Below are 144,179 nucleotides of genomic sequence, written 5' to 3'. Positions count from 1 at the left end.
TCGCGTGACGTTAGCTTTCCACTGGCATAGACAACAGGGTGCTCCTCGCACTTTTCATTCACCTGACTTCAAACAACGCCCATTTCGGGGTCACTGGCGTCACACTTAACCAAGAAAGGGAGAGCGTATCTGGTGCCGCGAGAACCGGCTCGCTCACAAGAATCTCTTTATTCGCAGAAAATCCGTGCTTACGCGCCATATTCCAAAGTACAATAGTAGGCTCGGCCTTGCGCACAGCGTCTGTAACAGGACTAGCGTTATGTGTGAAGTTTGGAATGTAACTTTAGTAGTAGTCAGCTACCCAAAAAGGAATGCAAGTTAGTCGTTGTTTTGCGGAAAGGAAAGCTGGTGATTGCCTCAATTTTTAGTTCGGAAGGGCGTCACTTCTCTTGGCCAGCAACATGTAAATTGTCCAAGAACATGCAAAATGTACGTATACGCCGCCTACATACAGGGCAGTGCGGTGACCTCACTCACAGTGACACCTGATGGAATTATTCAAAGGCAACAGCAGGTATTTTGATCTGTTGCTTCAATAGACGAATAAAAGTTTAGAGAAATAATAAAACTACAAACCGAATGTCTTCGTGTCTTTTTTTTCGTACCCTAGTAAGAGGGATGTATACGACAATTCCGTCTGCCTGTTCCCATGTTGTGCGGGCGGGTGCGCAGAGAGCGAAACTATGTCATTTTCCCCGTGTTCCAGTGCGTGATCATGTTGAGTTATCCACTTATGTCTGCCTCACTATCCACGTAGCACTGCTTATGCCTGTAGCCAGGTGTTCTCGTGCACAGCGCGTGAAGTGGTGCGCTGCGCGCCACGTGACAAACGCAACAGCTCGTTCTTGAGACGCCCTCCGCGGAAGTGCACCACGCAGCAAAAAGAGCAAGTAAAAAAGAACATAGACGGTGGTACTCCTTTATGATGTCCTCCCCGATATCCTCCATCTCTGGTATGGGGAACGCAGGGAAGAAATTTTGCTTGCGGAGGCTAGACGGATGCAAGTGGGGAGATTGTCTGTGTCGGCGGTGATGGTCGCCTCCTGAAATCAATTGTTCGCGTTACTGAAATATTTCTTTATTGGTTATTAAAGAACCAATTCAAAAGGTTCTTGTGGTAGAACGCTCTCTAGAGGGCACGGAACAACTTTCATCGTATACCCTAAAATTACTATGTGGCCTAGTGAGGGACCCTTTATCGAAATGCTGTGCCTTAGAGATACATGCGGGCCCAAATTATAAGTTCTATTTTTGTGTAAGAAGTAAAGTTTTACTGCCAAGAACAACGGTACGCATACTTTGTCAGCATGCAAGGCTTATATAAGCCGTCCCCTGGTACATTTAATTGGTGCACATATGACTTTATGCGAAAGAATTACATGGCCCATTACGCGAAGGTGCAGCGTTGTAGTCGGCAGCTTGACCGAATGGTGGTACGAAAACTGGCCGGCGGCAGAGCAAAACTATAAATAAGTATACTCGAATTGATGTCTAATTTCTCAGGGAGGCTCCTGCAAACAAAGTAAATTGCTGCCTTTGAATAGATTATTATGTAAATTTTGGTGCGGATGGGAATTGAAACCGGACCTCCAGGGTACGATACGAGCACGCTTCCCCGACGCCGCTGCCGCTCCACGGTTCTAGTTGACTAAATGTGTTCTTAGTGCATGCGTCATTGTGCACATCACGTCGAAGCCATCTGATTGACTAAACGTGGGCCCTAGTGCGTGCTTCGTTGGGCACGTGACGGCGCAACCAATGGGTAGAAGGTGGCACCACGTCCCGAGTGTATAAAATGTGTGTATAAAATAAAAAAAAAAACAATCATGTTCAATTGAATGCACCTGAGCAGTCCGAGTTATGAACTCCTCACGGGCAAGCGAGCGCATTGTGACACTGGGCGCATTTTTATCTGGCCTTACCTTGGCACATACTCTGGGGCTCTCAAGTTTCGGGACACTCTCACTACGTTCAACGAAATCACTAAGCACTATCACCTGGGTAGGAGGACTTATCCTCCCCCACGTATCAAATTGGCCAAACATCTGGCGTCCACTTTACGCATGCTTCAGACTAAGTCCTATCCGAACCTGGCCCGTTTTTCATGCGATCACTCCAGACGCTTCTAGCTTTACATGCTCCGACTGTTGGGCTGTTAGCAATCTCGAACGCGTACTGTGGCGATGCCTCTCGTTACAGGGACCCAACCACATCAGGGAAGAAGACTGGAGCACTGCCATCCTGAGCTCAGTACTTTCACGGCAAACTTGGGCTGTCCAGAGAGCCCACGATGCGGCGGTTAGGCTCAGCCTTCCAGTCGCCACGTGGTAGCAGCCAGCAGTTCTGCTGCCCTGGGCAAAGCTTCTCAAAAACTTGTAAATGAAGTTCTTTGTCGGTCTGTCTGTTTGTCTGTCATAGGTAGAAAATACTGCTTCCCTCTGCGGTTTCACAGCAGCCGCTATTCGTTGAGGCAAGATGCAAGTGTTTTGATTAATTCCACATCATATTTGCTAAACTGCGCAAAATGTACAGGTGCGTCTATATTCAGACGTCTTTTTCTTTTTTCCGCGTTGACCTGTGTGCGAATTGCATTCGCTGATGTCAAAACTTTGACGTCCCTTTTTATCTGTATAGACAGTAATTGTTCACGTAATCTTTTGCTCCCAGCTCGAGGCTCTAAAATGAGTTCCTATTCTCTCGGAATCGTCATTGTCTACGTTTCCGCCACACGATTTTCACTATGACACGTTCTTTGAAACAACTTCTTGTAGGTGCAGGCCTAACACTAGTTATCCGCATTTCAATGACGCTACAAGTACCGCAGACATTTGATGATCAAGTCCCGGATGCATTTCAGGTAAGCCGTTTTGCGTGCAAATAACCTCGAATAAGTTCAACCAAAGCACCAGGCAGCATTTTGTAAAGGTTACTCAACAATTCATATAGGAGGACAATGCAACGAGCTATGGAAAGAAGAATAATGGGTGTAACGTTGAGGGATAAGAAAAGAGCCGATTCGATGTGGCAACAAACGCGAGTTAATGACATCTTAGTTGAAATCGAGAAAACGAAATGGGGCATGGGCAGAACATGTAATGAAGAAGGAAGATAACCGATGGTCATTAAGGGTAACGCACTGCATTCCAAGGGAAGAGAAGCGTAGCAGGAAGCTACAGAAAGTTAGGTGGGCGGATGATAAGAAGTTTTCAGGGACAAAATGGCCACAATTAGTACATGACCGGCGTAGCTGGAGAATTATGGGAGAGGCCTTTGCCCTGCGGTGGGCGTAAACAGGCTCATGATGATGACGATGACTCAAAAACAGACGATATTCACACTATCAATCAGGTGATAGAGAAATGTGCGCAATGTAACCAACCCTTATATCATCATCAGCCTGGTTACACTGACTGCAGGGCAAAGGCCCCTCCCATACTTCTCCACACACCCCGGTCATGTGCTCATTGTGGCCATTTTGTCCCTGCAAAGTTCTTAATCTTCTCCGCCCACCTAACTTTCTGCCGTTGGCTGCTACGCTTAACTTCCCTTGAAATCCAATCCGAAACTCTTCATGACCATCGGTTATCTTCCCTCCTCATTAGATGTCCTACCCATGCCCATTTCTTTTTCTTGATTTTATCTAACATGTCATTAACTCGCGTTTGTTCCCTTACCCAATCTGCTCTTTTCTTATTTCTTAACGTTACACCCATCATTCTCCTTTCCATAGCTGGTTGCGTCGTCCTGAATTTAAGTAGAACCCTTTTCGTAAGCCTCAAGGTTTCTGCCCCGTACGTGAGTACTGGTAAGACACAGCTGTTATATACTTTTCTCTTGAGGGATAATGACAACCTGCTGTTTATGATGTGCGAATGCCTGCCAAACGCACCCCAGCCCATTCTTATTATTCTGATTATTTCCGTCTCATGATCCGGATCCGCCGTCACTACCTGCCCTAAGTAGATGTATTCCCTTACCACTTCCAGTTCCTCACTACCTACTGTAAATTGCTGCTCTCTTCCGAGACTGTTAAACATTACTTTAGTTTTCTGCAGATTATTTTTAGACCTACTCTTCTGCTTTGTCTCTCCAGGTCAGTGAGCATGCATTGCAATTGTTCCCCGGAGTTACTAAGCAAGGCAACATCATCAGCGAATCGCAAGTTACTAAGGTATTCTCCATTAACTTTTATCCCTAATTCTTCCCAATCCAGGTCCCTGAATACCTCCTGTAAACACGCTGTGAATAGCATTGGAGAGATCGTATCTCCCTGCCTGATGCCTTTCTTTATTGCGATTTTCTTGCTTTCTTTATGGAGGACTACTGTGGCTGTGGAGGCACTATTTGATGTCTTCCAGTAAATGTATATACGGCTCGTCTACACCCTGGTAACGTAATGCCTGCATGACTGCGGAGGTTTCGACTGAATCAAGTGGTTTCTCGTAATCATTGAAAGCAATATATAAGGGTTGGTTATATTCCGCGCATTTCTCTATGACCTGATTGATAGTGTGGATATGGTCTATTGTTGAGTAGTCTTTAAGAAATCCTGCCTGGTCCTTTGGTTGACAGAAGTCTAAAGCGTTCCTCATTCTATTTGCGATTACCTTAATAAATACTTTGTACGCAACGGACAGTAAGCTGATCGGTCTATAATTTTTTAAGCCTTTTGCGTCCTCTTTCTTACGAATTAGGATTATGTTAGCGTTCTTCCAAGATTCCGGTAGGCTTGAAGTGATGGGGCATTGCGTATAGAGGGTGGCGAGTTTTTATTTGAACAATCTGCCCACCACCCTTCTATAAATCTGGTGTTACGTGATCGTCCCATGCTGCCTTTCGCCTTTACATAGCTACCAAGGCTTTCTTTACTTCTTCCGACGTTACTCGTAGGATTTCAAATTTCTCTAGACTATTCTCTCTTCCATTATCGTTGTAGGTGCCGCTGGAACTGTATAAATCTCTATAATTCCTCAGCCACTTGGACTATCTCATCAATAGTAGTAATAATATTGCAGGCTTTGTCTCTTAACCCATACGTATGATTCATGCCTATTCCTAGTTTCTTCACTGCTTTTAGGCTTCCTCCGTTCCTGAGAGCATTTTCAATTCTATCCATATTATACTTCCTTATTTCAGCTGTCTTACGCTTGTTGATTAGCTTCGAAGGTTCTTCCAGTTCTATTCTGGCCGCTATATATAGCTTTCATTGATTACGAGAAAGCATTTGATTCAGTCGAAACCTCAGCAGTCATGAAGACATTAAGGAATGAAGGCGTAGACGAGCCGCATATAAAAATACTGAAAGATATCAATAGTGGGTCCGCAGCCACCGTAGTCCTCCATAAAGAAAGCAACAAAATCCCAATAAAGAAAGTTGTTAGGCAGGGAGATACGATCTCTCCAATGCAATTCACAGCGTGTTTACAGAAGGTATTCAGATACCTGGATTGGGAAGAGTTGGAGATAAGAGTTAATGGAGAATACCTTAGTAACTTTCAATTCGCTGATGATATTGCCTTGCTTCGTAACTCAGGCGACCTACTGCAATGCATGCTCACTGTACTGGAGAGGCGAAGCAGTAGGGTGGGTCTAAAAATTAATATTCAGAAAACTAATGTAATGTTTAACAGACTCGGGGGAAGAGTACAGCAGCTTACGATAGGCTGCGGGGCACTGGATGTGGTAAGGGAATACATGTACTTAGGGCAGGTAGGGACCGCGGAACTGGATCATGAGATTGAAATAATCAAAAGAATAAGAATGGGCTGGAGTGCATTTGTCAGGCACTCTCCGATCATGAACAGCAGGTTTCCATTACCTCTCAAAAGAAAAGGGCATAACACCTGTGCCTTACCCTTACTCAAGTACGGGGCAGAAACCTGGAGGCTAACGAAAAGGGTTCCACTTAAATTGAGGACAACGTGACCAGCTATGGAAAGAAGAATGATGGGTGTAACATTAAGGGATAAGAAAAGAGCAGATTGAGTGAGGGAACAATAAAGAAAGGGAAATCAAGAAAAGGAAATGGTTATGGGCAGGACATGTAATGATGGGGGAAAATAACCGATGGTCATTAAGGGTTACGGAGTGGATTCCAAGAGAAGGGAGGCATAGCAGGGGGCGGCAGAAAGTTAGGTGGGTGGATGAGATTAAACAGTTTGCAGGGAGAACATGGCCATGATTAGCACATGACCGGGGTACTTGGAGAGTTATGGGAGAAGCCTTTGCCCTGCAGTGGGCGTAGCCAAGCTGATGATGATGATGATGAACTTCGAATGCTAAATATCCGGCTTAGAACGATTTGCGCTGCTGCGGTTTGGCGATGTCACAAGAAACCCATGCCATTGCAAGACTCCGCACCGTGTGTTCTATGTGTTATTGCAATTGCAGTTAACCGGACGCTCGAAGTAAATTCCGGCCAGGGTCTAAAAGAAGAACGGCATAGTGAACTAGACGCACCGTCATCACTCAAATTATGCAGCTCGGTAGGGAAGCAAGGCCAGTGCTCTCACTCCTGCCCTGCCATGACGACGGTGCAGAGCAATACTGTAAGCACACTGGGGTTCCGACTGAGCTACATTGCCTGTGCACTGTTCTGTGCAGAACCAACAATAAACATCGAGATAGTGTTGTGTAAAATTTCAGTGGGTGCTAAGTTAAGCGCAACGTTTGCGTAGTCCTCGGCGGAAAAGGCACCTTCGATGCTACTACCATACACCTGCGATCTGACCGGCGGTGCTCCTTATACTTGTAATACGCCTGATAGTTCTCGGGGCGATGTTTTTCTGCTCAGAAAGAGTTGTCGTGCGTGCGGCACCGCATAAACACGGCGTTCCCTCTTACAAGTAGAAACCCATTGGAGGACATGAATCGCAGCACTAAACCTTGCTATCACTGTCAATGGTTCGTCTCTCGCCAAAAACTGCCAAATTTTGTCGCCGGCACATCACCAAATCAAACAGATTTACATGTAAGCTTAAAACCAGAGTGCGCGTGCTTGAATCCCAGCCGCGGTGGCTGCATTTCGACGGGGCCGAAATGTAGAGCACCCGTGTACCATGCATTGGAGGCGCCTTAAAGAACTCCAGGGTGTCTAAATTATTCCGGAGTCCCCACTACGTCATGCCTTATAATCAAATCATGGTTTTGACACATAAAAGATCATAACTAAATTGGATTGCAGTGTGGTTGTATTCAGCTGCTTTATTTCTCAAGAACTGCTTTCGGATTTTCTGCAAGTACGGCTGTTCCTATTTCAGTCCTTCTGAAATGGAGTTATCTGGTATGTTTCAGACTAGTGGTTGCCAGAAATTACCGCCAATATTCGAGCGGAGCTAGAAGGTTGTCATTGTAGCTACTATACGTGAAATCGCGACGGAATGTAGCGTTGCTTTGTTTGCTCTACATGAAGCTATTCATAGAGCACACCCATACGCTTTGACACCCATTCATCCATCGTGCCGATCTAGGCACCTGCACAACCATCTCAGCGTCTATCACATTTTTGTTTGACTGGCAAATGCAAGATCGGGGAGACCAGTTGTGCCTCGGAGGTGTCCCTTAGTCCGAGGCTCCATAGGTAGCAACCCCCGCCTCGTGAAAGTCTGCCGGCCATTGCTGGCCAGTCGCCGTCGTGTCGGTCAGCCGCTCCTTCCAGGAAGTGAGAGTGGATTTCGGGAGGGATTGGACGTTGGGATTGCCTTCGGCTAGCCAGAACATATGCAGTATGGTGGGGAGAACGCCGCAGTGCGGGCATTCAGCTAGACCACGGGGAGGCGCAGAGGGAGTAGAAAAGGGGTGCCGTGCTTGTCGCCTACAGAGCCTGTCGGCGAGTAAGCGAAGGATGAGGTGGGGGTAGTGTTGCCGACTTAGGCGCACCTCAGCAAGTTGGGATGCGTGTAAAAAATGACGTGGTGGTATGATGGCAGAGCTGTTGCCATAGGCTTGGTATGAGAGCTTTCTGGACAAAACATGAGCGCGGTCATCGCCAGGCATTACTGCGTGCCCAGGCACCCAGACAAACGCAAAAGTGTGCGAGGTGGATGACGGGAAAGACGCGATATGGACGTGGAGGTAATATGCAAAGTGATGAAAACAGAGCTTGGGAGTCTGTTAGAATATGGTTGGGGGTAGAAAGAGGGAGTGAAGAGGTGCAAAAGATTGCCCTAACAATCGAACGTTCTTCCCGGATGGAAACATCAGGTAATTGAAGATGCGAGGCGGCGAATACGGCCATGAGATCCGAGTCCACTACTGCCGTGACTTTCCCGGTTCATACTTTAGTGAAGCGTCAGTGAAGAGCGCACGTACAGTACTGCAGCCCACAAGATACACGCGCCGCAAGTAACGCGACCGCTGGTCTATGAAGGCAGTTTAGCGAGTAGGGTGCTGTGACGAGTGGCGAGTTAGCGCGGGACGAGTGGACGAGCAAGAAAAGGAAGAGTGCGCGGTGGTACGCGGCGGGCGGCAGGCGACAAGAGCGCGCGCTGTGGTTCGGAATTAGATGGATCGGCAAAAGGGTTGGGACCTGTTCCAGAAACGATTGAGAGGGCTACCGGTACTTCTCGATCCAGCAGCCAGGCAGCCAAAGCACGAGCGGCTAATGGTCGTGCTTGGTGGCCGTGCCTGCGGTCCTGCCTGAGAGCAGCAGCCAAAATTGAACAGTGCTACAGTTCCCGTGGCCGCCTGCAGTGCTTCCGGCCCCGTTCCGCCGGCAAAAAACCGCTGAGCACGCCGCATACGGGCTCGTCACGCTCTTCGCGGCCAAAGCGGTGAGCGTCTTCTTCGCCCTCTTTCTCGGTGCCGGGGCGTGGCAGCTCCACTAGACGACACAGCTGCGGGCATTTGGAGCACTGTGAAGACACCGCCGTGGTACTGCGCGTGAGTTAGTTGCCCATCGGGTGAGAGTGAACACATTAGGACAGCGAACTTCGCCGCGTAGATACGCATCACTAAAACAGAACCGAACAGCTTGCTCTATACTTGTTTAAGTGTTGTATTTATTCTTGGGCTTTGCCCGTACGTAAATGCTATGCGCACGCTGACATAGAATGGATATAAACAATCTCAGTTCTCCATGCCTCTCTCCCTTTGTGTTGAGCCCAGGGCCCACCGACCTCTGTTTGTATCCAAAGTGTACTTGGCAGGGAATTGGAGATACCGTAAGCTTGGCACGCGCCGCGAGGGAAAAGGCCGTGCATGTAAGGACAATAGGAATGGGTGGGTACCTAAGTGAATTAAAAAAGATTCTGTCCCTGGTTTGTAGAACGCAAGTGCGTCTTGTGGCCGATCTGATGGGCTTCTATGAGTTCACCTAGAGTGTCAGCCGCCCCAAGTCGCTCCAGGTTAAGAGTAGCCGAGGGCAGAGAAAGGCCAAGTGCAAGTTTCTACGTTTTCTTTAGTAGGGTGTACATGCGTGCGCGTTGAGTACTACTTAGGTTGTCATATGGTAGATGGTATTGTAGGCCCTAGTGTATAAAGGTCTGCACAAGGTGTAAGCCTCTTTAAAGCCATATGGGCGTTTAAACACCCGCTGATGCATATGCTTGATTTGGTTACAGTGGGATGTGAGTCGGCGAATGGCATGTGTTGCTTGGGCGTTGGCTTGTAAAAAGAAACTACACACCTTATGAAGACCTTACGCTGAACGATTTTCACATCTAATATGATATTAAGAGACAAGTCTGCCTGTCTACGAGCGTGCTTTATGTCGACGAGTAGCTCCGACTTTGCAGGCGAACATGTGACACCTCCACGCCGGACGTATTGCTCGATGGTGGTAGCTGCGTCCTGCAACTGGGTTTCAGTATGTCCGACTGAGCCTGTCGTGACCCACACAGCCATGACGTCTGCGTAAAGCGCCTGACGAATATCCCAGATTTGATCGAGGAGAGGAGGGAGACCTCGCATGACAAGGTTGAATAGGAGGGGAGATAGGAGGGAACCTTGCGGAGTGCCGCGGTTTGGTAGGGGAGTAGGGTTCAGCAGGGAAGCGGGCACCACCATAAGAAGGCTGGCAGATTGGTCACGAAGAAAGTTCCGGATATAGCTGTGCACCTCCGCGGCGCAGCCATTAGATGCTAACTGTTCAAAAATCAAATCGTCGGCTAGGTTATCGAACGCCGCCTTGAAGTCTATGGCTAACATGGCGCGGTATTGCGCACAACTTGGTAAGTCTATGACATTGTTTTTCAGGCGGAACATTATATTCTGTATTTACATGTTGCCACAATAACCATGAAGGGTGTCGGGAAGCGCGCAGATTTCAGAAATTTGTATAGCATGCCATTTCTTTTATAACAAATTGAGTGCCAGTTTAGATTGGTAAGGCTCTTAGCGCCGCGAACTGCCTCAGCAGAGAGCTGTTCGATACACAGCCTTAGCTTCCCGTTATGACGCTGGCCGCTCCACCGTGTGGTGAAGCTACAGCACGCTTCCCATAAGTGGACAAGGTAGACATCAGTTATGTTTCTTCTCCTCCTGGTCTGCCAGGCAGACGAATCTTAAAGCAGTGATCGCTGCCCTCCGGCGACACTTTGTACTCAGAGAGGCCAACTTAGAAATACAGAGGTTTATTAAGACAAAGCCGTATACATCGACTAGAGGCTGCCGATATTCAGGTCTTTCGCCTGTTCCCTCTGGACTCTATACACTCTCGTAAATACCATGACGAATTAGGGCGGGACCCTTATTATTGGCCTCCTCGCTCACAATCTACCAATCAGTTTTATTTTAAAGTAGGCGGGACTTACAACAATACGTGCTGCGACCGCCCCCCTATACTACGCAGGTTTTTGGAAGATACAGATGAACATTACTTAAACGAATGTCACATGGCCCTATTGCTCGCGGTCCACATACCTCGATGCAGCCGCCCCGGTGTACTCACATGGTCCGCAAACGCAAGAATCGCCCCGCGATCCACTATCCTCGGACAGGACGCAGAATTGTACCCTGGGATGACGTGGCCGCGAGGTCTCCCGTTATACACGTATGTTCAACGGCGTAACACTAGCTCCGCTACTAGAACGCCGCCACCCTTCGCAAGAAAGCGCCTATATGCCGTTGAGCGACATTCACGCGGCTTTATGGCTGTTTGGTCTTTGGTTACAAGCGCTTGTGCGTAGTTTCATATATCTTGGGCACAACGGCGGAGGTGCGCCGTCCGCAGTGGTCCCTGTATCGAAGAGTGGCGCCATTCTAAAAGCAAACGAGCGCCGGCTGCGAAAGAAAACAGTGTGCGCGGGTCTCATGCATGTGGCTCCCGGGTTCCAACATGGTTGCGTTCAGTGCATACCAGGCTGATTGCGTCAGATAAATGAACTATATTTATGTCTGGTGCACCGGGCGCTGTAGTGAGGGTGCGCGTTTGAAGATCTATCCAGACGTGCAGTGTCTGCGCCCAATCGGTAAGCGCATCGATTGCGGAAGTTGTGAAAGAGAATTCGCGGAAGGCAGGCCAGTCCATTAGTGGCATGTGCCGGACCTCCCCCACAAGAGAGCGTAAACTTCAGTTTCCAATCAATAAGATTTGAGTTCGGCGTCTTTTTAGTGGGTCTGGGCACCCACCGCGGACGCCCTTCAGAGACATTGTCTCGAAGTGGCTTCCTCGGCTCGCTGGACGGCCCAGAGTTCTGCTGTCAGGTTCGAGAAGAGCAGTGCGGTCTTCCAGGTCGAGCGGAGGCTGGCGATGGAAGAGACGGAGGGCTCGGCACTACCCGACTGGTTTGTTAAGTGCTCACATTCTCATCACATGTTATTAAGTGTGGAAACCTCGCCACACGATGTGCATCTGTTTGTCGTGTACATGTCTGGATACATGGCGTGCATGAGTCTGGGGTTTCTGTAAGAATCCATTTGTAATTGTCTGAAATATAGTGATTGCGTCCTGTTTAACCTAGCGTGAGTGAATGGCTATACGCGTCTTTTTAACTGGTAGTGTGTCATGATGTCGTGGAACCTGGTCATACGATCCTCGCATGCCCAGACGTACGTTTGCAGTACCCCGCGGCGGCTCTTCCTCCGATGATGCTCGGTGAGTGAGGCCTCGAGCAACGCGGCGAACCGCTTCGTTGGGGGTGCTCAATCCAGTGTGAGCCGGGATCCATTGCAAATGCCTTCGGTTATCGAAGTCGGCCTCTCCCTGGTGTATGGTATATCGCTGGAGTATGTGATACGCCTCTTGCGAGATACGCCCATTTGCTAAATTGCGAATCGCCGTTTGCGAATCGCAGATCACGTATGTCGCTTTGGTTTGTGTCAGGGCCAATGCTATGGCCGCTTCCTCTTCCCCGTGAGCATGCGCCGCGTTTGCTGTGACGCTCGTGAGGTGGTTTCCTCGGTGGCTAGTAACTGCCGCCACGAAATTCTTCCTGTCTCCATAACGGGCTACGTCGGTGAAGACCGCCTCCTTGTTGTTAATGTGCTGTGCCCTGGCATTACGCCTCCCTGTGTGGTGTTGGGCGTGCATATTGTGAGGCAATGGGGTTACGTATACAAAGTCTTTTGTATTAATTCGGGCAGCAATGATTGAGAGCCCACTACTTAAGTGCTATTCAAAGTTATGCCAGGTGCGGGATTGACGGCTATGACAAAGGACAAGATCTGAGCATGTGTCCCAAGAAACGCGTGTGCCAACACGAGTTAGTGCCGATAGATCACTAAGTAGAGTTATATTGGGCCACTGGATCAAAGTGTGGAGAGAGAGAGAGATGTTTAATGATACAAAATGCTGAGAGGTCGGCCTGAGGTATATTCTTCTAGCCAGCTACTCGGCATTGGCGGAAGGGGAAGAGGGAAAGAAAGAGGGAAGAAAGAGCTGCATGATGGGTGACGATGACGACAGAAGGAAGATGTAGAACATATGGCAAGCAATTTGGCATGCTCAAAGTCTGCAATCCAGGCCCGTAATATTTAGAAAGTTCAATAATGCATGGATGGCCTTGAAACTCGATTGATCATCTGGCCAAGGGCCTAAAATAACATCCCCCGACAACGGTGCGCTGTGGTGACGTGTAGGGTCGTTGTCCAACCTTTCACGCTTTTCCACGCACTTAGGGCAGTCATAACACACATGACCTATAGTCTCAGTCACATTGCACACCTCAAAGTGTGGAGACTCGGTGCGTGGCATGAGATGCACGTATCCGCGCGTAAACGCTACCCCCAGCCTTAGTCTGTGCAGAAGACTGGCACAGCTTCGTTGAATTTTTGGTGGTAGCCTAAAATTCATGGTAGGGTCTGGAGTTGTCTGTGGCGATTATCCGGATTGTCCCAGTGCTTTGCTGTCAATTTTCGGATGACACTAGACAGGAGACAGTTGGCGTCCGCTCTTGAAAAAGGAATTGAAAGCAGTGACTCTCGTTCTTCAAGTGCTTTCTTCGCTTCGGCGTCGGCCAGTTCGTTGCCCTGTATACCACAGTGACTGGGAATCCACTGAAATGTGATGTGGTGGCCGTTTTCTTGAGCTAAAGTGTAGAGCTCGGCAGTTTGAAGAGCCAACACTCTGTAAGCGCTTTCTTTCAACACCACTCTAAGCAGTTGAAGAGCCGATATTGCGTAACTGAAGACTGTCCATATTTAAGGACGCTGTCGCGAAATATATTGAACGGCCTCTCTGATTGCCACTAGTTCCGTAGATGTTGTAGTCATCTTGTTATACAGACGAAACCGTCGAATGACTTGATGCGCAGGCACGACGAAAGCCGCACCAGACGCATACGGCGAGACCGATCCGTCTGTATACACGCTCACCGAGGAGTCATATTCCTTCGACATATATTCAAGTGTTAAATGGCTGAGGGCGATGGTAGGTATTCGCGATCCTTTAGAAATTCCGGGAATAGATAGACGTACCGGTATTTTGGACATTACCCATGGGGTCATATGTGGAAGGTCAGCCAGGGCAAAGTATGCTGGTATCGCAGATTCTTGGCATTTAACGATTCTTGAAAAAGTGGGGTCCGGCCGTATATCAGGTAATGTCGATAAGGGATGGCGTCCAAGACGGCAAAACAGTCGCAGGAATACTCGAAGAGGTTCGCATCGTAGATGGACAGGTAATGGGGTGACGCGAGCCTCCTCAATGGTTCCGTGGGTTGAGGTGCAACGTGGGACACCGAGACATGTTTTAAGCATCTGTGCCTGGGCAGTTTCCAGCGCACGCAAACATGACGGGCTAATACTTGATAAAACTGGCAGACCATACCGAATGTATCCAATGTAGAGAGCCTGGCACAGCCGGAGTAGCAAATGCTCAGATGGACCCCACTTCATACCGGCCAGAAAGCGAAAAACTCGAGCAAGCCCAGTTAATTTTTTCTTTAACATTGCCACATGTTTCGACCATGAAACACCGCAGTCAATGATAACGCCGAGGTATTTGTGGTGGGTGACATATGGGATGGCATTTCCACTGATCATAATTGGATACCAACACATAAGCTTCCGTGTGAACGCTATCGCAGCGCACTTGTCTGGGGCCAGTTGCAGTCCTTGGCACTGCAGGTACTCAGACGTTAAAGAAACAGCTCGCTGCAACCTGGCACGAATTTGCGGTCGCGTGACTGCGGATGCCCATATGCATTTGTCGTCTGCGTAGGTACTGATGCGTACTGTATCAGGAATTATTTCCGCAAGGCCAGCAAAGGCAACATTGAAAAGAGTGGCTGACAACTCCTCCTTGAGGCACTCCACGGACCACAGCGTGTCTTGTCGTTTCGCCATCATTCGTGGACATGAAGACTGTACGACCATCTAGGTAATTTTCAATCCACATGGAGACACGACCGCCGATGCCTAAATTACTGAGGGCATCAAAAATGGCTTCGCGCAGTACATTGTCATAAGCTCCTTTTATGTCTAAGGAAACTGCTCCTACAATTCGGTGTCGCTTATTTTCGTGTTCGATCGTGGACTCGAGATCAATGACCCCATCTATTGCAGACCAGCCACGTCTAAATCCGGTCATCTTTGCAGGATAAAGCTCATTCTTTCCATGAATCATTCTAATCTAATGAGCACCACCCGTTCCATCACCTTACCGACACAGCTAGATAACGCTACTGGCCGGTAAGATGACATTTCGTAAGGCGATTTTCCTGGCTTTAGGAGGGCCACCAAACGGCTGGTTTTCCACTGCTTCGGGACTGTACTGGATGACCTCGTGGCGTCATAGTATGACAGCAGGACTTTCCGACCTTCCATCCCAAGGTGGCACAGAGCAGTATATGAAATACCGTCCGGTCCAGGGGCAGAAGATCGTCTCGACGCAGCAAGTGCAGCTTCCCATTCCGGCATCGTGAAAGGAAGGTCAAGACGATTATCTTTAGGAGGTAGCACGGGTCGATCCAATGTTGGACATGCGGAAACATCGGTACGGGTTACTCTCTTACAGAAGTTTTCGGCAACCTGCACTTCCGTCAGAGATTGGTGAAGTGCTAGAGCACGGAAAGGATGTTTTTGCTGAGGAGGGTCACGAAGGCTTTGTACTATCCGCCAGATCCTAGTAAGTGGCTTTCGAGGATCCAGAGACGAACAGAAGGTCCTCCACCGTTGTTTTCCTATTTTTTGAAGGTGACGCCGTATATTTCGTTGAGCTCGTCGACATAAGACAAGGTCTAATGACGATTGAGTTCGCCTAACCTTCCTTCCCGCTCTACGACGGATCGCTCGGAGCCGTTCATATTCAATATCAATCGCCGTTCTGTTGTAGGTGCACTGATGAACTTAGTTGTCTTCTGCACTGATGATACAATAATGTCTTCTTTATCAGATGGTGAAGTTATGTCTCCACAGTACACTTCCACAGATGTAGAGAATGTGGACCAATCAGTGCAGCGTACAGCAGATGCAGTTGATTGCACAAACCACTTCATCTGAACATATGTTGGTATATGATCGCTCACATGCGTTTCTTTGTCCAAGCACCAGTTGACTAAGGGCAGGTGGCTCTGAGATACAATAGTGAGGTCTAAGCAATTTCCGTAGGTAGTGCCGCGGATGTAAGTTGGAGACCCATCGTTGATGACAGTCAGACCTTCAGTGTCTATGAAGTCCATCAAGTTCCTACCCCGGCAGTTCATTGCGGCACTTCACCAGTAAGGATGATTACCATTGAAGTCTCCAATAACAACATGAGGGACTGGGGAACTTTGTAACACCGTGGATAGATAAGAGAGTTAAAGTCTTTGTCTAGGAGGTATGTAGGCGCCGATGATCGAAAACACATGTAGTTTATGTTTTAGTTTCACACACACATATCCATTGCTGTCATGTGGAGCGATCGTGTTCCGCACAAACGTCATGTCACTGTGTATACACATTAACACTTTGCTCTTGTGTCCATCTTCACGTGACCAGAGCTTAACGTATCCGGAAAGGCGAAATTCCGACGTGAGATTTGGCTCGCATATCACCATCACTGGGAAACGGTATTTGAAGACTCGTTGCCTAAAGTCAGACATGCGGCCGCATAGACCTCGAGCATTCCAGTGGAATATAGCAGAATGGTGCATCTTCTGTTCCAATGTCGAGTGTTTTATCGTGAGAGCCATGATTAAGACCCTTAATTTAGAGCCGCTAATAGCGGCTCCATAGCATCTAACGCCTTCACGACCGATAGTGCAGTTGGCGTTCCCAATCCGGAGCGTAATATACGCATAGTGTTTACTAGCTGTTCAAGCATGTCTATCACGTTTTCATTTCCAAGCCTTTCATTACCCTCCCGGCACTTGGGGAGCGCCGAATAAGTATCTCCTCCGGAAGCCCTTAGTGGTAGCGAAGGCCACTCAGTAGCCGAAGAGGTTGGACGCACGTTGGATGATGCCTCATTCCTTCACGGGCGCGGAGGTACTGGGGGAGGCGCATCTTGTGTGTGCCGGCCTTGCTCTCTCTGTGGCACGTTTTGCATCGAAGTACTCCAAGGAAGTGCCTTTTTCCCCCGGGGCTTGCTCTGGGAGCGGCGACACCTTTGCCGCAACCGGCGCCTTTTCTTGCGGATGGAATCGGCAGCCTCGTTGGGCGTGGAGTTCTCTCTCGCCATTTTTCTTAGAATTTGCCTCTCCTCTGCCATTTTGGGGCAGTCCTTGGATGTCGCTTCATGGGCTCCGGAGCAATTTGCACATTGCTTGGCGTCATCTCACAGGAGTCTACCTGATGAGCACCACCACATCTTCGGCACGACGTAGGATTCTTACACACAGCACTCACGTGGCCCAGTTTGAAACACTTGTGACACTGTAATGGTCGTGGCACATATGAACGCACTGAATGCCTCACGTAACCTACTTTGACCGATGCTGGCAAAGAGTCTGACTCGAAAATCAACTTGATGCACCGGGAGCAGCCGAATCGGTGGATGTAGAGGATTCGCACTGTCGACGATAAAAGAGATCGCAGGTCTTCATCCTTTATGTCAATGTCCACATCTGATATCACACAAGTGCAGGTATCTTTGCCGTACGCTAGGAATGAGCGAACTGGGATGTTGCCAACCACTTCAATGCCTTTGAAAGCCGCCACTACTGCCTGAGAATTTGCGTCCACCGTCAGAATGTTCTTCCGAGCATTAATGCGGATATCTCTCACATGTCCTGAGGCTATCCGATCGAAGTATTTGGTCAGTGATTGTCTGTTCAACGAATTCATATTCGGACCTTCCGTAGTTGTGGCGTAGCCCACGGAGAAGACCCGTTCGTCACATCTGCTTTTATGAGTAGAATCACTGCCTGCTGACGTCCGGCGAAGCTTGCGCTTCAAGTGGCGCGATTGGACTAGCGTGTAATCACTGTCCGATTCCATCTCTGCCGCTTTTGAGCTGTCAGATGAATCAGGAAGCTTATAGTCGGTGATGTCATGGTTTCCCACGGACAGGGCTACCGCCGCGGGACTCGCCTTGCCATGAGGGCGCGGAGGTCCTCCGTCCTCCATTCCGGAGGACGACGTCTTCGGGGAAGCTCCTGATATGCAGAAGTCGCACAACTTTGAAGAACTACAGAATGAGGAGTGTGGAGCTTCCGGACTTTGGGTGCGTCATGAGATTATCCCCAAGTAGTATGAGGGACGCTGAAATCATCCGCAATAAGCGTGGCTCAGCTTTACACCGCGTTCCTTCAGACAATGTGTCGAAACGTGCATAGCGTTCTCGGCGGCGGCTGTACACTTTAAGTAGGTGGATAGGCTATGTGTTGCGTTTGCGGGCGCTGCTAGGAAGAAGTTCAAGCAGGACACTTGGACATAGCGGGAGATGCACATGAGAGGAAAACAGGGAAGCTAACCAGAGTTAATGCCTCCAGTTTGCTACCCTGCACTAGGGGAAAGGAAAGATGAAGCAAAGACGGAAAGCAGAGCTGGGACATAAAGAAAGGCGTGAAAAAAAAAGGACGGGATCATTGTAGTCATTCTAATAGGCCACTGCCACGTAAAAAGTCAACTAAGCTTTCAACGACTTTCGGTGCGTCGGCAGTTGTCGGCATTCAAAGACTGTGCGTTCTGAAAGTGGCGTGGCGTCAAGGCGTGCCAACACGGACGCTAACGACAGCCGGTGCGCGCTGTATCGAGTACAGTGGCAAACTAAATGTTCTATAGTCTCCTCACCGGCGCGTGACTGCAAGCCGCGCTCTCGACAATACTGACTCGGAAGGCAAAATATCTTGTGGAAACGACACCGATCCACAGACGGCATAGTACTGTTGTCTCGAGTCGAGAGAGTCCAGATGGGGGTGGAAGTCGAAGGGACGGTCCAGTTGATGCACACGTGTGTGTTTAACGCTTGGTGTGTTCCATAAAGGTCTTATGGCTTCATTTTCAAGCACATGAATGTGCATTGCTGCGTCTGTTCTCCAGAATGGCATGGAGTCTTGCAAGCCCTCCTCATGTGCAGATCGTGTTGCTGCATCGGCACGTTCATTGCCCATTATGACACAGTGGCTTGGAATCCACTGTAACGTGATACCGTGTCTTTGCTCGACCGGGTGGTGAAGCAGCAGTCTGATTTCTAAATCTAGTTGGTCGTGGGGTCTGCAGAGTAAGGCAGAAACAAAGCAATAAAGAGCTGCCTTGGAGTGACGCAACACGCGCATTTCTTGGGCCGTTCATCAGAAATTAGCGACGTCTTGATTATCCAATGTAAATTAGACCACCGCATGTGCACGCCTTACTAGTGTAGCCACGAGGTGGTCCTGATTGTGATCTTTACGTGCAGCGTATCATACATATCCATGTAGACTAAGAAGGGTGCGGAGTTCCTCAAGAAGTCTTCTAGCGGAGAATCTTCTAGCGGAGACTTCTAGCTTAGAAATGTGCGTTCGAAGATACCGCATGAGGCTGTCGCGTTTCTTTCTGAAGCTACGGCAATTCCACTGCCACACCGTGATACACCGAGCAGGAGCATGGTATGGCAGGTACCAGCGCGTTTCATATAGCCACCACTGCGACTTGGGCTAACCTCACGCGGGGAAGTTGAGCTGCATTCCGCTAAAGGAAGTCGGCACACCCGTTTCGGTGGGCGTGATACAAGTACGGCTACAGTTTCTGTAAGCTTGGAAATTGTCACTTCAAGGCACGTAGGGTGACTCTGCGTAGAGGCCGGATACACGACATCCTGCTCGAGTAATGTGGTGAAAATGTCAAAGTCAAATGTCAGAGCTACTGAAGTCAGGTGACGCGCCACCAAACCTAGGCCTAGGATCAGCGTCAGTAGGTACTAGTATCTCCATGGGGGCTGGTTGTGGAATCGGAGTTACAGGGCTTCTGGGCGAACATGATGTTGTTCGTTCATTAGCTGAAGCAGTTAGGACTTGTAAATACAAAGGGGATCAAAGAGAAGTTCAAGCGGCAGACCAACTTACGCGAGGCGAATGCACTGTAGTTTCCGACACGAGCGTTTGACCCGCAAATATCGGAGGGTTGGCACAAGAGGGTCGAGGACTCGACTTGCTGCGCAGCTTCTAGCTTTCCTTGGTTATGTATTTGGATTGTCGGTGAGATGAGTCAGCAGTTATGCTCCTAGAGTGGCTAGGCAAGCGAAGCAGAGGAGTGTTGGATCTGGAAGGGCCCACGGCTGGTGAAAACGATAATGGTAGACTGCGTGGTGCACGGCGGAGTCTGCAGCTTTGTTTAATGCCTGTTTGCCTAGCCAGGTTGATCGGTGGCTGTGTGAGTGCCATTGCAGTTGGCACAGTTCTGGGCTCATGGGTGAGGGGCAATGCGCACCGGCACAGCGACAGCGCTAGTGGGGCAGCGAAGATGCTGCGATGTCAGGCAAACGTCAGCCCTGTGGTCTAGTCTAAGGGAGACTGTACATTGTTTGCACGGGCATAGTGTGGCGTACACCGGCAAATCGCGCTGTAATAGAAGCCCTTCGTAAAAAAGCGAAGGATGCTTCTGCAGTTCTCGAGAATAATAGACACAGGGATCGAGTATGCCTTGTTTTCATCGAACTGTTTTTCAAACAATGACGTTTACGAGTGGGACACCAATGAAGGCCGGGCTGTTGTTTCCCAGCGCACGGATAAATGATATTCGTCCTTCGCTTCCTGAAGCTCAGGTTCACCTACCAGCTTATCAATAAAAACGCGTTGAGAGCGCTGATGAAAAGTACCCCTTTTTGTACACCAACGCTAGAAGTGTTGTCGCTAATAATAATGTACTCTCATCACTCATCAGTTCATTCCAGGTTGTTTTAATGTTAGTTACCGGGACCTGGGCTAGCGACAACATTCACGACAACGACACCCTTACGAGTGCATCTATTTTCAAGTGTTTTCCCTGTGATAAACAACTGCGCGCAGGAGGCAGTATGCTCATCGCGATGAAGGACGAGTTCGTTGCCTCATCCATAACTATTGATTCGTTTCTTTAATGCGTTTGGATTTCTTTGAAAGATGCTGCATTTCGTGGGGGAATTGGTGTTTTTTACCGTCAATGCGACATGTCTAGAGCGTTTTCTGATGAGTGTCGTCGAGTGCTGAGTGACGTGTGTACGTTTTTTCCGAATTCGGTAAATATCATATTTGAGAATTTCATATTTCCAAACATTGATTGGACAACGCTGTCCGTATCGGCCACAGATGCGGCAGCGCATCCTTTTCTCAGCACTTGTCTTAACTTTTCATCAACACAACCCATTAATCAACCAACACAATTTTCTGAAACCTCTGCCAAATACTAGACTTAGTTTCAACTAACAATCCTGCTATACTTTCTGACATAACTCCTAAAAGAAGGCATCACTGAACAATATCTTATCACTGGGTGCATTAACTTTCGCGCTATCGAAAAGATACTTAGCAAAATGAAAAGATGTTGTGGTAAAGCCCATTTTTAGGCAGTTCACTGTAAATTAACATCGCTTTCAGATCAATTTCTGCATGAGTTTTAAGCGCGCTCCACTGAATAGAACTGGGTCCTGTTTAAAGACACCTTCAGTCGTCTCATCGAGAAGCTTATTCTATTTCATCCATTTCGTGCAAGTGTACTTCTCCTTGGTTGACCAACAACCTTCGGCCCCTGAATAGCAAAAACAAGACGCTGTACAGGCAGGCCAAACTCATTGATCGCGTGAGTGCGCACGTTAAACACAAGGCTTGTGAGAAGGCTTATAAGGTGTTGATAAAATCTACTCGCCATAAGCTTTTCTATTTCTCAAGACTGACCATCCATGCTAAAAAATATTATTCGTAGGTTTTGACTTGTGGTGAACCCTAGAGTTCGTGCTGACATCAGTCTTATTGGTTATAGTAGTGTTCCTATCCCCAAATGAGATGGCGCTCAAGTTCTCAATGATATAATTGTAACAATTTTCACTCAGGAAAACGTTAACCCATTGCCTACCTTAAGGGCATCAGTGGGAGTGACTATGCACGAGGTAGTCAGAATGAGGCTTGTGTTTTATTCCTACTAACCAATCTTAAAATGTTCTCTAGTGGCTGCCCACTGGGGTTCCATAATAAAATGTTAAAGAATACATCACACAATATTTGTTCAATGTTACAGCTCTATTTTACCAGTCACTATCAACTGCCTGCATTCCTAATGACTGGCACATAACTAAAATAATACCCATTTTGAAATCAGGTGACCGTGCTCCTACCCTTAATTATAGTCCCATCTCCTTAACCAGCACCACTTGTAAATTACTTGAACATATCATACATAATCAAGTCAACAAGTTCTTTGAATCATAACAATATTTTCAAGCATCAGCATGGTTTCGACGGGCTACTCATGCGACACCGAACATGCCGGATTTATTAACGACATAAACGCCCTGATACTCGGTGGGTTTCGAGACAACGCAATATATTTAGATTTTTTCTAAGGCATTTGATCGCGTTCAACACGACGGGTTGATACTTATACTTTCACAACTTAACATCCACCCTAATATAACTGCATGGATCACCAATTTTCGCTCAGTTAGAATTCAGTTTACATAAAATAACAATTATATCTCACGTTATGCTGATCATACGTTTGGAGTTTCTCAAGGTAACGTACTTTGATGTCTATTCTTTCTAATCTAGATTAATGATTTACCCAATTTCGTGACGTCATAAATCAAATTATTTGCAGATGATTGTACAGTTCACCTATGTGTAAGGCGTAAGACTGATAACCAGTTACTCCACACTGACCTAGATGCGATATGTGTATGGTGTTCTAATTGATTAATTCCATTACATATTTCCAAAAATAAGCTTTTGTCTTTCGCCAATAGACTGCGAATGCCAACCACCTACTCCCTTGGTAACAACGCGGTAGAACTCGCCACCGCTTACAGGTACCTTGGCGTGAATCTTCAGTCAAACTTGTCGTGGAATAATCATATTAACATTACCTTTGCCTCCACTAAACGTGCTCTGAGACTTCTCAGCGTACACCACATTATTCCGTGCGAAACTAGAATACACGTCTGTCATTTGGGATCCCTAACTAACTTATCTCATCGGTAACATCGAAGCCTTGCAAAAACATGCTGCGCGATTTTTTAGACTGTTCACGTTACACCATCGTGACCTATATAAAGAATAAACCGGGTTGGATAACTTATTACTTCGGCGTTAAGTTTCCCGCCGATCACTTCAGTTTTATCACTATTCTTCGTTTCATGAAGATTTCTTTCAGTAACGACAAGTTATATTTCCACGTCGTCACCATCCATATGAAGTCAAATGCAGTAACTGCCAGTCGTCGAGTAATGCATATACATTTTTACCGCGCACAGTAACTGAATGAACCGCCTTACCATCGTCCATTGCCACTGAACCCAACTTAACTAAGTTTCAAGATCAAATTCGCCCACTACTTTCGCCTAATATTACTATTATTTGAGAAATTCACAGTGTTGCTTCTTTTTTGTCTGTTGAGGTTTGCTTTTCATTACAGTTACCTTATATTCTCCTAATATCCACTAATGTTTTCTGTGCAATATTTGTGATTCATCTTGTATAATACATATGTTTTCACAATCTATAAGTACAGTGTGTGAACCCCACCATGTAATACCCTCCTGCCCCCCTCCATGTTATACCCTCGTAATAAGGGCCTGTCAGGGTATCTGGAATAGCTAGATAAATAGATAAATAAATAAATAAATAAATAAATAAATAAATAAGTAATATTGCCATGAAAACTTGCCCGAGCTGTTTCCATCTTTTCCATCATCCGCGCAGACAATATCGCGGAACCCGGGGCGTCCACTTTGGCCATTAATTCTGCTGAGGTCCTGTGGTCTTCGACGGCGTGTACGATTCCGCAGTATGAATTGTCTGGGAGTGCCAGATAGATGTAGGCTTGGTGGGAGATGGCTTGAAAGCTGGGCCAGTTTTCAGGCTGCAGAGTTCATTGTGGACACCAAGGCCACCAGGTTTTTTGTTCCGAGATTTCGAGCCGCGTTTCTTTGTAGTCGTTGTCGGTGAGCGGAGCGGCAACACGAACCGCAAGAAGGAGTTCGGTCTGTCGCAGCGTGGTCACCACGAAGCCTCCTGGTTGTGGCCAGACCTTGTGGACATGAAGCAGGGTGACGGAGCTTATGGTGGCTGTAGGTTTGTTGAACAGCGTGTTCTTCCACCGATTCACCAGCGTCCAACCTTCAGAATCAGGCATCGATGCCACGAAGGCAAACCTTGAAGAAAGCCGCACTGCGTTTAAGGTGGCAGCGATGAGCGCTGAGCAGACGCTGGGCGACAGGAGCTGCAGTGGGCAGTCATCGGAGAAGAACGCGGCCCCTCAGGCCATCCCGCAGCTGCGGCAACTCGACTCTCGTGTTTCGCCGAGGAACCCAGGAAGAAATGATCAAGAAAATTTGTAACTATCGGGTTACCTGCAATACCTTGCTTTTTATTGAAAGGGTTTTACCAGTAGATGTGCAGATAGCCAATTTTATGTTTAAATTCAATATTTGCTGGTATATTCAATGCTGCAAATGGACTATTGGAGGAATATTGGAGAAAAAACGAATCTGAATGATGAATGAAATACTAAATACTTCTAAAACAGCGTTTAATTAGGAACGTTCCGAGTAGTGTGGCGAAGAGAATGCTTATTTGTAATATTTAATGCACCCACATTCAGATATCAGATAAGTTTCAGTTGAAGTGAGAGACATTTAAAGAAAATAAAATTTAATAACAAATTCAGATACACCTTTCCAGTTGATTAATGATCTTCTATAATCCTGTTTCCTTGGCTGCCTAAAAAGACAAATGAATGATTTCTTGTGCCAGGTACCGGGAGTTCACCCCTTGCATATGCATAGTAAAATTATATATATATATATATATATATATATATATATATTAACAAGAAAGGAAACCGAGGTATCCAATTTTTTTAGTGAGGTCATAAGAATCCAATGGTGGTATGAAGGACAGCATAGGCGGAATATTTGTTGTTCCTGAGTTACAGGAATTATAAATCAAGCAAATCAAAGTAATCGAAAAAATAACTGGCCGCAGGTGGGCTATGAACGCTGATCTTCGAATTACGCGGGCAATTTTTTCTGAAGTTTGCACCTAGGGTGTTTATGTCAGACTGCTTGAACTGACCCGGGAAGTGTCAGCTAGCGCCCCCAATCATGGCCATGACAGTGGATGTCCCGTAGAACGTGAACTGTTGTCACGCAGTACGTAGAAAGGTTCCAGCCTGAGGATGTCGTCAGCTGATTCTGCAGGGTCGCCTACACCTCTTGTGGTTCCCACCTTGAGTTCTCAAAAACCCGCGACGCAAGTCACCAACAAACAAGAACAAGCAAACCGCATGTGCGCTAGACGCTACGGCGCCGACGTCGCAAGGCACGCACCATCCTCGCTCAGCACCGCACACGTGTCTCCGGAGCCATCACTGCACCAAGGCTCTACCTCACACCCCTCAACATAACCTACCTGGCGACGTTCCCTGCGCTGCAGCGGTGACGCAAGAATTGCGATGGTGTCCCTTCACCCGTCATCCAATCAATGGATGCGTCTCGCCTCAGAAGACGACAACCCATCGTCAATAGAGGGTGTCAGAGACAACGCGGGAGCGTCCTTCCCGCACTGAATTACACAGAGTTCGACGTCAGGCACCTACACGTTGGGGGTTATTGAAGAACTCCACTCAAAAGAATGGTGTTGACGCCAGCACCACGCAGACTCCGTTTCACCGGTCGCGGCTCAGAATAATCGCGCGGCTCCCAACCCCCACGTTCATGCACGTTCCAACGCAGCTACACAACTTAAGGTGCACCTGAGACACGCACCGGCTACGTGCAAGCCCTTACACACCTTCTCTCGAGCTGTCAGCGGCGCTGTTACCATTGCCCAGCCGTTATTCAGACGCTGAACTGTTCTCATCTTCCCGACAGCGACCGTGCCAGAGAGTACCGCGACCTCAACCAATACTTAACGGCCGTTTCCGCCCTCTCAAAACTGGTCCGGCACACTGGAAAGTCTGAATGCCTTGACCAGGCGTACGATGCTTAATTGTACATGCGGTATGTACTTTGTTGGCCTTAGACAACATTGTATGTAGCCATATATATTTTCTCTTCGGTCACATCCATTCATTCACAATTATAATTACAGATTTGAACATTTTGCTGTTTTTTGCTAGTACAGACTACTTGTGCCAGTTTCCTCTTTTTCTGTAGCGTCTGCAGTTGTAGCAGTATCGCATGCTCTTGCTGGTGGAAGTGATCACCATTGTCTGTGCACTAACTAGAAAAAGAACTCTCCAGGCGTCCAGACTCGAATGACAATAGGCTGCTCCACTGGCCAGTTGGCACAGATGATCGCCGCCGCCCACAAAATAATGTAGACGGCTCGCATCAACGGCCCACCCACAATCATTGGAGGTGACCAGTTGAGGCGGGGCATTTAGTTCATGCTGTGAGCGACGACGATTAGGAGCGGCGGCTGGCCAGAGTAGCAGCCTACCGTCGTTCGAGTCCGATGTCCTGGAGCACTCTTTTTAGACGATTGTCATCTTTTCAGTGATTAAAGGTATCCAATATTAGCGCCACTACCCATTGCACAACCAGCGTCCTACAGATGTCGCACAGGTGCCCGGAACGGGACACGCAAGTGTCCCTACGACATACGCAAAAACCTGTGGACATATGCAAAAAAAAAAAAAAAAACCTGTGCATCATTTCTGGATGTCCGTGAGATCTTCCCATAAATGCGAACTCGCGTTCGTAGTAACGTCCCACCAACGTCACTACGGTATATGCGGACGTCCAAGAGATGTTCAAATATGGATTATTTTTATTGCATAATCTTGACCACGTCCCGTGGACATTTCTGTCAGGATGTAGGACGCTTCTGGCAAATTTTGTGTTACCAATCGTCCAAAAAACATTTGTGGCACATTTGATTGTGGATTTAGAATATTTAAAAGAGCGTCCATTAGGATTATAAAGTAACAGAATTGGAACGTTCCTCAGAATGTGCCATAGCGGTGAAGCAAGCCTGCTGCATTTTACATACAAATAAAGAAGTAAGCTTGGCCTGGTTTTGTGTTGGCTTGCGGGGCAATGATGAAAAGGAACTGCATGGCTCTTGAAGACCTATCCCAGCTGTAGAATAAGCCGATCAGAACATGTAGCATAAACTATAATCAGTCAGGAGATGTAAGCTATCTTTTTTGCGCTAACATGAACGAAGCTACAGAACTATGTCCAGCAGGATGCTGAATCATTTGACGATATCATTTAAATTACATCATTTCTTTCCATAAACAGCTGCAGGAATATCACAAGTTCAACTCTCAAATGCATTCAGCAGTTTTCAGTAAAGCACATCAATGCAAACAAATAAGACTCAATCATTTCATCATACAACATCATCCATTAGAGATTATGACGCACCATGGTCAGTAAAAGTGTGCAGAAATAAACTATGTACAAATGCACGTGGGGTATCAATGAAATTCAGGAGAGATAATTTATTTGAAAGAAGGCAGAGAGGTTGGCCTGAGCTAAGGTGCTCTAGCCGCCTACTCTGCACAGGGGGAGGGGGAACCCCTCCCCTGCGTGTACAGCACAAGCGCTAAACAAAATCTTTATAGCATATAAAGAGCTGCAATGAAATGAAAGAACTCGCAATGGGGCCACAATGGAAGTTATCATGAGGCTTGCTGTGGGCCTACTTTCGTAGCCGTAGACGCATCAACGCAAGATTTGCTGGAAAATTGGGATATGCCAGCCATGATAAGGGAGCTACAACTGCCTTTATGAAGTCCTTCTTCAGCAGTTACACACACTAACACAAGTAATGCTGAAGATATCACAACTACATTAGGCGTGAACGAAGTTACTTGATACAAGTTCAGCAGTCGTATACTCAAATAGCTGCTCCATGATCACCCATTTACAGTGCAAATGCACTAGGCATTCATGAGAAATTCTGGTTAACGTTAACAAAGCAAACATTTTCGAATAATGATGAGGCTATTTCAGTTGAACTAATATTTTGCATATGCACCTCCACCAGTAAAGAACTTTTTAGCCCCTTTGTAAGGGTGGGGCAGAAAAGAGGTTAGTAGAAGGCTTACTGCCGGCTGGCTTACTTCAGCGGTTGCAGGCACATAAACGCAACATTTCCTGAAAAGGTGAATGTTTTCTGAGCTATCAAGGATGCTACTTCATTCAGGCTTTCAGGAGGCTTTCTTCAGTGGTCGCACACTAAAAATAATAAAGATAGTAGAGATATATTGGTCGCCAAAAAAGTTACTAAAGGCTCACTTAAGCAGTTACAGACCGAAACACAATTGGAGAGTTCAGAGGTACAAAAGTAGTTACAATTTACTTGCTTCAGCACAAACCAGACAGAGTTCACAGGGACTAGAACAGACAAAATCATTGCTGCGATTGATTGGTAACATATACCATTTCACCTGAAGAGTTCACAGTCTCGAAGGTGTCTAAGCAAATTAACAGAGGCTCAAAGCGGCCTTTCTTCCGTGGTTGCAGCCAAATACTGCTAAGACGTGACAGGTACGTTGGCAACTAAGCTTGCATTATGCTTGTTTGTGAGGCCACAGCCACAAAAATTTAGTGTATGAGTTCACCCGTACCAAAAGTTAACCGGATTTGCGTGACTTTGTTTTAGCGGTCATATATAGATGCAAATTAATCCTAAAAAATCCCGGGTATCCGACGGCCTCAAAGGAAGTCACCAGAGGCTGATTCTGGCTGTTCTTCCATGGCTGCAGATGCAAATACTTCTGAAAAGATCGCAGGTATCTCGATGACTACAAAATTTGTTAAAGCTTGCTGCAGGCTCGCTTCAGCGGCCGCAGACACAAAATGCACTGCAGTTCATAGGTACTAAGAAATTTAGTGAGGCATTTCTGTTGGCTTGCTTCAAGTGTCACAACACGTTATCCCAGAGTTTATCCCAGGGGTCACATAGGAAGTTACTTCTTCCCCGGTGTAACCTTTCAACCATGGTTTGAGACGCAGAAAAGAAGAGCTATCGGGCACGTTGGTTGCTGCACAATTTGCTAGCCATGCTGAAACATCATTTCAGTGGTCGCATGCATGAAAATGCACTGTTCGGATCGGAGGTGCTAAGAAAGTTAGCTAAGAACGGAGATTTTAGTGGGCGTGCTTCAGTACTGAGCAGCAAGGAAGAATGAAGTCGACTCAATGTGACATCAGGCTGATGTAAGGCATACAGCATGGCTGTAATCTAAAGTACGCAAGGAAGACGGGTTAGGAACATGTACACAAATTAATATTCCCCATGTGCTTGTTAACATCTGAAATTTTAACATGTTAACATTTAAAAGCAATCTGCTGACTCTGACGGTAACTTTGCTTCTTTGTGACTTTATACAAACTAGCTGACCTGGCAGACATCAGAAATGAAGTAATAATTTAAACTCTGTGCAAAAATAAAATGATTTATCCTAATGTCACTAGGTCAGCATGGCCTTGTCAAAAGAGCTGATAACAGTATTAGCGCAGTTTCTCCCGAAAGTCGAAACAGTGATCGCGATAGAAGATTATCAGACAGGTCTAATAAGTAAATAAGTGAGTGCACGTATTATCGCCAGTGTAAATTATAGTGAACTTTCGCTTACTTATTAATATAACAACCTCGATATCGTGCGCAAAGGCAAATGTCACTCGATGACAGGGGAAGCTCGCTGTCGGAACGCTGGCGTGCTGAAGCGAAGAAGCAGCGACAAGCAATCGTTTCTTGCTGCTTCACGCCCCGACGCATTTCCAGAGCTTACTGAGCTAAGTTTGCGCGACCTTCGACGCTATAGCTGCACGGGAACAGCGCTCACGAATCCGCAACCCCCCGGCGCACATACGCTGCATCAGCAGAATTTCGCCTGCATTGTCCCTACTTTCTTATCACAATAATGATAAAAACGTGAGACATTCAGGCAAATGTCCACTATACCTTCAATAAAATAGAATGGCAATATCTGGATGGAACAATCTCGTAATATTGTACAGTACGTCGTGCACACGTGTGTGAACATACGCTGATCCAAATAATAGCAACTTCGAGAGGAAAGACAAATGAAGCAGCTTGGTTGGCCAGCGACAATGTGTGAGGGGTACTGCCATCAGGTACAAATGCCTACAGAAATATAGAACGCCTTGAAGAAAACAAGTCCACTTGTTGAAACGTTCGCTGCTGCTTTCACCTTGTTTTCGTTTTGCTGCTCGTCTTGAATTTACATCTGCCGCCTTCCCCGTGTTTTAGAGAAGTATCGTTATTCGAGTCTTACTCAATTTTACGTACGATTACTCTTGCAATCGCGGTGACGCAAAAACTGATACGCAAATTGCCGACGAAGCTTAAGCGACACGGTTATTCGCCGAAGGTGCGTCACAAATTTAACAGTAAACGTTCCCTATTACTAAATATACAACTTGCGAATGAGCAATAGTCGAATAAGTAGCGCAAACGTTTCGATCGTTACTGACAGCTGACACCCAAGCATAATCTCGCCATCATAGTAGCATGCATCCGACAGCATGTAAATAAGGAGCAGTTTAACAAGTACCGGCCCAAAAGTTTTGTTATTCTATTAAACGGACACGCACAACATTGTTAAACACTAGCAACATAAAAACCTTCAAAAACGCGTTGGAAAATGCAGTAGCGCAGTCAGCTAACCATCACGAGCAGCAATTGCTCCCATAGCGATACCAATCACGGTACAAATACCTACTAAAATTTAGTTATTCAACCATTAGGCTGTTTTTCGATTGTTATTGCAATCGCGGTTACGCAAAGTAAACGTAAACGGCAGGCGACGCTTCAGCGACGCGGTTAATTAGTGAGGACGGGCTCGTGACACAAATTTAATAATCAAAATAGGCAAACGTTCTCTGCTACTAAAAATACGGCCAGCTGCGAACGAGCAATATGCGAAGCAGTATAAACGTTTCAATTATGAGAGAAAGCGGAGACGTAAGCTTGATCTTGCTATCATGTAAGCATGCAACCGACTACGTGCAAATAGAAATCAACGAAACAAATCACCAAAAAGATTCGTTATACCGAGAAACTTTCACGGCAGTTTATAACACGAATATACCAGCCGTAAAGACAAGCGTGGTGAAATTCAGCAGCGCGGCCGGCCAATTTACCATCACGTGCAGCAAGAGCCCTGACCGTGACGCAGATGCCTACATCTGTATTCCACGTCCCAAGTTCGCGTAAAAACCTGCACGCCTATTCCTTCAATCCAAGCACCGCGACCAGCTGTTCTGTCATCCTTCAAAAACATGATTTCAACGTATTGTAAGAATTCCATTCGTCCCCGCAACGCCCTACTTTGCATTCAGAGTATTGAAATAAATAAATAAATAAATAAATAAATAAATAAATAAATGAAGTTCTGTTATTCCATGCTTAACCAATTTTACGATTCCTATCGCGATCGTTACTCAAAGAAAAGGAAACAACTCACGAAGCTTTACCTACACGGTTAATCACTACGAGCGCCTGACAGAAATAGTCAACTCAGACAAACTTTCATTTTAAAAAATGCGACCTCGCGCGAACGAGCTAAGCAACGTAACCGCTGCGAGCGTTACAGAGCTGAGACGTGAATTTGAACTTTACGCCATTCTACCATGCACCCGTTCACGCGTAAATAAACGAAAGTCTAAGACGTCGCCCAAAGGCTTCGTTATTCCAACAACGCGCACGACGCTTTTGCGAGCCCTTAAGACACGCGTACTTAAATTCAGCAGCGCAACCAGCCATCACGTGCCGAAAGTTCTCGGATCGCGATACAAACGGCATCAAAAGTTCTGGTATTCCAAACGTACGCAATTTCATGCTTCCTTTCGCAATTGCGGTTACCGAAACAAAACGCCAACACTACAAGTACTATCATATGAAGCCAACGAACACTGACACCAAGGGTACCATAGGTGAAATTACTTGTGCTTAATGAATAAAATAAAGAAACGATAAATTAATGGAAATGAAAGTGGATGAAAAAAACAACTTGGCGCAGGTGGGGAACGATCCCACAACCTTCGCATTTCGCGTGTGATGCGCTACCAATTGAGCTACGTGATGCCGCTTCCCCGTCCATTTTCTTGGCTATTTATGTTTCTTCTTGTATAACCCTGGGAGTGTTAGCCAGCGCCACGACTCACAGACCTTGGCGGCAGACGTGCAACATCCTTTCTGCCGCAGGCGTCATGAGAACGTGATCTTTTTGGCTGAGGGCTACCGGTCAATGAACACACACATGCTACCTGAAGGTATCAATGTTGCCTGATTCGAGACCCTCGTAATGTAATAAACGAGAAGAAAGGGGGTTAACCGAGAGGCCCGTTTTTAGTAGTCATATCATAAGAAGCCAACAAACACTTACTCCACGGACAACATAGGGGAAATTACTTGTGCTTCGTAAATGAAATAAAGAAACGATAAATTAATGGAAATGAAAGAGCTTAAAAAATCAACTTGCCGCAGGTGGGGAACGATCCCACAACCTTCGCGATTCGCTCAATTGATACAACAGTACAAGTAGGAATTTCAAGCGGCACGGATACCATTACTTCAGGACAACATTCATTTGGGCTAGATGGTGCATACTTGAATTACGAAGGAAGAACCGAGTGGCAGAACATTCGCCACGAAAACAATGCCAGTACTGCAAGAAGTGTGAACCATGGTTCGGAGAGATAAAGACTCTTGGCAGAAGCAGGGAAACAAAGGCACGTGAGGTTTTGGAAGCATTCCATATAAAGAAAAGAGGAAAAAACTGGGTTAGTCATACTTCCGTGACTCTCTTCAAAAGCGAAATGTCCTATCTGGAACGGTTTGGCGGATGATACATTATGGTCATTGTGCGCATGTCTGTGATTTTCCTTATGTTTGCTTATTTTGCGGTGAATAAAGACAGATGAAGTTGGCGCTTCTCCTGTGTCGTTCTCCCTCTCGTGATTGTCTTAGTTGGCGCTGTTCCTTCCTAATTCAAGGATACCATTACGAATGCGTGACAGAAACAGCCAGATGAGAAAAACTTTCACTGTTACGTACTAAAAAAAAAACGACCACGTGCGAACGAGCAATTAAGTAAGCGCCAACGTTTCGTTCGTCACGCGCAGCTCAGCAGCAAACTTCACTTAATGTCACCGCCACACGGGCATACGATCACGTGTACGTAAGCAGAAGCCTGACAAGTCGTCCAAAAGTTTCATTATTCCAAGAAACGTGCATGGCACTGTTTGGCAAGTGCAATATACCAGCCCTAATGACAGAGGTGGTAAAATTCAGCAGCGTGGCCGGCCATAATGTGCAGCAATGTTCCGACCGTGATACAAACGACTACAAGAGTTCACTTATTCCAACCTTACGCAGTCGTACAATTGCTATCGTGATCACGGTTACGCAAACAAAACTCAAACGAAGCTCAATCGAGGCTGTTCTGTAGTTTGCGTGTGGGAAATAATTATTATGGTATTATTATTTGCCACTCGTTACGAAAAAAAACAACGATAATTCTCTGGGACCCTTCCTGTGGGCTACATGGCTGCTGCTAGCGTTTCTAAAGTTTCGCATTCACAAATTTCTTTGCAGCGGATCTCGGCGCTGCAGAGAAACAATATAACACAGAGTAAGCTCGGAAGATTGCAGAAAAGCAGTACGAAGCCACCAAACGAAGTATTGCGGGAGCACAATGGATGGTGAATCTCCGATTCATGTTACCGTGGCCGCAAACCATGGGAGCGTACACTGCCCAGCATTCGATTGCGCTCACACACCATCACACGATATTTCAAAAGGTTGCAGGACTGTTAATAGAAAAACACTGACACATCGAACTATCACTTACCTCTTGATTGGCGTAAAAAGTACAGGTGCTGTGGAAATCGAACTCCAAGGCGCATGACGAAAACTTTACTAAGAACTGACAAACGTTCACGCTGGAACTGAGGAGCACATGACACAACCACCACGCTCAGAGAAAAGGCGCCCACGGGGTGGGGATAGCATCGAACATGACAAAAAGAAGGGCGAAGAGATCCAATAAAACTGCGGCGTTAGGTCATGTGACCGACTACGCGCAAATCAGCGCAAAGCGTGCATGAAACATACAGTGGCGATTCGAATCGATAAAGGCAGTCACTGCTCCCTTCTACGGCGGGGGTCGACTGTTCCGAGAGCGTAGGACACGATTGACTCGGTTACGCCTTGTGATAGGTGGTAACATGCAGCTGTTCCGGTTTTCCGCCTACAGCTTTGTGTTTCCTCCCGATATGCGTGTGCATTTTGGGACGTCCATTGCAACATCTCTATTTCGCCTTCATTGGAAGTTTGATCCTGACTGTTGCAGCTTCATATTGCTGGCTAACATGGCGTGGGAGAGACTTATCATTCCGCGATGTGATCACGTGCACGTGTTTGATTGTGCGTGTCGGTCTCACAGAAGTCCTGTAAGGGAAGTCTATTGAGAACATTTTCAAACATCGATAGGATTGAAGTTTCAGGATGTGGTTAGATCCCAAAAATTCAATCCTGTGGATGACCGAGGGATGTCTTAAATAGGATGTCCCGAAATAAATGTGGTCATGTTATCTACTGGACATCCTAAAGCCTAGGATACATGGAGCGAAAAGCAGGCGTCCAGGCGGCGAAAAACGCCCGGCGTCGAACGCTCGCCCCTCGGCGTCCAAAAATTTGACTCCCGCCGGCTATCCGGACCGATCGGAAAAACCGACGCCCGGCGATCGACGCCGGCGGAAGTGGCGGGAGCGCCTCTCGTGCTCACCAGGAGTCGCGACGATCGATCACCCACAGACTTCCGCTAGCCGCCGAACGTTTTTGTGTGTTTTTCCTTTTTAGCTGGTGCCTCCGTGGGAGCATCCGTCGCGCGGCCGCGCTGGAGCGACGGAATGTAGGCGTTTGCGCTTGTTTGGACGCGCACTTTTGGTCTCTCTGCGCGTGAAAAGGACACCATCGATCGTTACATCCGAATATTGAATCTTTCAGAGCAATAAATGAAGAGTACAAATTTGTGTATACATATTTTTCGTCTACAAACTTAAGTGACGTGATCACGTACGAAAGAGATAATTATGTATGCGGTACCAAGAATTACCAAGCCTTTCAAAAATTGCAATTACTGTGAAATATCCTGCTTAAAACCTTTATTCTGCATAAGTGTTGATTATTACTCAAAATGCTGGCAAATAAGTGACAGCAAAGGTAAACTTTGCCCATTTTTACAACGTCAACTTGCAGTAAACTCGGCGGACTCCAATAAGTACATCATAGAAGTCCAAAAAAAAAAAAAGAATTGGTGCCGATGTGCTCAATAACATTTCCTCGTTTTAAGAAGTTAACTTTCGTCGGGGTTGATGGGGTATTAAACTCTTTGAAATCACTGGTGACGCCAGCGTCACTATAACCGGCGCGTGGGTGCTATGAGCTAGCACTGGCTAATCTGAACAATATTTCGTCTTTTCGCAACTCTTGGTGGTGCTTGATCACACAGATTGCGTTCTTTTCTTTTCCAAGTAGCAGGCTTCTATTCATACTCTGGAACATCGGGGAAGATTGTTAATGGCACCGCATCGTTTTTCGACTGAGGCACATCGCGTGGCATATCGACTGGCTATAGCACGCTTCGAAGTGTCGCTCGCAGATTACAGTGGCATCATCCAAATATTTGTCACCACCTTTGATGTTTCGGCCCCGTTGTTGCAGCATCTCATTTTTAGTGCTCTCGTGCTCAGGCACCACTCTCTCCTGTCGGTGCCCGCACACTGAAAATATCTTGCACTTATCGTGTCTGAGAAGACAGAGCGCTCAACGCGTACGGTGACGCACAGAAACAACCCACTATTATTAATGCAACCGCTGCCAAGAGTTATTTGCAAAAATGGCCGGTCGCAAGATTGAGAAAAGAAATTAAACGTACGAAAGCAAATTAAAAAAAATGCGTACACTAAATAAAGTAACTTTTATAAATTGCTGACTTCCGCGTCACAGCTTGCACATGCTGCTGTCGGCGTACCTACGGAAAAGGCGACGCTAGCAAAGATAGCATACAAAGGGACAACTGAAACTGCTACGCTAAAGGCCTAATGAAATCCAGAAGGGTACACGGCAAGCTGTATGCCCTGAGGTGAGCGGCAGACGAAACTAATGAGACACATATGGTGACGCACGGCACCGGGGAGCGTCCAAGGAGCGCACATGTGAAGATACCGAAGGATTCTGCTTCCACGTGAAATGCCGAAAGGCGTGAGAATCTGCTGCTTTTTTTTCTTTTCCGCTGTCGGCACGCGTGCTCGTAAAGTTTGGTTTTGCTCTTCTTCGGTCAGAAATCACCCCTGCTCTACAGCAACCAAAGTGCCTTCTGCTCGAATGCCTCGAGGAAAAAGAGGAACGACGCATTATAGTTTGAAGCCGACCATGCCTGTTCTCCTGGCTGTTTGCATCTGTGTGGGCCCAGGCGGCGCACGCAATGCCTGGGGCACCGAGAACAAGAGCGGCCCATTTCACGCCAAATATCGATAATTCTATCCTCTCCAGCTGCAGTACAAAACGCTAGTTTTTGGAGGAGGCTTTAAAACAGGAACCGACACTGAAGTAAATATCAATAACCACAATTTATTTTTACGCAAAGTAAACGTCGCTGTTGGAGATCCACAAAACCTTCTGCAACGCCTGCACTCCACTGTGCCAGTCACTCAACGTAGCCAGACCCGCCAGACGGCGCAAAGCCAGCCCGCTAAAATGCTTGCAGCTAAATGAAATGTGTCGAAATCGTTCGTAAGCGTCTCTATGAATTTTTTTTCGAAGTTGTTTAGTCAGTAACAATAAATAATACAATGAAAATTCTGCTTATTCTTTTTTTGTTATCCTGAAACACATTCGTAAAGTCTGGCAACAATGCGGCGGGCGCGCGGCGGCGTCCGCTCGTTTGTCGCTGCATGTAAGCGAAGCCAGCGAACCGCCGGCGTCGTCCCGCCGCGTCTATTTCCGCCGCGCGATGTTCGCCGTGAAAGGACGCTCCATGTATCCCGCGCTTAACTGGGACTTGGACGTTTGGATCTAATCGGGATCTACAGAGGATATTCGTAGTGCAATGGGTACAAGTACACCACAGCTGACAAAGGCTTACTCGATTCTAAAAGCGATGTTCTGTAGTGCGAAAGCTCACACATCAGGCAAGTAATATTAAGTTAAGGATAGTGATTCATTAGTCATATACTATGTATTTATTTCCGTATTGTTTATTTTTCCGCATTTGTTGGCTATTTAACTCCCGAAACATGCGTCTTCATTCCAGGTTTTCGGACGTTTCCCATATGTCGTCACCATATCTGACACGAATAACGACACCGTATTTGAATGTCTCTCGGCGAAACGTACGGAGTATGATCCCGAAGCCAAGAAGGTTACTTACGTTGTCATTTTTAAAGGACACCACGGTGGACAAAAGTAAGTTCGCCCATGTTTTTTTTTTTCCAGCGTTGTCATCTGCAACAATGCATGATTTTTACTGCCGTGATCGCTAAGGCATCTTCTAGAAACTTCGTTATAAGCACTTATGTTCTTTAACCATCTTTTCTGAACGCTAGGTATAATCCCATTTATCAAAGGCCATATGTGTCAGTAGTGCGCTTAGCTATGGAGCGTTTCCATGTCAGCAATATGGTAACTATAACCTGCTGGCGTATCCCCTCTTGCAAGCAGCAATGTTCTACCTAAGACCGAGTGATTTCCGGATCCTTATTCAGCGTAGTTAAACCTCTGTAATAACGCAGTAACCATCATTCGCAATTTTTGTCGCTGGTATAATTACAAGCACCTGAAAAATTTACTGAACCTTTGATTTTTCAGTATTTTCATGCATCGTAAGAGGTTTGTTAGTTTCTGTTACGCCCTCAATGCAATAAAGAAAGTACCTCGTTCATATTTGGCGAAATAATGGTGAACGTGAAGGGTAATGTGTACGTAAAGTTCAATGTGTGTTCGTCAGTTGTGCTTCTGGCAATAAATTACGTCTGCAAACGTCACCGAGATCAAATATAGCGAACATTGGGGCAACGCTATGGCAAATATATGCGAGAACTTAAATGCATGTGGACGGAATGTAAAAATTGTGGAACACAGATCTACGAAGTGCACTAAGGTCTTATAGGGTCCTCTTATGATGTGTTTCCCAGCGATTAGGATGAACAATTTGTTTCACAACGCGTATCTTTGGCTGAAAAAAAAAAGGGTGATGTGTAGGCAAAGTATATAGTGTGTGACTTAATTGTGGTCTTTGCAATAACTTACGTGTGCCATCCGGAGCGCTTTAAGAGTTTTTCGAGGGGCCCAAAATTTTGCCCGCTGCCCTCGCATAACTACTAATCCTACCAAAGTTACATATTACCAATGTTGAGGGGGTATTTTTCTTCTCTTCTTCTTAAACGGGGAACCGCCAGGGGGCGCCAATTAGTGCGGATGCGATTACTTAGGCTCCTGGTTTTTTCAGTGCATTCGGTTGGCTTCTTTTCTGGAAACCAAGTAAATTATGTGTTAATCGACGCAGCAAATTGTGAGGACTTCACACTTACCGGACGTTTCACGGTGGGTGACTTTTTCACGTTTTACGAGTGTGGGAGGTTCCGACCACGTCGCGGCACAGCGAACGATAACGCGGTAGGCCTACCCGCTTGGCGAGGCAGCGCGGGTGCGCCTAGGCCTAGCCCTGCGACCTCGGGCCAAGATTGAGCGCAGGATGGAGATCGTGGAGGGAGAATACATCTCTCAAGAAGAAGCAAGCAGCCACGGCTGGATAACGACATATGGCCCCAAGAAAGGCAAGGGGATGAGAGCGGCGACTACTACCCGCGAAGGCAACCCAGCACGTGGCGAGCGAAAGGACGGAGGCCGCACTGCCGCCCCACGGAGCGTGTACCAGGGCGTCGTCGCCACCTCAAGGCTCCCTCAACTGCTGAGGGACACGTATCGCATCATCGTCAGGCCGTGAGACGGCCTGAATGTGACCAAAGTTAGCCGAATGCGTTTCGAGCAAGCTTTCAGCAAACGTTAGCAATGCGTTTCGAACGAGCCATGGCGGCGGCCTTGGCTCGTGCCGCAATCGAAGAGGACACCATTTGCCCCAACGGAACTCAAGACATGTAAGTGGTGTGTACTCATCACGACAAGAATGCGTGTGCCTACTTAAAGGCACAGCAAGTCCGCCTAGGCGAAAGCACGTACCGGAACTCTATCTACCCGGCTCCCCCCGACGATGCATGTAAAGGTGTAATGCGGCGTGTCGACGTGGATATCAACGAGGCTCTACTTCCACCAATAATCGTGAACCGCCGCAACCCAGGAGCCATCGAGGACAAAAGAATGAAGAGCACCACGGCTGTGGTAGTACTGTTCAAGGGTATGAAGATGCCTAGTTATGTGTGTTGCTGCGCGAGCATGTTTGGCTACACGCTATACACGAGACACACGGAGATCTGCTGCGGCTGCGGAGGTTTAGGACATCGTGCAGACGCTTGCCCTAATCCAAACAGCAAGTGGTGCCGTACGTGTGGACAGAAATCACCAGCGGACGTCTTCACTATGTGGAGGTCCAAATCCCACTGCGGACAAAGACAGATTTCAAGTCTCCTACATCGTCAGAAGGAGAAGACGCCAACGCCACCGGCGCGCCGAGAAGACGCAGGTGGCCCGAGGAATGCAGTCACGCGACTCCAGCGTCTGTACCAGCGTCGCCAGCACCCTCGGGAGAGGTCACTCCGGGACGCCATCTACGCGGCGGCACAACGCCAAACGGAGCCGCTCCCCTTCCAGAGGGCGCTCGACGTATCGAACGAGATTTAAGGAGTATCCTACCTGGGCGGACCGAGTCGCCAAGGCGGCCAAACCCCGAAAGGTAGAGCGGTCGGTATCGCCAGAGCATAGTGCACAGCGTGAAATTTAGCAACTAAGTCAGGAGATGGCTAGTCTCAAAAAAGAGCGATGTAAGCAGAAAGTTGCGCTGGCCATTCCCAGCAGGGTCGAGGACAGCAAAGTCAAACGTAAGCCCCCCCTCCACTTGAGGACGACTCGCAGATGGCCGGGGCGGAAAGCTCGCAGAACAAGATGCTCAAAGGGTTACTTAGGATTTTCGAAGAAAATCAGGCAAGCATTAGCCAGCTCGCGCAGCGCATGGGAGCACTTGAGAGTAAAGTAGGAGCTATAGAGAATAAAGTAGTAGCAGTTGAGAACAAGATGGCGACTAATACCAAGTCAAAGGTTCGTACACAAGCTGAAGCTAATGATGATACTGGTACGGCCCGAAAGGGTCACAAAAAGCAAACTAGCAAAATGGCGTGCACTCAAAAAGATCTAGTAATTTCGCAGGGGGAATTGCGCTATGAGAACAAAGAAAAACTGCGCTAAAATGACAAGACAGAGAAAGAACCACACGACACAGGCGCAGACTAACAACTGGTTCTTTCTCTGTCTTGTCCTTTTTAGCGCAGTTTTTCTTTGTTCTCATGATGTCATACCAACTAGCCCCTCACCGTACGCTTCTAGAATTGCGCTAGCTTTCAAAGGCGCAAGACCTCGCTGCAACAGTACATTACAGCTCAGGCCGAAAGGCCGCAAGAAATTCTGCTACAGGAAACACTGTGTGTTACACCCACCCTCGTCGGTTGCAAATCGGTGGCGGCAGGGGGGAGTACAAGAGAGGTATAGCTGCGCTAGTGAGCAAATAGCTCGCATATGTTGAACATGACATTCAGCCAGGACGCGGCAGAATGGAGGTGCTTCTCGTTGAGGTTAAGCGTGTTAATCCTCAATGTTTACGGCCCACCATCCGAGCAGAGACAATCTTTCCTCTCCCTGTTTATGAAGGCGGCTTCGCTCGCTAGGCAATCACCGTTAGTAATCGCGGGAGACTTCAACGCCCCACACAACGCACGGGGGTACATCAGGCAGACAGCTAAGGGCACAAATCTAGCTCGGGCAGTCGATGAGCTAGCGCTAACAGTCATCCCCGATCCCCGTTTTCCCACGAGATTGGGCACGTCGGCGGCTAGAGACACAGCCCCCGATCTGGCCCTTATCATAAATGTAGAGCAAACAACCTGGGATAACAAGCAAGAAAATCTGGGAAGCGATAACTTCATCATTAGTGTTGCTCTTCAGGTCAGAGCCCACCAGGCCAGGGAATTTAAAGTGACGGACTGGGATACTTTCCGTAAGCTCAGAAAGGAGGACACGGGCGAATACGCCAGCTTCAGCGAACTCGTCGAGGCACTCATAGCAAACGTTGAAAAGGCTGCGAAACTATTCAAACGGAGCTCGAGGTTTGCCGGTTGGACCCGCACCTCGCACATGTCTTGGAAGCTAAAGCCTCCATTTTTTGGCGATAGAAAACTTAAAGGGACACAAAAGCGAAACAATAAATCAGTTTAGACTAATGAAGCATTGTTTGAGAACCCTGCAGGCAGTCATTTAAAAAAAAATGTTTTGATTATTTGATGAGAAAATGAAGGTCCAAGTATCGGTATTTGAATTTCGCGCCGAAACCCAAGTGCCGGTACGTCAGCGTGACGTCAGGGATTTGAAAGTATGTTTTCGCATTTGGGCCGCGTTGGCTGAATAAAGGTTTCCGAAACTTACCATATATAATATTTGGTTCCTTTAGAACACAGTGTAGTCAATCCGTACCGCTATATATAAATAGTAGGCCCTAGAAGATGCCACCAAAATCCAAGACGTCACAGCCCCCAGGTGCGGTAACTTAAGTAGGCGTCGCCACCCGTATTTTGTTCTTGCGCTTTTTCTGCCTTACCAAACGTCTTATCGTAGTAAGAGTGGTGTTTTTGGTGTTGTAGAACGGTAATTGACTGATGCAGAAGAAATCGTTTTTCCCTTTAGTGTCCCTTTAAAGGCTTAACCGGACGTTGCGAAGGAGGGTTGCCGCACTTAACAGGGCGATTGAACAGTACTACACAAAGTTAGCTAGGTTACAATGGGATGAAATCTGTTCAGCTGTCAATGGGCGCGTGCGCGCAGGGGGAAAATGGAATCTACTTAAACACTTGCTAGATGACACGCACGCCAAAGGCAATCAAAGACAGACATTGTGCCGCCTCATTAACAGGCACCAACAAGAGGGAGGAACAGAAGAAACGCTCTTAGACGAGGTAGCCAATAGATATCTCCCGCTAGGCGCAGCACGCTCAGAGGAGTACCCTAAAATCGAATGTGACAGGGTAAAGGAGCTCGATGACCTCTTCACAGAGTCCGAAATCAGGCAGTGCTTCACAACTTAAATAGCAGGTCAGCCTCAGGTCCGGACGGCATCTCAAACAGACTGCTAAGTAACCTGGATGATAGGTTAATTCACCTCCTAACGAAAGAGGTCAACAAGACTTGGGAGAGTAGGATGCGTCGCCGACGAGTGGAAAGCGGTCTCGATTGTCCTTATCCCAAAACCGGGTAAGCCCCTAAACCTTGACAACCTAAGGCCGATTATCACCAACCTCTTGCTTAGGCAAGGTAGCGGAGCATGCGATCCCCCACAGGATCTTGGATTACATAGAACGCAAGGAACATTTCCCGCAGGACATGGTCGGCTTCAGGCCCGGCCTTGCAACACAGCATGCAACGCTACTCCCTAAGAAGCACATTTTCAATAACAGCACTTAGGATGTTAGGAGGGTCTTAGCCCTTGACCTGACCAAGGCCTTTGACACCGTATCTCATCGATTTGTCCTGCAGGCCGCGGCCAGCCTAGTTCTGGGAGCAAAGTTTAAGGCTTTTGTTAGATCATTCCTCATGAATAGAACAGACAGCATCAGGATTGCGCTACTCAAGTCAGATAAGTTCGCACTATGGGCCAGAGGCACTCCCCGAGGAGCGGTCATCTCCCCCTTGCTATTCAACGTAGTCATGAAGGGCTTATCGGAGAGTCTCCGATCCATTCCTATTATAGGCCACCCGCTATACGCGGAGATATCACGATCTGGTGCCCGGGAGGATCACTCGCAGAAGTATAGCATGCGCTCCAATCAGCCCTAGACGCAACGGAGTCCTACCTGGAAGACACAGGCCTCCAACTGTCCCACAACAAATTTGAATTGTTCCTGTACAGGCCGGCCTGCCTCCTTCCACCGGTGGCCAGGTGGGCGCCGAAACTGCTCGTATTGGATCTCTCCCCACGGCTTGCCTTTTCGAGCCGACGGTACTCCAGCCCGTGCCGGCCTCAAATTTTTCTTGTGAAATCTTTTCCCCTTGCACTAGAACCTGTATTCCGTCGGCGAGCGAGCGTGGCAGCGCGCAACGCGTACTATTTTTTCGCTGGTGAGTCTATAGGCCTAAGCTCGCGGCAGCCGCCACCGCGGTTGCCGATGTGCCACAGAAGAAAATTTGGCGTAGAAGTTCGAAAAATGGGATTCCCACCTTAAAGTTGGTATCAGCAGAATCTTGGTAACTTGCTGCGTGAGATGGTAGCAAAAACTCGGTGATGTTCGGTGATTTCCTTGTGAAATCATTGAACGAAAACGGAGCCGATGTGAAGTGCATCTGCTTTCATCGTCCACCTCTCGAGTTTTCGCGTACACATTTTTTTTCTCGTATAGCCAAATTACAATCCGAGAGCTATCATGTCTGTAGGTTCTATGCCATATTTTACGGTTCTTACACGGTTTGTTGATTGAGAAATTCGATTAGTTCAGTAAATTCCTTGTGTCCCATGGATGGCCTCCGTATGAGTGGTTCAAAAATCTTTTTGGCGACGCGGCATCCGGCGCCGGCCGCCAGACGCCGATGCGGGACGCCGACGCCAGGTTTTCTGCGACACGGGCTTCTTAACGCTGTCGCATTAACATGGCGTGTGCTCATGATGAGAAAACTTTTGTTCAGAGTGCATGGCACTTTGGCTTGCAGTTTGGTGGGAAAATGACACGAACAGATACAATATAGCTTGCTATGTGCCTCAAAGGATCTGCCACAGATGACATCCAACTCTGTACATGAAATGTTTTAGTTAATGCAGGCAGCTAATCTAAAGAAAAAGTGGAGTGGCGGTCCTCTTCTTTCATAGATCAGACGGAGCCGTCACCAGCTGCACTTCTGAATTATTAGCACAAGATCCGCGAGAATTAGTGCCCCCCTATGGTGCCAAATGAATGAGTTCGGTGCATGTAACGCAGGTTGTGCTGTCAAGTGGAGAACAACGGTGGGAGATGGCTAAAAGCTTGCGTAGCAACAGATTTTTCAAGCTTCTTGCATAATTGAAGAGAGGTAATATTTGCGATACCAGTGATCGAAGTCAACAATACACATAATCTGCAGTTCCCCCCCCCCCCCCTTTGCCGCCGAAAAAGAAAGAAAACAAGAACATGGTTAGTTGTTGATGCGCGCTCTTGTCGATCGCTTTCGGAAGCAACTAAGGAATATGTAAACTGCCATATTGCCAGGGATAGTGGGCTGATGTTAGTTTATAGCATATTTATACCACGTATCCTTTATCATTTTTGGGGACCAAAATGAAATTTTTAAAATCACTTGCAGCAGACAATATATTTATAGTCATTGAGCGTAACCACTTATATAAGTGGGCATCACGTGCAGGAGGAACTGAATAGCATAATAGAACGTCTAAATAAATTGCACTGATTAACTTTTTATTTAATACTTTAAGGCACATATTGGAATTTACAAATTGTAGACGTTGAGTTCACGCGGCATATCTATTTGGAACACATTTATACGCTAGCGCCAGTTTCCAGATACTCATTAAGAAAACGTGGGATGAAATACAAGGGAGTTTCAGTATGTATTGTGCTTCAATGCACAAACCGGCAATTTGCAAAAGAATAAGGGGGAGTATGGCGAATTTTCAGCGCAGGTTTCACGGTGCACATCCTAAATCTGGTACAATCCTTAAATTTCGCTCAAAGGGTATTTACCTCGAGAACTCCTTGGATGAAATATTTCAATTGCAATATGTGTCGAAAATGGGTATTTCACAAGGGAATTGGTATTTTTTTATTTGTCAACTGTACGCTACACTTTGTCATGCCAGTAATGTCCACCACATTGAGCAATCCAGTTCAAGGAATAATAATTATGCTTTCTGCCATAGGTGATTTGTAAGAATTCTCTATTTTCTAAACATAAAGACACCCTGTATGTCGCTGAACTGCAGCCAGGATCTGTTCTTTATGAGGCGCTTGCAAAATGCCTCGGCAGAACGCCAGTATACTCTTACGGACAGGTGGAGTTGTGTTCCGGGTTGGGCAAGCGGTGCGAGATTTACTTGATTTTGCTTTATTATCTGATTGCCCGTAGCAGATGCGAAGAATTGGGGATAAAAGGTAATGGCGAATACCTTAGTAACTTGCGATTCGCTGATGATATTGCCTTGCTTAGTAACTCAGGGGACCAATTGCAGTGCATGCTCACTGACCTGGACAGGCAAAGCAGAAGAGTGGGTCTAAAAATTAATCTGCACAAAACTAAAGTAATGTTTAACAGTTTCGGAAGAGAACAGACATTTACAATAGGTAGCGAGGCAGTGGAAGTGGTAAGGGAATACATCTACTTAGAACAGGTAGTGACGGCGGATCCGGATCATGAGACGGAAATAATCAGAAGAATAAGAATGGGCTGGGGTGCATTTGGCCGGCAATCTCAGATCATGAACAGCAGGTTGCCATTATCCCTCAAGAGAAAAGTGTATAATAGCTGTGTCTTATCAGTACTCACCTACGTGGCAGAAAACTGGAGGCTTACGAAAAGGGTTCTACTTAAATTGAGGGCGACGCAACGAGCTATGGAAAGAAGAATGATGGGTGTAACGTTAAGGGATAAGAAAAGAGCAGATTGGGTGAGGGAACAAACGCGAGTTAGTGACATCTTAGTTGAAATCAAGAAAACGAAATGGGCATGGGCAGGACATGTAATGGCGAGGGAAGATAACCGGTGGTCATTAGGGGTTACGGACTGGATTCCAAGGGAAGGAAGCGTAGCAGGGGGCGGCAGAAAGTTAGGTGGGCGGATGAGATTAAGAAGCTTGCAGGGACGACATGGCCACAATTAGTACATGACCGGGGTAGCTGGATAAGTATGGGAGAGGCCTTTGCCCTGCAGTGGGCGTAACAAGGCTGATGATGATGATGATGATGATGATGATGATTATGATGCCCGTAGCGAACGATGTTAATAGGATGCAATGTCGCAGGGAACAAGCAGCGCCGGCAAAATGAATCACATCGGCACATAACTAGAGGACTGTGGGTTGATTCTTAAGCCCCAAATACACCCTAGTTCACCGCTTCACAGCTAGCTACATTGTAGCTATTGCGAGTCCGTTAAGGACTGTATATGTTCCCGTAACTGTGGCCTAGTGATTGTTCCACTGATTTTCACCAATAATGTTTATTTGCGAAAGCGTCATTTTAGCCTTAGTGAGACGTGAGACGTACGCTGTTGTACAACAGGAACTAAAGGGCACGAACTGACGTATGTATATCCGTGAGCGAACTGCGGTGGTAAGCCTAAATATTATGTAAGTGATTTTATCTACATGAATATGAAAATCTTCTTCATATATATATTGTCAGAAAGACAGGCAATCGAACGTCCATCAGAACACCTGTTTACTTCTGCCTCTTCTATTTTCGCGCTCGTTATGCGAGCGCCAGCGCCCAAGACGGCCTCTTTGTCCCCCACACTCGGCCAAGCTGCAGACCTGGGGCCCTGTAATGTAAAGCTATTCGAATCAGTTTTTATTCCAATTTCCTTACATAAAATTTACGTAACCACCGACGCAAACATCGGATATTAACCCGCAGTTTTGTTTGAAAAGCCCAAGCAAACGCCCTCCCCGCTTATAGGAGGTCACCTTTTTTTCTTTCAAAGCGACCATTGAGCAGATTTTCTTATAGGATTGGCTGAAAAGAGGCAACAAGCACGCGGAAGTCGAAAGGGGTTCGATGCGGCCAAGGAGGTTTAGGAAAAAGCTATTTTTTTTCCCCTCTTTGGATAGGATTGAGCCATCATAGTGGAACTAGATAACCAGATGAACAGTGTGGTGCCGACGTCTCTGATTCATCCGCTACCTCCTACTTAGCTTGTGGTGGCCGGCTGAAAATCGCGGAGGCGTGCCACGGAACATTAAAAACGCCGCCATAACGTATCCTTAGCAAAGACGAGTTGGAAAAGTGGTGTCGGACAAGTACCAAAGGGGCTCGATGAAGTTATACAGCCACAGAAAAAAGTTTATTATACGCAAATAAATCCATGCTCCTCGTTCTCTCCAGTAGCTAGTACCACAAAAATTAACCGGAAGTCACCTTCTAACCCTTGCGGAACGGGGCAGTTCCCGGCTATTCAGGAAAAAAAATTAGTCGCCATATTTATGCGTCTTTAATGTCTACACGTCACTGGCTGCAGCCATTTCACCTGCCTGTCACGCGACGTCACAATACCGCAAGAACTCACCCCGTGAAAGTGACCTCGGACGCTATATCGTAAAGCTATTTCAAACTTTTCTATTGGAATTTTGCAATGAACCATCCGCGATAGGTCAACAACTTTTTTGGGCCACCCCCACTTCGCCTGTAAGTCACGCGACGTCATGCAAACCTCATTAGCTCCCCTTCTGATATGACGTGAACACACTGATTATGCATGACTGGACCGAAGAAAAGAAAAACAGTTACCTCTGATTCGACGCTTTTTCGTTATTCGCCCTTGGAAATTGGTCACATGTTTCGGGCTGGACCCACTTCACCTGCCTGTCACGCGACGTCACAAAACCGCGAAAACTCACCGCGTCAAAGATACGTGTACGCGTTAAAGATGCATTAATATGCCGAACTACACTTAACTTTTTTCTGAATAGCCGCAGGCTAGGCCGTTCCAAAAGAAATAAAAGATGGCTCCCGCCCATTGCTCAGGCACTGGCTACTCGCACCTGCAGGAGAGCATGGATTAGTTTGCGTGGCCGTGTAACGCTTTCGAGCACTTTCGGCACGTTTATGACCTCGCTCTGCCAACTTTTCTTTGCTGAGCATAGGTTTTGCCAGCATTTTTAACCTTCCATAGCATGCTGCCAGGATTTCCGACCAGCCACTGCAAGCTAACTAAGGGAAAGCGGACCAATCGCAGACGCCGGCACGACCTTCTTCATCCGGTTATCGATTTTCACTGCACTGGCTCTGCACCATTGAAACCCTATCCACTTGAGCATGCTCGTCGCCTTTTGTCCGCCAATTTGATAAGACAAGCGGCTCAGTGAAGACAATGTTATTTGTTTTAAAGCAAACAAAAGTGACCTCCAATAAATGAGCAGAGCATTTCATTGGTATCTTCAGAAAACCATTCGGGTCCCTGCCGGATGCTTGCGTCGGTGGTCACGCGAATTGGACGTCAAGACATTGGAATAGAAAAGATTGGAATAGTTTTACAGTATAGAGCCCCTGAAAACAAAAAGAATCGACAGTTCATTTCAAAAAAGACAGCTCACTTCAACTACTGGAACCGTTTTTTCAGGCGTGACACGTACACGGTGAAATTATTTCTTTTAAGCCTGTCGGAGGCAGGTGTCTGGAACTCAGGTGCTCACTCGACAGGTGTTCTCTCCTATGCTTTCAGTAATCTCGGTACTAACTTGTGGCCCGATGAGCTGACTCTCCTTCGTACTCACACCTCGCCACTGATGTTATACCCCGGAGCAGGTTGATGACGGCGGTCACAGCGGCTTTCCTGCGTATCTTGTGTTTGTGAAGTTCTTGTGATCGCTGCGTTCCTGATTATTTCAAAGACAGACGATCGGTCAGCGGAGGTGGAGATGGTAATGGAAGTGTGCAGGTTGTGGACAGCTTGCAGCTGGGGAACCTTCCCGTAGAGTGTTTCCCGGTAGACGTTTGCAGCGCCATGCTAATGGCGTAAGCGTCTGACTGCAGGTGAGCGTCGCAATTGGCTTTTCTTTTTTCCCTATTTTCGTAAATGGAGGAAGTCGTGCCTAGATGCTTTCGCTAGTTCGTTTCGTAGGCCATTTGCCTGAGGAAGAAATGCGGAGGAAATGCATCCTTGCCCTACTGACGTAATTCCTTAGTTCGCGACTGCGGAATGTCGTAACACGGTCTGATATTTTTTGCAGGCCGTGTCTCCATTCAAATATTAGCGTCAGGAAATCTTGTAGCTGACCAGAGGGGACAGTTTGCACAGTGGCCACTCCGACGTACTTCAAGAAATAGTCCATGGGCGCAATGGTACAGCCATTTCCTGCTGTAGGGATCGGTGGAGGTGCGGTGTAGTCTATGCCAACAGTGCCAAAAATAGTTTCTGGCAGCAGAATAGGCGTCAGTAATCCAAGCTGGCCTCCTGGTAGCTGTTTATGTTGCTGACACACTTCGCAACTGAAGATGTAGGAGCGGACATTGCTTTCCGTCTTAGGCCACCAGAGGCGTTCTTTTATTTTGCCAAGCGTGGCTCTTTGGCCGACTTGCCCTCCTTCCAGGGTGTGATGAATGGCCCGCAATAGTTTCGATTTAAAGCAATTCGGAATCGCTAGGAAGTGATGTTTCTCTGAGTCGCGCTTGTGCCATTGATGCCGATACACTGTGTCATATCGTAATACAGATGTTGGATTCTTTCCTGCAGCAGCGATTGAGGCAATGATGGCTGTTAAGTCATTGTACTCCAGTTTGGCTTGTTGAGAGAAAAAATACGACTCTTCTCGTTCTGCCACACGCGGTGAAGGGGGATCCGTGAGAGAGCATCGGCAATCTTGTTTTGACCGCCAGCACGGTGGCGCACATCAAAATAGTTCTTTTCAAGCGTGGTAATCCATAGGGCAAACTTGTGTTTCAGGTGCTGCATGAAAAACATACATGTTGATGCTTCATTATTGATCACGACCATAAGCTTTCGCCCAAATGGATAACGATTGAATTTGACATTCACGCTCTATACCACTGCAACACATTTCAGTTCATTGGAGTGGTAGTGGCGCTCGGTATCTTAATCTTTTGGGATCGCATTTTGGACAATACATTCAATGCCATCATTGCCACGTTGCACTAGCGCTGTTCCGAGGCCCATCTGGCTGGTATCGGTATGCACTTACGTAGACCATCGTCACTGAACTGGCTTAGTACGGGACAGTGCATTAACTGCTGTTTTAAAGTTCGGAATGATATTTCTTCTTGGGTGCCCTATTCAAGAGAAAGTCCCTTTTTAAGTAAATAGGTCAGAGGAGTAGTGGTCGATGCGAAGAGGGGAATAAACGGCTGAATTTTTTTCAGGCAAGTTGGTGTGGGATATTTCGCCACAGCAGCAATTCCCTCCTGGTGCCGCTGAATGCCTTTAGTATGTCCTATATGTGAAATCTTGGAGAGAACAAACTGGTAGTTTTCGCAGTTCAACCGAAACCCAGCCTCATGGAGCTCGTGTGGTACTTCGTCAAATTGCGCTGATGTTGTTTTTCCGTTGCGCGAACGACCAGGATTTCGTCCAGATTGACGACACAAGCTTGGTTGTTCAGCGGTCCTAGCACGTAATTTATGGCAAGCTAAAAGGCACTAGGAGCCGTGTGCAATGCGAACAGCATGTGGCTAGATTTGTACAAACTGCCTTGTAAAGGCAGTTTTGTAAAGATTTGTAAAGGCTGCCTTGCACTTATATTCTTCCGTCACGTTTATCTGGAAGTATCCCTCACGTAAATCCAGCGAAGAACTTGGAATGGCGGACCATATCAATAGCGTCATCAATTTGTATTTGTGGGTATGTGTCGGGTGTCGTACATTTATTGAGCTGACTGTAGTCGACAGAAAATCTCAGAATCATTCTTTTTCCGAAGAAGCACGACAGGCGCTGCCCACGGGCTTGGATGGGGGTTAAATGGTGCCCGCGTCGAACATTTCCAGTACGTGTTCAGCCATCACGGTAGGCTTCCGTTCCGCCTATCTCCTCAGCGGCACACATATCAACGAGTGGTCGTCGAAGCCACGAAACTCTAGAACTTCCAGGGTAGATGATGTAGGAACTGCGCTACGCACAAGGGCTGTAGTGACGGAAACCGTGACGTATTCTAGGTGCTTGACGAGCGCTGCTATGGCCTTTGTGACCATAGCCGTTTCGCTAGAGTCCGCAGTCGAATGGCTATGGACAGCGTCGACTGACAATGTAGTAGCCGCTTAAGTCAGGGCAGCGCAAACCACTTCTAACTGAGTGCGTAGGGCGACCTTTGACGGTTAAAGGTGCTATGCATAGCGGCGGGAGGGGGAATCCATGACTGGAGGAGTTGCGATGCCAGGCGGGGCGGCGACCAGATTAGAGGCCGGGGAAATGCGGGCGCCGTGACCGAGTGGTGCCGCAAGCGCTGCAGGAGATGAAGCAGCATGCCTGAGGTTGCACCCCCTCCGCAATACGGTCGTAGAGGGTGGATCGTCGAACAAAGGGTCGTTTAGCGGCTGCGCCGTTGTAAAAGTGAGAGACAATTGACCGTCCACCAGAATTCTTGTTTACTTCTGCCCCTTCTTTTCACTCGCCCTCCGTGCGAGCGTCCACACGCAAGGGCGCATCTTAGCCTTTCTGGTATGCATATTTTTACATAATTATATTGTGGCTGAGTGTGTTATAACCCTACAGCCTAATAAACAAAATGTTGTACGTTGTTAGAATCATGTTTTCTTCTTTTTTTAGGAAGAACGTCGCTTTCCACGCCAGCGAGGGTCCATCTCCAAGCACTGTTGAACTTACCGAAGACGAGCGTGAGCATGCAACTTACTGATATATTACGCGTCATCCTGTAACGTTAATTTTCGCGCCACTTGTACGTTATTTGTCGAGGAGACATCAGCAGGGAAGTCATTATTACTGTGAAATCCGGGAAAGGCAGTAAAGGGTTAACGATCTGTCCTTTTCATGGGAAGCTGCAGAAAAAATTCACATATGTGACCTATTATTTCTGTTTGATAATACACGTTTCTAGTACCTAATGTTGGGAGGGTTGTGTAAGTAGCAGCCAAAGGCGATCGAATTTCGCAACTGAAACATTGTAATGAACAATGTTTACTTTGATAGAGAAGGAAGATTATACATTTTCTGTTAAAGCAGATGTAACATTGCACGCTTGTAAAGGTTCACAATAACGACACTGGCGCACAGGTGTAAGTGTAGAAAAACACAGCGGAGCTTCTTTCTGGCACATTTCTTGCCCTCGTTGCCGCAGTCATCTATGGCCTTGGCAAGCCACTAGTTTTAGGGTTATACTATGCCTATTATGAGCAAAAAAAAAATTAGCCGCGATTGTCTGAGCCCATTTGCGACGGGCCGGTAGAGTGCACGACGAGGCACGTATCTCTGTCAAGTCGCGGAATCTGATAGGTCTCCGTAATATACATTGAAAGGCAGGTTAGTGCATCAATACAAAAAAATTGACTAAAGGCTTAGCTTGGTTAAGCCTGGAAGATTGCGAAAGCAATACCCTTGGCTGCGCCTTGGTTTGGCTGATGGTGTGGACATGGTTGCCCTTTCTTAAACTTACGGCTATACATCATCCGACATAGCGCAAGGCAGCGCGCCGACCACTGCGAGGAGCCGAGCTGTAGCCCCATTTATCCTCCTAGCGTGACGTCCCACCAGCGAGAGTCCTCTCTCGGTAGCGCTGCAGCAGCGGCGCGCAAGGCTTCGCCTCCACCATCGATGCCGCTAGCTAGGGCCCCGTCTCTCGGTGTGGCGTGACGTCACACGGTCACGTGACGCGCAGCTGTGTAAGGAGGTGCCACGACCACCGATGGGCCGAAAGTGCGAGCAGTATTGCTTTCGCAATAAAAACCTAACGCAGAAAGGACAACACAAGAAGGAAGGAGAATACACTACGCTCATGAGACGCTCTTAGTTACGTATTTACCTGCGAAACAACGAGGGATGTCGCTGAAGCCAAGCTTTCCATAAGGAGACCTGTCTTCATCAGTTCACCAGCCTCTTGCTTCCCTGGCGATGGCATGACCTTTGGTCGAAGCGTTGGCTTCAGCGTCATTGTTTATACTTGAGAACACCTCTCTTGTCATCAGTAACGTAAAATACACAATCATAATTAAGTCATGCAAAAAAATGCCTTTGTGCAGATATCACAATGACAAATTTACGAGCGAATTTGCGTACGGCAAATAGCAAAAAATTATTCATTTACAAAACAATACAACTCATTCGCTATTGCACAAATCAACAAGTAGAGTTCTCCAATATGTAAATGCTCTGACGGGAGCGCCGACCAGCATATACAGGTGGCAGACCACTACTGTGAAGCCAGTGAATATTGGGGTATACTTGCATAGCGCCCTCGTTCTCGACCATTTGACAGCCTATTGCAATGAACTCGACGTAAGTGTTACTATTTATCTACCATGTACAACTGCCTACTATAAACATGCTGCGGGCAGGAGCATGTGCATGTTTCTGGTTCCATGCGAAGCAAACAAGCAGCAAGGTCTACGTGGAGCATATTGAAACAGCGGAGCATACAATGCTCGAACAAGGGTATGATCTGTAGACATGAGCGTGCCGTTGCTACTTCTGTAGCTGCGCTCCACCGCAAGACAGCTACCGTCGTGTAGGTTGATGCTCGCATGACGCTAACTCTCGGAGACCTGTTCTTACACATCTATATTTGTACGATATCTGAATATTTTGGCTTATCAGTAAACCTGTTTCCTACCATTTGTTCCACCCCCTTTCACGTGCGTCCCACCAGCCACCCCCCCAATTTGGTAAACCAGTTCCAGTAACTGGTGTTGATAAATATTAAAATTAGCAAAGTACGAAATTACCCGAAGTGGTTGCGTATGAAATACGTTAGTGGTAACAGCAGTTTTGTGACATTTTGGTGCAGGACGAGGGGACGCCCAGCCACTAAGCAATGAAGTCGCACTCTAACTTATTTCATAGCACATTCTGAGAACAGGCAGCTCAAAGCTGCTTTTATTCTCAGGTGTTCCACAAACCAATGCGAATTACTGCGCAGCCCCTTTTCCGCGACTGTAGCATGTACTCTCATAAAGAGAGAATAAAAGGGAGGGGAACATATTTAAATTAGAATATTGATAAATGACATCAGCAATATGCAGTGTCCACATTTCTTTCTACCCCGCATGTCAATACGGAAAGAAAGAGGGAGGGGAGGAAGGCAGGAAGGTTAACTAGACTTTGTCTAGTTTGCTACCGAACATGCGGGGACGGGGATGTGTGAGTGAAAGAAATATATATAGAGAGAGAAGAGTTTAAATCGCACTGTCGCATGAAATTGCCCAGGTGAAGTTTATGTAAATTGGACCACTCAATATGTCACCTTCAACATGGGAAGCATGAAGTTATTTGTATGACTGAAGCTTGACTTTTACGTAAAATATTTATGCCTAGAAACAAGTGACATGTTTAAGTGTATGCGTCATGGCATACTTGCTGCTTTCTTATTTAGCTCCGACAACAAATGACACATATAACGGGAGTTTCATACTTTGCCCTACAAAACTGGGCAACGCTAGGTATTGGCCGCTCCATGGCGGGAGTTATATAATTTCTTATTCGTTGAAACTCCCGAAGTAATTCAAAGCAGCATAGGAGCCAAATAAATCCTCACAATTAACTTGACTGACTGCGTTGTGCGACTGTAGTGCACGAGAGACTTCCACTTCCAGCCTGCTTTGTCGCCACCGCAAAATGCAAGGCATCGAGGCAATATACTCAGTTGCAGTGCGTTTCCGTTTCGGTGCATGAAGCAACGACAGTGGTCTTTCCTAATCGCGCTACATGCATTGACAATAATGGGGTTCGTAACTAAAGGTTTCTTTAGTCTAATTTTTTAAATGTCTACTTAGGACTTTCATAATCACCATCGCTGCGCGTAAGTACAGTGAAGACAATGTCAACTCCCTTTTGTGTAACTCTCCTATCTGCGCATTGAACTATGCTATAGAAAAAAAAAGGTTAGCATTCTCGAGCTATCATTTATGTAATGAAACTGAGATAAGTTAGTATGAAAAGGTATCCATCATTGTTTATTGTCACTTCTTCTCTCCTTCTCCCAACCTTTCCTCTTCTTCTCCCTTACCCTGCCCCTATATTAAGTCTCATCCCTCCACGGGTGACACGAAAGGGCGTTGCTCACAACTGCAATCCCTCATTGTCCACTGTTCATTCACCCAGCAATCTTGAATACGCCTTGCTGTACACACGTTTTCAAGACCTAGAGCGGACCAAGAATTTTTAAGTCGGTTCTTGGTGGTCCCTTTCGGGCCAGAACGAAGTTGTTAAACTCGATATCAGGTATATGTCTACGATGCCTCTGGTCGAGCTGCCGTTTCATCGCTGCGTGGTACCTGCCGCGCTCCTCGGTGGTTTTTGTTCGTTCAGTGAGCTGAAGTTTATCAGAAACTCCAAGATCCTGGACGGCGGACAGTTTCGGCACTTCATCATACGCGGTGAAATGGGGGCTACATCCAAGGCTTGTTGTATGTGTACTGTTGTGGTGTGCAACGGCTGCTTCTAGGCAGTACTTCCATCCTATTTGGAAATTTGCGTACATTGACATAAAGTGCTTTATATCACGTATAAACCTCTCCGCCAATCCATTGGCTTGTGGGGTGACACGGAGAGCAGCGCCGTGAGTGTCTGTCCACTGCTAAAACTTGTTGCTCATGAATGCGCATGCATTGTCAGAGACTATGACTTTCAAATTCGAAAACATCGATCGGTCAATAAAAGCAATAATACTATTTCTATCTTCTTTTCCAGAGTATGCAGCTACTATTCTTGTGCATTGGTTGATTGCCACGAGAAATGACTGTGTTTGGCGCACACTTTCGCTCTTATTTTTCAATTGCGCAAAGTCGATATGCACTACTTCAAAAGGTGCGTCTGAGTTAAGCGGTAATATGAGCTCGTCCGGCCGTGGCCAGGACTTTGCCTTATCGACCTGGCACAAGTGACATGACCGAACATAGTTGTCTATATGTCTCTTCATATTCTTCCACGTGGACCTCCGTTGAAGCTTATGATATGTTCGCCAGAAACCATCATGACCGCCAGAGTCGGGAGTGTCAAGGTACATGTGGGGCTTTTTCGGAACGAGAGTCTCCGGTGCCACGGACCTTCCATTGGCGTACTATAGACTTTCGCATTGTTCTCATAGCTTTGTGATGTTTAACACTTCGCGTCTAACTTCGACTGCCAATCTAGATAACGCATCTGCATCCGGAAACCCGCTGCCTGCCCGGTGTGTAACCTTTAAATCATACTGCTGCAGTTCGTTTATCAAGCGCGCCAGCTTTCGTCTCGGCTCCCACTGACTGAGGAGATAGGTCAGACCCTGATGGTCCGTAAACAGCTTCGATTGTCTGCAGTCTATGTAAGATCTGAAGTATCGCACTGCCATGAAGACGGCAAGGACCTCTTTCTCCGTCGTAAGTAGTTGAGCTGAGACGTGTTAAAGGTGTAGGAATGGTACCCAACGGCTCGAAGTTGTCGATTTAGTTGAGAACTGCAGTCCCTCTGATACAGTCCCTCTGCCCCTGTACCATAATGTGAAGCATCTGTGTTAATTTCGAACGCCAGTCTGAAGTCAGGTAGAGTTAGTACTGGGTCAGACGAGAGTAGGCGCACTAGTTCTTTATAGACTACTTCACATCCCAATTATCGGACCAAATAAAAGAAACATCGTTTCTTTGTCAGCTCGGTCAGGCACTTTGTCATCTTTGCAAAATCCTTAATGAAAGCCCTCAAGTGGCCTGCTAGTCCAAGGAAAACTAACAGCGAATGAAGGTCATGTGGCTTCTCAAGTAAGGTAATCCGATGTACAGATTTTTGTTTGGTACGTTAGGTAGCACCGTCGAACATTCTACCAAGAACAAGGACCTTCGGCTGAAAGAAATAATTCTTTTTTTATTTATCTTCAAATTGGTATTACTAAGGGCTTGAAAGGCCTTCGCCAGGTGTTCGTTGTGCTCCTGTTCATACGTAGAATGCACAATGATGTCATTAAAGTAATCATTGTAAAAAATTACGATATATGATTTAAAACATTGCTCATCACCTTGTGAAGTCTTGCGGGCGAGTTCTTCCAGCCTAAACGTTGTCTGTTACATTTGTATGTATTATGGTGTATCGGACGCGAAAATCTTTTTTTAGTCTTCTGTGACAGTGACACTTGTAAGCAGCCTTTGCACAGATCCAATTGAGAAAACTTATACCAGCCCCTGGTTTGATTGATGAGTTTGTCGGTAAGTGGCATTGGAAAGGGAAATGAGTCTGTTTGTTGACCTGCCTGTAATCAGTACAGAAACGAAATGTGTCATTTCCTTTAGGAGCAATGATGATCGGAAAAGCAAATACAGAGGTTGATGGGCGGATTACACCGGCGTCGAGCATCTTCTGTATTTCTTCCTTCAACCAACGTTTCTTGTATCGCAAGATATCGCAGGCCTTGTGTTTCACTACGGTCTTGTCGCGAAGTTCAAACGGTACTTCAAACTTTGATGGGACCTTTGTATAGCCCCCGGCACATGTTAGCTCTGGGTACAGCTTGATGACGTCCACCGCTGTAGTGGGTTTCGGTTGTGGTTCAGCAAAGAAAACCGAAGATATTTTGCGGTCGTCTCGAGTAGTAACTTCCCCATCCTAGTAGAAGTTAAGTCGTAGCTGTTGCATGAGCGGGAGAGGCAAGAGCAACTGATATTTTACTCCATTGAGTACGACACCCTTAGTTGAGGTGTTTTTCCCTTTTCACGCGATGAACACTTCAGCCTAGTCATTACACCTCTGTTTCTTTCTGTCGTAACCATACAGCCTAACAGGACAATCTTCCACGATGCTTAGGTCGAGCGTTTCGCATTTCCTTACAACTGTTATCGAAGCTCCCCTATAGACTAAAGCCTTGACGTCCCTCCCATTGGCTTGTAGAGAAATGTACACCAGCTTGGCATATTCGGTAAATAAGATGGTCTCTTGAAATGAGAAAGAATGACCTCCCGATGTCAACTTGGTGTCAATGGCCTCCCGATCAACTTTGTGATCTTCATTGGATTAGGTACTGTAGTCATTAGAAGCACTCTCTTGACGCTGCAGAGTGCATAGATATTTCATATTTGTAAGCATATCATCAGCAGTGTGCAACGCTCGTAGTTGGACATCGTGCTGCATGCTCTTGGGCAATCACAATATAATCAGATGTACGAGCGACGAATCTGATAACTTGGAGTAAGCAACATTAGCGGCATCCTCTTCTCAAAAAAGTACGCTGCCAGAGTACCGGAAATATACTTGAAGGCAATACCGCTGTCCCAACTCTGGAGCTTATTCTCTGAGAAAGACGTCAAAAAACTGACTCTCCACTCATCCCTGGGCCGGTGCGCTCTTTGGGTGATTCTTAAGTCATTCCAGGTTTTCGCTACGCCTCGTAGGTACAAACGCATAACTGTGTTGGCACCAGAGCGTTATGGCGTGAATACATTACTCTTGCGTGTAGTGCGCCTACAGAATAGACAAACTATGTATAGTCTGTATAGCATCCTATATAATCTGTAGGAGTAGCTCAGTGAGCTATAGTCAGTTGCCGTCTACCTTTTTCTTTCTGGGTATCTCTCATGTCCCCTTGACCATGTATAGAATACCAGGCTAGAAACACGCTCTCGGGGCCGTTCTCTCCTGCTTTCTCTTTAGTAAAATTGCCTCTTGTACAACGCAGCTATTAATAAAAATAACACGGTGGCAGTATAAAATTAGAAATCAGAAAAGGTGTCTTGCAGATAAGGCAGTGTCTTGAGTGATTTGGTGCTTAATATCAGCTGCTCTAAGTGACAAAAATTGCGGGAGCTAAGGCGAACCTAACCTTTATCTCTGACTCATGCAGTATTATTTGCATATGAAGGTGCGACCAATATTTCACGGGAGTTTCGGTTACTGCTTTTCTTCCTTTGTGTTACGCGCAAACAGTATCCTTTTTTTAAACGGCGACTTTGGTTGCGATGTCTTCTTCGCAATACTATAGGCTGCGTGAAGTTGCTTTGCAGATGTTGTGCTTACACAAGTAAAATTCTACCTATCCACAACGAACAACTTAATGCATATAGTAGTGCTCTCAACAAAACTTCCGAACTAGTGTTTTATGTCACTTGAGTAGATTCCTATATTTCGCGCCACTATTGGTCAACAGTACTTCGGAGAAGTCACTTGTAGTATCGACACCAACGAAATGTGTCGTAATATGGCTCGCCATAGATGCAGCGGTTGAGTGTGGAACTCCTCTGTTGGTTAGCGGATTGCCTATAGGTCTGTCTGGCAGTGCAGCATGACAACCTTTAGCCATATCATGAAAACTCAACAAAGACACCAAGGAAAACATAGGCGAAATTACTTATACTTACCAAGTGAATTAAAGAAATTATCAATTAACGGCAATTATTGTCAACGAAAAAACAACCTGCCGCAGGTGGGGAACGGTCCCACGTCTTCGCGTTACGCGTGCGATGTTCTAACCAACTAAGCTACCACGGCACGGTTTTCCCATCCACTTTCTTGGGTGTCTCTGTGTGGATGGGGAAACCGAGTTGTCTTTTCATCCACTTTCATAGACGTTAATTTATCATTTCTTTCTTCACTTGGTAAGTACAAGTATTTTCCCCTATGTTTTCCTAAGTATTTTTGTTGGCATCTCCTAAAATAATTAACAAAAATTGGGCCCCTCGGTTGACCCCCTGTTTTCTCGTTCATTACATAACGAGGGTCTCGAATCCTGCAAAATTGATGCCTTCAGGTAGCGTGTGCGGGTTTATTGACCAGCGGCCTTCACCCTGAAAGATCACGGACTCGTGGTGCCCGCGGCAGAAAGGATGTTTGTGAGTGGTGGCGCTGGCTAACCCTCCCAAGGTTAGTTCTAGTAGTAACACATAAATACACAAGAAAGTGAATTGGGAAACTGGGCCGCAGTAGCTGAATTGGTTAGAGCGTCGCACGCGTAATGCGAAGACGTGGGATCGTTCCCTACCTGCGGCAAGTTCTTTTTTCATCCACTGTCATTTGCCTTATTTTTTCATTTCTTTTATTGACTTGGTAAGTACAAATAATTTCCCCTTTGTTTTCTTTGGTATCTTTGTTGGCATCACCTGATATAATTAATAAAAATCGGGCTCCTCAGTTAACCGCCTGTCTTCTCGATCATAACCTTTAGCCATATGTTATGTCGGGTAGTGCCAAAGCGATCTAACACATTTCAAGTCTCTACTTATCCCCGAGTGCGCGCACAAGGAAAGCTCTTTCTTGTTCCGAAGAGCTAGCATCACTCAGGTTACACGAAGCGGCAGCAGTCTCTTAGCGACCGCAATGCGTTACCGAGAAGCACAATGCTCAGTTCCGACATGCCCATCAAGTCACAACATTTGGACAGTGCGTAGCCCCAATCTTTAACGGTTCCGAGGAATGTTTCATCTACAATCCTAGCCGATGGTTCGCTGGTTATGGCGTTTCGCTACTGTCCGCAAGGGCATGGGTTCAATTCCTAGCCACAGCGGCAATGCTACAATGAGGGCGACATGTTGAAAAAAGTGTTTGTAGACAGTGTTTAGGCGCACGTGAAACACTAAAAGAGAATATTGCACCAAGCGGGATGAAAAGATTATGGGGCCATACAATCGAACTGTTCCACGTTTTTTTTTTTTTTTTGAATCTCCTGACGTCCAACTTACGCAACCGCCGGCGAGTGCGCCGCGTGGTGACCCGCAGCGTTGTCTGAACAGCCCAATCAAATGCTCTCCTTGTTTGAAGGTGCTCACTTTTGTTTGCTTTCGAAACGAGTCACCTTGTTTACATTGAGTGGTTTTTCCGAAGTGGCTGACAAAAAGCAAGGAGCACGCTCAAGTGGAGAGGATTTCGATGAAACAGAGCTAGCGCAGTAAAAATAAATAACCGGATGAAGAGGGTGGTGCTAGCGTCTGCAATTGGTCCGCTTAAGCTTGCTTAGCTTCATGTGGCTGGTTGAAAATCGCGGTGGCGTGCAACGGAAGGTAAAGGATGCCGCTAAAACGGATCCTCAGAAGAGAATAATTGGCAGATTGACATCATAAACTTGTCGAAAAGGATCGATAGCGTTATGCGGCCGCGCAGAAGTTATAGGCACATAAACCCATGCTCTCCGGCAGGTGCGACCAGCTAGTGCATGAGCGATCGGTGGGTAGCCATTTTCTGTGCCTTCCAGAACGGGACAGTTCAGAAAGAAATCCGCCTATTCAGGAAGGAATTCAGTTTAGTTCGAAATATTGATGCATTTCTAACGCGAATACGTCATTTTGACGCGCTTAGCTTTCGCGGTTTTGTGACATCGCGTGATGCACAGGCGAAGTGGGCGCAGCCGGAAATCCTTTGACCAATAGGAGAGGGCCAAAGCTGAAAACGCGTGAAAGAGAAATAATGATTTTTCTTTTGTTTCGTCTAATGATTCATAATCAGTGTGTACACGTCAAATCTGATGTTGAGCTGTCGCGGCTTTTGAGACGTCGCATGACAGACGGGTGAAGTAGGGGTGGCCAAAAAAGGTTTTGACCAATCGCGGAAGGCTCAGTGCAGAACTGGAATAGAAAAATTTGGAACAGCTTTAGGTTTTATCACCCTTGGTTTAGAATCCTATCAACCTGTCTTGTAGGCCAACATATCCCTTTGTTGCGTGGAAAATTGTCAGCAAGGTCCAGTTGTTGCCACTTATTTTGAACCAAATGTCCCCGTGAGCTCTTTCCGTGTCGCTCAGCTAATGCTAATGTGAGCTAATGCTGACGCCACATCACAGGTAACATAGTGCAAAGCACGTGGTGTCATTTTGACTTTCTCTTTTCATCATTTTCTAGGTTACAAAAGCTCCGAGGGGGCCAGGGGGAGGTGGCGCATTCTGTAAGAGTTCACCTAGTGGGCTTTCAATTTTGCCTGCTGCATAAGTGCTCATTGGCTGGGCGGGGTAACAGTGAGAAGGATACAGGTGCCGCCAGCCTCTCTCCATTTCACTTGTACAGCTTCAGGCAATCGGCGGCGTCGAAACGGACCGTCCCCAATGTGAATAAAAAATAAGTACCCCTCCCCCTTCCCCACTGCTCAAAGTATATGAGGAGTTCGACTGGCGAATTGGTTTTAATACGATAGCAATTATATAGACACTCAAAGTGCGTTTCTGCCGTCACCGTCTCTGTGAGGTTCCGCAAGAGTGAAAGCGTGTGAGGGCGAGTGGGCGAACGCGGTTCAATCTCGCGTGCGAAAGCGAGGAACGCGGCCGGTTGGCTTGCCCTCTCCTGTGGCACGCGAGGCTGGGCGGTGAGGCGAAGGAGGAGGGGCGTTCTTCTCCGGCGGCTCTAGCGTGCCTCGTTGTCATCCTCGCCCGCCGCTCCATACAGAGTGGAGACAACCGCAGCGATTACTACGGCGTTGACCACGCAAGTGGCGGACGCCTTTGGGGAGCGTCGTAGGGACGCGTTGCCGGCGCTCGTGTGTCTTGAAAACGATGTGCGACGTAGTGAAAGTGCGCGCCCACGCGGGCATCATCTTCCAAGCAATCTGCTATGTTTGAAAAGTGCGCGTAGTGCCAGTAGCTTGGCATGCGCTGTGCTTTCGACGTTTCATTCACGCATGAAGCGAGACATGCATAAAGGTGAATTCACTTGCTGCTACCGCGATTCCTCACTCCAGAATTTTCACAGCGAGTTTCCGCGCTCATCAAGCGAGATGTGTTCATGTTTAGCTGTTCGCGCGTGACACCGTGCTGGTTAATTTAGTGGAAACACTTGGACGGGCTAGTTAGTTTTAATCCATGATAGAATGTGTAAGCACGACTGAACAAGGACCTCGAAATAAACACACAAAGACAGCGCTTTCTCTGTGTGTCTGTTTCTTTCTACGTCCTCGTTGCGTCATGCTTACATATTCTATCATTGTTAATTTAGCTAGTAAGTGAATGTTAGCAAGTTTATACGTTGTAAAACTACTATTCTTACTTCAAACAGCTATTTACTAATTTGCTATCGCAAGCAATGCTTCGCCTTTCGGGTGGAACTGCGAATTTTTTAAAGAATGTCTAATTCTTCCATCTTCCTCCACTAATATATTCTTTTAGTGTCAGTGCCCGCTTAAATAAGCGTACGTAGTCTAAATCATTCTGCAGGCCCCATTTTTTGCATCATGGCAATAAAGGCTATCATTTAATTCTGATTGGCGTATAGTGCTCATACAGAAGGATTGTCAGAAATAGACATTTTCCATCTGCTCCACACTTCTTTACTTGAAAAATGCGACAAGCCTTTCGCAATAATGTAAGAATGAATCGAACAATAATGTTTGTTTGTATTGGAGATAAAGCTTTTTATAGCATTACTTGAGAGAAGAATGGTCAATGCTAAGATGCCAAGATTACAAAACAGGTTACGCGACGCCTATAAACATTCGCTTGGTCGCTTTGCTGCCTCAAAATGCCCATAATAGGCACATAAATGCGATCGTGCGGATCTGGGTGCTGATTTTTGTAATCCCCTAAAATTTCTGTTCCAGATCCTGATCACGCTGAAACGGCAGAAATCCGCTACACCGATTACGATACTTGCTTTATCGTCAAGTTTCTGTACTTCGGAGAGCGTAAGCATTTATCTTTATTCGAAATAGTTTCTCTCTAGACAATCACACATTAAATGTACCACGCTATTGCCTGCTGATTGCATTAGAAGTCCGATGGGCTGACTGTGACACTACTTTATTTTGTGTTATCATTCGTAAAGCTATGCTGCTTTCCCTTTCCTATTATTTCTGTATATGTGTTCAAAATAAATAATAATACTACTGCTTAATTTCTAGGAAAACATTGCACTGCACACACAACTCCATGAAAAAAATGCACTGCACACTAAACTATCTTCGTTGTTTGATATTTTCAAGCTACATTTGACTCATTCCATTTCAAATAAATATTGTAATATGCTTGATATTGTTCTTCATGTTCACTCTTTTTCTTGCGTTTTAATGTTTGTTTTGCAGTTGTGATGGAATGAGGCCTTCAAGTGAGATCTCATTTGCACCTGCTCAAAAACAAATATACTTTGTAATCATGAACATTCTATGCACATGAAATTTTCAAATGATGTCACTGCAATTTTTGTAACCGTCGATATGGTGCTGTCCATAATTTCGACCACAATTATCACATGAGGGAAGACGAGTAGACAGCGCTTGCTCCAGGCACCAGTCTCTCCGTGAAAATAGGTAGCGAAAAAAAGAATTTATCTACGTTTCGCATAAGATGGCCGAAGCAATATGTAGGAAAATTCGTTCCTTCTTACCGTTTCTCATTGTGTTTACGGGTTGAGTGCTTGCTCAATAAGTGAGGAAGCATGCTTTGTCACTTATGAAGGAAGTTTTTCAGAAAATAGAGTAAGGAAAATATTGAAGAAAATGTCTTTGTACGAGAATTCAAATGGCGTGTGTTTTGTGAGCAAGAACCAGTCGCCCATTTCCATGTGCGTGACATATAGTTTGCTGAAACGCGCTTTCCCCAGAGATATGTAGCGGTCAGCCATGCGCCACTTTTTATTCTTTTGCATTCTGTAGTCATGAACAAGGGAAAATGATGCGAACAGCAGGGCCCAGTTTTCAAAAAAGTTTTATGTGGTCATCAAACTTAGTGTAAAAACAAATACAAAACTTGAACATACTGTTCAGCCCCAAAGACTGCCTTTATTATTTTGGCTACGTCTCATATTTCTCATTTTTTATCCTTTTCTCTCTCTTGTATCGAATCCCTTTGCCCCACCCTCAGTACAGGGTAGACAACCGGAGATCATCTCTGGTTAACCTCCCCGTCTTGCTTTGCCTTTCTCTCTCTCTTGGCTGCGTTGTTTACGCGTTTGCATGTTCGACGCCTTATAATGACACAGAGTGATTTGTTTCTGAATGGGGGGATAAATTTTGAAGCCTGATGAGTTGAACAACTTAAAGCTCTTTCAGAAGCGTTGCCCGTCATGATAATAAATCGCAGCAGAAGGGACAATTCAAAAGGTTCAGAGTCCTCCGCCAGCTTGTCGTCATTACAGTTCACGCCTGTGGAAGTATGCAGAGACAGGAAATTTTGACTTTGACTGACTATCGCTACGCATTCCTTCGCATTGATATTTTATGAGCTGGTGTTGCAGAAACCTTTGAGCACACGACCTTGTAGCGTTGAGCTGTTAGAAAACAGAAGAATGTGCGCAGGGTTTGCCTGAATTTGAAACCCGAAAACTAACCACGCCGGATGTAACACTTAAATGTAAATATAACGGGACTGTACAATCCGATGTCCTGAAGTCACTCAGAATTTCGGCAGGACATTAATCAGTGCAGACGCCGCACAAAAGTGACCATGATTGGTTTTACTTCGTGGGAACGGTTAGACAGCAGGCCATAAAAGAAGCCCAGAGGGTGAGGCGCCAAACCAGGAAAAGAAAAAAATATTTGATCTGAATTTCGCGTATTGAATGAGTCCATATATTTGACGTTCTTCAATTGTACTAGTGTAACAAAACCATTTAATTTATTTAAGAAGCAACTATGTGAAAAAATGATATTTCAATTGTTGCCAGATTATCTGAATAATTCAATTTTTTTGCATTGCTTAGTGTGCTGACTGCAAGTCTAATGCAATAAAAAGTAGTGCCATTGATTGAAGTGTTATGGTTCCACAGAATATTCAATTACGTTAGGCACAACCAGTAATATTAAAACACAGAGCATGAAGATATTGCGCTGTGATTAAACTACAATAAACGAAGAAATAGATTAGAAAGCAGCAGTACCATTATAATCATGCTAATGCCTACACTTTAGGCCTGTCCACTGCTTGGCTAGTGGCGTTACACATTGCGTGTGTCCTGTGCGCCTGGTCTCTTCTATTTTTCGATGTAATTTACTACTCAACACAATGATCAATAGGTCTATGATTACGCAGAAAAAGTGTCAAAAATTCACTCCTAATTACATAGCGTGTGCAGGCTTCATCATATTTGCTCAATATTATTTGCACGGAAACTGTAAGATAATTACTTTTTACACGTGTGCCAAATAAAACCGAGCTCCTTAGACTACACAGGCCCTTTGAAAGCGGTTTGTCGATAGTACCGCGTTTAAATTGACAGTTGACGATTTATGCAGTTTCGAGAAGAAAACAAACCACACGAAAAGAAAGATTCTGCCTCTCTCTAACGTCGGAGTAACAAAAGTTAACGAAAGATGAATTGGCGTACTTGCTTGCGCACTGCAATGCCTGCTCCTGTAAACCACTTTTAAAGGAGATAAATATTCTGAGGAGACGCCAGGACCAGACTGCATGCGAATTGATGGAGGTATATCAGATAAAAAAGAGAAGCCAAGACTGTGTTAGTGATACTTCCATTAGGTTGTTTCAATCGAACATAGATTTTTTTGATAAGTGGTCACTCCGCTAGCCTGACGAGTGTTCTTGTTGCTGCATTTTGCGAATGTTCTATTTGTTTATGTATTAGCACGGGTTGCCTTGAAGAAACTAATTGAAAGTCACCGCCCGTGTCGTTTTTGTGTTCTCTCCCGCTGTCCCCGTCTTATTAGCAATCAATATAATATGCTCTAACGTCGGTTCGTGATGAAGTGGAGAGCTTTTTCCAATTTGCACTGAATACGTATCAAGAGGTTATAAGAGTTTGACACAATTACCCGCAGCCTCGCGCACTTCGGGAAGTTTCGCTCCTCCTTCACTGCATGCAAGACAAAGAAGCGCGATCTTCCGTGCACAAATCCGTATGCTTATGACAAAATAATTTCTCGATGCAAACTTTCAATCAAAGCACTTTAGAATGTTACAATGGACAATTTAGCTTTGCATCCGGATCCCGGTGCTAAAAAGTGCTACAAAGAAGCGCGACACAAAAACCAAACACATCTAGTGTGGTTTGCGAAATTTGTTAAACGAAAGCGCTGCGAAATATCACATGTTGCGTGTTTCGAAATATCGCGTCGTAGTGACTTTGAACAACACAGCAGCGATGTTGTGAATCGCTGAACGAACATCTTGTTGGGCGAACCTGTGCCCAGAAAAATGAGTAACAGTCAAGCAGAAGGATAGCGGCGAGCACAGTCGGTGTTCGGTCTAAAATCTGAACTGCGGGTCTAGCGCGTAGACATCTGCACATTTTTTTTAAATTTGTATATTTATTTATTTCATTGCCTTCAATGACCGAAGGCGTTACAGATGGGAGTGGGAGGGGAAAAATACAGAATTGTGATTGTTGGCGCCTAGTAAATACAATAATAATTGTCGACAGCAGATTTAAATGCAGAAACACTTGAAATGGTTATGATGGAGGTGGGCAGATGTTTCCATTCCCTCTATGTCTTTGGCAGGAATGAACCATAAAATAGGTTAGTGTGGCAAACAGGGATTTCGTCTTTATGATGGTGATTAGTACGACAAGACAAATGAGATGGCTCATTAAAAAGTTCATTTTTCCGATGTAGATAATAAAAAATAATATGAATTAAGCATAAACGAAGCACGTTTCTTCGCAGAGGAATGTTAGAAAGTTTCAAAACGTGGTTCATCGATGATAAAATTGAAAATAGAAAATAATTTTACAGCATGAAACGGGCACTATGGCTTTGTACTGAATTGAATTGGTTATTAAGATATTCTTTGCTAGGATTTCACAAAGCGCATGCATATTTGAGCTTAGACCTTACAAGTGTTTTTTATAGTGTTAGTTTGAGACCATGGTGCCCTTAAAAAGTTGCGGCGTAAGAAACCCAATTTGCTATTAGCATTCTTAACGATGTAGTTAACATGTGTTTGCCAAGAGAGGTTAGCAGTCATGTGAACAGCTAAATACTTATGCGTGGTAACCTCGTCTAGTACAGAGCCATCAATGTGATAAAAATGTAGGGATAGAAGTAGAAGCTTTACGGGGGATTTTCATTACTTGCACTTTTTAACGTTCAAATGCATTTGCCATGCATTGCACAGTTAATTATATAGCGAAGAGGTCAGATTGAAGTGCTGCAAGATCAGTGTCAGATAATATTATGCAATAAATTACGCAGTCATCGGCATATAGCCTGTTGGATGATTGAACTTAATTAGCCAGGTCGTTTATGTAGGCTACAAATAAAAGTGGTCCGAGGACAGAACCCTACGGCACACCGGAAGTAACTGGACGGGAAGAGGAATCAAAATTGTTAGCAGTCAGAAATTGCGTTCTCTTAGAAAATTTACAATCAAGGCAAAAATGTTAGGATAGATTTTTAATTTGCTTAGCTTTAAACAAAGTAGAGGGTGACAGAGGAGATCAAACGCTTTCTGAAAGTCCAGGAATATGCAATCGACAATACAGCCGTTGTCAAGAGCAGCGAAAAGTTCATTGGTCAAGCAAGTTACTTGCGCCTCACATGAAACTGACTTATGAAACCCGTGCTGTTTCGTCGTAAAATATGCATAAGACTCGAGGAACTTAACTAAACATTAGCAAATAAATGCTTATAGTTTGCAAGGAATGCTACGCAATGGTATAGTTCTGTAATTATATGGTGAATTGACGTCACCAGATTTGAAAAGCGGTACCACCTTGCCCACCACCTAATCGCCAGGCAACTGAGCAGAAGTGATCGACGGCGAAAAAGTTTTGCTAATATACTTGAGGAGTACATTGCAGCGTTTTTCAAAAAAGTTTATTTGATACCGTCCATTACGCATGACGAAGACAATTTCAAGTTTTTCATTACCTGCAACACACCAAACGGATCTACAATTACCGGATCCATCGGTGGGCAATCCATTCTACTATACGCAGATGATAAATGGGAAAAAGATATTGCGAATGTTTCGTTTAACATGGAACAACACTGAGAAAGTGGAATAGGGTCACCGTCATTATTGTTTATCGAGATTGTACTGTCTTCAGAACCACCAACTATGTGCCAGAAGTTTTTACATTTTTTATAAGTAATGATGGGAAAGCTTTACCGAAAAAGAAAGACGTGCTTCGCTTTACATGCTGCATATTTAAATGCTAAAAATACCGAGATGGTACTTATTCCAGAACTCAGAGTTTTTCGATCGCTTAGCTTTGCGAAAAGGGCACTCTTCGTTAGCGCTCTGGGAGTTGGAAGACAAATTGAAAATGAAGAACGGTTGCTTGTCTGTGTGGTTTTATTTATATAAAGGCGCAGGGAGACCGGTCACTGGCGCAAAGTAGACACGCCAGGCATAACGATGCCGCCACCCCGGGAGATCAGAATGAAACGAGGTGCGCACGGGCTTAGAATGATGGCAAAGAGAGGGCGGTGTGAGCGTAGGCATAGCCGCCGTGGGTGGCAAAGCGGTAATTGTTTGAGAAACGTTTGTTATCTACCTGAGAGTTTAGTGAGCTTGAAAGTGGCGCCTAATGATATCCAATTTACTTAACATGCGCATGCAAGTGATGAGGCATATGAGGTTTTGCTTAGAATCAAGTGATCTTGTTTCAATTTCGAGACCGTAGTTAATGCTCTCACAGAAGTAAAATTTCACGGAAGGTTAGGCATAAACACCTTCGCTGTAAAAACTAAAGCACACGTAGACAGGAAAATAACCAGCAAACAGGGAAGCAAAGTCCGACAGCTGGTTAGCACTGGTTGAAGGGGATAAGGCGCCCAACATGGAAAACTTCAGGTCCCGAGGGGCGCAGTTGTAATTGGTTATAGCTTCCTCGTACGACCTCCTAATCTAGTGTGCTACGACATCGGATGATATTGTAGGCAGCGAAATAGAGTCACAAATGTTTCTTAGTACTCGTCGGCGTATCGGGAACTAAACCCAAACAGGGTCGCTTGGCTGAAATTCCGCTGTGTGAGAGTAGCTCTTATCAACAGCAAGGGTTAAGACAACGTTTCCCGGTATGAATACAGCGGTACTGGCCGTCATCGCTCGGGCATACAGAAAGAAATCTCAACAAGAGCGGACACTCCCATAGAGCCCAGCGGCCGAATTGACTGTACGAGACCAAGCGGATGGCATTAACTCCTTCCGGTTATGGTTTTAGGCGCGCGCGTTTTCAACACCAGTTGGTACATGCCGCGCCGGCTCCGCTGTTCGGCGTGGCATTTACTTTTTTTTGGCTTCTGCTGAACTCCGGGTGGCCTTGGCGTAGAATGGTTTCATTATTTAGTAAAAATGATTGCGAACGACCTTTACAAGACTCCACCGAATCCGTCAGGTGCAATTTCATAAAGAAAACGCAAGACGTCTTCTGAAATGATGAAATGTTTATTTTGCTCTATAGAAATACTCGTTCCGGGCTTCTACATTCATTCAAAGTTGGGGCACCAGGTAAGCAGCAGTCGTTGCCGTACGAAGGTCCACCGAATGCCATCAGCTGAAAGAAAGTAAATTACAAGCATGTATCATTTTGGTATATTGACCTAACAGGAGTATTTCGTGTATAGCGGGGAAACGTGCGTAAGTGGTGAATGAGCGGCATTACAGATAAATTAACTTTTACGTACATTTCGCAGCAAAGACTCCTCCCAAACAATGCCGTAAAATCGGAACAAAACATCCGATTTTCAAGCACCGCTTCCTTCCATGGCATTATTTCCTGCACTTTAAGTCCACAAATACACGGGTGACTGCGCGTTTGCAAAACAACTTGGCATCAGTCGACGCGATGGTACGCCAAGTACACAGAGGTGGCTACAACACAGGCTCAGCCAGACCATGTTACACGCTCGCAGAATGCCTTCTAGTTGCACTGAAGACAGATTCGTGGGTGCAAAGCCTGTTTTCAGTCGCTCAGGATACATAAATGTCATGTTCTTGAGCTGCTCCTCCGTGTAATCGCCGGCGCTTGCAACACTCCCGTGTTATCACTCTCGGCAATCGCTCGTTGCGGTTTCGACAAGCGTGAGTACCGAAAGAAGGTATATGTTGTTGCAGGCCTATAAAATGCGTCACAAACTTGTCCCACTAATATTCAGTACACGCAAAACTAACTATGACCGGCTTGCTTTTTTGCTAACAGCTTCACACCCCAGGCGCGGCGAGCATGCCTCAAGATATCCCAACAAGTTACCAAATAAATAACAATACTTTTTCGGGTCAGAGAATGCGTCACGAACTTCTACCAGTAAGATTCATTACACGCGAAACTAACTGCGGCACACAGCCGAGCTGCTTTTCGCTAACTGCGCCACTACACCGAGCGAGGCCACTGTGCTTGAAAAGTACCCCAAAAAGTAGTGAAATTAGTTACAATAATGTCTGGGGTAAGGGAAAGCGCCAAAACTTCTCCCGGTAAGATTCAGTACACGCGAAACTGCGTCACACGGCCAAGTTGCTTTTCGTCAGAAAGCTAGGCGCGGTGAGCGTGCCCAAAAACTACCGAAATAAGTTATAATTATGCTTGGGCTCATAGAAAGCGTCCCAAACATCTCCCAGTACGAGTAATTAACTCATGTTAACTAGGCTTGGACTGCGGAGCTGTTTTTCGATAACTGCGTCACTACATAGGTTCAGTTTTGTTCAGTAAGCCTAAATGTGCTTGAAGTGCGTCGCAGATTGTCAAACAAAATTCCTCACCTTGCTGTAGTCCAGTAGCGCAGCGGAGCCGTGTCGAAATGCAGACGGAACACAAGAGAAAGCCGCGAGCCCCAAAAACGGGCTACATCCAAAAGAGACGGGTCGCCCAGCACGCGAGCTTCACATGCGCAGCCGGCCTCGCTCAGTCCTGCGGCTTGTCTGGCGCATGACGTATGCACGCGCGTCTGGCGTGCCGCTAGCTTGTTGCTTTGTTGCTAGGCAACGCAACAAAAAGTTGCAAAGTATAAGTTCATTTACACGCAAAACTTTTTAACTTTTAGTGGGAAAGAATAAAAAAATAAAACGTTGTCTGAAAGTTTATTTCACATTCTTTTTTTCTGATGCTCGCGTCAACTCAGGGATGGAGTTGAAACTAGGCTTGACGTGTTTGCTGTTGCCAGTTTTTTAAAAGTGTCCCCTCTTGTTGAATTTCTTTCTCTATGTCTCGGGTCCTACGATTGCACACAGTTGCCAGACTACGTAGTCACGGCAAGCTAAACACAGCTGTCTGACTGTTGTGGCAGATCACTTGGCACCCCGCCACAAGTCCAAATCCTCTCGGAAGGAATACACTACTCCTCAGATAAGTCATAGTCCAGAAAGTGTCGGGGCATGACACGGGGACGCCGTAGTCTTTGGTATTGTTCGCTGTCTTGAGGGTCAGCGAGGGTGGCGAATGGGCTTGCTGGTTGGTCATGATGGAATGGTATCTGAATACTGCAGAAAAACGGGGACACAAGAAGAAATGAAGACGAAGACAAGCGCTAGCTATTAACAATGAAAATCTATTTCACAGATCAGTCGCACTTGTACATCCGAACAATCACGTGCACAGCGATAACTATGAAGATACACCCATAAGACACATCAAACCGGTACGTCAAGTAAATACAAGAAAACGTAAATCACATATTGCCAATGCGGTCAGCTTTCATGCTATGCGCCAATAATGTAACTCTCACGCGGACGTTGATAGTGACGGTTTACTGATGCATTGATCAGCGGTCAAGAGGATTTGCTCAGTTTCTATGATTGTACTCATTCGCGCTTATCCTTATCAATAATAGTGATGTCTTCTAGAAATGAGTGACATAAGCGACATGGACACGTTTTGCAATGAAATGCAAGAAAACCCTCGCCTGATACACTCTGACACTTCCTTCTGAACTCTCTTAAGCGCCCATTGATGCTTCTTGCGGTTTGGCCTATGTAGCATTTACAGGAAATAAATTTTCTTTTTTTATGGTTAGCGCTTGTCTTCGCCATCGTTTCTTCTTGCGTCCCTTTTTTTTTGCTTCGTTACTAAGTCATAATGAGGCATTTTGGGAGGAGTCGTCGCATCTGCAGTCTTGAACACTTCTAGTGTCAGTGCTTGATCTTCCCTATGCAGGCGCAGCAAGGATAGGATCAAAATATCGAGGTTGATGCTTTTTAATTTGGCTTACCTGACCGACTCGGGTTTCCTGCATAGACGTAGTGGAGTTCGTGACGCGGCGGATCTCATAGGTCACTAGTGTCTTCTGAGGAATTACTTGATATAGGCCTTTGAACTGTCGCGCGAGTTTCTCAATAGCATGAAGTATCGGCTCCTGTCTTCGAATCAACGAAAAATCAGCGGCGCTGAATGACACACGGCGGTTCTATCATAGATGATCGGCCCGTCTGCTTGTTCTTGTTCTGAATTGTTTATAGCTTCGCTACGTAGACCTCGAAGGGCTAAGAGCTTATCGGAGGTGTGAGAAACTTGAGGTGGGGGAATTTTTGGTAAGGTAATTTGGAAAATATTCCAAAAAGCAAGTGAAAAGGGGAAAACTCTGTGTTACTGGGACGGGTCATGTTGACAGCAGAGGTAGGCTCATGCAATTTAGTTTCTCATAGTCACGGGTGCCGTTACACATCTTCCCAATCACTGTCACTAGTGTGCGATTGGCTTGTTAAATGAGTCCATCGCTGGCTGTGCGAAGGGCAACAGAGAAATGCAGATTAACACCGTGCATATGCATAAGTTTCTTGAACTAACTTTATTCAAATGACTTAGCCTGATCGCACAGTCATCTATGGCTCCAAATCACACACAAAAAACACTGAGTGGAAATGCTACAACACATCTTTCGTTGATTTTGTCGTCACAGCAGCGGGCACAACGTACCTGGTCGTGTAGTCAATGCCCTTCAGAATAGGTTTCTCTTCCTAAGCTGCCATCACTGTGATGTGTTCATGGAGTATGGCACTGTAAGGCATCTCCCTTGTTGGTATAAAGCACATGGGGCCGACCCACTTCTATTGTGGGCCGGTTGTATACATGACAGACTTAACACGATAGAATGCACTTAGCTACTTCAGTGGCCATTTTTGCCCATCAATTTGAGCTTTGAGTGCGAGTGACGTCTCCACATGACCACTGACATTGTGGGTGAGCTCAAGTACTTCCTGTTGCGTCTTTGCTGGGACAACAATTGTGCCAAGTTTGGACTAACAAACTTGCAGAGAATGTCATCTATGAAGACAGAGTCTCGTGTGCCCTCTCCTGCCATCAGCCGAGCGCGGATGGCCTTAGGTGTCTCATCTTCAGTTTGCATTTTGATACCTGTAGCACAAAGGTAACGTGATAGCATATCAACTACATGGTTCGGTCGTCCTGGTCGGTGCTCAACAGAGGAGTCAAGCTCTGCAGGAGCAAGCAGCATCCTTGTAAAGCATCGCGAAGACTAGAAATGTGTAGTTAGACAGGCTTTAAGGCAGTTAACTCTCAGTAGGTGGAAGCGTTGGCACAGTAGGTAGTCCCTGAACTTTGTCCAATACATTGTCTAATGCATGGCCAAAGCCTTCCAAACAGTGCTGTGCAGTTTTTACTGTGCTTCTGTAAGCTAAAAGAAATTAAATTGTGGGGTTTTACGTGCCAAAACCACTTTCTGATTATGAGGCACGCCGTAGTGGAGGACTCCGGAAATTTCGACCACCTGGGGTTCTTTAACGTGTACCTAAATCTAAGCACACGGGTGTTTTCGCATTTCGCCCCCATCGAAATACGGCTGCCGTGGCCGGGATTCGATCCCGCGACCTCGTGCTCAGCAGCCCAACACGATAGCCATTGAGTAACCACGGCGGGTGCTTCTGTAAGCTATCTGCTAACATATTCTATGATGACGTCTTTTCAGTTTTGTTTCTGAGTAAGCACAGCTCCAAGGACGCTTGCTGAAGCATCGTTTGAGACGTTTGTAGGTGCATCAGCGTCAAAGTAGCTCAGTATAGGGGCTGAGGTGAGGGCATTTGGGATTCCCTCGAAGGCATGTTTGGCAGGCGGGGATCTACACAACATCAGTTTTCCGAAGGGCAGTTTCAAGTGGCACTGCCATCTTCGAAAAGTTGTGGTGAAAGATCTATAAGAGAAGGGTTGAAATCCGGGCTTGTTGGTATATAGTTGTAGGAAACAACCAGTCACAAAACACAAAGGATGGGGTATGTCGGTGGATGCCTTTCTAGAGCTCTTATCCTTTTATCGGTCATCCACTATTGTTGAATGCAAAGGCTCGTTGTTCCTTCAGAAAAATGAAGATGTATTGGCTATAGTGTTGCTCAAGTGCTTTTCCAGATTTTTTTTAGCAAAATTTGGCAGGACACTTCAAGACTTCATTAAAAACGAGCGTGTGTGCTAATTCTTTAGGTATGTGGACGATGTTTTAGTATTTTAGAGCTTTTATATAATGAAACTCTACCCACAGCAGCAGGCGATGCATTGAATGCTTTTGAACCCTCTTCACGCGCTCTTAATTTCATTCATGAACTTCCTAGCAATCATACTATCAGGTTCATAGAACTTCAAGTAACATTCTTTGATGACGGGCATTTATGCTGGATGTTTTCACCTAGAGGGAAGAAAGCTGTTTTACCATTTGGTTCTGCACATTCTAAGATTGTAAATATAGGGATTGCAATGAATTGTTTCCGCAATGCACTCGAAAGAAGCTGTCACCACGCTATCAAAAGTAGCTTTGACGCACAATTCCAACGTTTGGAAGCCACAGGATACCCTCAGCCCCATTTGAACGCGGCGGCTGAATCACTGCTTCGGAGGCTTAAGAAAGAACGTACGATGCTGGCAGATGTTGGGGCAACTGAACGTAGGAAATTTGAGGTCATGCTGTATATGCATAAAGCGCGCCACAACATTAAAAAGGTTGCCGCCTAGCAGGGAGTAAGTGTAGTGTTTTCTGCCCCTTTCAAGCTTTCGGGTCTGTGCTCGCACACTTCTTGAGGCAGGGCAACGAACCACGTTTGCACAACGCGGCATCAAAAGTGCTTTACGGCAGGTGTCGGAGGCGTTGTGTATAAGTTTCCTGTCACATCCGAAAGAGTTTACATAGGCCAAACCAGTCGATGTATTAATGACCGCCTGCTTGATCACCATTCCTCCCTGCGGTCCGATAACGGTGCAAACTTGCCTCACCATTGCAATGAATGTGGCTGTTACCATTTGTTCAGCATTGCAACGATTCTTGGTAGGGGCAAGGTCAAAGAAGAGCGAGAAATACTGGAAGCGTACTACATGAGCTTGTTAGGTTATGGCTGCATTAGTATAACCTTGGTGCGCTTACTTGAAAAAGAATTTGCCTTTTGAGATCGGTTACGATAGATTGAATAACTTGACTTTGCATGCTCTATGAATAGTGATGCTGTTGTTGCGCAAGCCCTACTGGCCTTGCTGTGACTATGCCGTTTCTAGTAAAGCTCAGTTGATAGTCCAGTCGTTGTCGTCTGAACCTCTCTTCTTGTACTTTTTCTTTTATGACAGGTTTCAGAGTACGTTCTTTGGAGTCAGGATAGCAGGTGCTTCGATACCCGTGGGATTGGCATACGCAAAGTAGCTTCCACCTTTCATGGATCATACCGCTTGCCTTGCTGAGAGATGACAAATCCAAGAAACTCTACTCACGGCACAGTAAACTTGTTCTTTTGCAAAGAGACCTTGAAGCCAGCTTGACACTTCTAAATCTAAAGCGTTAAAAAAATCATTAGTGCAGATGAATATTGAAATGTGTACTTGTTTGTCTTTATCGGGCAACACGTTTCACCGCCTAACAAATGTTATCGCACAGCGCGGGACGCGCCTGCATGTATCGGAAGTTTCTGGAATTTTATCGATGCTTCCATTCGTTGTCTGAACCGAACCTTGCGTAATCTGATCGCATGTGGGTGCGACGCGAATAATGTAGAACTTTGTGGAAGGGGTGCAGGTCTCAGCGATTACTCTGGAAAATTCGACGACTGATGTATAAAAGCCGACGCGCTTGACCCTCTGATCATATTTGCCACGTTCGCCGACTGTGTTCGCCGCTGTCGCCGTTCTTTGAGTGTAGCCTCTTTTGGAGGGCACAAGTTCACCGAATAAAACGCTAGTTTCGTCTTTCTCAGTTTGGCAGCTTTCTTCCCAGTCACTACCACGTGACAGTATGTGATCAAGGTGTGTAAGTACCTTCTATTTAGAATGATGGCTTGAGGTCTGAAAATATCTTGTGCATGACTTTTTGAAATGTTGATGGGGCGATTTTAAGGCCAAAGGCACCTGTGTCCATATGAAGGTGCATTGACGCCTTATGAATGTTGTTTATTTCTGGGCTTCTTCTTTCCCTCTAATATTTTAATCTTTTATTTATTTGTATTGACCTCAAGACCAGGGACATTGCAGAGAGGAGTAGCATGAACAGTTTTAAAAGGTTACGAGAACGCGAGTATCATACACTAAATAGAATAAATAATGATTGCTGGTATTATACAATGTTAGCTATCGTACAAGTGAAATGAACATAAAGTCAAGTTAGGAAAACTAGACAGCAATAATGTTTGGTAAGTAGAAAATGGCGGCTACTTTTATAATATTAGCTAGTGGTAGTTTAAAGGCATTTTTATCAGTAATAGCAACGATGTCTGGAGGAAGGTGGTTCCACTCCCGAGATGTTCGAGGAAGAAATGACTGAAAAATACTTTTAGTGTGGCAAGATACAAACCCTACTTTGAGAGAATGATCAATGCGATGAGAAACATACTTTGGTGGCGTAATTAAATCATTTAGTAGCATAGGGTGATAGTATAATTTATGACACAGAGCTAGAGGGAATATTTTTCGGCGAGAAGATAATGGCGGTAAGTTGAGGTTATTTTCATAGTGCTTATGCTTGCAGTTCAATTTTAGATTGAAAGAATGAAATAAACCGAATTTTCTATACAAGTTCAAGAGAAATAATTAGGTTAACTTGGCGTGAATCCTAAACAGCCGATATATATTCTAATTTTCGGCGTATTAGTGTCGTACACAGCAGTAGTTTTAAAGTTGCGAAGTGGAATGAAAATTTCGGCTCAAGTCACCTCACGGCCGGTTGACATTGTCAATTATGTAATTAGTATGAACAGCCTGCGACAGGTTAGTCATTATATGAACTCGAAGGTATTTATTGTTGTCAACGGATTCAAGGGCAATTTTGTCCAGGTAATACTTAGGTAAGGCAGGAGACGTTTGGGATATTCTTATTACTTTGCATTTGTTAATTTTATGTTCCATTATCCATTTCTTACACCAGCTAGAAATAATGCTTAGATCGGCCTGCAACGCAGTTATGTCATCGGGGTTATATTGCAAAAGACAGCGCAATCATTGGCCAAAAGGTGAACATTTGAGGATATTTCGAATTGAAGGTCGTTATTACAGATAAGAAATAAAAGAGGACCTAGTACAGAATATTCTGGTACACCCGAACATACTTTAGTGAAGACAAAGTTATGGTCGTTAGCACTGACGAACTGAAAATGATTGGTTAGAAAACAGTGTATTCATTTAAAGAGGTTACATTCAAGGCTAAGAAGGCTTAGTTTGTATAGTAATTGCTTGTGACATGCCTTATTAAATGCTTTAGACAAATCTAGGCAAATGCTGTCGCCAAATTAGGATTGATCTAGAATGCTTCATAACTTGTGCGTAAACAAGATGCGCAGTGTTTCGCACGAGAATGTTCCCTGGAAACCACGCTGCCCTGACGTGAAAAATGAATTAGTTTTTAGAAAATTAACCAGGTGACTGTATATAATTATGTCAATAGGCACAGCACGGGTCCAGGACGGCGAACAGGGAGCTTCTGGCAAGATCGTTAAAAATGTCGTTGGCGTGGGCCAGTGGCTTTAGGACGTTTATAATCATGCAATTAAGGGACATGTAGTTCACACAGAGCCCTTTTTTGTACTTCTGAGTAACTACAACGGCTGGGAATGTCCATAGTTAAGGTGATAGTTGTATTATGTCATTCGCTAGCAATGTTGACGTCTGGGTCTCCAGGAACTGTCAATCACTCCTGGGGTAACTATAAGGCTTTCGCCTGTACGGTATGGCACCAGGTTGGAGCCTAATCTCAAGCTCAATGCTTTCATAATGTCCAATGTGGTCAGGACCGGTAGTAAAGCGGAATGCATGCTGTTGCACGACGCATTTCATAGCCTCCTGCTTTTCAGGTGTGAGTTGTGGGTTAACAGGGATAGCAAGGGGCTGGCTAGTCGAATCGGTAAATAGGTGGTCTCCTCTGGAATTACCTTGCACGACGGCAGCAAAATGTGCCCGTTGCAAGTCAATTATGCTTGCGTTCGTGAGCTGGCTTCACAATGGCTCATTCCCATCTGGTTCGTGTTTCACTTGAAGTGGTTCTGCTTGGGGGGCATAAGTGTGCTAAAGCTAACATGTTGAGGATCAGAGCACTTGCTATTCGCGGCATCAATTCCTCTTTGCATTGCACTGAGACATTGTTCGAAAGCTGGCAAATGACAGGTAGCTGATGCGCCTTGACGGACGTTGCACTTGCAAAGCGTAGAACCTGTCCTCTCCTAGGTTTAGTGGAAGGGCATTCTGTCTGAGTACATCAGCTGGGACGATTGCAGATAATGAGCCGATATTGATCTTCAGTAATGTACACCCTTCGGGCATCCCTGTGCTTCCTTCCGCTACAAATATTGGTGGTTTGGTCCAAGGTTCCACTTTGAGATTTGTTGCTAAGTGTGCCGCAAAATAGTTACATCTGACCCAATGTTTGGAAAGGCACGGGTTACTCAAAGCCCTTGCTTATTGGCTGTCACTACAGCATATCTGAGGTTGGAGCCAAGCAAGATGTGGGCAACATAGCCAGCATGTGCCATTTGTTTTTTAGTATTGTCAGCGTCTGTCCTGGTTCGGTGCACTTGCTGGCAAGGTGACCTTTCTTGCTACACTTGTAACAAAGAGCATATTTCGAGTCTTGACCTTTTCGATACGCCGGAGCACCGTACTTGATTGAAATGAACTGGTACCTGGCTTCCTGTTCAGACGGTGGCAGGTGGGCAATGCGCATGTGTGGTGGTTTTACAGGCTGAGGATGCAGAGCCTGGTTGCTGTGCTGGTTGGTGAAAGAACGGTCGACTTTTGCTGCCTCGGTGGTGTGCGCTTCGGCCCTTAGAAGAGGCTCGGCTCTCCACGAAGTGCCGGCGACGCGATTCTGGTCTACTGCACGATCCACCTGTGTCACAGTGCTCATGAACTCATCCACGGTCCTTGGTTGCTGTACCGTTATTGCTGCAGTGATCTGGTCGTCGTGAATTCTCTGTATCAGAAACTAAATGCGCTTGTTGTAAGTTAGCTCCACAGGGCACCTGCAGATAATATTCAGTTTTTCGAGTGCGTAGTTGACCAACGCCTCGCGTCTTCTTCGGGTACGAGCTGATACACGTTCCTCCCACTGGATGAGCTTGAGTCGTCGCTAAACTGATCGAGGAAAGGTTTCTTTTACTCGGGCCCTGTTGTGAATTGACTACCCTTAGTGAATCTCCAGTCTGCGGCATGGCCACGGAGCTTACCCTGTGCTATCGCCAGAACTACTGCAGGCTCCCACAATGCCAGCTGTTGGATGTGCTCAAGAACTTCCACCCAGGGAAGAGCTGGGAGGGCTCCTTCACTAATAAACGTAGGCAGAGTTGTAGATAAGTCGGATTACGTAAACAGTACTGTTGGCTGTTGGCGTTAGGTCAAGGTAAATTGTTGTTGCATAAAGATAGTCAAAAGTTGTGTATCTTGAACAAGGTCGGACGAGAATGCTGCATCATTAGTACTGGTGGCCTGGCGCTGGCGATACCATGCGAAGTCTTACCCTGTTCTGGTGTCGTGGAAGCTGATGACGAACGGGTGCTTTTCGTGGCAATGTCGATGAGTAAGCGATGAATATAATCGCCTTTAGAGGCCTACTGTCGATACGACGGCATGATCCACTTTTATGAGCTCGGCGGTGAATCCTGCGAGATGAGTGGCACTGGCTTTGTCTCACTTGATGAGTGGCGTGGCATCGTCGTAGCAGGCTGGTTTGGCTTGGGCTAGGCGAATTAGGGCTGGGGCTTGTAGCTAACCGGTTGCTTGGTTGGTTCTTGAGGCCGACTGCGCCATATGTGAGAAAGTAGCCTTTATCCTCACCAAAGATTAAAACGACTGCATTTCACAGCTTTCAAACAGTGAAACGGCCGTCATCGATAGGCTTGCGCGAATACAGCCAGTTCCCAAACTACATAGTCACTGCAGGATAAACACAGCTGTCCGACTGTTCTGGCAGAATAGTCCCACATTACGTCGCATCATAGAAAATTATTATGTCGGATGTCCGTCCTTTGCTTGTTCTTGATCTGGAGGCGGATGAGATCTCGAGCTTCTTCGTCGCGCTGCACATAGGCAACGACTTGAAGGTTTTCTTCGTCGGTGACATGTGTGAACATGGCTTCGGCAGCGATCACCTGATTTCTGCCGTAGACAAGCATAAACGACGTGGTCTGCGTTGTTTTTTTGCATTACCGTGTTGTAAGCGAATGTTACGTACGGAAGGACGGCATCTCGCGTATTGCGTTCGATATCAACTTAGATCGCTAACATGTCGGCAAGCGTCTTGTTCAGGCGTTCCGTTAGACCAATCGTCTACGGATGGTAGGCGGTTGTACTCTGGTGACTTGTCTGGCTATACTGCAGGATGGCTTCAGTAAGCTCAGCTGCAAAATCATTTTCTTTGTCAGTAATGACGACTTCTGGCACACCAAGATGCAATAGGATGTTCTCGACGAAGAATTTCGCTACTTCCACCACACTACTTTCCGACAGGGCTTTCATTTCGGCGTAGAGGGTAAGGTGGTCGGTGACCACGACGATCCAGTAGTTTCTGGATCTTCACGTCGGAACGGGTCCCAACAAATCCATCCCGATCTGCTGAAACGGTCGGCAAGGTGGCTCGATTGGCTGTAGGAATTCCTCTGGATTTGTCTATCGTTTCAGGTGTCCTTGGCAGTCACGGGACAACGTAGGTGTTCACTTCCATGAAGTCGACAAGGCTTCCTAGCTCTAGGGAAGCTCGCTGCTGTTCGGCGAAGTTGTCGATTCTTATTGTCCCTATCAGCTAGTCGTCGTAGTGTTCGAATTGCGGCGGTGAGTTATTAGGAGCGCCGAAGAGGCAGTCGATATCGGAGTGCTTCCGCGCGGGCTTTTATATCATGGCGCTATCAGTCTTGCAGTCGGAGGCTACACCATGCTAGGCGCCCTGAGAGTCCTTTAAATGGGTGTAGCCAACACGGAGCCTGATAGCGGCGTACGAATTTGAATGGCCTGCCTTTTACTAAGGGCGTAGTTTGGCGGCAGCCGAAATTGCAGCAAGCCATTCATTTTCTGTAATTAGATAATTGGCTTCTGCTTTCGACAGCGACTTGCTAGCGTAAGATATGACGCATTAAAGTACGTGTTTCTTCGTCGTAAGGACAGCGCCGTGGCCTGCGCTGCTTGCGTCGGTGCGGGTTTTGGTATCGGCGTCTTCGTTGAAGTGGACGAGTACTGGTGGTGACTGCAGGCATCATTTTAATTTCTCAATGCCTCGACTTGCGCAGTCGCCCGCTTATATTCGACGTTGGATTTAGTGAGAAGAGCCCTAGGGGCGGCAATATAAGAAACCTTTTGACAAAGCGCCCATAGTAGGCACAGAGACTAAGAAACCTGCGCAGTGACTTCTTGTCGATGGGCTGCGGAATGTTTGCAATGCAGCTATTTTCTGCGCATCTAGAAATGCTCCTTATTTGCTGATGACGTGGTTTATGGGTAAGCGAAGCGGCACTTCTCCACCTTCATGGATGGATGGAATAAGTTTAATGAAAGGTCCTGCGAGCTACGGGGCGCAAGGTCCCTAGAGCGGGCTACTCCCACCTTGGGAGCGGGAGTTGTAACTCCCTGGCCGCATCGTGGGCTCGCTGGACAGCCCATAGCTGCTCCGCCTGGCCCGTGCTGCGTAATGCTTCTTGTAGCCTGGCGGAGTCTTATCCTTCAGGGCCAGCTTAGATTTATGATGGCCTGTAGTAGTGTTGCAAGGCGGTTAAAGTGATCGTCAAAATTTGAGGCAATGACGACGACGTTATCAACGTTGGCTAAATAATTCTGTCATTTGAAACTAGGCATTCTGTCCATTTCATGATGGAGCAAGGTGGGCCCTGGAGGACCCCTCGGCCCCCGGAAATCAAGCGGCACAGACCCCCCCCCCCCCCCCCCCCCAAAGCTGCCCACTCCATGGCTCCTCACACATTCCTAAAGCACCGCCCAATCAATGTTGATATTTGACAGCTGTTCAGTGGTTTCACTCCTTTTGGATGGCGGTAGTTATCGGCATCTCTTGGGGTGTGAAGGCCACTTTTCTCATTGATTCGGTGCCTGCGCGATTAACTCGAAATGCGTTCAGTCATCACCAGATACTCAACGATCACACGCGTCTATGTTGCTTCGATAGTTCAACCTTTTCTGTTTAGACTAATCCGGAGACCAAAAAAGGTATTCAGCTCTTAGTCAGCTGGTCTGTGTGTTCGTGGAACGAGTTGCGCCCGAAGAAAACGCCAGCTGGGTTTTCATTATTTCCTCGAGTGACGACTCGCCGCGATGCTCGCAGATCCCCGGAACTATATACCGGGTTAGATAAGGTGGAAAATAAAATAATGCAAAACAGTGTCCATAATCAAACTCTGCAATAACCCTTAAACCCATACGCGAAATGACTATCACCAGTTATGTCGTCTGATTACGTCGTCTGATGTTTCGTGCAAAATTGGCAACTGGAAACAGGAGTCGAAAGGAGTTCAGAAATTAAATAACCTATTAAGGAACGAGCCAAGCCAACAGCCAAGGACGAAGGAAAAGCAAAAATACGGAAGTTAATTGTTTATGAAAATATTTCTGGTAAACATATCTTTTAAGAAAGGAAGTAGAGAAAATTCCGCCAGAAGTGGAGAACAACTTCCGTTTGTTTTGAGTGACGCTTCTACAGTTATCAGTGAAACCGCCTGAAGTACCCACTTCTCTGCTGCGCTTGTGTGTCTGTTCGTCTAACCTTTCGCGGTGGGCGCCGTATGTCTAGAACCTCAGCGTCCTGTGGTCTACGCAGTCGTATGGGACTGGTGGCACGCATCGTTGCAAAGCTTCCCAAATTACAATACGAATCGGTTTTGGCACTCGGTAGAGCAGTCAACGAGGGATACCAAAGAACGGTCATTTTTCCGCCAATATATATTTCTCTATAATTATTCTAGAGCTAATTCAAAAAACGCTACTATAGTCGGATACAACTTAGGTCTGCAGTGAAGCCCCACCCGCTCCCTCATAACCGCCAGCCACTGTTCGTAATTCGTAATTGAAGTTTTATTGTTGCCCAAAGGTAACTACAAAAATAAAATTAATAGCGCGTAATCTTATACGTTTTCTCTCGCCTATTATAGTGGAATAGCGAATGCCTAATTTTTTTTATTGAACTGAAATAAAATCCTTGATTCACTGCAACTATTTATTGACAAGCGTCACATCAGTTGGCAGTGAAGGGGCCCTATAACGTAAGGCTATTCCAATATGCTTTTATTCCAATCTCCTGACGTCAAATTAGCATAACCATCGACGCAAGCACCGCGCAGTCATCAGCAGGGTTGTCTGAACAAACCAATCAAACGCTCTCCTCGTTCATAGGAGGTCAGATTTGTTTGCTTGAAAAACGAATAACATTGCCTACACTGAGGCGCTTGTCGTATCTAATTGGCTGACAAGAGGCGAGGAGAACGCTAAAGTGGAGAGGGATTCGATGGGGCAGAGCCAGTGCACTGAAAATCGATAACTGGATGAAAAGGGTGGTGCCGGCGTCTGTGATTGGTCCGCTTTCCCTTACTTAGCTTGCGGTGGCTGGTCGAAAATCGCGGCGGCATGCAACGGAAGCTTAAAAATAACGCTAAAACGTATCCTCAACAAAGAGTTGGTAGAATGAGAGCGTAAACGTGCTGAAAGTGCTAGAAAACGTTACACGGCCACGCAAGAAGATTATCATACGCAAATAACCCCATGTTCTCCTGCAGGTGCGAGTAGCCAGTGCCTGAGCGATTGGCGGTTGCCATCTTTTATTCCCTTCGGAACGGGGCATATTCGGCATATTAATGCATTTTTAATGCGTACACGGCACTTTGGCGCGGTGAGTTTTCGCGGTTTTGCGACGTCGCGTGGCAGGCACGTGAAGTTGGTGCAACCCGAAAACTTTTGACCAATAGCCGGGAGCTAATGGCGAAAAGGCGTCGAACCAGAAATAACTGTTTTTCCTTTTGTTTTTTTGGTCAAATCATGCATGCTCAGCGTGTAGACATCATATCAGATGGGGAGGTATCGCGGTTTTCGTGACGTCGCATGATAGACAGGTGCAGTAAGAGTGGTCCCAAAACGTTTTTGACCAATCGCGGCGGGCTGATAGCAGAAATGGAATAGAAAAGTTTGGAATAGATTTACGTTATAGCGCCCAAGGTTCCTGAGTAAAACGGGCTCAGCAGTGAAATGAACCGAAGCAAATACTTTTGAATAGTGCAATGCACAAACTCCATACACTTGGTCCATTTCCCTTGCACACATCATTGCTTCCGCCGATGAAAAGACTCTTTAAGAACAGCGGACGCTCCGGAGCTATCAAGTACGTCGCCATTTTGAACAGGCCACATGACGATGATTTTGTTTGCTTCTGTGATTCCCTAGCACAACGCAGCGCGGGCCGTGTGCCTCCATTGCTGACTCTTTCATTTTTAGGTTGAATTCTACTATAGGAATCTTCATTTTACCTTTCGCTTGTTTATTTGTTCTTGGCATGGTTCTTCCTGCGCTTCTTTAGTGTACGAGTTCATTTGATGCGGTTCCTTGTGTGTCAAGTAAAGATAAAGGTGTATCTCGCATGCCTACCCGTGAGATATGCCTTATTTCATTTCTCTTATGCGTCTTTACGTGTCTAATGCGAATGGTGGGCGTTGTTCATATTTGTCCCGTAAAGGTACCCCCCCCCCCTCCCCACCGCTTTTCTGCATGCAAAAGTTACATTTGGTTAGGTTCCCCCCCCTCCAAAAAAATCTTTGTACCGTGCCTGCCCAACCTTGAATTAATAGAGTCTAGCATGATAAATGCTACCTTCTCTCTACAGCACTGATCTACTTGAATTTGCAAGTAGACCGTCTTGAGAAGCATCGACGGAAATTACTTTGCATGCAGAGACCGATCAAGGCATTGTCTACCCGTTGGAGGGGTGTACTTCGTTTTTCGTGACTTTGTTCAGGCGACGATAATGGACGCAGTGAAAACGAGGTTGATCCCTTTCCTTCATCAGGACTATAGGAGAAGCCGACGGGATTTTGGACGGCTAGAAGATGTCGTTGTGCTCAATTTCATTGACTTGTCTTATAGCTTTGCGTTCTTGCGTCGATACTGGGTAAGGTTTGTGTCGTTGTTGGCCGAATTCTTCGGTTATTCCCAGAAGATTAGCAAATGGAGTCTGTCGAATCCTTGACGATGATGAGAAGCAGTCCGCGTAATGCGGGAAGAGACCGTTTAGCTGTGCTTGCTTATGCATTTGAAAACTAAGAATAATATCAGTCTTTTCTACTAACATGCACCGTCAAGGCTGAGTTGGCTGAATCCTAAAGAACGAACGTATCGCGGACTGCTGTAACTTCTATGCATGCATTTTTCCTGCCTTTGTTAAGGTGCTTAACTTTCATGTTTTTCATTATTACCTGCACTTTTCCTGCGCGCAATTTCGTGGTGGTGATTTCGTGGTGGCGCAGGTTTTGTTGGTCACCCTCAACGATGCCTTAAATGTCATGCATGTCTTCTGTTCCGATAAAAATCACTGTGCTGGTGCGAAGTGGAATAGTGATATGATCATCGAGTGCATTCACGGCTCGCGAACTCAGAATACTATTTTGTGGTATCACTTCGTACATGTACAGCATCATTGACTTCAACCGTTTGTCGTTAACGGCCCTGTTTTGGCTTAGCAAGTACGTGCCGAAGGTTACATCGTGCGGGTAGTTTGATAAGATAACAAACGTAGCAGGGTAAGTTTGTTTACGCGCGGTTACCCTTGCCATGCAGATTCCAGTTGGTGTTATCCGGATTGGGGTTCCATCCCATGCAGTCTTGACTTTAATTTGGTGGCGAAGGATCCACTCATGATGGTGTAGTCGGTTATTGTGTCCACTAAAGTGATGACTGCGTGGCCATTGGTAAGCACAGCGAGGGCGGTGGTTACCCGTCTAGCCTTGTGGTTAGGCAGCGACGTCGGATCACTGCTTCATTGCATTTTCCTCTTGTTGATGCATGTCGTCGTCAGGTCTTCTGCTGGCGGCAGAGTCTTGGCTTTCAGGCTTCTTAATGGTGGCGTGACGTTGGTACGTCGTCCAGTTGGATGTTGAAGAGTCGTTGTCCACTGCGGAGGGCCTTAGACATTTCTGCAAACAGCAACCGCAGAGCAGTTGGTTGCATCTTTTATTTTCGGGATGCGATCTAGCTTACCGGCGCCAGATTGTACCAGCGGAGTGCGGGCGCTGCAGCGAAAGGTGGCGGCCTGTTGACCGCGAATGGGCCGGACGTCGAGGGCTCCACTCAGTAGCGTCGGCGTAGTCAGCGCTTTCAAGGTAAATCCTCGAAGTCACAAGTTGTGGTTTTGGCATCGGCGGTAGACACGCTAGTTTTTCCGCAGTGATGGCACAGCGGGCGGTGGTCGGAAGCTCGCCACACATCTGTTTTCCTCGAGGCATTGAGTGGCCTGACAGGTGGAAGGGCAGGATCTGGTGGCGGTGAATGGGAACAGTGGCTTTATCGCTCCTCGGCGTGGGCGTGGAGGAGGGACTTGACAGCGGATGGTGGATGCGTAGCTCATTGCTGCAGGTTCAGCTTCGCATCATTCCGTTGAAAATTTATTCCATCACACCACGCGTCAGTAGCCGGACCTTCTTCTCTTGAAACCTTTCCAGGCTGGCGTGGTGGAAAAGACGGCTAATCTCTTCCTTAAATATGGCAACGTTCTCGGTACGTAGATGCAATCTGGCTTCCAGTAGATCTTCGGTCCTTCCTTTCTGACAACGATCGCGAACGTACTAAACAAGTTGCTGCGGAACAAAGCCCATGTTGTGTGTTTGGACTCCCGTTTCTGCAACGCTGTCTTCGCAGTGTCCTCCAAAGGAAATTACTCATGGTGCAGCTTGCCTTCAGAGCTGCAATTTCTGAAGGCTGAAACCCTTTCGAACTTCCCGAGCCAGGTTTTGGCGTGTTGGATGAAGCTAAGTGAAAGAGAGGTGGTGCCTGGAGTTGTTGCACTGCAGGTGATGATCGGTCAGTCACGGTGGTAGTTCACTTGACCACGACATTCCTGGTAGTTTCAGGCAAAACTCCGAGCTACGAGTGCAGGTTTTCAAGCCTACGAGCAGCTCGATGGTGCGGGGCGACGTTGGCGAGGTTGTAGCACACTACTACGTGCCACAATGGTCCGGTCACAAACAACGAGGTGAATATGCCCAGCACGCTGACCCTGTCGAGCAGTGGAGTCGGCGGAATAAGGATTCCGCCTGGTTGAGCGGGCTTGGCTAAAAATTTTCCTTGTGGACACCAGGCACCAGCGTCTGTCAGGTTTTCTTCAGTCACAAATTGGTGACTCCGCACTTCACTTCGTCGTTCTCAGCTCCAGATGCCTTAACCACTTTGCTGGGCCTAACGCCGCAAGGAGCTCGAGCATCGTTGTCTTCGCAGTCCGCCTTCTATCCAGTGAGTCATGAATTGGGATTCTCCCGATCGAGTAATGCAGTCAATACTACTACCCTGCGATTCCGAGGTCTCCGCTCTCAAGCTCCCGGAGCTCTGGTGAATGGACTCGAAAATTCGGTTCCTTACCATCTAATTCATGTATCGTCGCCACCGCTTCTGTTCGCACTTAACCTTGTTCGACCACGTCATTGGAGCGCTTCCACTTTCTACTCGTGCAATTGTTCCCGATTGTCTACGCTCCCCTCCGTCGACCGCCCCTATGATACCTTAAGGCGACGCTCACCCAGCGTACGACCGAAACGGAGCGGCATCGATTACAGCAACTTAATACAACGTAGGAGTTCGGCGACCACAAACTTACCGACTCATTGCGTCGCGTGCGAGCCTTGGTTTGACACCTGGCTCCTTCAACCAACAGCGCACTTCTCCGGGAACTTTTCCTGCAGCACCTTCGGTCGTAGATGCGTATGACTCTAACCGCGTCTTCATCTTTCGTGCTGGAATCTGGCTCTGTTCGCCGACAAGATTATGGATGTCGGTTTACCCTCTGTGGCAACAGTTCAACCCCCTTCTGACCTTCTATCCCACCGCGCAGCAGCTGGCGACATCTATGCGCGTCTCCTCAAGGATAACGAAGAGCTTTCACGGCATGTTGCGCGACAGTTTGGCAGCGGTGCGCAAGCATCTTACAGGTCCGCTCACCCACCCGTTTTTACGCAGATTCTGCACGTTTCGCCAAGGAGCAAGGAGCGGAGGGACGACTGACTGCCCCGTCTACGTCAAGGAACAGCGTAGATTTCATCTCGTTCTGCACACTGTCAAGATCGCTGATTCAACGGCCCGGCTTCCCCAGTTACCTGGCGCATCGCCGCACGGCCCACCAATCAGCGTGGGAGTCTCGTACCGGCTGCCTTTATAACGGACGGCATTGCGGGCGGCAGCTCAGTTTGGCACCGGTGCGCAAGCAGCGTACAGGTTCGCTCACCCACCCGTTTTTACGCAGATTCTGCACGTTTCGCCAACGAGCAAGGAGCGGAGGGACGATTGACTGCACCGTCTACGTCAAGGAACAGCGTAGATTTCATCTCGTTCTGCACACTGTCAAGATCGCTGATTCAACGGCCCGGCTTCCCCAGTTACCTGGCGCATCGACGCACGGCCCACCAATCAGCGTGGGAGTCTCGTACCGGCTGCCTTTATAACGGACGGCATTGCGGGCGGCAGCTCAGTTTGGCAGCGGTGCGCAAGCAGCGTACAGGTTCGCTCACCCACCCGTTTTTACGCAGATTCTGCACGTTTCGCCAAGGAGCAAGGAGCGGAGGGACGACTGACTGCACCGTCTACGTCAAGGAACAGCGTAGATTTCATCTCGTTCTGCACACTGTCAAGATCGCTGATTCAACGGCCCGGCTTCTCCAGCTACCTGGCGCATCGCCGCACGGCCCACCAATCAGCGTGGGAGACTCGTACCGGCTGCCTTTATAACGGAGGGCATTGCGGGCGGCAGCTCAGTTTGGCAGTGGTGCGCAAGCAGCGAATAGGTTCGCTCACCCACCCGTTTTTACGCAGGTGAGACTTGGGCGTTGCTGAATAGTTTTTCTACTGCTGCGCACTGCTGCCAAACTTTGACTGTAACTTTGACTGTACCTTTGCATGTAATCTCTAAGAATGGCTGGCAATGCTATAGAAATTACGAAGGCTCTTGAACACTTCAAACGGGAAATGAGATTAGAAATGCGTAGTGTGAAGAACAGTGTTAAATTTTGTAGTGACACGTGTGACGAAACAAAGGCAATCGACGCTGACGTGAAGGCACTTCGACAGGAAATCGGTGAGCTGATTAAGTTCAATGAAACCCTGCAAAATGAAAACAAGCGCTTAACGCGGAGAGTTGAAGAGCTGGAGCAGTATACCAGGTTAAATAACTTGGAAATAAAAGGCATCAAGTCAAACGGGAACCCTGTTGACATCGTCAAGAAAATCGGCGACGTTCTTAAAGAACCAGTTGCTAGCCATGACATTGACACGTGTCGCCGGATCCCAACGCGCAAGCCAGGCGAGACAAGTATCTTGGTTCGCTTTGTTCGGAGAGATACGCGTCATGCGTTACTTGCTAAGGCCAGGAAGCAAAAGGTTACAAATGACCAGCTCGGTTTATCTGGGACCGACAGCGTTTGTGTAAACGAGCATCTTACGCAGACTAACAAACAGCTGCTTGGTGCTGCTATTGCCCGCAAGAAAGAAGTGGCATGGAAGTTTGTCTGGACGAGCGGGGGCAAGGTTTTCGCGAGGAAGGATGAACACATGGACGCTGTTAGGATTCAGGATCTGGCTGATCTGGCGAAGATGACTAGATAATAACATTGCTTTTGCAACATGCTCATCATTCCTGACTTATCACGATGCTTCTCCCACCTACCTGTAGTAGATACAATACTGATCATTTTAATTCTAGCTTTAAAAGTATGAGCAAAAAATATTTTTCGGCTTTTCACTTATATATCCGTAGCATGAAAAACAAACGCGATGATCTTGATTTATTTCTAGGATCGCTGTCAGTGAAGTTTGATGTTATGGTTTTTTCTGAAACATGGTTCGGCACTGATGGTGACGAATGTTGTTTCGATGACTATACTTACAATGGTTTATCAAGGCCCCATGGAAGAGGTGGTGGCCTTGCTGTATATGTTAAAAAATGTCATTCGCACTCGGTGGTTAGCGATGTTACAGTCACAAATCCCAACATTGAGTGCTTAGCTATATCGTTACAGAATATAATCGTTGTTGCTATGTATAGATCCCCTCAGGGTAACAAATCAAAATTTTTTGAGCTCTTGGAAAGCCTTTTCACTTTTCTTGACTATACTAAACTACCTTTCATTTTAATGGGTGATTTAAACATTGACCTATTATTAGATGATTCTCATTCAAGGGAATTGCAGAGCCTCATTTCTTCTTACGCATGTATGAATTATAAAACTTTGCCTACTAGAATAACTTGCAACACGGCTACTTTATTAGATATTTGAATCTCAAATGTTCAGCCTCCACGCACTGAATCTGGTCTATTATCTTTAGATATTAGTGACCATTTGCCCATATTTTGTTTCATACCCCTCAGATTAAACCGACTAACAAATGCTGTTACGCATATCACCAGAGATATTAATGATTTTTCTCTGAACGAGTTTCGTAAACTAATCGAAGGTACTAACTGGGGATCTATATACGAGATATCTGAAGTTAATACAGCATATTCTGAGTTTATTGATATTTTCTTAACCCAATATAACGCAGCTTTCCCACAAATAGAGAGAAAAATTAATGTTAAGAAGTTTAAGAAGCCTTCGATGAACAAATCACTTTACGCAAGGATAAGAACGAAAAATAAAATGTATCATGAGTTCCTCCATAGCAGAGATCTAGCTCTGCTTTGTCAATTTAAACAATTTAGAAATAAACTTAACAAAGACTTAAAAAATGCTAAATCTAATTATTACATAAGCCATTTCTCTCGTATTCAAAATGATAGTCGTAAGGTTTGGCAAAAGGCTAATAACTTGAAGAATAAAACAAAATGCACACAACTTTGTGAAATAATTACAACGAATGGTAAATTGACGGGCCGTGAGCTATCAAACGCCCTGAATGACTACTTTATTAGTGTCGGTTCACCAAATCTTTCTACGCATACTCCGGTTGATAGTTTTATGGGCCTCATCACTCCATTACTGAATTCTATAGCACTTGCACCAGCAACCCCTCAAGAAGTAGCTACATTAATATTTTCTTTAAAGAACGATGTATCCGCTGGATATGACGATATAAAAGTAATTCCCCTGAAGTATGTATGCAACGTTATATGCGATGTCTTGTCACACATTATAAACCTGATGTTGTCAACAGGTGTTTTTCTGGACAAATTAAAATTGGCCCGAGTGGTTCCAATATATAAATGTGGTGACATAAATAAACTCTCTAATTACCGACCTATTTCGGTATTACCTGTTCTATCAAAAATTTTTGAATGCGTTATTAATTCAAGGATGGCCAATTTTCTCCATAAATACAATGTCATTGCTGATTCACAGTAAGGGTTTATAAAAAATAGGTCCACGGAGCAAGCGCTATTAGTTGTTAAAGACAAAATAATAGATAAGATTGAAGGTAAAAAATATACACTTGGTCTATTTTTAGATTTTCGCAAGGCCTTTGATTGCGCACATCATGATACTCTCCTTAAGAAGCTTTGTGGCTACGGGGTTCGCGGTATTGCGCTGAACCTGTTGAAAAGTTACCTGAGTAATAGGTCGCAATACGTACGAACAAATAACATCTCCTCCGATACACAGGCAATAATGCATGGTGTCCCACAGGGATCAATACTAGGGCCTTTATTATTCATTACATATATCAATGACCTAGCCGCTATATATAATTCTCCAGATCTGGTAGTGTACGCTGACGACACAAATCTTTTCGTTTCCTCCCGCTCATTACTCGCCCTCCAAAGTATGCTTAACACTTATTTACTGAACCTTCGTGATTGGTTACACGTAAATGAGCTTAGTTTAAATATAAATAAAACAAAATATATTCTTTTCAAGCCGATCAACACCGTGAAACGTTATTCTATACAGATTTATTATGATAATACACAAATCAGTCAGGTTTCTTCTCAAAAATTCCTCGGTGTGTGGTTTAATGAAAATCTCTCTTGGTCTGTTCATATCTCAAAACTTGCTTCTGAACTAAGCAAAATTGTTGGTTTGCTCTTTAGGATTTCTAAACTCTTACCTGTTTGGTTAAAGGTGTCCATGTATAACGCACTGTTTTTCTCAAAACTGTCATATTGTAATCTTGTATGGGGTACGACTACGTCTTCAAATTACCATAAACTACTACCGCTTCAAAAAAGAGCCTTGCGTGCTATTGAGGGCTATTGCGGCGCACCACATAAATTAAGTACACAACCCTTGTTTGTTAAACATAGCATATTACAAGCTGAACAAGTGTATTATCTACGGCTGTTGCAATACATTCATAGAAACAGTTTGTACTCTATTGCTGACAGTACTATAAAACACAACCTTCGTGAGGTAAAACTACGTGTACCGCGAACACGGACGAATTATGGTAAACAAAAGCTAAATTTTCAAGTGCCCGACGCCCTCAACAAATTTCCCTTTAGAGATGATTTCTTTTTATCTAAAACTGTGTTCAACAAAAACATGAAACGACGTTTGATTGAAGGCGAAATTCAAATGTAAGAAAATGTATCTACCGTTTCTTTATAAATACGTTTCTTTCCATTTTTGTTGCGGACAAGCAACAATAGTTTGCTGCAGTTGCATGTTTTCGTGCCTTAATTCAACAGCCATGTACGCATTGCATTTGTGCGTGTATAACTTTGTGTGCTTGCATATTACCTTGCACATGTTAGTCTTTACCGAATTAAGTTTCACTGCGCGCATTGTAGCGTTGTTTTGACATATTTGTCACACCTTCTATGTACATTTTTTTTTTGCATTTATATTGTTACTGCCAACTGTATGGGTGCCGGGGCCTCGTCAGGCCTTACCGCCTTTTGTCCCGGTCCCCTCTTTTCCTTGAAAAGAAAAGAAGAATAAACTTCACTTCACTTCACTCACATCAGAGGTCACCTCCATACGAACACGCCAGCCGTGATCTTCGTTACGGTCTCACCGCCCCAGCCCTGGTCACTCTGGACGCCGTTCTCCTGTCGTTTTGCTTTGTTCATACTACCGGCGCTGTGGATCTCACACAAAACAATGCCGTAATATGACACATCAATGACACATCATATCAATGACACATCAATGACACATCATTTCGTCACTACTCGCCATCCCGTCGTTTCTCCGGCTGTCGTCAAAACCAACTTTGAACATATGCTTGACCTTGGCTTCATTCGTCCCCCCTCCCGTCCTTCGGCCTCGCGACCCCATATGGTGCTCAAGAAGACTTGCGACTGGTGCCCCTGGGGTGATTATCATTCTCTCAACAAGACAAGTGCCCCGGACCGGTACAAAATACCTCACAATATGGATTTTACGTGGGCACTCACGGCTGCACCATATTTAGCAAGCTCGACCTCGCGAGAGCCTACCATCAGATTCCTATGGAACGCTCAGATATTCCAAAGGCCGCCATTATAACAGCCTTCGGCCTGTTCGAGTATCTGCGCATGCCATTTGATCTTCGTTATACGGCCTATGCGTTTTAGCGTTTCGTTGACCAGGTATTACGGGGCTTGACATGCTCGTTTGCCTATCTTGACACCCTTGTTTACAGCACCACCGTCCACGCTCATAAGCTTCATCTACGTCAAATGCTCGCAAGACTTAGCACGTTTGGACGTGTCGTTAGCGTTGTGAAGAGCGAGTTAGGTGTTAAGGGGTTGGATTTCCTCGGCCATCGCGTGAACCCACACGGCATTGGTACACTCCCGACCCGCGCCTAAGCCATCCGCAGGTTTTCTCCGCCGTCCACCACTACACAACTGGGCGAATTTCTTGGCCTCGCCAACTGTTACCGCCGCTTCATTCCTCACTGCGCCAATACACTGCAACCTCTCCACGACCTTCACTGGGGCCTCAAGACACCAATACTCCCGTACCCTGGAAGACACCGCTTACCGCGCGAGCAGTAGCATAAAAGAAACCATTTCCAGCAGAATGCTCCTCGTTCACCCCAAATGCGAGGCCCCAACATCTGTCATGGTTGACGCATGGGATACCGCTGTCGGCGCAGTCTTGCAGCATTCCGGTCCTGGTGCTTGCGAGCCCGTCGCTTTATATTCCAATAAGCTTACGCCCCTTGAACGCCGCTAAAGCAGGTGTGATCGAGAGCTGCACGTCATCTATTTGATTGGGAAGCACTTTGGACACTTTCTTAGGGCGCTCCTTCCATGTCGTTACGGACCATGAACCAGTGACGTGGCACTAGCGTCCAGCATTGGTGAAATCGCGAAATCAGATTGCTCACCTACGTTTCTGAATACACTAGCGACATTCGTCACGTCAGCGGAAAGACCGACGCCATAACCGGCGCATTTTCTCCTGCCGCGGTCCATGCACGGCCAACAACGGCCGACCAGTGATCGGCTTCATGGCCATGGCTGCCAGGCACTGTCGACTCTGAGCTCCAGAGGCTCGCACAAGCGGTGCCTATCTGGTGCTTGAAAATATCTTGCTTCCTCACTGCTACGTGCTACTCATTTGTGATATGACCACCGGATATCATCGCCCTACGTATCTCGCCCATACCGCCGGGTCGTCTTTCATGGGGTTCTTTTTTTGGCTCGTCCTGACATTCACCCAACACACCGACTCGTTTATTCTCTTTATGTGTGGCGCAATATCAACGTCTGTCGCTGGTCACGCAAATTCCTCAACTGCCAAATGTCTAAAGTGCATCGCCATATTGCGACTCTTCTTGGCACATTCCCGTTCTGTGACGCCTGCTACAGCCATCTGCACGTCGATATTATTGGCCCCATAGATCACTACCTGGAGCTCTATGACGTAAAACTATTCAAATATATCTCTAGTCCAATCTGCTGACGTCAAATTTACGTAACCACCGACGCAAGCATTGGACATTGACCCGCAGCGTTGCCTGAACAGCCCAATCAAATGCTCTCCTTGTTCACAGGAGCTCATTTTTGTTGGCTTTCAAAACCAATAAAATTGCCTACATTGAGTGGTTTGAGTGGTTTTTCTTATCTAATTCGCTGAGAAGAGGCGAGGATCACGCTCAAGTAAAGGCGGTTTCGATGGGGCCGAGCCAGCGCACTGAATATAGCTAACCAGATGAAGAGAGAGGTGCCGGTGCCTGCGATCGGTGCGATTTCCCTTCCTTAGCTTGCGGTGGCTTGAAAGAACAGTTGGCAGAGCGGTGTTGTATACGTGCCCAAAGGGCCCGATAACGTTTTTTCGCCACGCAAACGGCTTTGTTATGCGCCAATAAACACATGCCCTCCGGCGTGCATGTCACTTTGACGCTTTCAGTTTTCGCGGTTTTGTGACGTCGAGTGACCGACAGGTGACGGGGGTGCAGCGTGAAACGTTTTGACCAATAGCAGAGTGTTAATGGCGAGAAGGCGTTGAATGAGCAGCAGTTATTTTTCTTTTCCTCCATTGCGTCATGCTTAATCAGTCTGTACACGCCATGTCACATTGGTAGCTGTGGCGGTTTTCGTGGCGGCGCATGGCAGACCCGCGAATTGGGGGTCATCCAAAAAAGATTTTGACCAATCGTGGGGTACTGGTTGGAGCAGTGGAATAGAAAAGTATGAATAGCTTTATGTTATCGCGCCCTTGAAAACATGCATTGGCAGGTTCGCCAGATGGCCAGAAGCGATGCCCCTCCTGAACATAACGGCGTAATCGATTGCTCAAGCACTCATTTTTTGGACGAACCTGTGGCTATAAAAACAAGTAACAGAGATGTAACAAAGATGGCTACGAGCAAAGTCGGCAATAAACAAAAATCTCATATGCGTATCAAGCACATGAGCTTTTATACATGACTCGTCGAAAGTTCCAAGGTAATGGCTGGTGCCTACGTGCCTTCTACAAAGAATTAAACAAATCTTGTAGCGCGTACAATCTGACCATAAAAGTTTGGAGAGAACATATACAACAAAGAAATTCAATGACAACACTCGAGCTAGTTCCAAAGAATGCAGGCGCGCCGTGCGCTGAGTTTTAGCTCTTTTTGTTAGCGGGTGAACTGTACTCTCAAGAAAAATCATACATAAGTTCACGTGTCAATATCATAAGTGTAAAATCCCAATACTTCAGACGCAACAGTGGCGTCTTAAAATACGTTCTCCTTGAAACCCAAATGACCTTATTCTGCTTGATCCCAATAAAAGAACGAAAAAGAAGATCAATTTTTGTGAAAGGCCAAAAGACACGGCTTGGAACTCCGACATCGGTTGCTCTAGAATGTGCATATTACTCGTTTGAGAAATTACATTCTGCATACTGTAACGACGTAGGATCGACGAGTATGCGTAGCAGCACCGCCAAGAAACGCACTTTATCAATCGTCCAAGGGAACAACAGCAACGTCTTCTTCGTTTTCACCCACTTCGCGTAAAAACCCGCGCTACTTCAGCATCGTCCCCACTGGCACATACCCGCTGCATTATGGTTCTGCCAAATATATTTGTCATTTGCTCCCCCTTTAGAAAAGATCATCGTCCCGTTGATAGAGGCTTGGAAAGCAGCGGTAAAGAACTGCGCAGTATTGTCAGTCCTCATAGTACGGCTTCATACGAAGCACGTGAACGACCTCGGGTAAATGCCGTCGGCGCTTTGAACAGTGCGAGCTGTCTGGAACGACTTCGTAGTTGATGTCACTGATGCGTCGGAGAACTATTGTAGGGCCCGAAGTATTTGCGTAGGAGCTTTTGAGAGAGCCCACGCTGTCGAATAGGTGTCCAGACCCACACTTTGTCGCCGATGTTGTATGTTACGGCTTTGTGCCGAAGATTGTAGCGTCTGGCGTCACAGTCCTCTTGTTCGTGGATTCGCAGACACGCAAGCTGCCTAGCTGCCTCTGCTCGGTGTGTTATCTCTTCAGCACCCGTCTCGTTGTCGTCAAATTCATGAGGGAGCATTGCGTCTAATGTTGTTGTAACCTCACGGCCGTATACGAGACTGAAGAGCGTCTTGCGAGTGGTCGCTTGACGAGCCGTATTGTACGCGAAGGTGACATAAGGTAAAACCTCGTCCCAGTTCCTAAGCTCTACATCTACATACATGCTTATCATATCAGCCAATGTCCTATTGAGTCGTTCTGTCAGTCCGTTCGTTTGAGGGTGATACGCTGTTGTTTCCGGTGGGCGGTACCACTTAGACGTAGAACGATATCTAAAAACTGGGCCATGAACGCAGTACCTCTGTCCGTGACGACTACTGCGGGAGCGCCATGCCTTAAAACGATGGATTCCAGAAAAAATCGTGCCGCTTCATCTGCTATTGCCCGTTGCAGAGCACTTGTCTCGGCATATCTAGTGAGATAATCCGTGGCGACGGTTATCCACCTATTACCAGTAGTAGACGTTGGGAAGGGGCCCAGAAAATCCATGCCTACTTGTGCAAATGGTGTGGCCGGTACGTGAACAGGGTGCAGTAAGCCGGCTGGTTTGACAGATGGCGGTTTACGACGTTGGCAAGCCAGACATGTCTGAACGTAACGTTTAACGACCGCAGTAAGTCTCGGCCAGTAGTAATTCTGCCGAATCCGTGCCAATGTGCGAGTGTAGCCCAAGTGCCCAGCAGTCGGCTCGTTGTGGCAGGCGTGTAAGATTTCACGTCGAAGCGGTGATGGAGCAACAAGTAAGTAGTTGCTGCCGCTAGGCGAGATGTTCTTGTAGAGGACGTTGCGACGCGAGCAGTATGATGCCACCCCTCTTGCAAAGAGCCTCGGCACGCTGTTGGTTCGTCCTTTGAGGTAATCAATAAGCGGCAGCAATGTCAATGTCATCCCGTTGCTGGCGTGAAAGATGGGGCAGTATCCACGAGTCCCAGAAAAACCGTGTCGTCATCGCCTTGTGCTGCCGGCTCAACAGGAGACCGAGAAAGGCAGTCGGCATCTGCGTGCCGTTTTCCCGACTTGTATGTAACAACAAAGTCGAACTCTTGGAGTCGAAGACTCCAGCGTGCGAGCCGGCCGGAAGGATCTTTCAAATTATTGAGCCAGCAGATGGAATGGTGATCACTAACGACGGTGAAAGGCTGACCATACAAATACGGACGAAATTTCAGAACTGCCCATACCATTGCGAGGCATTCTTTTTCAGTGGTGGAGTAGTTAGCTTCGGTTCGGGATAGTGTTCTACGGGCGTAAGCAATCACTTTTTCGCTGTCGCCCTGCCATTGTAGTAACACCGCCCCTAGACCGACATTACTAGCGTCTGTATGCAATATCGTCGGGGCTTCCTAATCGAAGTGTGCTAATACGGGAGGCGATTGCATGCGTTGCCGGAGCTCGTGGAAAGCCCGCTGCTGGTCTTCGCCCCAAGTAAAAGGCATATCTTTACGAGTGAGCTGTGTTAACGGCCATGCGATACGCGAGAAATTCGCAATAAATCGCCGGTAATATGCACAGAGCCCCAAAAAACGTCGCACGGCTTTTTTGTCTGGTGGAATCGGGAAATTAGCGACGGCGGCAATTTTATCCGGATCAGGTCGGACTCCTTGGCTACTGACGACGTGACCGAGGAACTGGAGCTCATAAAAACCGAAATGACACTTCTCAGGCTTCAAAGTGAGACCGGCAGAGCGTATCGCTTCAAAAACAGTTTTCAGCCTTCGTAAGTGTTCGCCGAACGTTGCGGACAAGACAATCACGCCATTCAAGTACACCAGGCATGTTTGCCATTTGAGTCCGGAGAGCACAGTGTCCATTAGACGCTGAAATGTTGCTGGCGCCGAACACAAACCGAAAGGAAGTACCTGAAATTCATAAAGTCCGTCAGGCGTCACGAAGGCTGTTTTTTCACGGTCTCTCTCATCCACTTCGATCTGCCAATAACCGCTTTTCAAGTCCATTGACGAAAAGTAGCACGCGTTTCGCAACCTATCCAAGGAATCATCAATACGTGGCAGTGGATAAAGGTCCTTCTTTGTGACCTGACTGAGCTGCCGATAGTCGACGCAGAAGCGCAGGCTACCGTCCTTCTTCTTCACTAAAACTACAGGTGATGCCCAAGGAATATTAGATGGTCGAATAACGCCATCTTCCAGCATCGTCTTCACTTGTTTTTGTATTGCTTCGCGTTCCTTTTGGGCCACACGATAAGGGTTTTGTCGGATGGGTCTGGCGTCGACATCAGTAATGATGCGGTGTTTGGTAAGTGGCGTTTGACTAACTCTTGACGCAGAGGAGAAACAGCCCTGGTACTGATTGATGAGCTCAAGAAGACGGTTCCGCTCAACGGCCGTTAACGTCCGAATAACGTCTACAATAGGCGCAGCTGTGTGGATTGTAGAGGCCGACTCCTGCGCTAAGTGGCAGTCTTTTATTTCTGTCACTTCATCGAAATAGGCGACAGCAGTGCCTCTCACGATGTGTCGGCGTTCCTTACTAAAATTCGTCAGCAACAGTTCGGCGATTCCGTCGATTACATTGATAAGTGCTCTGGCAATGGAGACACCGCAATTCAGTGCTAGCGCACTGATGTGTTCAGCTACTCCAGTCCCATTTTGTGTCACAGCGCACCTGTACGAGAGAGCAACTCCGCGGCAAAAGAATGACGTCGACCGCGGCAATACGTAAGCGAGGTTGTTGTGGCTTCTCATGGGTGACATTATCCGAACTCGTGGCAAATGTGACGCTTCTGTCACGGATGTTAATCACGGCGCCCTACTCCCGTAGGAAGTCCATGCCCAATATAACTTCTTTACAACACTCAGTAAGGATGGCGAAGGTGACGGCGAAGGTTGAACCGGCGATTAGGAGTCGGGCCGTGCATTTCCCGACAGGTGTCATCAACTGACCTCCGGTGGTTCTAATGTTGGGCCCGTGCCATGGTGTCTTCACCTTCCTTAGTTTGTCAGCGACCTGTAAGCTTAGGATTGAAAAATGGGAGCCAGTGTCAACCAGAGCGGCTATTTCGTGGCCGTCAATGCAAACGATGAGCTCGGCGCTGACGATGTCAGTTACGTCCTTCGTACTTCTATCCGTCGTATTCGTCGTTGTGCTGGGCGTCTTTTTCGTCAATGTAGTCTTCACGTCGTCGTTCGTCGATAACAGTGGATGTGGAGCAGTTCGAGTATTGGCAACCTCACCCCCGGAGGTCACTGCGGCTAGTTTCCCCGTCGAGGGCTAGGCGATCTGCCCCTAGTGACGTCGGCAAAACTGCGACGAGTCGGCCAATTGTAGCGCGCAGGAGATGGAGAAGGAGAACGTGGTCGGGGCGTCGCCGTATCTTGTGGCTGACTGTTCACAGGAGCGTCGTTGTAAGCGCGTCTACTGTCGTACGAAGAATAAGCATAGTTGGCAGGAAAGTTTGGGGGTTGAGCGACACCGGTCGACGGTCGACGGTGCGCCACGAATCGGTTTTCCGACGCTGATAGTTCGGCGGTAACTCTCCATGGAGCCAAGGAGTGGCCTGCGCATGTCGAAAATACGGCGTTGTTTGTGCTGGCATTATCGGCGGGGTCGGTAGAGTCGACGAGGGTGACGATGTCGGCTCTGTTTGTGGCGTAGGTGGTGTTGCAGTTATGGGTGTCAACGGCGTTGAAGTCGCGTTGAGTGGACGGTGAACAGCCTCCGCATAAGTGAGGCGCCGCGGTACGTTCCCACAGTCTGGCGCTGAAAAAGCTCGCCGGATTTCCTCCCGGACTACATCAGCAACAAAAGATAACGCTGGCGTCGGTTCCGTAGGCGCAACCACAAAGTCGAGCTGCCAAAGTTCTTCTCGCACCACCTCTCGGACAACTTCACGCAGAGACATGTCGTTACTCGCAGCCAGTACGGAAGTGTTCGCCGCCGAGTTGCTCATGTCATGCTGGCGGTATCGTTGATGCAGGGCCCGTTCAATGGCCGTAGCCTCTTTTGTGAACTGTGCCACTGTTGTCGGTGGATTTCTCACAAGGCCGGCAAACAGTTGCTCCTTCACTCCTCGCAAGAGATACCGCAGCTTTCTTTCCTCTGGCATGTCTGGGTCTGCCCTACGGAAAAGACGGGCCATGTCTTCCGAGTACATAGTAACACTCTCATTGGGCTTTTGAACGTGGATTTCAAAGAGACGCTGCGCGTTTTCCCTCCTGTTGATGCTTGAAAAGGTATCCAGCAGCTGTGCGCGGAAGTCGTTCCACGTGGCAAAGCTCCTCTCCCGGTTTACGTACCACGTACGAGCATTGTCCTTTAAATAGAAATAGATACTCGAGAGTTTGTCCGCCGAGCTGGTCTTATGGTTTTACTGGGCGCCGCGCTCGAACTGGTCTAGCCAATCTTGGACGTCTTCAAAGGCATCACCATGAAAGCTCTCCGGGACCATAGGATTCTGTAGTGTTACTTGCGATGTAGCTGCGGTGGCCATGTTATTTGTAGGAGGCAAACAATTTCTCGAAGTTTCTTGCAGGGGACTGGACTCGGGCGCTAAGCCTAGCAGGCGACGACTGAACCGGTGGACCGGTGTTTCAATGCGCGATGGTGATTACAGGCTCGATCGTCGGCTCCGCGAAGGGGTGCCAAGCATGAAGAATACACAGCACCTCCACCAGTCTAACGACGTGAGATCGACGAGTATGCGTAGCGGCACCGCAAAGAAACGCACTTTATCAATCGTCCAAGGGAAAAACAACAACGACTTCTTCGTTTTTCCCCGCTTCACCTAAAAAGCCGCGCTACTTCAGCGTCGTCCCCACTGGCGCATACCCGCTGCATTATGGTTCTGCCAAATAAAGTGGTGCCAATATAAAGGAAAACTGCATGCTACGGGGGTTTTCCTGTGTCTACAGCTCACCTATTTACACACATATAAAAAGGCGTGTCAAGAAATATATCTGTTTGAAAGGGTGAATTTCTTGCAATTGCACCTTTCGCCCATTGTGTGTATTGCCGAAATTTACACTGCGAGTTATTTCTGCAACTATACGTGATATTCTATTTATCCCGTACTCTTTGGCTTACCCCCCGATGTAATCCCGAAGTATTTTCCGACACTAGAAATGTATGAAGCGAAGAAAGAGAAAAACGTGAAGCCTCAGTTTGAAGTATGCACCTAAGGATTGCCAGTTGGAATTGCTACCCCTCGATCATTCAGCTGATTTTTCATCTCTCCATGACAGGGAAGTAGAAGCATAGCACATACACTTTCTAGACACAATATCAATAATCAGGCACGTTTAGACATAAATGATTGATGTAAAACAAGTCAAGCGATTCACTAGAATACTCGTATATCTGCGTATTTAAATGATTTCTTCATGGGAGAAGTTTTTCGTTGGTCGATGTGGTTTGGCGTCTGTATTATTGCAGATTAAGGCGATGTCATCGCAGGCAGCGACGTCCGTACTTTCCGCTGAGGTGATGTTGTCCAGGCAACCGAACATCGGTAGAATCTCTCGGGTCTTCAGAGCTTCGACCACGCGACATTACAGCACGATTACGCAAGGAGTATTGAGGTTTTTCTTTGTTATGAGAAACATGTACGCGTTGTCAACGCTGCGGTTTAACAGATGTCGCACTTATTCATCATCGGAGATATTCGCGTTTTCTATTCCGCATAGCTTCAATATTTATACTATATAGGTTGTACATATTTCACCATGCAAAAGGGCTCTGTGCGAGAAACTGTGTCCCGCTTTCTTCTTTTTGAAATTCGAGTCGCCAAAGCACTCTTTCAGTTCCTGTAGAAACGTTTCCCAAATGGTGAGCGCGCGTTCATGATTGTCAAGAAAAACGGTCTGGTACGGGCGAGAAAAAATGCAGCGTTCACAAACTACGCAGACGTACTCCACCAGTTATGAGTGTGGCGTAAAAGACAGTGTCTCAGCCGGTCATCCATGTCATCCGTTTAACTGAGAATATGCGCTGTTCAGGAGCCCTGTACCTAGGTCACCTTGATTTGTGGCAGATTTGATTGGTGCCCTCTCCGGCGGTGTTTGCTGATGGGCCTGCTTGGGAGCGCGCCATTCTTATTAGCTCTGGTGGTTGTCTGGCCAGGCCTCTGCTTCTTCGAAAGTCTTGTAGGACTTGATTGCCCACAGTGTCCAGTACCCAGCATTTTCACCAAATTTATGGATGTAGAAATATGTTTTTTTCCTATGAAAAGGATAGACAAGACATGGCACAGTCCGAAACAGCCGATCCCCCAAAAAACCTCGCGCCACTTCTCCTTCCCCTTCTACGCTCCTCCTGTACCGCGTTACCATATGATTCTTGGTATCAAGAAACCATGTAACCTAATAAGAACAAAGGATACCGTATGGTAAGATTTTCTCGACAGCTCTGGTCACGAAACTTCACTGAATAATATAGCTCGTTAACGGTGCAGTAGGGACTCCGGCTGCTCTGATAGGCTTACGCCATCTTCTTTATTGCCTCAATTTATTGAGGAAGCAGCACCAATGTGAAACAATTCAAGCGAAACTAGCAGTAAGATAGGAAGAAGTAGTTGTGTATTTACATTTTAGGAACAAGGTGCGCTACCTGCTCCTAAAGTGTTGTATTCTTATCGCTGGTGGATTGCTCCGTCTGTCCCTGCGAATGTTTATTTTAACCAATGCTGCGTGAAAAAGTTCAAGATTGAGCATAACATTGCGCCGACCGCAATGGTATACCAGGATTGCCATGCTCCTGAAGTATTATGACTGGCTGACACGCTATGATTCGTTGAAGATCGGTGGCCGATCTATAAAGCAACAGTGAGCTGAAACAACCTGTTTAACAGGGAGAGGCGGGCGAGTTGGTGGTCGAACCTAAATTGAGCTTCTAGTAAATATTCGCTATCGTTATCGATGCTTTGCCTTAGAGGTTGCACTACCACTTCTCTTTAGGTAAGAAAAGCAAATTCCCTGACAAAATCTATGAGCACTTCGCTGAGCTAAACTGCGATAGGTGAAAGCCTATCTATGACTGCCTCTGTTGCTCTTGTCTGAACTGTTCTGCAAATGGATGCTGCTGTGGATCACGTGATTGATCATTGCTTTCGTGCGCCGACCACGGACTGTGCACGCACACTCATGAGCCACTAAAGGGTTACGTCTTAATACGATACTTCCTAATATAACATTTGAGCACCCTATGAAGGTGGTTTCATTTCGTGATATTTTACCTTGCTCGGACATTCTGTCTCGCGCGGCACGTTGCAAAAAATGTGGCGCAACTCATGCGTCAACATTCGCAGTGGGTGACGCGTGGGTGCGATTCATAGCAGCCGCCGCCGACAGACCTCCCAGACTACACGCTTTACTCTGACGCCATTTCGTAGCCATCGCTGTTGCCTTAAGCATTTCTTCTATACCTTTCACCATGCCCTCCTCTTCCGCTTTCGTCCTCGTGTCTTTTATTACCCGTTGCGCTCCGAGTTCGCTTTCATCTTTCACTGTGCTTGTTCGCTCGATTATGCCAACACCGAAGCTCACCGCACGAACGGTCGTCCAAGACCTGCGCACTAAAAGCGAAAGGCCAGGTTCTAAATAAGAGAAAAAGCTATGGCTTTCCCCTTGACCACCTGGGGCGCGATCGGAGATATTTTGTTCGATACGCGTTCTGTTCAGTTGCTGCAACGTCACAAAGTTTCAGTATGCAAAATTTGTGACAGCGGGGCGGAGAGAGCAGCCAATCAGGCAGCGGTGACCTCCCCGGAAGTTTACCTCCGTCGTTTGTCGTCTGCTTGCAAACAGTATACTACAAAGCCAAATGTTTCTCGTCTAAATCTTTATCTAAAAAAATGTATTTTTTCTTCTCAAGTCCAAACACGTTTTCAAATAGTAGTACGTGTGACTACTGCAATTTATATCTATTAGGTTCTTTGCGTCGTCCCTAGGTGGTGTCGCGCACAGCGAGAAGGAAAAAGAAAAAAAAAACGACGGGAAGAGTGGCGCACTTTTCAAGAGGCAGCGACATCCCAGTGGCTCGCTGGCACCGATGATGTCGATTTCTCTGTACAACCAACGAAATATTTTTTTCGAGAAACAAAAACGACGCCGGAGTTCACTTTCTGCCATTTCTTCAAATGCGTTTCGCACCGCCACCCGCTCGCCTCCTTCATCTAGAAACGCCAGCGCAACAACCTGTTTCCAACGGAAGCGCCATTTTCTAGAATTAAACTATGGATTGGATTCAAACCTGCCATTCCGCAGCCGAAAAGGCCGCCTGTTGGATCCAATCCAATCCACCAGAGGCGCCATGCGAAGCCGTATGATCGCTCCAAACTTCTCAACTCCCGTCGCGTTCGGACAAAATGCTCGGTGGGCGGATGATTGACAGGAGCGTGTCGTCATTTTGACGTCACCAAAAACGGGGCGGCGCCCCGCGGCTGGCGACGTCGGCGCGGAGTAGGCCAATCGCGCGCGCCGGTAACCGAACGAACGCGCCGAACAACCATCTCCGATCGCACCCCTGAAAGCTATGTGTATGAAGCAGCAGTTTAAATCTATAGCCTATACTGCGACCAAATGGCGTGCTCGAACAACGACCTGGGGTGCTATGCAGGATGCGCCGAGTTTCTCGTTCACCCGAGTTTTACCCGAGTTTGCTCGACGGCAGTCAGTGAACGGAGATAGCGTGAAACGCGCAAAGGCTGCAGGCAAAAAAATATGTAGACAAAAAGCCGCGTACGACAACATGAGCGCACCCTGCGCGACACGCTGCTTCCACGTTTCAAGCGCAGACGGCTGCACAACAAAACTCGCCAGCGCCGCGTATTGTTATCAACGGATTATCGCAACTTAGCAATACCGTGATTGTCCTGCTGTCTGTCTGCAGACTTGCCGTGAACCGCTTGCCACGCCTTTCCCGGGCGCGTCAAGGGCGTGCCTTCTCTTTCGGCAACTATCTTTCTATCCTCCATCGAATGCGAACAGGGTACATGCGGCGCATTCTTGCACCTACGCTTTAGCTCAAACGAATACGTTAAAATACAACAAATAAAATAACGAACATTTTTATTTCTTGAAGTGTCTGTTTTTAGTTTTGAATGCCAGAAATTTCTGATGACAAACGGAGATCGAGAAAATTATTAAATTTGGCACTTCTTGCCGCGAGTGGCGACAGTGGGGCGAAAGCTTAGAAGCGGATACATTTAAGCGGGTCGCACGCACGAGGCAGTTCATACGGTGAGAAGTCGCCTAGGGGCGCTACAGTGCTATTCTCAATAATGTCAGTGATCACCAGTCTTTCTCTATTAGGGGAATAGAAACGCAGCGCCGTGGTACGGCTGTTCATAGCAGGCGCCTTAAGGCCCCCGCTTTGCCAACTAAAAACGATACACTAGTCATAAATACGGGAGCAACGGCTGTCGATGCTGGTCCGTAGTGCCCGCAGTGACGCCGTTTAGTGAAAATGTACCAGTTATCTTTGTGCGTGAAGCCTCGGCGATGCATTGCGAAGAAGTGCGTGCTTCCCATCGACACAATTCATCGCTTGTCATCGCTTGCCCAGTGAAAGTGCCTCTGAGCGCATGTACGCAGTATTAGAGTGTTTTGTGCGCACCAAGGTGCTTGCGGATTACTTATGCTGGAGCCAGCAGCGATCGCAGAAGGATATCGTAACGACACCGCAGCAATCGCATTTTGCCAGGTGAGGGCTATTGTGTGCGGTTATGAAATGAGACTTCGAGCTGAGGAAGGTGGTGGAACTGTTGAGTGCGCAGTGCTTGTGATGAAGAAATGCCATTGCACTGGGTCTAGAAGAGCGAGCGATTCTCGGCCGCTGATTGTGTTTACGACGTTGTGGCTCCAATATATCACCGATGACAGAGCAGCCGTCTCAAACGACTGCTGCGATACGCACTCCTCAGCATCGTAGTCACACTCGGCGCATCGACGCTTTGCAAGCAGCTACAGTGACGTGCCGATAATTATTTACTGTGCGCTACGTCGCCACAATGCAGGCAATGAAACCGTGCTGTGGGGCCATCTCAGCCCGAGAAGCCAGCGACAGTCAACACTTTGTTTTTGATAGCAGTGCGCAGTACATCACCGATGACAGTGTGTTGGGCGTGTTTTATGTCGGTCGTGAATATTGTTGATGCCTCTCAGCTCGGCACCGCGTCGCTGTTGCCGAAAGATAAGTTGGGCGTGGCCCAACCGAGGTGGGTGCGCGCACAAGAGTTACATGCTTCGCGCGGGGCGTGACCTCTGGCTTTGATTGACAGTCGAACTCGTGCTAAACTCGTACATCGCGAAACCCCCTCCGAGTTCAACTTGGGAACATGGCGGCGGCAGCAGCAGCCTGTGTTATTGCAGCCAGCGGCAGCAAACGTCAATATGGCCGTCTGGACCCGTTCGCGTACATGACCGCCGTGGAGTTTCAGCGTCATTTTGGCCTGTCGAAGACACAAGTGCGCTGGCTGTGTGACGAGCTAGGCGAAGACTCTCGTCTGTGGAGACAGCGTGGCGGGCTTCATTCGCTCACCGTTGAAGAGCAAGTCCTCTGCGCCCTCCGTTTCTACGGGACTAGGAGTTTTCAGGAAAGCGTCGGCGCCGAGCGTTACATTGGACGTCATTGTGAGCCTCTGTGTCAGAGATGTCTGATGCGCTTATTGATGCGGCTGTGCGGAAGCGGTGGCTGGCTTTCCCGAAGACTGCGGCTGAGCGGGCATTTATAAAAAAAAACGCTTCTTCGCGGAAACATTACGAACGTAATCGGTGTGTCGACGCAACGTACGTAGGAATTAAGGTGCCTTCGATGTAAGCGTTACTGTGATTAGCATTGAAGCAATGTCTAGACGCACCATATTGCCAAATTTGTCACTTCTCTGTAGCCGACCTAAAGTTTGTGTTTCCGACGTCACACATGCGGCAGCCTATAATACTGACTTTTTCGCTGGTTGCTGACTTTTTACCGATTGTTCTACTTGTCTATCAGGGTGCCTTCCAAATGGCTCACTTTTTTGGGGAAAGAGGTTAATGAAGTATAAATAGATAAATGGATATCACAAATTGTGTGAAGTACCCTGTGAATGCTAATCGCATAAAGAACTTGGTTTTTTTTATGAGATTACTTAGTACAAGTTACTTGGTATGCATATTGCTGAATTTTGGTCATGCGTCATCTATCGGCCACACTATGAAACAGCAAGGCATTGCACAAGTTGTTGCAGTGCGAGATGCGGATGTCGCGCCAAGCCGGTTGTGCCTATGCATTTATGGCAAAATGAAAATGCATTGGGAATCTTAGTGTGCTGGCTTGCATGAAGAAAATACTTCAGAGTGTTTGCTGTGTTCACTGTTGGTGCATGTGCCAGTGGTTCAGTGTATTTCTTTTGGGGGGGGGGGGGGGGCAGCGTTATTCTGTATGGACAAATCGTATATTTTCGTCTCATAATAGGGCTCTAATTCTTGATTCTTCAGCAGTAGAACAATGCAGATCCAATGCTCTGCAGAACTCGGTGTGCGTGAAGATGTCGTGAACCACCAAGGCAAAATTACATATTGGGAGAAATGTGGTGCAGATGCCAATGAAAAGTGGGTCTTTAACCCTCCATGATAAAAATAAAGTTTGCAGAGCGAATATACCTTTTGTACAGCTTTAGAGCAATGATTACACAAACTGTGACATGCTCAAACGTGTAAAAGCTTGCCGCAATGCCAAAGTAGGATGAGCGATATGCAGCATATTTTGGCATTGAACATGTCTTGTAAATGCTATTTTTATTGTAAGCCTCAAGCCTCGCTGTCTTGCCTTTCCCTCCGGCACTCCCTTTACTGAAACGCAGCACTGTCTTTCTATCGGTGTCATGATGATGATGGTAACGGCAGCAGTAAGGCTGGTTAATGCTTGCCCCTTTGATTCCTGCGAGTTTAGTGGTACAGAATATGGCACGTGCATGCACCTGTGCAGCAAAATTTTATGCTTGCGGTGATTTGTTGGAGAGCTAATTCGTGTTGGGACATTTCAAAGATGTGCGCCATTGTGGCTTAATAACTAGATCATTGGTGAGGTTGAAGACTAGTTCTATCGGTATAGAAGCTTGAAGCTGAATTGCACCACACTTCGACGGGACACAAAGAAGAGAAATACACAGCCGAACGCTCTGCTGTGTGTGTTACTCTTCTTTGTGTGCCGTCGAATTGTTGCGCGGTCCAACTTCAAGTAGAGCATTGGGCCTCTTTGGTGCAGGACTGAGGAAGAGAAATACACACAGCAGAAGGCACTGCTGTGTGTGTTACTCTTCTTTGTGTGCCGTCGAATTGCTGTGCGATCCATCTTCAAATAGAGCATTGGGCCTCTTTGGTGCAGGACCGAGGAAGTGTGAGCTATTCGACACCATGCCAGTGCCTTGCCACACAATTATGGAAGTCTGAAGATTTGCAAACAAAGCTTTGCTTTCAAATCCACCTGCTCATGTAATACAAGCACTGATTGAAAGAACCATCATACAAAAATAATGGTGAAATGAATGGCCTTTGAAAATTTGTATGTTGACACTAACGACATAATAGGTGCCACAGCAAACTCGACAGTTGTACTGGACAGAGCACTTTGTTTCCTATGTTAAGCACAAGCTTTCATTACATGCTCAGTTTGTTTTAACGTGGTACACAACATTCACTGTAATCTGTTTTTGATTCTAAAGTGCCAAACACCACCTCTTTTTCAAGGATGTCATGGGAATATTTGGTGAGAACTGTTTACAGCCCCTCATAATGGAAGTGTGGCCAGCCAGCTTTGCTTGGGTGTCTTTATAGATTTCTGTACCTGATCATTGTGTGCTATCAAGTTGCTAAAGTCTATGCAACCAGTGCAAGGCATTACGTGATTCTATAGTCGGATACAACTTTAGGAGGCCGCAGAATCTGCACTTCAACGGCAGGTGAACACAAGCCTGCGGCAAAGGGCACACACTCTACACTGACGTCGTGCCACTGGACGCACTAATGCCCGCTCATTGGAGAGGGACTATTTCTTTAGACGTGGAGGCAATCGGCTGCTGTGCTTTGGTCATCTGGGCGGGGCCTCTCCTGTCCTGTGAAGTTGTATCCGACTAGAGGATGCCGCTTTTCATACAACACAAAAGGACAAAGTGTACAATTATTCGGCCTATGAAATTGATACATCACAAGTGAGCTATGCATGCGCTTAAGCTGTGTGAAAATTAGTACATGCAAATATATGACATTGTTAAAGAATATGTGGTGTCGAACGTGCATGTAATGACACGTTTAAATCGGGGAGTGTTGCATTCATGTGCACAGTCTATAGGTGATAGCATTATTAAGGTCATGCCGTTTCCTGTCTTCTCATTGTGAAATACACACACCGTTCATCTTGTGGCTAATCATACCCACTGTATTCTTGCACATAGAAAGAATAAACAGCACAACGACGTATATGCTACATTAGTGTCTTTTTCATTTACATGGTCAAGGTTGTCTTATGTGTTTGCCCATTTTGAAGAGACATCACGTGCATGTTACAAGTGTCCCAATATGCACAGCACAATGTTTACTGCAATAATTTTATTCATGCTCTTGAATAATAAACAAAATTATAAAGTGAAAGCTCCTTTATAAGGTGTGTTCTGGGAGGTCGACTGGAAAGCAGTGAGTGCACTGATCCTACTGTTGCAGAGCAGCCCTCTGGACCTTGCCACACTCTCAAGAGCATGTGCCTGGCGCTCGCCTACTGCCACCAGGCGGTTGACTGCCTCCAGCAGCAGAATGTTTTGCTGCAAAAAAGTGGATTGTTGGAATAAATCAACCGCATATAAACCATTATTTACAGATAAAAATGCTCATTGCACTATTGGTACTAACTACCCTTGACTGTGGAAGCCTTTAGTGCATGCATAATAAAACAATTTGTCGGGACAACATTGCTTTATTTTTCATAACGGGTTGTATTTTTCAGAGCCAATTGTAATGTTTATTAGTGTGCCAACAGCTGACGTGTCCTCGAACCTTCACGAGTCTCTACTGTCAGCACCACAAACCTATTTTTGTTCACTGCAAATCAATGGCGCTCCCTACAATCCCGTCTTATGCGAGCTTATTGCATCCTATGCCTACAAACATCATATTTTTGTCCCATTACGCAATTTTCTACCATCCTCGGCTGCAGTTGTCTCTCCTTGACATCCATTCTGTCACGCTTATGTAATCACCTGTTACAAATTGGCAACAAGTGATTGAAGATGTGCATGGCCTGCCCACCGATTCCATTTTTTTTTCTTAATCTCAACTAGCATATCAGTTGCTACGGTTTACTACGCCACTGTCTTCCTGCCTTAGTGCTACCTCCAACAATTTTTTTTACTTCGCTTTCTGCACAGTCCTCGACTTCTCAAGTTTCCTTGTTAACCTCCAGGTTTATGTCCCATATTGCATAACCGGTAGAATGCAACGATTCTAAACATTTTTCAAGGATATCGGTAACGTGGCGATCACGATTCGGTAATGCCTCCCATGTGCTGTTCAACCCATGAAATTTTTGTATAAGTTTCCTGCTTTATATCAGCACCTGCTATTGATATTTCACCTGGATAAAGATACTCTTCCATAGATTCTGCGGGCTGAATGTCACTGGTGAACTTCTGTTATATCACTAAGTTAGTGAAGGTTACCTTTATCTTTTCCATATTTTCGTGGGCCCACGTACATGTAAAAGCACGAACACTCATTGGCTCTCAATGCCCTTTTTAAACTGCAGGAAATTCAGTTCGTTACTACGAAAGTGACTTAATCCGTGCACTATTATTATGCTAAATATGAAACAGTAGAAATATACTTATCTGCACTTTGTCGATGCCTCCGTCACTGTGTTGGTTGCGAGATCCATCGTCGGCACCACCTCCTTGTCGCATCGTAGCTATATCGGCTGTCTTCCTTTTGCACACACTATGCAATATTCGTGACACTCGCAGTCACGCAGAGTGGAGGAACTCAGCGCACTCACAGAAGCAGCACCGGATAAGTTGTTTGTTCAGGATTGTGCCGTGAACAGTAAGTACGCGTTGCGATCTGTAAAATCGCCTAAGCTATTCGCAGTCTTTCGGGGTGCACGGAAAGATTGCTCACGGAGGAACAGAACTATCCAAGAAATAGTGGTCATTGTCGAGCCTGATCACTACGTCGCGCACTGCAAGCTCGTTGTACGAGTTTGTTTGCACTGGGCCTCTTCGATGTTTAGGCGCCATGCTCGCCCGATGAATGTGTGATGACGCCACCACAGCGTTCCCTCGTGGTATAATGTGAAGCGTACTAAATTACAAATTAGTCGAATACACATTCAGTGTACTACTTGTAAGCTTTAAAATGCTTTTAAACCACGTTAAACTAACTAATAATATTGTATTAAATGCATTTGTTTTATAACTCACTTGTGCCTGTAATGCACTCGGCGGAACGACAAACAAGTGAAAGAAGGCGCGACCATGCACCGACGGTATGATCACGTGAGCCCCAGTTTGTCGACCGCCCAGAAGGCAACGCCCAAGGAATGATAGCCACCCAGAGTGAATCTAGATAAACCAATGAAACTGGAGGCTTTTCGAAAGATAAACTGTGTCTCGGTACCATTTGTGCTTTTATCTTGGGGTGTCGCCAGAGCTCGTGAAGATCCCGAATTTCGCCAAACTCGGCGCATCCTGCATAGCACCCCTGAAGAAAATGGCTGGGGAATAGACAGTTATGTCTTTTTAGGTGCTCGATATATTGAAATGCCCAAACACGCTTAAATTCTTCATAGTGTATGTCTCGCACGAAGCACCATGTGAACCGTGAAAGAAAGATAACTAGAACGTGCTCTCAGGGTGTTATGCTAACACGTACAAGAATTATGTAGCACGTGTAGTGAGGGTTAGAGTTAATGCGATCTTAAGCCGCTGCAACACTGGGACTATTGCGTTGCTGTACTTGCGCTCCTCAAGTTAAACGATTGTTCCTCAGTTTCGACCACGTGTTGTTGCAAATGGTCTCGCCACTAGCAAGCATTGTAAGAACTATGGAGCGGCCGCTTTGTCACCCAATCATCAAACAAAGAAATTTGGCGACTGTGTGATTGTACTTTGCAGCTCAACATTCTCACCTTGATCTAAATACACACAGTGTATTGTACTAGCGTTTCGTCGGCCATGCTTAAGAAAACATCATCGTACTAAAAGTTATAAAGAAGGGGACAAAGCAAGACGCAGGAATTAGGCACTGCATCTGATAGTTTGGGCTCTTTAACAAACAAGTCAAACTTCACTCATTTGCATACCTAGAAGGAAGCCACATTCTTATCACTCCTTTAATTGAATTAGTAAGTACAAGTAATTTGCCCTATGTTGTCCTTGGTGCCTTTGTTGGCTTCTCATCATGAGATTAATAAAAATTGGGCCCCTTGCTTAAGCCCCTTTCTTCTCGTTTTTACATAACAAGGGTCTCGAATGCGGCAACATTGATGCCTTTAGATAGCATGTGCGGGTTGGTTGACCGGTTGCCCTCAACCAGAAAGATCACGTACTCGTGATGCCTGCGGCAGAAAGGATGTTCCTCAATCGCCACCAAGTTGTGAGTGATGGCGCTTGCTAGGACTTCCAAGATTCGTTTTATTAGCAAAACATAAATACCCAAGAAAGTGGATGTGGAAACGGCGGCGCGGGAGGATTAATTCGTTAGAGCATCGCACGCGTAATGCGAAGATGTGGGATCGTTCCCCACCTACTGCAAGTTGTTTTCTCATCCATGTTCATTGTCATTTATTTATCATTCCTTTAATTCAATTAGTAAGTACAAGTAATTTCTCCTATGCTTTCTTCGGTGTTTCCGTTTATTGGTTTCTCATTATACAATTCTTACTCTGCTGTACGGCATGCCGCTTCATAAAAGAGGCATTGCCGCCTTTTTACAATTTAATGTCTTGGAACAATAGTCCGAAGTCACGCAAGGTGCAGTGATTATGAGCATTGGATGGATTCTGCACTGCAGTTGCTCAAGAACACATCAACTATTATGCTGCGCTAAAGGAGCAGCGACAGCGTACGCCGAAGGCGCCATTAAAACCACTTCCAATAGGTGGCGTTGAATTGGCACACCGACCCAAAGTTATGGGAGCGAGTGCACTGCAAGCACCGTAATTGCTTGCAGCAGCGGGAACTGCTTCATGTTCACCGGGGTTTGAAAATTCCCTATGAGGTGTCAGCTCATCTGCTTTTTTTGTGTATGTGCGCGCTTCAGAACAAAGCCGCGCGCGAGTTGTTTCCTTTTCTACCCCTGAGATGGGTTTTAACGAATTTCTCACTTTCATCAAAGTAAGACTATTGCGCAAGGCCTCCTCTATGTATCCGATAATTTGTAGACAATGTCAGGTTGTCGCCAAATCTATAAAGATGCAGGGTACCTATGAATTGCACAGGCTACTGGCACGGTATTGTAGAATATTGAATCGCCGTCTGTGCCAGTGGCTGGCTTAAAATGCATAGGATGTACCTCTACAAATACTGCGCAGCCTTGTGCATTGAATGGATTCTGGAGCCTATGATCCTTTCCGCTGCTATCGATGGTATTTTAAACGTTTTTTCTCTTTGGATGGACAATTTACTTTTTTTTACAGTGTGAATCCCAATTTATCTTTTGGTAAGTATTTATGCAGTTACCATGATTACATCATTAAAACAAATTAGAACACCTAAGATGCAATACTAGTGCATTAGTCTACAAAATACACAGAAAAGTCTAAAATAATAATAGTATCCCTGAAAATACAGCATTTATATTTGGGCCAAACTCAAATCCTTCATGGTTGAATGGAGGGATTTATGCATTTCGTTTGTTCTTCATCTTACAGAATGTTTCCTCTACGTGCCTAAGGAGATGGAAGACAACGTACCTCGTCATTGCATAGACCACTTCGCCGCCATCTGTGGTGTCGCAGTTCCTACGTACAGCAAAGACCTCTGCCCTGATGATGAAGAAGACAACGTTTAGGCTTCCATCATACACTAAATATATTCTGCTAAAAAGTATTATGTGGAGAGAGAAGTAACGCACTTAACTCATTAAAAGCACGGCATTGTCCTCTTGACCGAAATTTATCATCTATCCTCCACGATGACACGGCGACTATGGCGTTCCAGTGCTGAGCACGAGGCGCAAGTTTAATTCAGGCCGTTGCGGCCACAATGCAAGATGTTCCCGTACTTAGATTAAGTTGCACGTAAATCGTAGGTGTTCAAAATTAACCCTGAGTCCTTCACTACGCAGTTTCTCATGGGCGTCTTGCGCTGGAGTTTGAGGTATAGTAGCGGCGCCTGGTGGCGGCGCGGGAAACGACATCTGGGTCGTACCAGCTTGGGTCGTATTGAGCCCTGGCTGTGGCGAAGCACGTTTCTAGGCCGAGTTTTGCGTCGATTCGCACTTTTTTCTGCCCTGTTGCGAGTGCGAAAAGGCTCGTCACTTCTCACAGACCACGTCGACCACGCTGCGAGCTGGTCGCAGCCTATAGTTTAACGAAAACGGACTCTCCGTGTGCCGTGGGACGTAATGCTGGAAGCAGAAGGAATCGGCGACGCCGATCAGGAGGGACCTAGCTCAGCATCGAAAAAGCGTCACCGTCGATACTGCTGCGTCGTGGGCTGCCATGAACAAGAAGGCCTGAATCCCAACATCCGATTCTATCGTTTCCCTTCAAGGCCTCACGAAGCGGAGCGTCGGGCGCGCTGTATAACTGCAGTTCGTCGCGCTGGGTAAGCGAAACTTCGCGCCATGCTGACTGCTTCACCTGTCTTGAAGCTTGCTTGATTATAGATCTGCGTTCTAAAATTCGGTCTTTTGCACCTACAGTCCCGACGGCAGACCGACATAGCAGCAGGCATGGCTGGTGATTCACGATTCGAAACCCGGCCACAGCGACAATTAACGATTCGACCGGTGCGAAGTGGTGAAGTGCCCAGGTGTGTGCAAATGACCACAAATGGCCGGGTTGATTCGGTGATAATTCACTACCCCACTACGAGCAGCACAGGTTAGAGAGTTAACTGTGTTCATCCTTGACCTCAAGCCAGCACGCGTTGAGGCAGCGTAGCAAGGTGCTATTGATTACAGCACATTGATGTTCGAGAGCTGTCATTAAAAGCTACATCAAGCGAGCAGCGCACGAGCTCGCGCTGCAGCGCGATTCGCACGTACGTTACTGCGAGCTCATATGCATTGCATCAGTTATTTATCAGTTACCAAAGGGACAGATGGTCGCTACTACAACGCAGGCCAACTACTTGTTTAGCGGCATGCAGTCAACAAAGATTGCAGGAGACCCGCCGTTTCGCGGCATGTCGAAAGACCGCTGCCGTCGCGGCGCGTACGATCGTGCGCTCGAGCAGTTCGTACATCGCGGCATGCTGAAAGACCGCTGCCGTCGCGGCGCGTACCGTCGTGTGCTCGAGCAGTTCCGTACACATGATGTCTGCTTATCGCTGCTGTGGATTCATTTATAGCAAGCATTTCCTCGCGTTTGTGCGCCTGAATCTAGCAGCGTGCAAACCTTACCTGAAGTTCCACTTCGTGCGCGACTCGCTTCACTTGCGATTGACACCGCGCTAAAACTTCGCCGCTTAATTCTTGAACGCCATACACGTATTCGGCACTGCATAATTTCTTGCCTTTACGCAGCGTGCCACTCCTGAAAAAATCTTCGGCGCCCGATATTCGCTGCAGGCCGTCATACAACACAACCGAAAGTGGCGGGTCCATATTGTAAACGTGCTTTCCGAAGCAGACGACCGAGCTTGGTACGACCCATTTTAGGACAGAGGGCGCTTTTTAGCACCTTTTTCGCAGCGCCTCCTGGGCAATGCAAGAGCCCCATAGGACAAACATTCACTTGGGAGGCGGTCAATCATCAATGAATCAATCAATCCATTATTCAATCAATCAATCAATCAAACAATGAATAGATTGATTAAAATTGGTCATTTCCTTCGGGCTACATTTCACATCTGTGAGAATTGTGGGTGAGGCGAAGGTGTGTGCGCACTGCTCTTTGCCGATTAAGCAAAGGCAGAATTTTTTACTGTCTGCTTCTCGCAGACAGCCATTGCACTGCAAATATCTTGACATACAAGCTGAGAAGTACAAGGTTTTGATGAAAAACCGTTTAGGCAGGTAGCAGTATGTAATCTGCGTGAAGCGGCAGAATTCCACGCCAGTGAGCATCGTTGTTAACAGCGACGCGCCCCTCCCAGATCGACTGTCTGTCACGGCATCTGATGTCGTTGATGTTTACCGCAGAGGTGGCTCACTGGCTTGAGTCGACGGCTGCTCAAAAGAACACCTTGATTTTAGATGTGCGCGATCTTCATCGTGAAAACATATTTCTGGGTGAAGTTGTTGTTTCCCTAGGTGACAGAGCTCGGCCAGTACAGATTTCCAGCCGTTACGTGGACGGAAACCGCGATAGGCCTCCCCAGCTCCAACAAAGTTCCAACGCCTCTTGGAGGTGTCTCGGATACTATGGCATCGGAAGTAGCGGTAGCTCTCCTGGTGGACCGCACTTGATCGTATGACGACAACTTGCTGAGCCAGCGGGCCGACACGGCGTCCAGCCTCGCTCGGTACAGCTGATAACTGCTCTCTGAAAGTCGCTACCAAAACGTTAGTAACAACAGGCCTTTCTCTATTTTATGTGGCTCTCACTACGATGACATCCAGGTTCTTTTTGCAAATCTCATCGGCGACAAGACGCTTGAGTACACGCGGCTGAAAAGAGGTCACCAATGTACAGTTCGTGACATATGTCTTTTTACGATAAATCTATTGAACTCGTCAACAAACCCTATGCTTGGCCAAACGATTTCGTGCTTTGCTCTTTCCTTAGAAAACCGGCTCGCACTGGGCATTTTCTTCCAATAGATAAACAACATGATGAAGAGACAGGTTAATATTTATTGCCAGAATAGGAGACGTTCAAGAACGAGAAGTACGTTTTTCGGCCAAAGTAGTTGGTTCTAGTTAAAATATTGGCATACGGAAATATTAAACGAGTCGCGCAATAACCAAGACCTACTTCAATGATGAGTTTGCTGTATTGAGAAGGAAAGCAAATACGTCGATATTGTTACATTTGGCGGCAGTGTTTTGGCAGCATACAAGTCACAGTCTGTTTAGGCGGAAAGACTGTCAAACGTGCGATGAATGTGTGCGGCTGCAATTACCAGACTCTGATGGCGCAATCTACTTGGCTGGCTGTTTTTACTTTCTACCAGGCTGTAATTCTCAAGTCATTCAACTGCACATTAGTTTTAATTGACTGTTCCGTTTATAAGATCCATATTTAAGGACATTTTATTCTGCCAGATCTTGACTGGTGTACAGGTTAAATTAGTAGCGGGTGTGCCCTAGTTCTTGAAAAGCTGACTTTTTTTGTCGACGTTGTAAACTACAATAGCTACAATAGGACCTGTTTTTGAGCGCAGCACTTAGGCGGCCGTTCCTGCGGCAAGCGTCGGCGTCCGAGGCCGCGTAACCAAGTGAACGAACACTGCGAAAGAAGCAAGCAAACTTGGAATGCAGCAGTAAATTAAAGTTGCGAGGAGAAAAGCGGAGAATAGTGCGCAGCGGAAGCATGAAGCGGAAAGCGGAGGATGGTATGGCTAATGGTAAGGCGAAACCGTGAGAAGAAACGGGCAGCGCGGCGACGATGACTGAAAGATGGCGCCAGAGTAGCGCGCGTCATCTGGTAGATTTGTCGGCGGCGGCAGCTGTGAACCGCGCCCACGCGTCACCTATATACTGGCTCTCGCGATCACCACATTAGCGATACAGGCGCGTCATATTTTGCTCCGTTTGCAACGTATTCAATAGACAGACTGTCCGCGCCAGCGAATATATTGCAACGTGAAAACACGTATACAACTGCGCTCAAATTTTGCGTTAAAAAGTATCGTATTCGTGGGTGAATTTTGTTTATCAAACGTTCCAGTTACTTCCTTGCGTGATGCATTTGATGTACTTGTTCCGGTGGACGATGACATCGTGAATTCCTGCTCTCCTTTTATTTGTCTTTCATTCAGAGTTGAAATCCTGGAATTCCTTAATACATGCACCATCGCGGATAATACTGTGTTCTCTTCACTGCCTTTTCCAGCTGGAATTGCTCTAATTTCTTGCATAGCACTGAGGTTATTTGAGGTTTCATGAGGTTACATCTACTGTGCAAGTGCTACGTAAGAGTATATGTCAAACTGCTGTGGAAGAAAACAGAAATTCCTGGGCTGGCTTTTGCTTAAGCGGAATACTACTTGCACAGGAAGCAATGGTTACATAATATATACAGAGAAACGAATGACGAATATTGGTACCAAAGTTAACTAGTTCATGAACAGTTCTCAAGCGTATTTTACGTTGCGATTAAACTCGTTACCATGAAAAGTATGGTATGCTGATTGTTTTAATACATTGTTCTCCGCACTCGACAGACCGCGATTAGAGTTTGCTTATACTGTGTTGGATTCTATTACAGCGCATCAAAGTATGCTAATCGAAGCCGTCCAACGTCGATTCGTCCGCACTTACTACGACTGATGTATTTGTTAAAATCAATAATTTGACTGCCCGAGCCTGTTAGCTAGCCTAAGTAAGCTTTCATTGCGTGTCAGGGGAATTGCACATGAACTAAAGCGTTTGCAGTCAGTGGCGCGTGGGATGACTGATTGAGATGTGCTATTAGCATCGTTGCAGTTTCAGATTCTGTCACTGAAAACTGTGTTCACCTGTCTTGCTCAGGAACGATCTTTTGCCAGAATCTTTCTCTATGTTGGGACAAGACACGGCTGCAGCAGCTGCGCAAGCCATTCCATCCAACTTGGGTACTTTTTATTGAATGTCTTTGTAAAGTAGGCCAACGGCGATGCTCGATGTAACTGACTTCAGCGAACACATAATCTTAAGTTTCTTATACAAGCTCATACTTTGTATACTTACTTTAGCGTGCAATATTTGTGAAAACGCTGTTTTGCTTTCATATATTTTTTTTTCACGCTCTTGTATGTACCATTGACCTGTCGCCTAGACTTTACAGATGTTGGCAGGCACTGAAGTAAATACAAATAATCTATTTCTAGACATTGCGAGAGCTGATGCTGATGCATTATTTAACTTGGCAGCACACCCTTTTCTTCTAACTTTAGAATTATCGCATTGACAATAGGCTGATAGTTCAAATAATAAATCGGTGACAGAACCAGATTGCCTATTGTGTGGCGAGTGAAATGTACCATTACATTCAGAAGCAAACATGACCGCGTAAATTTCTTAGTATGATACTTTTGTTTTTGTTTTTCTAATGCAGAAGACTAGACTGTTATCTCCGATTACCAGATTTAGTGCAACAAATCTGGGCAACGAGTTTCTGATCTAAGCCGCCTCTAAGCCTCTAAATAAAAAAAATTGGCAGTGGATTCATTCTTTGGAATGACACGGCGTTATTGCAATTTGCAATCTTTTCTATGATCGATGTGTTTTGGAGATAATATTGTCATGTTTTCGCTACTGCGTAGAACACCCTGTCGAAAGCGTGACTTCAAATTTGTTAGTGCTTATTGGGCGAACCAGTGCCAACAAAAAACAAGTGACACTCAAATCCCAACAACAGCGGCGAGCACAGTTGGCGAGGGCCCCAAATTGATCTGCGAGTCAAGCGCTTCACTCTTGTGAATGCATTGTTGAGGGTTCCAGTGTGATTAATGTTGCCCGCATGTCTTCCAGAAAGTACAGGATCAGGGGCCCTACCATGTAAAACTATTCCAATATGTTTTTATTCCAGTATCCTGATGTCAAATTTGAGCAACCGCCGGTACAAGCATCAGGTGGTGATCCACAGGTTTGTCTGAACAAACCAATCAAACGCTCTCCTCCTCTATAGGAGGCCACTTTTCTTTGCCTTAAAAAGGAATAACATTGCCTACAGTGAGCGGCTTCCCTTATCTAATTGGCTGGCAAGAGGCGAAGAGCATTCTCAAGTGGAGAGGGATTCAATGGGGCCGAGCTAGTGCACTGAAACTTCATAACCGGGTGAAGGGGATTGAGCCGGCTTGTGCGATTGGTCCACATTCCCTTACTTAGCTTCAGGTGGCTGGTCAAAAATCGAGGCAGCATGGAGCGGAAGGTTAAGAATACAGCTAAAACAGACCCTCAGCAAAGAAGAGTTGGCAGAGCGAGGTCGTAGGGATGCCGAATGTGCTTGAAAACGTTAGACGGCCACGCAAAAAGGTTTATTGTAGGCAAATAAACCCATGGTCTCTGGCAGGTGCGAATAGTCAGTGCCTCAGCGATCGGCGGGAGCCATCTTTGATTCTTTTTAGAAGGTGGCTCCGACTATATAGTAAAAATATGTCTGTTGTTCGGCATATTAATGCATCTTTAACGCGTACACGTCACATAGACGCGGTGAGATTTCGCCATTGTGTGATGTTGCGTGACAGGCAGGTGAGGTGGGCGCGGCCCGAAAAGTTTTGACCATTAGTCGAATGCTAATGGAGAAAAGGCGTCGAAACAGAAACAACTGTTTTTTTTTGGTTCGGTGCAATCATGCATGATGAGTGTGTCCGCGTCATATCAGATGGGGAGCTATTGTGGTTTTCCTGACGTCACGTGAAAGACAGGGGATGTTGGTATTGTTCAAAAAAGTTAAATAAAGCGCCGCGTCAATTTGCGTTAAACACACGAAGGACGTGCAGGAAAACGCGACAGCCTTGGCTCTTCAAGCCACAAAAGGCCCGACGACCACTTTCTCCGACTCGCGTTCGGCGGCCAGGGCTTTTTCGTCCTCTCTAGTTTCTAAACATGCAGCTGGCATTGTCAATAAATCGTTCCGTACTACTACAGGCGAAGAAACTGGAGGTCATAGCACAGCGTGGTTCGCGGTACACGTGAACAATATAACCAAAAAAGCAGGTTGAAACCCTAACGAGTGGTCCAACTGCCTGGCGCGTCAATTCACGAACCGCGCCCGACGTAACAGTCCGGCTCTCCCACAGGATTGCCCCTTCAACATTACTCTTACCACCTGCCGCGAAATTACGTCGCATTACACACACAGCAGGAGGACATTCCCTCCCCCTAGCCCGAAACTGAACAGGGCTCGGGCAATTATTATAAGGCTCATACAGACGAGCTCCTACCTCACCCCCAGAGTTCTTAGTTGGATAGACTCCACCTTCCCGCAGACGTGCTCCAAACGCGGTCACTTACGGCGCTCCTTCGACTACATGCTCTGGCTGTGCCCGCACAACGCGGGCTCGGAACTTCAATACAAGTCCGACGGGGACGCCTTGCCGAAGAGCTCGGAATTCACGCACGAACTACCGGCTGTCCAGAGGGCCCGCGACGTCGCAGAGAATCACCACCTACCGGTACCGTCGTGGTCGGAGCCACGAACTTGATTTGGGACCTTCGGCTCCCCTCAATCAAGTCCCTCAGGACAATCGAATAAAGTTCTTGTCACTGTCACCAATCGATGAGGGCTGGTTGGAGAAAATTAACAGAAAGGTTTGGAATATCTTTTCGTTATGGCGTCCCATATTACACTAGGTTTGGTGACAATAGAAAACGAATAGAACGAGTGTTACCATTCGAAGAACTTCAAATACAGAAAGCTGCGTCTCGCGCTCAACGATAAGGTTTAACATTCTTCAGGGGAAAAAACACCGTTGCCGTTAAAACATAAACATATACGCGTCTCAATATGTTTTATACGCTATAATAATCATTATTAACTATCTTCGTCCATCGGCTGCGCAATGTGGGCAAGTTGAAGTTCATTTATTTACCACATACACGGAAGTGGTACCAGATACATGGCAGTGGCAATAATTCTAAAGTAAGTTTAACTTAGAATGTGCATCAATCAATTGCCACAATGAAAGGGCCACGGCGCGTTCGAGCTGTGGCCTAAATTAGGCAATCACCACGCATGATAGCGATTAATGTGTATGTTTTGTATTTTACCGAGTTTGGGTCACTGAAGCTTTCTTGTAATACAAAAAAAAAGCAAATATCCGTAGGTAAGCTTAAGGGTGAGCCAACGGCCGACAGTCCACGAAAGCACTTTTATGGATACTAGCTAGCCTACTTTCTGTATTGCGGAAGTACTATTTGCAATATAGACGGAGCGAGCACTGAAGGCACCGTGACATATAGTTATAGGTTCGACATCGGTTATAGCCCGTGAAATTCACTTAGACAAGTGACACCTGACTATGAGAAGCGAGCGTTTCTATAAAGAAACGTTTAAAGTCCCATCGCATTAGGTACTGTGCACAGCTGAAATGAAATGCTTGCGCCAGTACGCGTAGGTTGCAGGCATAATAGGATATTTTACGATGCGTGTTTTACGATTGCGTATCGCCTTCCTTGAGTTTAAAATAAGCAAACCATTGGCCTCGTCGTTCTCATTACGCATGCCTTCCTGTACTACCGAGAAAACATGGGTTTAACCCAGGGGCTCAAATTTTATTCATCATATCAGAAGAAGCCAACCCTGACACCAAGGACTACATCGGGGAAATTACTTGTCTTTAATAAATGAAATGAAGGAACGATAAATGAATGGAAAAGAAAGTGGAGGAAAAAACAACTTGCCGCCGGTGGGGAACGATCCCACAACCTTCGGATTTCACGTGGGTCTCTACCAATTGAGCTACCGCGGCTCTGTTTCCCTATCCACTTTCTTGGTTATTTATGTTGCCTAACACTACCCTGAGGGTGTTAGCCAGCGCCACCACTCACAGACCTTGGCGGCAGACGTAGAACGTCCTTTCTGCATTTCTGCCCCAGGCGTCACGAGTACATGATCATTCTGGGTGAAGGCAACTGGTCAATAAACCCACACATGCTACCTGAAGGCATCAATATTGCTGGATTCGAGACATTTGTTATGTTTAATCAAAAACTCAACGGGGTGTTTATTACATAACATAAGTAATAAACACCAACTTCCCATTTCGCATGTGAAAATATACAAATATTGAATGTACAAACAATGAATGTACAAATACTATCAACATTCTGTGCTAGGCGACTTGACGTACACATAGGCACCGTTCGGCTCTGTAATGCTTAGTCGAAGATCCCGCCACAAAGCACCTGTTTGTCTGCACTTTTCCTATTCCTGCTTATTTATTGATTTTCCATTGATTCTCTTACGTTACCAGAATTGTCAAATTGTAAATACTAATTCGCCCAAGAAAATTAGGTTGTAAAGCAGGCAAAATTGGTCGGCGAGATTTACCGGCTATGCATCAATTATTTCCACTCACAGAAGAACCACATACATCTGTACAAAATCCTTGCATCTTCCTAATGCTGATTTTGTATGTTTGTTGACTACGGTTTCTAACTAGCGATGTAAATATAAACTTGCTTGCGTTACGTATTCTGGCTTGCGAACATTGTTTCACAATATTTGTCAAAGCAATTTGTCATTAGTCGAAAACTATTGCAAATCTATTTCACTATATTTGTGCCACTTTGAGGCACAGTTTGATTTGCATTTAATTGAGATTTAGAAATTACTATTCGTACCCATCTTAGTAGGAACCAGCCGAATATACCACCAATAATTTCTAATCGCACGGTGCAGTGTTCTTTCATCAGCACTCACTTTCCGGTGCTTTGTCGCACTTCTGCAGCCTTTTCTTGCTTTCTTTGGCTGGTACCCTGTCATTGCTGTGTTCTCGCGAGTATCGGATGATTCCAACAAAAGTGGACAAGAAAAAGCAAGCACTCAATGGCGACTACAAAAGTGAACGGGTAGCTTGAGTGCACTGTAATTTTTGACCGGGGGTGGTTGCGTTACCGCGTATGAATAATTTCAAACTCTCTGTTTGCACAGGTAGAAAGAAACCGACTACTTATTACATACTACACGAAATGCTCAAAGGAATGTGGTTGTGAAGTGTACAGAAATACAGTGTACGATATCCTGCAGGACAGAAATGTCTTCTTACGCGTGCACAGCGGAAATCCTCATGTCAGACCTGGCTGCTACGTGACAGACTTGAGAGCGAATTTAGGGCGTTTTTTTTTCAATGACTAGACATGAAATGTTGCACATATGTGACGCAACTCTAAGGTATGCAGGGAAAAATATAGAAGTTTTCGAAATCATTTCAGCTAAATATACTGATATCGCATCCGTCCCTTTTTCATTAACCGACCAGTGCAAAACATTTTAACATAAATAGTGTTCAGCTTTTCGGTGACTGCTTGTTGACTAGGTCTGGGAAAGCCAATCAGCACGACAGCCATCCAAGCACTGCTGTGAGCCTTAATGCGCTACAATGTCAGGAGCCAGTGAGGTCACGGTCGCGCATTAGCAATGCTGCGCATGGAATCTTTGCTTTACATTGCAATATCTCTTTTTTTTTAAATCAAGAACTAGAAATGGGCATGGGCAGGACATAGTATGAGGAGGGAAGATAACCGATGGTCATTAAGGGTTACGGGCTGGATTGCAAGGGAACGGAAGCGTAGCAGGGGGCGGCAGAAAGTTAGGTGGACGGATGATAAGAAGTTTGCACGCACAACATGGCCACCATTAGTACATGACCGGGGTAGTTGCAGATGTATGGGAGAGGCTTTTGCGCTGCAGTGGGCGTAACCAGGCTGATGATGATGGTGATAATCTATTTTTTTATATTGGGTGGTTTTACTTGCTGAAAGCGTCATTTGTTTGCGGCAGGCTGTAGGTGCGTGGCTCCGGAACAAGTTCGACTAGTTGGGATTCTTTAATATGTACCTAGTGCATGGTAAACGACCGTGTTTGGATTGCGCCTCCATGGGAATGTGCCCGCCATCGCCGTAATTGATCGCGTGACCTCGAGCTGAGGCGCGCAGCGGTATAGGTACTGGTGTGATGCTTATGATGATTACTATTGGGTTTTCATGGTCAAAGAGCCATTTCTAGGAAAATAGCGCCAAACTGGGCTACTGCGTCGAGTAATGCGAGATTATTGTAGCTGCACTTCATTCAATTCGTAAGTATTCGTCTAACGCAAGAATAGGACAATACCGAAAACGGGAAGTCCGACAGAGTGTCTCATTGCGCTAGCTGTCAATTGGTGAGTCCAACGAAATGCTGGCCACCTAGCGGCAGTGCCGGGAAACAGGTCATACATGTTCAAGCTTGAAGCAGGAGAGGGCCTCCTATCATGGCATGCGCTGAATGCGTGGTACTTCTCAAATGGTCGTGACGCCACCACGCGCTATCCCGAAAGAGAAAAAAAAAGTACGGATTTTGAAAGACTTGGCGGGTACCACTTTAAACTGCCCGTGGAATCGCTCACGTTGCCCTCAAGTTGTTTTCACTGAAAAACTATTGGACCCATTAAACGTTCAACTATGCGAGGTGGTCTTACTAAATTCCTCGGTTCCAGATGCTAAAATTGAATTTGAGGATATTTTCCAAATAATGCTAAACATCCCCCCTATCAATATCTGAATAGTATTCTAGAAGCCTACCTCACAAACCTGCATAAAAGACCGTTACAGCAACTGATGATTCAATCTGTGAAGAAAGGGCAGGGGTGGGCATTGTATCGCCACATCTAAATTGATTTCTTTTTTAAATTCGGCTACCTCACTTCACGCCTACCTTTCAGGCGGAGTTATTTGATATTGCCTTAGCTTTACGTATATTACCACTCTCTCTGTCATCAGCCATAATCTTAACTGATTGCCTTTCTGTCAGTTCTTAACTAACCACACCCAAATTCTCAGATTCATTAAAAAATTTCTATCCTCTTCTCCCAAGACACTTACGCCTTGTTCTTTTAGTGTGGGTGGAATGTCACAAAGGCTTAGCATTAAACGAATATGCGGATACAGTCGCAGTAGCACCCCACTATGGTCGTATAATTCCCATTTTACCATCGTCAGCTTGGGGAGGAAGAGGAAGAAGAAACGAGAGCGTGCGTAAATATCTGCTTCTCCTGCTTCTCTACATGATTAGGGTCGAGAACTTGCTTCAATCTTGAAGATGTTGGCACCAATCGACGGCTAAAGTTACAAGGATTCCGCCGATACCAAGTTTTCAACGGTGGGTGGACATTTTCCCAATCGCTCGAGGACTTTTCTGTGCGCCCTCTGCCCGGCAGAGGCTCGGCGGGCGAGCTCAGCGCGGTTCCGCACGCTCAAGCCACGATGTCTAGGGCTATGCAAATCACCGTTGAGGGTTAGGATATCTCTCCCGACGAAGTCAATGAAAGCGCTGGGTGGACCACGGCATTACACAAGCGAAATCCCATCACCCAGGACCCACTCGGGCAGGGCAGCCGAGTCACCGACATGCGACGTGGCGGGAATAAAAGCCAGGCTACGGCGAGTGTCAAGACACGGCTAACGACTGCTTCGAGATTGCCTCGCCTACCGAAAGAGCATGTTTGAATCATAATCCGTCCCCGTGGAGGACTGGACATCAAGAAGATGGGCCACTTCAGAGTTGCCCAAGCCCTCACTACCGCTGCTAGACTTACGGAGGCGGATACGGCGGAGGATAATATATGTCCGAACAAGGTTCAATACATATTGGTGGCAAGCACACCATCAAAACGCAACGCCATGGCCTACGCCGATGTGAAAGCTATACTTATTGGACAAGCAAGCTACGAAGTTAGTGCATATATCGCAGCCCCCGAAAACTCGTGCAAGGGGGTTATTCGTCACCTTGATCCCACCATCGATCGAGAGGAGCTTAAACGCCTCATCATTCAACCCAAGAATCCAAGCGCCCTCGAGGTGAGACGAATCAAGAACACAGGCACGGTAGTCATCCTGTTTGATGGACTCAAAGTCCCGGACTACGTAAAATGCGGTCCCAGTTTGATCAAATGCTCTCTATCGCAGACAAACTGACGTTTGCTATGCATGTGAAAAGCTTGGCCATAGAGCTGACGTTTGCCCAGCCCCTGAAAATGCCATCTGCCGCGGCTGTGGTGCGAGCAACCCGGACGAGTGCCCGGCAGTGCACCCTCTGCGGAGGCCCTCATCCCACGGCTGACAGAACCTGCAAGCAAAGGTTCCAAATTCCGTTTGTAGTTAGACAATGGAGAAGAGAACGGCGCAACCGCGACCAATCCAAACAACCAACTGGGTCGCCAACCCCTCTCCAGCCGGCCCTCAGCAGCTCGCACAGATACAGGAGCCGATCCCGAGACCCTGGCAGCGAAGATAGCGGCTACCAGGACCGTGCCCCTTCTAGAGGTCTCTCGACGGAACGCTCGTCTTCCAGGGGCCGCAAGGCCCCTGGGACTCGCTCCCGCTCCAGAGGCCACTCTCGTTCCCGGGGGCCTGTAGTTCAGATCCAGGAGCCTGCTCCCCGTGCTACCATATGGGCTGACCGGGTCAAGGAATCACCGAAAAGGTAACGGGGGTTCAATCGCCAGAGCACAACAGGATTGCACAATTGGAAAGAGAAAACGCTTCGTTAAAATACGCAATGGAGCAGCTCACAGCAGAAATTGCAGAACTAAAAAAAGCCAGCAAGCGAGAGACAGTTCAACCCAGTCAGACCCCTGCAATAGAAACGCCCATGGAGATCCCCGTAGCGGAAACGACTGCCAATGGTCTACCTAAAAAGAGGGCGCTGGCAGTTCATGCCTCAGACAAGAGCGCCAGTGTTCGAAAATTGGAAAAAAACGATCGATAAAATTGATGAATCCCTCGAAAAAGTACAAATTGTTATTGACAAACTTGCGGAGGCGGTCAGAGCACTAGGAATCAGATGCGACAATCTGGAACGCCACGTTTCTACAATGGCTTCAGTTACACCGTTGGAAAAAGTGAATAACACCGACACTGAAAGGTCGGCAGCGGCTGCGCTCTGCAGCATTTTATAATACAAGCTATCTGCTACGTCCCACCATGGCGGCACATCACAGGGTAATTAATATCTGGCAGTGGAACTGTAGGGGATTCCATCGTAAAAGGAATGTCCTCCAACAGTTCATTCGGACCCACCCGGAAAAGCCACATGTAATCCTATTACAAGAAACGCTCACAGATACGGTCACCCTACCAGGCTATAAGTCGCATACCCAATATGCTGATGGGAAGAGGGGAATCAGCACATTAGTCACCAACAAATGTGCGTTCATAGCCCACGATCTGAATCTTGAATCTAATAAGGTTGAACACTAATAAGGTTGAACACAATAAGGTTGAAATCATCCCCAGCGGACCATTCAAGACAAGTGTATTTATACTTAACATATACAGTACACCCAAAGACCTCAGGCAAAGATTTGCGGCAATTATCAACAGGGCTACAAGCAAGGCCAAGAGATTTCCACTCCTGGTGGCCGGAGACTTCAACGCTCTGCATCAAGCATGGGGGTACCAACAAGCTAACCGCAAGGGCGTTGACCTATGGCAAAGTACAGTCAATAATAACCTCACGCTTATAACAGATCCGGCTTTTCCGACCAGGATCGGCAACTCCTGCTCTAGGGATACCACACCCGATCTCTTTTTCATACGGAATGTGGAATCGGCATCTTGGTCCAACCTCCAAGTGGACCTTGGCAGTGACCACAACATCCTGGCCACCTCCGTCAACGTGAGAAGCGGGGACCTCAAAGAGTTCCCTATTACAGATTGGGATTACTTTCGCAAGATTAGGGAAGAGCGAGCACAAACACATGACTCAGCACTTAGCCTAGAGCAGTGGGCTGAACAGTTAAAGGAAGATATCAGCGCGGCGACAAAGAAAATCCAGACTGAACTGGAGGTAGACAGGATGGATAGCCACCTCGCTCATCTTCCAGAAGCTAAGACGTCACTGTTGAACAGATGGAAAGAGCGGAAACTCAACCGAAGGCTCCGAAAAAAGATCGCGGAGCTCAACAAAACTATAGATCACTGTCAAAGCTTGAGCAGACAAAAGTGGCATGAGGTCTGCAATTCCGTGGATGGCCAGATGAGAGTTGGAGCTAAATGGAACCTCCTCAAGCATTTGCTCGATGATACCAACACCAAATCAAACCAAAGACAAGTAATAGCGAAGGTTCTACACCAGGCATCACAATCAGAGACATTGCAGACCGTACTCGACAGACTCGCTCGCAAGTATCTGCCACTGGGCAACTCGAGTGACGAAGACTATCCCCCCTACAAAGGCTCATCTTGCCCCGAGCTAGATAACCCCTTCAAGGCATGCGATGTAAGGGAAGCTCTTCAGAATCTAAATAGCAGGTCTGCCCCTGGTCCTGATGGCATCCCCAACCGCGCCCTCAGAAACCTGGACGACTGCTCTATAGAATTGTTGACAGAGGAGAATAATGGAATATGGGAACGAGGGGTTGTCCCGGAGTCCTGGAAAATGGCCTTGGTCATCGTCATTTCAAAGCCTGGAAGGCCCCCGAGTCTATCAAACCTCAGACCCATTTCCCTCACGTCCTGTGTGGGGAAAGTAGCGGAACATGTCATACAAAATCGAATTTCTAAGCACATCGAGAAACAAGGATTGTTTCCGTACAACATGATCGGCTTTCGTACGGCCCTGTCAACGCAAGACGTGATGAAACTCATCAAATGTCAAATCATTGACAACACCACAAGAGATATCAGAGGCATCCTAGGCTTAGACCTGGAGAAAGCCTTTGACAATGTATCCCATGCTCACATTCTGAACTCCATCTCAGAGCTCAATTTGGGAGACGCCTTCCACAGGTACATAAGCTCGTTCCTACGAGATCGCAAGGCCACGCTCACAATCGGTGACCTCAAGTCCGACAATTTCAATTTGGGCCCCAGAGGCACGCCACAAGGAACGGTAGTCTCTCCACTGCTTTTTAACATCGCCATGAAGAAATTATCGCAAAGGCTCTCCAACATAGAAGGGATCAATCATACGCTCTACGCTGATGACATCACAATCTGGTGCACCGGAGGAAGCGAAGGAGCTGTTGAATTAGGCTTACAGGAGCTGTAGATGAAACAGAGATGTACCTGGAAAATACGGGGCTTAGATGCTCCCGGAGCAAGTCAGAGCTCCTCCTCTACAGGCCAGTCAGGAGAGGTCCCAAACCTAAAGGCTGGAAACCGTTATCTGGAATAAACATCAAACTCCATACTAAAAGCGGCTGTACCATCCCCAGAGTAGACACCATTCGGGTCCTTGGCATGTTCATCGAATCCAATGGCAGTAACAATACGACGCTCAACAAGCTCACAGCCAAGACTGAGAACATGATGAGACTCATCAACAGTCTCGAATAGGCGTGGAGGCATAAAGGAAGACAACCTCCTCAGGTTGTTCCACGCCTTCCTGATGAGTAATATAGTTTATGTGGCAGCCATGCACAACTGGTATAACTACGAGAAGAAACGAATAAACACACTCATCAGAAAAAGTATTAAAAACGTACTAGGCATTCCGTTACGGGTGAGCACGGACCTCCTTATGCAACTAGGAGTGCACAACACATTGGACGAGATAATCGAGGCCCAGGAGTCAGCCCAACTGGCCCGTCTATCCTGCACCCCGGCTGGAAAGAAGATACTGGCAGTTCTTGGGATCAACCCTGTCCTCATGGAAGAGCGGAAACATGAAATTTCAGAAAATCAAAGGAACAACATAGGAGTTGCACCGTTTCCCCGTAATGTTCATCCTCAACACAACGTAGGCAGACGCAGGGCAAGAGCCCTCGCCCTCCTCAAGTGTACCAAGGACGATCCCTACTCTGCATGTTTTGTCGACGCAGCCCAATATGGACAGTCGTCTAACTTCACCATTGCCTTCGTTGATCACAACGGACAGATAGTGAATGCGGCTTCCCTGAAGTGCTTAACACCAACCAGAGCGGAGCAGGCCGCAGTTGCTATAGCACTCCTAGACAACAGCAGATCACAAATCTTCACTGATTCGAGATCGGCGGTCAGGGCTTTCGCTTCAGGATCCATCGCTGAGGAGGCTCACAAGATTCTCAAGAACAAGACAATCTCTCCGCACACCATCACGTGGTTTCTGGCTCACCTCGACCCCCAGCTTGACTCGTTTCCCAATCTGAATGACATCGCCCACTCCCAAGGGCGCGCACTAACCCACCGCGCGGGAGCAGGATCGAGTTCAGACTCCGGGGTTCTCGAGTTTCGGGACATTCTCACTACTTTCAGCGAAATTAGTACGCACTATCACCTCGGTAGGAGGACTTATCCTCCCTCTCACATCAAACTGGCTAGACCTCTGGCGTCCACTTTACGCATGCTTCAAACGATGGGCTATCCAAACCCGGCTCTTTTCCACACGATCACTCCAGAGGCTTTCAGCTCTACTTGCCCCGACTGTGAGGCTGTTAGCAATCTCGCACACATGCTCTGGCGATGCCCCTCGTTACATTGACCCAATCGCATCACAGAACAAGAATGGAGCTCTGCCATCCGGAGCTCAGAATATGCACGTCAAACTTGGGCTGTCCAGAGAGCCCACGATGCGGCGGTTAGGCTCGGCCTACCAGTCCCCACGTGGGAGCGGCCCGCAGCTCTGCCCTAGGGCAAAGCTTCTCAGGACCTTGTCATTAAAGTTCTTTGTCTGTCTGTCTGTCATCGTCAGCTTCTATTGCTGCGGCACGATTCAGAAAATATACTATTACAAATACACTCGCGCAATCAACATTGGTAACATATGATTTCCCGCATCTCAGTTTTCCTTCCGATAACAAATTGTGCTCCTTTAGAAAAATTGAAGTAATGGTTACAAGACCGTGGGGCCGTGTCGCCACACTGAACTTTTACCTCCACAGGTCTGGTCTGGCTATATCGCCCTTGTGCCGTTTATGCAATGCGAGTGAATCTGTGGAAAACTCCTTTTTGACATGCTGCCGTTTCTTTATTCAATAGCAAAGATTTCTAGAAGAACCCTTGCAAAAGCTAGGCTTGAATTTGACTCTTCCTATAACTCTTTTCTTTGGGGCTACAGTACTGGGTTACAGCCACAGGAACAATTGTGAAGCCCTCTGCATCTGTCTGCGTGAGAAAAAGGAATTGCATGTTCATTGTCGAATTCTTGAAAATTCTTATCCCGTTCACAATATTCACAAAAATATCTAGATAATTGAATATTCATAGCTGTAACACTAGGAACTTTAAATACCAATTGCAATATACTTATTTCATTTCAGAATAATTTATTCGGAAAAAACGCTAACAGTTCCTTCACCACCCGATTTATGGCATATCCCCTAGAAAGTGTTGGACCATTTCACGGGGAAACAAGAACCAGAACCATTATTCGAGTCATAACCTTAGAAAGACAGCAATGGATGTTTTCATATTTTCATGAAAGAACCCCACGACGCGCACAGGGGAGCGACTTCGATAAGAAACATTGCATTCAAAAAAGGTGACGACTGATATAATGCCGGTATGCTTGCAACACTTCCCTCTGGACTTCTTTCATCCTGGAGAGCCGAACATCCCTGTGAATATCATACGGGGGTTTCAAATAACATAATGTGCTTTGTTTAAGCGTGCGCTGTTTAATATCGTTGCGGGGAGAATATACATATAATTACAATATATCCTGTTAAAAGGATGTAGCTCAGTGACCAGGGTAACACCATCAACCGATCTTCGAGACACTTTAACCTCTTCTTCATCTGTCAACGTCATTTTGTTCACAGGGGCACAAACTCGTACGTGAAATAAACGCCCGGCGGCAGAAATACCCTCTCAATGCTTTTTAGGGCGTCGAATCAGCGTGCGGCTTACAGGGCTAGATCCACGAAACGTGACGATATCAGTTCTTGTTGGGGCAGAAGACGTCGAAGTAACAGGTGATATATCAGATGTGTGGCTGGTGAATTGGCGAAGAACTCGGTACGGCCCGGCGTATCGCAGCATAAGCTTTTCGCAGAGGCCTACACGATGGGAGTGTAACCAAAGCAGGACAAGGGACCCAGGGCTGAGATGAATGTCCCGACGACGACTGTCGTACAATACTTTTGGATAGTCTGAGACGCCAGAAGACGATCAAGGGCGATCGGATGTGCTGTGGCCGCGCGAACAATGGCGTCGTGAGCGTAGAACGTGGTAGTGTTGGCATCAGAAGGGGGAAGAGGCAAGAGTTTGTCACGACCATATAGTAGACAGAACGAAGAAAAACCAGTAATATCGTGACGCGACGAATTGTGTGTAAACGTCACGAAGGGTAAGGAGCAGTCCCAATCCCGGTGATTATCGGACACGTACATGGAGAGCATGTCCGTGAGGGTACGATTGAGACGCTCGGTAAGTCTGCTTGTCTGTGGGTGGTAAGCCGTCGTGAACTTGTTGGACGTTGAGCAAGACCGAAGAAGGTCGTCGACAACCTTAGAAAGAAAAAAGCGGCCTCTATCAGTGAGTAGCTGACGTGGGGCAGCATGTTGTAGGACCACTTCATGGAGGAGAAAATCAGCCACATCAGTTGCGCAGCTTGTAGGGAGGGCCCCCGTTATGGCATAACGCGTGATATAGAGTCGCAACGGCCAACCACTTGCCGGACGATGAACTTGGAAATGGGCCAAGGAGGTCCAGGCCGGCGAGGAAAGATCCCTCACTGGGGATGTCTATAGGGTGAAGGTGCCCAACGGGAGACAATGAACGCTTCTTTGCGGCGTTGGCGAAATTCGCAGGCAGCGACGTAGCTTCCAGCAGAGCGATATAGCCCAGGCATGAAAAATTGTCTGCGCACACGGTCGTACGCGTCGGAGACACCTAAATGACCAGCAGTTGGTACATCGTGTAACTGCGAGACAATTGCCGAGTGCCGATGCTGGGGAACGACGAGAAGCAGTTCAGTACAAAGTGGATGCATATACTGCATCGGTATAAAGTCCCGCCCTGGAGAAAAAAAAACATACGGAGGGAAACGTCCTGTTGCTCCGAGGTAAGCAGTCCGATGATGGATCGCGAATCTGGGTCACGACGCTGCTCATCGGTGATGCGTGAGAAGTCGGAGATAGACAAAAGCATGTATCTGTATCGGTTTTGGTGTCAACGGGTGGGTCGACAGGATAGCGGGAGAGGCTGTTGGCGTCCTTATATAGCAGTGCAGATTTGTAAGACACGGAAAAGGTGTACTCTTGCAGGCGGAACGCCCGGCTTCCAAGACGGCCTGTTGGGTCTCTGAGTGAAGACAGGCAACATAAGGCATGATGATCTGGCACGGCAGTGAAATGTCGACCGAACAGGTAAGGGTGGAACTTAGAGCTGGACCAAACAAGGACTAAGTATTCGCGTTCTGTTATGGAGTAGTTGCATTCTGGTGCTGACGCAAGGCGGCTAGCATAAACGATCACGCGACATGTGTTCCGCTCTCGTTGGGACAAGATAGCGCCAATGTCCTGGCCCCTTGTATCAGTTCGAACTTCAGTGTAGGCATGCGCATCAAGATGACCCAACAAGGGTGGGTTGAAAAGGCGACTGATAACCGTAGAAAACGCTGAAGCATGGTCGGGTCCCAAACGAAAAGTGCTGTCCTTTTTGAGGAGGTCTGAGAGTGGACCAGGGATTTCGCCAAAATTCTGGATAAATCGCCGAAAATATGAACACAGCCCTAGGAAACTTCGACACCGGTAGAAGAACGCGCAAGTGGAAACTCACCAACGGCACAAACTTTATCGAAATCAGGCTGGACGCCAGCAGCCACAACCAATTGACAAAGTACTCGTGTTTGGCAGTGGCCGAAATTGGTTTTTGCAGAATTCAGTTGCATCCCAGCTCGTTAAAAAACGGCAAAGATAGCTGAGAGTCAGTCGAGCTGGCCCTCAAACGTCGGTTAAAGAAACAATGGCATCGTCAATGTAGCAGACCCATGTTGTGCATTTGAATCCACTCATAAGAGAGAGTCAATCATGCGCTCGAAGGGAGCAGGGATATTACACAGTCCGGAGTGCATCACTTTAAATTGGTAGAGGCCATCTGGCATTACCAGTGCGGTATCTTCCCGATCTCGTTCATTCACTGCGATTTGCCAGTAGCCAGAGCACGAATCAATCGACAAAAAAATGACTGGCACCGTGCGAGAAGTTCAGTGCTTCATCAATACAGGGAAGCGGATACACGTCAATTTTGGATAATCTTATTAAGGTTACCGTAATCGATGCCAAATCTCCGGGTGAACCCCTTTTTAACCAGAACGACAGGTGACGCCCATGGATTGCAGGAAGGCTCGATATTATCTTTGGAGAGCATTTTGTCCATCTGCGTTTCGTGGCCTGGCGTTTAGCCGCAGACACACGGTAGGTGCTCCAGTGTATAGGAGGAGCGTCCCCAGTGTGGACTGGATGGGTGACGACACGGGTTCGACCTAGCGGGCGATTTCCAAAATCAAAGATGGCTTCATAGGACATCAGAATTTGACAAAGGGCGTCCACGTAAGCAGGTCGTAGATCAGTAGCGATCATTGGCGTAAACATGTCGTTGCGTGAAGTAGGAGGGGCAGAAGCTGCAGCAGTGTGGATCGTAGTTCGGGCGTAAGAGCAGCTACTCCCCAGTATTCCAAAGAGACTAGCACAGCGAGAGATACACCCACAGGAAACACTTGCAGATACCAACCAAAATTCAGAAGAAGCCAAGCTCGATTCTTGGCAAGAGCTACCATTGAGGTTGGTAGTGCTATTTTGCATGCCAGGAAGACGTCGAAAAGTGGGGACACCACGTAAGGGACATCTCGAAGTGGTTGAAAAGGCGACATCACGACGTAAGTCGCAGAATAAGGTTGTAGTCGAAAAAATTCAGTAGAAGGAAGTCGGAACTTGTAGTCGTCGGTCGGGTCGGCAAGGTAATGGGGCACTTGAAGGTGTAGGGTGGCAGTTGCGCAGTATAAGTACTGAATGTGTATTCAGAAAGTCGATTCCAAGAATCATTTCGTGTTGACACTCGGCCAGTACAGTGAACAGGACTAACACTGGACGACCGACAATGGTAACACGGGTGGCGCACATTCTCATCACGGCCGTTTTACTGGCATTAGTTACTCAGGTGGCAGGCGACTGGGCAGATGTCAGGACTTTACGCAGACGGCTACGAAGATCTGATGGCATAACCGACACCTGAGCGCCAATATACAGTGGACTTGAGTGTGTACATCATCAACAAATATTTTAATAAGGTACGGTCGATCAGGAGGGGTCAGCAGAGGTTTTGCAGTCTGAGTCGTCAATGCAGCCTCACCTCCGGGGACTTCATTGTTTAGTTTCCCGAGAAGCGGCCCGCATAGGACGTGGACGAGGGACATCGAGGTGTAGTCAAATGGGTTTGAAGGCGTTGCGGCGAGGGCAAGCGGCTAGTGGTGTTTTCCCGAGATGGAACGCCGCATGGTACGGTTCAGATAGGGGCGACAGAGGCCGAGGGTCTCGGTCGAAGCGGCGATCAGGATATGGTCGAGGCGAAGAGTACGATCGGCTACTGCGGCAGTGGCGAGAGAAAGAAAAGCAAATTGGCCTGTCATTCGGTGTTCACTACTCATGCGGTTCCGATATTCCTTCGGGAACGACGGTCGAGGGACAGCAGAGGCAACGACAGGAGGGGTAGGGGTGGAACGTGGGCGGACGGCAGACTGAATGACAATGTTTGCAATTTCTTGGTGGATAACAGCTTGAATGAGCGAGATGGCCATGTTGTCATGCGTATGATGACAGCGAGAACTTGGACCCACAGCCTAAGGTTCGCGACAAATTACCTGTGTCAAGCTTATCGTCGAAGGCGGATATGACGCCGGAGGGTCTTTGTGTGACGCTGGAAGTTTGTTGCAGGAGGAAGTGGCAGCCGTATGGGAAGTCGGTCGAAGCGTTGTACGATGCGTTTGCTCGTCACTTGGTCTTATTCCGGCATTGCTTAATGTTGCAGTCAATGATTGAACACTTACTGCAAAGCAGGAGCTTGAACGCACCGTCGGCAATCCCCTTCAATATGTGTCCGACCATACCGGCCTCCAGCATGTCCACGTGCGCTTTGCGGCAGAGAGCCAGAACGTCTTGAATATACGCGATGTACGATTCGGTTTATGTCTGGGAACGACACGCTAGCCCTTGCTTGGCCTCCATTGGACGTGCTACAGGTCTTCCAGAAAGATCGCGTAGCTATTCCTTGGAGGAGTCCCAGCTTGTAAAGTCGGCTTCATGCGTCTCGAACCATACCTTCGCTCTTCTTCCCCAGTAAAATATCACGTTAGCCAGCAAAAGTGTGGCATTCCACTTGTGCTTACCGACGCGCTCATACGACGTCAGGCGGTCTTCGACGTTGACCTTGCTAGTGCCAATGAAGATTCGCGGGTGACGACGCTGGGTTAGCACTACTTCCGCTGGCGTGTGATCGGCGGAGGCAGTGTCAGTAGCCATAACAGCGGAATCGAGGTGACGCCCGCTGCAAGGATGCATGGCCAGCTTGTAGTGATATTATCCCGCACGTCCACCAAAACGTTGCGGCGAGAAAATATATGCATATAAAATCTATACATTTATAAGGGTGTAGCTCAATGACCAGGGTAACTTAATCAACTGATCTTCAAGACACTTCAAACTCTTCACCTGCCAGCGTCAGTTTGTCCACAGCGGCACAAACTCGTACGTGACAATATTAGAGTGATGCACGTCTAACCATTCTTCAGTTTTGTTCGTTTATAGGTTTCGGCCTCCGCATTAGTGTTACTAATGCGTGAAGCAGGAATCGTCTCGGTAATGCACTTTTGTCTGCAGGCACATAAGCAGCAATGGTAACTGCCTCGGAAGGTCTGAAGCGGATCATGGCACTTATTATGCCAGAGGCGATGTATCGTTTTCGTAGCATGCTTTAGTTTAGCGGTGCAAGAAGGACATGCTATTTACTCATTCGAAGTGTTTAGTTGTCAGATTATTTGCTCGCGAGAAAGTTAGAAGCAACAGCAAACACCGCTTTTTCCATCGTTGCAGCGTTCGACCTACGCACAGCGCTGATAGTTGACTTTCCCACACGGCCTACACCTAAATTTCTTTACACTGACACAGTTCATTTCCAAGTCTTAGAATTTAGATTAATACAACTGACTGTGCCCGAAAGAAAACGTTTGCTAAATTCTGGAAACCTGTTGGAAGAAACCAAACTTAGTGCGATTGGTTGTTGTTCAGTTCTCACGTTGCCCTAGGTCTCGAGAACTTCCAGAGGCGGCGGGCGTGTACTGTGTTCAAAAGCCCGACCCCTACCTCGAATACAACATACAGCAGGCATGGACAAGCATCAGTCAACGGACGCAGACAGCCTTTTCACACATATCACTTACGCATTAAACAAAACGTGTTGCCCCGACTGAAAAATGAAATTATCGTTAGTTTTTATCACAGGACACACTGACCAGGTAACATCGCAGTGTTTAGCCTCAGTGCATAATATCCATATTTAGCTTTGTGAGTAATACAGGCCTCTATAAACCACGAGCATTGCATGGAGATCCATTAGATGCTGGAGCTGGAGATTCAGCACCTCCAACAGAAGTTGAGATTGCTCTAGTTTACATGAAAATAACATTGGTAATAATGTGAAAAGCCCTCTTTTTTGCGTTGAAAATATGTTATATAGATGCCTCTGCTGGATATTGGCTACATTGTTTGGATATTAGTAAATGGCTGGTATGCGCTGAAGCGACTTTACCAAAATGAGATTTTGTACATTCAGAATATTTGCATAAACCATTTAGTATATTTTTATTATCACACCTGACGTAGAATATAAAATTTAGATAACCTGAATTGGCGCGAACAATGAGAACTCACCAGACTGTCCAGCATATAAGGGCCTTGCTGCAGATTGCTTGGTATGATGAATATCGGCTCCTCAGTGCCGTTGTTAATTGGGAAGAGGACTTGGTATCCGGAAGTGCCGCGTCCCAGAGCTTACATGCACTCATCAGCCCAGCATCATTAAATACATTGCCTACCGCCGTGAACATGGGTTGACTGGGCTGGGGGCTTTGGTCTGGGCCAACGGTCCTTCCCAGACAAGAGGGCTGCTGTGGTGCAGCACAGCAGAGCTACTGCACTCAGTAAACAAACAGCCATGTTAGTCTTACAGAAATCAAGGTGGACCGACCCTACGATTGCCTGAGCACAAAAGAGGTCATGGCAAACAAACATGGAGACCACCATAGCCGTCCGCGCGGCAGCACGACCACACGAGGGTGGACCACCACTGGTTCTGGCTATGGGTTCCATTAAGCCAAACAAAAACACGTAGATCAACTGGTGCAAACGGCCAAGTCGAGTGATCCTAGACGGATGGTTCATAATTTGATGTAGAGCTTTCCAGTAATGTGGAAAGTGGGGCTAGTTGATCATTAATCACCATACCTTCCTGGTGAAGCAACACACTGACACGCACGCGGTGACGATGGACAAGACGACTATGCTGCTTGCTTGAAGTTGTTCAAACATTTAAAAGGGCCCGTTGTAATCGAAATGATGTATTCTTGAAGTTGCTCGAACAAATAAAAGGGCCCGTTGTAAGTGTCAAGTGTTGTTAGCGAGTGTCTTCTTTTCTTGTGTGTCTTCACCGTGTCCGTGTCAGTGCACTGCTTCACCAGCAAAGTATGGTGATTAATCACCAACTAGCCCAACTTTTCAAATTACTGAACTTCGTTTCTATTACAACAGACCCTTATGTATTGTTACGTGGTGGTGACGTTAAGAACACAGTAGCGATACTGTGAAAGGCAAAAACTAACTTTTATTGGGCGAACCTGTGCCCACAAGAACAGGCTACACTTCTAGCACAACGATAGCGGCGAACAAGGTCGGCGATCGTCGGAAATCTGATCAGTGGGTCGAGCGCGTCGGCTTTTATACAGCAGTCATCGAATGTTCCAGACTAATCCTTCGGACCCGCGTGCCTTCCACAAAGTTCTACACCATTCGCGTCACGCGATGAAATCAGATAACACAAGGTTCGGCGACAACAGACAGCCGGATGGAAGCATCGATAACTTTCCAGAAAATTCGGATACATGCAGGCGCATCCAGCGCTGTGCGATTACATTTGTTAGGCGGCGAAACGTGGTCACCCGATAAAGATAAGTACACGCGTCAATACCCCCTCTTAAAAAGCATCGTCCCGATGCTACAAATATAAGAGAGCAAAACACAAAAGGACACTTATTAAACATAAGTAACAAAACAACGAAAAGAAAGTAAGTCCAAACGTCAGTTACGCGAAGTCCCAAAGTTCATTATCGCTGGTAGTACGGCTTGAGTCGCACAACGTGGACTATTTCAGGTCGTGAGCGGCGCCGCTGTGATAGCGAAATACCGTCTGGCGCGACCTCATAGTCCAGTGCCCCAACACGTCGGATGATCTTGTACGGTCCGAAATAGCGACGCAAAAGCTTCTCGCTCAGTCCTCGTCGGCGTATAGGGGTCCAAACCCAAACATGGTCACCGGGCTGGTACTCGACGAAGCGTCGTCGGAGGTTGTAATGTCGGCTGTCGGTACGCTGCTGGTTCTTGATCCGTAGGCGGGCGAGTTGTCGAGCTTCTTCGGCGCGCTGGAGAAAGGTCGCGACGTCAAGATACTCTTCGTCCGTGACGTGCGGCAGCATGGCGTCGAGCGTCGTCGTCGGGTTCCTGCCGTAAACCAGCTTAAACAGCGTGATCTGTGTTGTTTCTTGCACCGCCGTGTTGTAAGCGAAGGTTACATACGGCAGGACCGCGTCCCACGTCTTGTGCTCGACGTCGACGTACATTGCTAGCATGTCGGCGAGGGTCTTGTTCAGGCGCTCCGTGAGACCGTTCGTCTGCGGATGGTAGGCAGTTGTCCTCCTGTGGCGTGTCTGGCTGTACTGCAGAATGGCTTGGGTGAGCTCTGCTGTAAAAGCCGTTCCTCTGTCGGTGATGAGGACATCTGGGGCACCATGTCGCAGCAGGATGTTCTCGACGAAAAATTTCGCCACTTCGGCTGCGCTGCCTTTCGGTAGAGCTTTGGTTTCAGCAAAGCGGGTGAGATAGTACGTCGCCACGACGATCCACTTATTCCCGGATGTTGACATCGGAAACGGCCCCAACAAATCCATCCAAATCTGCTGGAATGGTCGACGAGGAGGTTCGATCGGCTGTAGTAATCCTGCTGGCCTTGTCGGTGGTGTCTTGCGTCGTTGACAGTCTCGGCATGTCTTGACGTAACGGGCGACGTCGGCGGCCAGACGCGGCCAGTAATACCTTTCCTGTATTCTCGATAGCGTCCGGGAGAATCCGAGGTGCCCAGCGGTTGGATCGTCGTGTAGGGCGTGCAGTATTTCTGGACGCAGCGCTGATGGCACAACAAGAAGGTAGCTGGCGCGGACTGGTGAGAAGTTCTTCTTCACGAGCAGGTTCTTTTGTAGTGTGAACGAAGACAACCCGCGCTTAAATGCCCTAGGGACAACGTCGGTGTTCCCTTGCAAATATTCGACGAGGCCTTTTAGCTCCGGGTCTGCTCGTTGCTGTTTAGTGAACTCTTCCGCGCTTATTATCCCAAGGAAGGCGTCGTTGTCCTCGTCGTCTTGCGGCGGGGGATCTATTGGGGCGCGTGATAAGCAGTCGGCGTCGGAGTGTTTTCTTCCGGACTTGTATACTACCGTGACGTCATATTCTTGTAGTCTGAGGCTCCACCGCGCCAGCCGTCCGGAAGGGTCCTTTAAGTTAGCTAGCCAACACAACGCGTGGTGGTCGCTGACGACTTTGAATGGCCTGCCATAGAGGTAAGGGCGGAATTTAGCTGTAGCCCAAATGATGGCGAGGCATTCCTTTTCAGTCGCAGAATAATTGCTTTCCGCTTTTGACAGTGACCGGCTAGCATAAGCTATCACCTGTTCGACTCCG

At 46.8% G+C, this 144,179-nt stretch overlaps 1 long non-coding RNA gene across 1 annotated transcript; it reads left to right on the top strand.

Annotated features, from left to right (window-relative positions):
* Nucleotides 1-37,009: 37,009 nt before the first annotated feature.
* Nucleotides 37,010-116,401, top strand: LOC126535315 (uncharacterized). Its single transcript, XR_008613377.1, has 4 exons — nucleotides 37,010-37,424; nucleotides 51,648-51,715; nucleotides 63,519-63,602; nucleotides 116,177-116,401. It is a non-coding gene; the product is annotated as an uncharacterized lncRNA (long non-coding RNA).
* Nucleotides 116,402-144,179: the final 27,778 nt, after the last annotated feature.

The sequence above is a fragment of the Dermacentor andersoni genome, chromosome 7, assembly GCF_023375885.2.
Source record: "Dermacentor andersoni chromosome 7, qqDerAnde1_hic_scaffold, whole genome shotgun sequence".
In the NCBI taxonomy this organism is placed as follows: domain Eukaryota; kingdom Metazoa; phylum Arthropoda; class Arachnida; order Ixodida; family Ixodidae; genus Dermacentor; species Dermacentor andersoni.
Note: the sequence above shows the minus strand (reverse complement) of the source record. Positions and strands in the feature narration are given on the sequence as shown.